This window comes from Melanostigma gelatinosum (assembly GCF_949748355.1).
Source record: "Melanostigma gelatinosum genome assembly, chromosome: 7".
Classification (NCBI taxonomy): domain Eukaryota; kingdom Metazoa; phylum Chordata; class Actinopteri; order Perciformes; family Zoarcidae; genus Melanostigma; species Melanostigma gelatinosum.
In genome coordinates this window covers 16,790,676-16,919,186 of record NC_136640.1, presented here as the reverse complement: position 1 = coordinate 16,919,186, position 128,511 = coordinate 16,790,676, and the positions used below count along the sequence as shown (strand labels likewise).

General features: G+C 42.8%; 14 protein-coding genes across 17 annotated transcripts; 12 read left to right on the top strand and 2 right to left on the bottom strand.

Annotated features, from left to right (window-relative positions):
* Positions 1-10,753: 10,753 nt before the first annotated feature.
* LOC306780113 (diablo IAP-binding mitochondrial protein-like) lies at positions 10,754-12,503 on the bottom strand (the record flags this gene model as incomplete). Its single annotated transcript, XM_079272321.1, has 6 exons — positions 10,754-10,959; positions 11,234-11,330; positions 11,475-11,585; positions 11,829-11,954; positions 12,102-12,210; positions 12,367-12,503. 6 exons carry the CDS (start codon positions 12,501-12,503, stop codon positions 10,754-10,756), a joined length of 786 nt encoding a protein of 261 aa, XP_079128447.1.
* A 4,054-nt stretch (positions 12,504-16,557) lies between these two features.
* Positions 16,558-17,484, top strand: LOC306779666 (odorant receptor 131-2-like; the record flags this gene model as incomplete). The annotated part of the gene is made up of 1 exon (XM_079271643.1): positions 16,558-17,484. The coding sequence occupies one exon, from the start codon at positions 16,558-16,560 to the stop codon at positions 17,482-17,484; it is 927 nt and encodes a 308-aa protein (XP_079127769.1).
* A 5,293-nt stretch (positions 17,485-22,777) lies between these two features.
* On the bottom strand, positions 22,778-24,530 carry LOC306779753 (diablo IAP-binding mitochondrial protein-like; the record flags this gene model as incomplete). Its single annotated transcript, XM_079271752.1, has 6 exons — positions 22,778-22,983; positions 23,258-23,354; positions 23,499-23,609; positions 23,856-23,981; positions 24,129-24,237; positions 24,394-24,530. The coding sequence occupies 6 exons, from the start codon at positions 24,528-24,530 to the stop codon at positions 22,778-22,780; spliced, it is 786 nt and encodes a 261-aa protein (XP_079127878.1).
* Positions 24,531-29,258: 4,728 nt separating this feature from the next.
* Positions 29,259-30,419, top strand: LOC306780288 (odorant receptor 131-2-like; the record flags this gene model as incomplete). Its single annotated transcript, XM_079272603.1, has 2 exons — positions 29,259-29,355; positions 29,437-30,419. Exon 2 carries the CDS (start codon positions 29,451-29,453, stop codon positions 30,417-30,419), a length of 969 nt encoding a protein of 322 aa, XP_079128729.1. The 5' UTR covers positions 29,259-29,355; positions 29,437-29,450.
* Positions 30,420-37,433: 7,014 nt separating this feature from the next.
* LOC306780112 (odorant receptor 131-2-like) lies at positions 37,434-38,770 on the top strand (the record flags this gene model as incomplete). Its single annotated transcript, XM_079272320.1, has 2 exons — positions 37,434-37,530; positions 37,788-38,770. Exon 2 carries the CDS (start codon positions 37,802-37,804, stop codon positions 38,768-38,770), a length of 969 nt encoding a protein of 322 aa, XP_079128446.1. The 5' UTR covers positions 37,434-37,530; positions 37,788-37,801.
* Positions 38,771-40,301: 1,531 nt separating this feature from the next.
* On the top strand, positions 40,302-42,157 carry LOC306779963 (uncharacterized protein). The gene is made up of 2 exons (XM_079272098.1): positions 40,302-41,326; positions 41,475-42,157. The coding sequence occupies exons 1-2, from the start codon at positions 40,322-40,324 to the stop codon at positions 41,484-41,486; spliced, it is 1,017 nt and encodes a 338-aa protein (XP_079128224.1). The 5' UTR covers positions 40,302-40,321; the 3' UTR covers positions 41,487-42,157.
* A 10,984-nt stretch (positions 42,158-53,141) lies between these two features.
* LOC306779720 (odorant receptor 131-2-like) lies at positions 53,142-54,478 on the top strand (the record flags this gene model as incomplete). Its single annotated transcript, XM_079271702.1, has 2 exons — positions 53,142-53,238; positions 53,496-54,478. The coding sequence occupies exon 2, from the start codon at positions 53,510-53,512 to the stop codon at positions 54,476-54,478; it is 969 nt and encodes a 322-aa protein (XP_079127828.1). The 5' UTR covers positions 53,142-53,238; positions 53,496-53,509.
* Positions 54,479-63,192: 8,714 nt separating this feature from the next.
* On the top strand, positions 63,193-64,529 carry LOC306779959 (odorant receptor 131-2-like; the record flags this gene model as incomplete). Its single annotated transcript, XM_079272095.1, has 2 exons — positions 63,193-63,289; positions 63,547-64,529. Exon 2 carries the CDS (start codon positions 63,561-63,563, stop codon positions 64,527-64,529), a length of 969 nt encoding a protein of 322 aa, XP_079128221.1. The 5' UTR covers positions 63,193-63,289; positions 63,547-63,560.
* An 8,473-nt stretch (positions 64,530-73,002) lies between these two features.
* LOC306780187 (odorant receptor 131-2-like) lies at positions 73,003-74,339 on the top strand (the record flags this gene model as incomplete). Its single annotated transcript, XM_079272446.1, has 2 exons — positions 73,003-73,099; positions 73,357-74,339. Exon 2 carries the CDS (start codon positions 73,371-73,373, stop codon positions 74,337-74,339), a length of 969 nt encoding a protein of 322 aa, XP_079128572.1. The 5' UTR covers positions 73,003-73,099; positions 73,357-73,370.
* Positions 74,340-81,225: 6,886 nt separating this feature from the next.
* Positions 81,226-82,562, top strand: LOC306779714 (odorant receptor 131-2-like; the record flags this gene model as incomplete). The annotated part of the gene is made up of 2 exons (XM_079271695.1): positions 81,226-81,322; positions 81,580-82,562. Exon 2 carries the CDS (start codon positions 81,594-81,596, stop codon positions 82,560-82,562), a length of 969 nt encoding a protein of 322 aa, XP_079127821.1. The 5' UTR covers positions 81,226-81,322; positions 81,580-81,593.
* A 1,611-nt stretch (positions 82,563-84,173) lies between these two features.
* On the top strand, positions 84,174-98,228 carry p4ha3 (prolyl 4-hydroxylase, alpha polypeptide III). The gene is made up of 13 exons (XM_079271787.1): positions 84,174-84,290; positions 86,471-86,625; positions 86,743-86,966; positions 89,682-89,831; positions 89,915-89,966; positions 90,120-90,283; positions 91,370-91,549; positions 93,594-93,658; positions 93,732-93,891; positions 94,011-94,073; positions 94,523-94,591; positions 95,120-95,216; positions 95,608-98,228. Exons 1-13 carry the CDS (start codon positions 84,178-84,180, stop codon positions 95,676-95,678), a joined length of 1,563 nt encoding a protein of 520 aa, XP_079127913.1. The 5' UTR covers positions 84,174-84,177; the 3' UTR covers positions 95,679-98,228.
* Positions 98,229-98,895: 667 nt separating this feature from the next.
* c2cd3 (C2 domain containing 3 centriole elongation regulator) lies at positions 98,896-114,627 on the top strand (the record flags this gene model as incomplete). 3 transcript variants are annotated; one of them, XM_079271966.1, is made up of 33 exons in its annotated part: positions 98,896-98,950; positions 99,882-100,151; positions 100,226-100,383; positions 100,766-100,944; positions 101,077-101,234; positions 101,320-101,452; positions 101,531-101,683; positions 101,778-101,925; positions 102,025-102,107; positions 102,616-102,819; positions 102,894-103,009; positions 103,104-103,222; positions 103,407-103,538; positions 103,623-104,075; positions 104,202-104,353; positions 104,687-104,930; positions 105,805-105,988; positions 106,089-106,272; positions 106,360-106,532; positions 106,623-106,758; positions 106,993-107,261; positions 107,391-107,471; positions 107,558-108,157; positions 108,235-108,582; positions 108,662-108,800; positions 108,896-108,960; positions 109,049-109,254; positions 109,354-109,472; positions 110,524-110,673; positions 110,755-110,939; positions 111,760-112,501; positions 113,057-113,153; positions 114,422-114,627. In XM_079271966.1, 33 exons carry the CDS (start codon positions 98,896-98,898, stop codon positions 114,542-114,544), a joined length of 6,558 nt encoding a protein of 2,185 aa, XP_079128092.1. In that variant the 3' UTR covers positions 114,545-114,627. The 3 variants fall into 3 exon arrangements, with proteins under 3 accessions (XP_079128092.1, XP_079128091.1, XP_079128093.1); XM_079271965.1 differs by having other exon boundaries at positions 109,339-109,472; XM_079271967.1 differs by lacking the exon at positions 114,422-114,627 and adding an exon at positions 113,693-114,251 and having other exon boundaries at positions 109,339-109,472.
* A 1,262-nt stretch (positions 114,628-115,889) lies between these two features.
* Positions 115,890-119,908, top strand: LOC306779315 (dicarboxylate carrier UCP2-like). Of its 2 annotated transcripts, none has more exons than XM_079271177.1 (6): positions 115,890-116,194; positions 116,812-117,019; positions 118,145-118,348; positions 118,540-118,641; positions 118,728-118,908; positions 119,147-119,908. In XM_079271177.1, exons 1-6 carry the CDS (start codon positions 116,069-116,071, stop codon positions 119,259-119,261), a joined length of 936 nt encoding a protein of 311 aa, XP_079127303.1. In that variant the 5' UTR covers positions 115,890-116,068; the 3' UTR covers positions 119,262-119,908. The 2 variants fall into 2 exon arrangements, with proteins under 2 accessions (XP_079127303.1, XP_079127304.1); XM_079271178.1 differs by having other exon boundaries at positions 116,156-116,295.
* Positions 119,909-123,208: 3,300 nt separating this feature from the next.
* Positions 123,209-127,826, top strand: camkk1b (calcium/calmodulin-dependent protein kinase kinase 1, alpha b; the record flags this gene model as incomplete). Its single annotated transcript, XM_079272233.1, has 16 exons — positions 123,209-123,445; positions 123,551-123,598; positions 123,705-123,758; positions 123,856-123,907; positions 124,006-124,115; positions 124,486-124,522; positions 124,613-124,634; positions 124,739-124,827; positions 125,209-125,408; positions 125,597-125,650; positions 125,741-125,814; positions 125,948-126,035; positions 126,150-126,278; positions 126,719-126,822; positions 127,426-127,476; positions 127,748-127,826. 16 exons carry the CDS (start codon positions 123,209-123,211, stop codon positions 127,824-127,826), a joined length of 1,428 nt encoding a protein of 475 aa, XP_079128359.1.
* Between the last annotated feature and the right edge of the window lie 685 nt (positions 127,827-128,511).

Sequence of the window (128,511 nt, the reverse complement as noted above, 5' to 3'; positions counted from 1 at the left end):
ATGAATCGACGGTAGAAGTTGGCAAACCCCAGAAACTGTTGGAGCTGTTTCCGGGAGGAGGGAGTCGGCCACTCAGTTACCGCCTTGACCTTTTCTGGATCCGTTCTTACTTGACCCCTCTCAATGATGAATCCCAGGAACTGAACTGAGGTCACATGGAACTCACATTTCTCCGCCTTCACAAACAGTTTGTTCTCCAGTAGGCGCTGGAGGACCAACCGAACGTGGCGCTGATGCTCCAGAAGGTCCGCAGAGTAGATGAGGATATCATCGATGTACACGAACACAAAACGGTTCAGGAAGTCCCGGAGTACGTCGTTTACCAACGCCTGGAAAACTGCTGGGGCATTGGATAGTCCAAACGGCATGACCAAGTACTCGAAGTGACCGAGGGGGGTGTTGAACCCCGTCTTCCACTCATCTCCTGCTCGGATCCGCACCAGGTGGTATGCATTGCGAAGGTCGAGCTTGGTGAAGATTGTGGCTCCAGACAAGGGTTCAAACGCAGAATTAATCAGTGGCAGAGGGTATTTGTTCCGGGTAGTGATGCTGTTCAGACCCCGATAGTCGATGCAGGGCCGGAGGCTCTTATCCTTCTTAGAGACAAAGAAGAATCCAGCTCCGAGTGGTGATGAGGACGGGCGGATGATTCCAGCCCTCAAAGACTGTGAGATGTATTCCTCCATGGATGCCTTCTCCGGTCTAGACAGGTTATATAACCGACTGGAAGGGAGCGGAGCGCCCGGGTGGAGGTCAATAGCGCAGTCGTAGGGACGGTGAGGTGGTAAGGAGAGGGCCCGACTCTTGCTAAACACCTCCCCGATGTCATGGTAGGCGGTGGGCACGGAGGCGAGATCTGGCAAAGGCTCGTGATAGTCCTGGAGAGGCCCTCCAGGGGGTTGCGCCGATCTTAGGCAGTTAGCATGACAGTCGGGGCTCCATGCGGCAATCCTCCCTGCCGCCCAGTCAATCCGAGGGTTATGGGTGGTGAGCCAAGGGTGGCCCAGAACTAGGGGGTTCTGCGGAGAAGGAAAAACGTAAAACTGAAGTCTCTCTCTGTGATTACCGGACAGGATGAGCTGCAGCGGCTGGGTCCGGTGAGTGACTTGGGCTAGGAAGCTGCCGTCTAGGGCATTGACCACTAGCGGACGCTCTAGTCTCTCCAAGGGAATCTGGACTCTGGCGATAAACTCAGTGTCCATGAAATTTTGTTCTGCTCCAGAGTCCACCAGAGCCGAGAGAGAGAGAGAGCGAGAGTGCAGCGAGAGAGATGCCGGCAACAACAGTCTTGGTAGGGAGTCTCGAGAAGGCTCGGGTCCGCTCACCAGTATCCCAACCCTTACTGGCGAGCGCCCCCGTTTGACCGAACCGGACAGGAGGAAAGGGAATGTCCCAGGCGGCCACAGTACAGGCACTCGCCTGCTCTGATCCGCCTATCTTTCTCCCGTGGCGAAAGGTGGGCACGCCCGAGCTGCATAGGCTCCTCCTCCGGCGTGGAAAAGGGGACCGAATCCCAAGCCTGAGGCCCTCTCCGCTCCTCCGGATAGGCTGACGCCGGAGCACGCAGGCGGAAGCTGGAAGAGGGCGATGTCACGGGTGATGCCCCTAGGGACCTGTAGTTCCTCTCACGTCGCCTCTGCCGCATCCGATTATCCAGCCCGATCGAGAGCTTAATCAGCTCCTCCAACGAACCGGCCTTATTACAGGTTGCCAGTTCATCCTTCATGGCTTCGGATAGTCCGTGAAGGAACACTCCCCTGAGCGCCGTCTCTCCCCACCTGGACTCGGCGGCGAGAATGCGGAAGTCCACTGAGTGTTCCGCTACACTCGCTTGACCCTGTCGCAAGCGGAGGAGGCGTTGAGCTGCATCCTCGGAGTCCACTGGGTGGTCGAAAACCCTCCTCAGATCCTCCACAAAGTCGACATAATCCACAAGATTAGGCTGGTCGATGCTCAGTGTGTTCGTGGCCCAGTCCAAAGCCCTTCCCCGCAGTAAGCCGACCACGTAAGAAACCCTGGACCTGTCTGAGGCGAAAATCTGGGGCTGTCGGTCAAACACCTGCCCGCATTGAAACAGGAAGCCCCGGCATCTCCCCAGCGTTCCGTCATAGGGCTCCGGAGGTGGCACGGGGGACTCCCGAACCGGCGGGGCGAGGACTGGAGAGGGGAGTGCAGGTGATGGGTCCGGGGCTGGAGCCGGCTGAAGCTGGCCTGTCCGAACCAGTCCCTGCAAGATGCGGCCAACCTCAGAGACCTCACCTGCCATGGATTGCAGGGCTTGACGCATCTCCATGAGCATCTGCTGGTGTGCCTCCAGCTGCGTGCTATGTCCGGCCAGCGTAGCTGCTCCTGTGGTCGCTGCGTCCATTTTATGGTCAGTCTGTTCTGTCACGGGAGTTCACGGGTAGGACCCAAATGCAGACCACAGGAGACAAAGTCCAATGAAACAGGTTTATTTGGTAGACAGGTGGGTGGCTGGTGTGAGTCCCGTGGCTCGACACCGGGGGCTGGTAGCTCGACGGTGTGATGTCCCGTGGCTCGACACTGAAGAGTTGACAGATCGACGGTGTGATGTCCCGTGGCTCGACACCGGAGAGTTCGTAGATCGCCCAGTACTTTCCACCCGTAGCAGAGAGGAGAGAGATTAGCACAGGAAGATACCATGGGGTTTACTCACGACACGGCGGACGCTACCGAGGCAGAAGACAATACAGACTGACGCCCCAAGCCTGCAGGACCAGGGCTTATATGCTGCCGGGTAACGAGCCAGATTGTCCGCAGCTGGCATCCATCAGAGCGGTAGCAGTGGGAGGAGTCTGGAGGCAGGTCCGAGAAAACACCAAGCACATGGCATAACAAAACACACACAGGGGAATGACAGACACATGAGGAGAGGAGATTGGAGGGGAAACAGAGGTAACCACACAGTGGGTCAGACAGGGATCCTGACAGAATCAGTTTTACTTTGTGCTCATGTGTATTACTCTTGTATTCTGCTATGTTAAAATAATGAAAGTGGCCAAAGCCGCATCAGGAGAGCAAAGAAAGTCAACATGGAAAGGGCTCCGAACGGTAATTCTTCATGCTTTCCAGCTGCTGCTCTGTCTCATCCAGCTGTTGTGTCCATTCATAAACACTGCTGTACTTCAGATTACCGGTAGTTTTAAATTATTTCGTTTTGTCAGGTACATGAACTACATCATTTTTATTCTCGCTCCAAGGTGCCTGAGTCCCCTCATTTATGGCCTCAGGGATGAAACATTTGTTCATGCACTGAAAAGCTATGACTTCTTTGGCTTGTCTAAAAGAAATATTTGACAAATGTAGATTCAGAAAAAATGCATCAATTAAAAAAAGAAAATAAATTCTACTGAGCACGTTTGAAATTCACTTTTACATGTTTTACTTTTTTCATTGTTATAAGCGTAACTGTGATTGTTTGCTTTTCAAGCAACCATTTAAGCTCAACACTGTTTTTTTCTTGCATCATTTGAGCTGACTACATTTTCCTTTATGTTTCGTTTTATGTTGTTGATTATACGGTCTGTGCATGATGTTCAATCATGAAAAATGTCATGTTTAGGGGTTTTGCCGAATCTCATTGGCCTAATTGTGATCATACAAATATATGTTGATGCGTGTGAGTCTTTTCTTCGACAGCCGATGCTGCCTAAAGACGGTTAATACTTTGCTTGTGGTATTGTTGCATTAAATTAACACGTGCAATGCAATTCTGCCTACCAAAACTTCAGTTTGTTCTGTTACCCAACTTAAAAAATGACAATTGAGTTTAGAACAGCGAGAGCAGGAAACAGAGATAGCTCGCCTTTAAAATACAAATATATATGAAGTCATTTTTTTGAAGATATATGAGGTCATATTATCAATTTATTCTTTAAATTCAGGCTTGTTAAGCTCTTTGGGTGAATGTTAAGTGCTATAGTGTTAAGACGTGTGATGAATCTGTAAAATAATGGGTTCCCTGAGTGCCCAATGTTGTCATGACAATAACGCCATGAAGGTATTCCATGTTACGTTTTTTTTGCTGTTGTCACTTTTAACGATTCCACATGAAACTAAATTGATTGATCAATAAAAATGGTTTTGCTGGATTATCTTCTGGCCTGTATAAAACGAAAATGAATCCATTGTTACTCAAAAAGTGTTTCTACATTATTGCATCAGGTTGCACATGTTTCTGTTCACAAGACAGGTTTGCATTCCAGTGCTTATTAAAACTAGTTATAAAACATTTCACTTTTCAAATTGCTCTACTTTTAAGAAATTACAGACTTTTTCTACCCTGCCTGCTGCCCATTGGCTTCATGGTAACATGGATTTCACGCCAGCCAGTCAGCTTCTTCCCATCTTTAAACTTTATTTCAGACTCTTTTGTCATGTATTATTAAGTAGTACTAATAACTATTATTGCCGCATCCTTTTTAAATGACATTTGATTGATTCAGTGTAGGCTACAAAGAGACACTGCACACATGGAAAGCAAAATTACTTGATCTGGACCACTGTTGTCTGGACTCTCCCGTCTGTTCCTGGGATGACTTCAGTAACGTGACCTAATGGCCACTGAGCTCTTGGCAACTGGGAATCCACCACCATTACTATGTTCCCAGTTGCAGGGTCCTTATGCCACTTAGACCGGGTCTGAAGAGTCGGAAGGTAGCGTCGGATGAAATGTGTCCAAAACTGGTCAGCTAACACCTGAGTGTGTCTCCAATGTCGGTGACTGAGGAGCTCGGACTCTGCATACACAGCCTGTGGTAGTGAGGGGTCAAGCTGCCCCATGGGTAGCAAATTTGGGGTGACTGGGTCAACATCCCCCACATCTGTTGAGACATAACACAGTGGTTTGGAATTTAAAATCTCTTCTACTTCAATCAGTGCTATCCTTAGGACCTCTTCTGGGACAGTTTGGGTCTGAATGGTGGCGTACAGTGCAGCTTTCACTGATCTCACTTCTTTCTCCCAGACACCTCCGAAGTGTGGTGCACCTGGGGGGTTGAACTGAAACTTGATCTGATGTTTAGCCGGATTAGCTTGGAGTGTGCGGTGCATAGTTTTGAATGCCTCCTTGAGTTCAATCTCTCCACTGAATTTAGTGCCCTGGTCAGAGCGAAGCTCTGCTGGTTTGCCTCTTCGTGCAATAAAGTGGCATAGAGCATCAAAAGGAGTCAGTGTCCAGGCTAGACAAAACATCTAGGTGCATGGCCCGTGTTGTCAGGCACTTAAACAGCATGCCCCATCTATTTTCGTCGTGACAGCCGACCTTCACTGTGAAGGGCCCGAAACAATCTGTGCCTGTGGAGTAAAATGGGGGCTTTAGCAGGCTCAATCTGGACTGGGAGAGGTCTGCCTTCCTGGGCATCACTGGAGTGGCTCTCCACCTCTGGCAGTCTGGACAGGAGTGCTGATGGCGTTTCACAGCTTCACGGCCATGCAGAATCCAGTATTTGCGGCGCAGCTCTGCAAAGAGGCGTTCTGATCCTGGATGATGGAGGCCCTTGTCTAAGTCCTGACTGATGAGCTGGGTCACTTTATACCGAGGGTACAGTACCACTTGATGGATGGCATCTGGCCATCCATCACCACACCCACACCACAGCCACACCCACAGCCTCATCATACTCCGGGGCTAGGGAGAGCAGCCTACTGGTGGCCATTCAACATAATTCTCTGTCCCTCCTGAGGCTGGCTGTGTGGGCCAGAATTCAGGAGGTTGCTGCCTGTTCTTTCCGTTATGGCTTACTATGTGATGTGGTATGAACTAGGACTCGGCTGCATCACTAAGCTCCTCCTCTGGCACTTTCACTGCACAGCCCTTTTTTCTACTTTTTTCTACTCGAGTGGTCTTTGCCTCCAACAGTTGGACTGCTTCCTGATCCTGCCTGGATCATGTGGAAAGTTTTTCACTCCTGTAGGGAAGGACATCTAGCTGCCAGAATCTCTCTACACTGCAGAAGCTCAGACCCAGGTGAGAGGGTGGATACATGTAGACACTGTTGTGCTGTTGACTGCTGCTTGATGTGCTTGGTCAGCTCCTGTAGCGTCCAGCCCAATCTTGTCTTCACTGTCGCTGGCCCCCCGGGAGGTCCCAGATGCACCGGCTCCACTGGAGTGATGAGGTGGGGATAGTCTGACCCAATTAACAACAGAGGTTGCACTCTGTTTAGTGCCTGGAGAGGAAGGCCTCTTAGGTGTTTATGCTTCATCAAAAGCGCATTTATCGGGTATGTGTGCTCGGCCAGACCTAGTTGATCAGCAGTGAATGCTCTGTGTATCTTGAAGGACTTCTGTGGCTGGTCGGCTAGGGAGATGGAGAAAGACACTGCAGCGCCATGCCGAACCCTGAGATTTTGCTGAACAGTTCTGGGAACCAAATCCTCTGGCTCACCAGATAGCTTAAGTCTCTGCATTGCTGCTGGAAGGAGAATGGCCCGCTCCGACCCATCATCTAGGATGGCATGTGTGACGAAGGACGACCTCAGACGGGTTTCGGAGAAGCAGCGGAGCAGGAACCGCACTACGCCCGTTGCGGAAGAGGACGGCAGTCAGCTGCTCGCGGACTAATATTAACGGCGTGAAGGAAGTGAAAAGGCTTGAACGAGCTAGGCGGCGCGAAATGACGGCCGTGTCTGTAAATAGATTAGTTTATGTTGCTGTTCGGAGTTTGACTCTCAAGACTGTGTGCGTGCAAACAACCAGTAAGTAGATGTAAAGTTTGGTGTTAGTCTAATGTAGTTATAAGTGTTATATTGTGTCATTTGCACGGCAAGCTATTCTGATAGTTAGTAGCTCGTTCCTTGTTTGCTAATTGGTGGCTGTAGGAGTCCCAGACCTGTTTATCACGGCCTGTATTCTGTCCCTGTATGTCCTAATTAGAAACCAATGTTGTATAGAGGTATTTACTAATTATTATTTCATGTATGTCTGTTTCAGAACCACACACAATTGCTTGTTTGACTATTGTCAGTAAACCTCTCAAAAGGAACATCTTGTCTGGAGTGCATTCTGATCGATGCCCCCTGGTGGCCACAACTTTTAATGAACCACAGTAAAAATATACAGTCCTTTCCCAGTCAATACAACAGCATGTGTCTCTAAGGTGTGGTCACCATTGCGCAGCAGCACTTTACTCACTTTGAGTAGGACTTGGCTGCACCCGGACCACCTGTCCAAGTACAGTACGTCATTGGTTGTGCTGACGAGGCAGGATGTAATCTCAGCTGCAGGTTTTATATTCGCATTGTGCAGAACTTGCAGATGCTTTCCCTTACACTTCTGGCACGCAACTTTCAGGCGGCACTGTGCAGCCTGGTGCGAGCAGCCGCATCTCCAGCATCTATTGTTGATCTTATTCCAGGCCGTTTTTTGTTCCACTGTCAGCTGTGCAAAGTTTACACACTGGTCGAGAAAGTGCTGTGTGTTTAAGCAGTAGTGGCAGTATGTCGTCCTATCTGGCTGCTTGGCGCTTGGGGGTGGCTTCACTGCTGCTGGTGAGCTCTCAGGCTGGTCTGTAGTGTGCAGGATGCTGGTGCTCCTGCTACTCTTGCTCCTGTCGCGGTGGTTCTCTGGGCGTGGTCCTGATTTGCTCTTATACTCTCTGTAAAGTGAGTCTCTCTGTCTCTTGAATCTGAAAAGTGCAATAGGGTACAGGAGACTCTTGAACTTTGCCTGCATATCCTGAGGCAGCTTGGACAACAGCCGTTGTCCAAGCTCTTCCGCAAGGGGCGTAGTGCGGTTCCTGCTAGGCTGCTTCTCCGAAACCCGTCTATGGAGTGGTCTCACCGACGTCACGATCTCCTTAGTTACGAGGTCGGTCGGCCATGTTGGAGTACATACAGAACCTACATGGCGGCGCGTAAGCAAGGAAGTGCGGCGAAAATACCATACTTTGAATCACTGGATAGTGCATCAAAGGTTCGCTACCTGGCCAAATTGAAGGTTATTGGTAACTTGGATCCCTATACGATGAGTGCAGATGGTTTCAGTGCCGATCCTACTTATCTTCCATCGGTAAACTACGCCAACATCTACGCGTATCTCGTGAACACCCCCAGTCCTCACACAAAAGACGAGCTGGAGTGCTACAAAGGGCTCGACGCTTATAATCAGTTTGTCAGTGGATGGGTCCGAGACGTCAAAGCAACGGTCGTCGACAATTCTCATCTCGTCATTGGGAGGGTAAATATATACAGATCTGGTCAGATATTTAGCAATATTCAATGTTTACTCCGCGCAAACAGACACGTGTGTTTGTTTACATTGTACATGCACGTCATTGTGTGCGTGTGTGTAGGAATTCACTTTCAACTAACTCCTAACTTCATCCCCCCCCCACACATATATATATATACATACATATATATATGATCTGACGTTAAACTCATATCAAGCAATGCTGAGGCTGCATCTATGTGTTTCGCCTGTTGTACACGCTCGACACGTCTCTGGTACCGACTGCTGTCACGGGCCGATGAAGCTTCGGTAACCTTCTCATGTAAAAGTTTAATTTATATTTCCTTTATTAAATACTGTTAACAAACGAATTTGTAAATAAAATCACTGACCACTTATAAAGTGATCCGCACATACTCTAGTGTACGCCAAATTCCATTCCTTTATATCTCGAGAGATGCGTGACAGCCATTTCTCGCGACGTCGCTTGGATAGTTCCTTCGTGTCATTTCCTTGATGTGTAATGACCGCTGGCAAAGGAAAGAATGATTTCTTGTCTCTATCAGCTCTGCTGCCACAACCAAAGACAGCACAAAAGTTCACCACCGATAGGTTATGCGACTCAGCCGTGCATGCCAGTGGCTTTGTGTGTACTCCAACATGGCCGACAGCTAAACTGTGACGTCACACGAGACCACTCCATAGAGGTCCTTCGACATTGTCATGATACAACGTGAACAATGGCAAGTTAATTATACTCCATACACTGATTTTATAGTCTTGTAGCAAATCTAGCAACAAATATGACATACTTGTTAAAAGGAGGTATGGAATAACAGTAATTCCTATTCCCCATCCGTGTTTATTCTATTCTTGTTTTTTTACGATCCTTCACAAACAATGACTGAAATTACATTTGAATTTTAAAAGACACATCAATTGTCTTACCACTTTGCAAAACACAAGTACTGTACTATGTGATGCATTGCTCTGGATTAAACTACCCAACAGTACTTAAAATGAGTACAAATACAACAAACATATTAATCCACCAGTAAAATGTATTAAAAACACTGACTCCATGAATGTTTTCCTGCAATTACCAAAGACCTTCTTTTGAAACACTGATTGAATTTTAACTGAATAATCATTCACCATAATACTTGGCAGAAAAGGTATATGAACCCCCAACAATTTCTCATATTGCAAATAGTTTCTTTACGCCAAAATGCTTAATATCTGAACACTCAAATATATACAGATGTATATAATGATATGTGGTTACAGACAGTGTTTTGGTTACAAAAGCAGCATATTAGACATGGAATCCATTTTTATTGACAGCACCACCTGTTTACATAGTTTCTCCACAAACAAGCAACCAATTACAGTAAAAGTCCAAATCAATGTGAACTATCTTGATAAGATATGCTGTTGAACAGAGCAACAGGAAGTTTAAAATGTCAAATATGCTACAAAGATAAGGGGTCTTAAGCAGAAAATGTTGTTATATTTGGAGAACATCATCAGATATAAACAGCTGAGTCATGTCTCTCCTCGATATTGGTCGGACTTCTTCTGTTCTGGAGTTGCCCGGGATGAGGGCACAGCAATAGTCTTATTCAGAGACAAGGTGAAACAGTAATAACTTGAACGCAACTCCAGTTCTATGAGTCACTAGTATCCCATCATCACTATATATTACAAAGTAAACACAGTTACTGTAGGTTTACATAGTAGAAGCATGATACGGCCTTGCACATACAACACGTCCATATAGTGTTAAGGTGTTGCAACAAGTGAAGTATGACACTGCACTATCTATATATACAGCATGTATACAGTATTTATATAGGGTTAAGATAAAAAGGCAATATGAAGCTGAACAGTGCTTTTTTATTGAATTGCTGTGCTACTCATGGATTATTCATACTGTTTAGTCTAACATAAAGGCTCTTGTGCATTATTTTTCTATAACTGCACAGCTTGTTGAAGATCATGCTTTATGTACAATATTATTTATCTGCCGATAATGCTGCCATCACGCACGTTATTCGTCTTTACCAAACCTTTCATAGGCAAAGAAGATATTCTAAGACCCTTCTCGTTGTGAAGTGACAGCGGTCTGTAACCACATAGCCATAACATATTCATTTATCACAGATCACGGGATACGGCAAAAATCAAGGACCCATCACACATATGTTGAATCAAATCAAAAATAATTTTATTTTTGCTATTATGTGATCAGTGAAAAAAACGATGCAAACCATAACATTATAAAAATATGTCTTTGTTACAACAAAACAAACAATAAACAACGTTGTGATCCGATGTTGGATAAGCCCCGCTGCCACAGAGTGTATACTGAAGATTGGATAATCATTACTCCATCATTGCTCGAAAAGCAGCTGGCATTCACTAATCAAATAAATAGTCTTAAATAAGGATTAATGCAACATCAATTAATGTAATTAATGCAAAAAGAAGAGAAACATAATTGGAAATACAAACATACGGTTATTTATTTTGCCGTTTTCAATATGTCTGTCTATTTGTCTTAGTCCTCTCGTAGATACGCCTCATGCACCTCATGCTCCTCGTTATTGTCTAGAGAGGCAGCATATTCTGCCATCCTTTGGATCTCTTCCACTTTAGTCTCGGCCAACTTCTTCTCTGCATCCGCTGACAGTTTCCTAGCTTCCCCGACTTGCGACTGGACCACCTGAATGTTTGTCCTCACTGTGATGGACGCTTGCTCGGCTCCTGGAAACACACAAAGATTCAAACACGCAATTTGTTAAATTGCTGAGAAAGTTTGAGGGTTGAGGTAGCACCAGATTAAGTTCAAACATTACATGTGGAGCTTAATTAAGAAGGCACTCCAGTCCGCTTAATCCATTTCTTAATTCAAGCTCTGCTGCGTGACAGCATCTGATTAAGTGATTTTAATCCATTCATTATTCCATAATTATAAAAACAACGGTATTTCAGCATCGTATCGAGACCCTAGAAATAGTGCTGCGCACGTTTCACTCACCTGAGGTGTGTGCTGCCTCGGCTGCCATTTTACACAAGTTGACAGCATTGATCCAGGTTGACTCAATACGTTTGCATTCATGTAGTCTGTCACTAGCCTGTTAGAAAAAGAGATGAATGAATAAATGTGTCTTTTTTAAGATTGTTTTTGCATACAGCAATAGCTGATTTAAATATTTCAGATTTTAACAAAAAAAAGAAAGCTGGAGTACATATATGTGTTTTCAACAACACAAACTAACCTCTGCACGCTGGCCTTTGATCACCTCCAGAAACGAATCCTTCTCTGCTGGAGTTAGTTTTCCCAATGAGGCTAAATAGCGTCTTTGGACAGCAATGCGTGTGTGCACAGCCTGTTAGCAAACAAAGGGAGGACAGGCAGTCAGGGACAGTACAGGATCATTTTTGAAATGAAAGTCTGGATTTGTACATGTGCAAATCAACTGCAAAAACATAAAAACACTGAAGTTAATGTAATGTCTTAGAGGTATTTTTCTTACCATGAAATTATGGAAAGTACAGATTCAAATCATAAAACCCTCAGATTGACAATTGTAAGTTGTTGATAAAAGGTTTCACATAAGATGACAACATACCTTTGAGTAGTCTGTCAGGGCGTTTATTAGAGCCAAGGAGGTCTGGGAGAGGAAAGTACTTGAACTGTCTGTAACCACTGAGGCAGCTCTTCTGATCAGGGAGTCATGAGAGAGGTTTTCCATTTGCTACAAATGTGGGAAAATTCTATATATTAACTTTTGCATTCAATGTCGCCAAGTACATAATATGAAGAACACAAACTAACTCTGTCTGAAGGAACACAAGATTTGTGCAGCTCCAGTACATTGGTCTGTGGTTGGACACTAACCCACCTGTGTAAAGGGGATAGCATACAGCCCACGGCCAACACTGAAGGGCGCTTTGCTGATGTGCTTAGTATCTGTTCGTTCCCCCAACTTCTGAACTCCAGGCTTCCTGCTGCTGAAAAATGAGGCAGAATGTTATTCGTCTTGAGCAATGGTATTTCAGCTTACAGTTTGGCAGTGTTGTGAGTTGTAATCTTGTAGTTTTAATTTGCTAAATCTACAGGCAATGTCTGAGTCAAGGCAACGACATTGCTTTTGATTCATAACCTACCTTATGAAACGGATGCAGGCTGCTCCTCTCCTGACCCCATTCTTGTTGGTCCGCAGCAGTGATAGGTCTGTTGGATTTCGCAGTAGTCCTCCGGCAGCTCGGCTGGCACACACTGAACACTGACCAACAGCTTGCATTTTGCAGTTTAATTAGGTCTGCTGCACTTGAAGAATGTATTTGTGATCTATGTGAAATTAGATTTACTGTTTTCCGCAATTCCAACTAATCTTGTACACTTGCTTGTCTTTGTAAAATCAGAGAAATACTCTTGTTTGAAGCTTGCAATCCTTCTGTCTGCTCGACGATGACCAACTGTCGTGTCCTGCCGGTATTTGTAAGGCCCCAGCACCATTTCATTGCGTAAAAGGTATTGATCTGTTGACTACGAATGTACGTATTTGGCGTTATCTGAAAAACACCACAGGGACAGGAATTACGTGCAGGTCTCTCTCTCTCTCTCGTGTGTGTGTGTGTGTGTGTCTGTGTGAGTTTGTGGGTGTATATGAAAGAGGACAAATTGAAAATTAGGATTGAATATACCTTTTAGAGAAATGTAGACATAATTTCATCTGACCTTACTCTGAAAATTGACTTTTTTGGCTGGCTCTGATATATTGTCCCAACTACATATAATAAATACAAAATGTTAAAAATCTAAAATCATAGGAAATATTCGTCATGCTTCAAAAGGTCGGAGACAGGACAGGATTTAACAGGTTTTCCCCAAATTACTCAGTTACAAATTAATGTCACGCACACATTAAAAGGAGAGCTGTCATATTTGTCATCTTGGCATATATATTATAAAAGTCGCATTTTGCTTTTCAAACATTTTCTCAGTTTCCACCATCGGACTCTTACTGTGGTCAGGATTTCCGAAACACACACACACACGCACACACACAACACTAGAAAAGATACCAGCTTTGTAATAATAGTGTTTTGTCTGTTTCTTAACCATGTTATCATATTCTTCACTGTCACAATAATACAACTGACCAAATCATCAGAAGAGAATAATAATTCCTCTTTGAGAAAGAACCTTCATCTCATCCAGCTGTAGTGCTCATTTACCCAACCTGTCCTTCTGGTTTGTTTCATATAAATGCATAAATGTCAGGTACTTCAAATACATAACTTTTATTCCTGCTCCAAGATGTCCTCTTAGTCCTCTTATTCATGGCTTCACGCATTAAAATGTTGTTAAGGCTGCTAGTCTATCACAAGGTTAAAGGGGATCTGCATCAATTGTATGTGTCTGTTTACATGTCAGGGAGACACCTACTACTCCACATGTGGAAAGAAAAAGCAGAAAGCCAATTTTTGGCTTCAGAGGGTGCTGTGTGAATTCTGATAAACTGCCTCAAGCGATCATTGGTTGGGTCTGAAGACTACAAGTTTTAAAATGAAAAATAAAACCTGGGATGTACAGCCCGCTCCTCATCTCTGCTTGAGGCTAGGGGCTCAAGGCTACATTCGCTGCTACCAGCAGAACAGACCCAGATCTCCAACTGAGCTTTTGAGTTGCATTGTGGGTATTGTAGGCGCCAGGTTTTGACAAGGAAGTAAAATGTGTGGATTAACCACATTGTTGTGGATAACAGCATTTTCATACAAAAGAATATAGCGCAGTGCTAAGCCTATTTGGTAGAGTAGTCTCAAAACACATAAGCTAGGTTTCATCCCAAATGTAGCGCAACATTTGAACAAGTTTACAGGAAATCTGAGGACGGATTAGTCGCTGGTGTACCAGACCTGCATGCCTTTGAACAATGGGAAGTCAGTTGAAACTCATAGAAATTGGGACAACATGCAAAGTTATTTCTATTAAAGTTAGGTAACTTCTTGCTATGAGGCCTATTTATTGTTTTATTTGAAATAACTTCAGTCTATTGTCACATTATCTTAAACAATATATTTTTTTCTGCCAAGCGCAACATACATGTTATCCTCACACAGCCTATTAAGAGCATTTATATTGTGCCCTTGCTATACTTCTCTTCGTTGAACTACATTTGTCACTTCTCCATGTCATTTAATATTTTCCTAAAAAGTTTGCTGCCAAACGTTTGGCAATAGCATTTATTCTGTCTGATAGCCTGCAAATGTGTTATCTGCTGGGGTGGAGTCCGCTGGGGTTCAGAGGAACAAAGTTGTTTTTGGACACAGATATTGGGCCAATCACCTGCAGCCCTGATTACTGATGCAGAACCTGCGTAACGAGCTGACGAGCGCCAGTGAGCTGCTCTCAACAGAGTTTGCCAAACAAATGAAAGCTTCTGTTTGCACAATTAGATTCAGGAGCTTTACGTTCACACCCATCACTTACGACACATGTACAAAGTTCTATGAGTTATGAGCATCCCAAGCCACTGAACCATCAACTTATTTTTCATGGCGAATGATACATTGTCACGGCAACAGCGTTCAACGAAAACTCACAATATTCATGATGAAGCATCTTCAATGCCTTAAGGCAATCCTTAACACATTTGAGACAGTCAACTGTCTAGGAGTAAATGAAAGTATAAAATGTGACATTTCCTTTTGCCAGTAGGTGGCACTATGAGTTATTGAAAATGTTGACATTGATGTATGCGCAGACTTGAAGTAGCATCATGCATATGTCTTTTTTTGCAACTTGAATAATGTACCTTTGCGTTATAACAACTCTATTGTTCATGCCGAATGAGGCAAAATGGCCGCCACGCCAGGTGAAGGTTCTTGCATGGAAACTCACGAATTTGAGATATTTTCATCACAAAGGTCTGAAGAGCATCCTGATCAAATTTAAAGTCGATCCCATTAATTCTATAGGAGGAGTTCATTAAAGTATAAAGGCTGAAAAATGCAAAAAGTGACAAAAAAAGCACAAAATGGCGGGTTCACTGTAGCGCCCGCTAGTGGTTGAATGAAACGAAAATATTAGGTTGTGTTACAGGATGCGATGTGCACATATGCTGCAAATTTGGTGATATTAGGACAAATAGTTTAGAAGTTATATGATATAACAGCCATGCCCTTAAGACATTTATTGGTCCATATCTTCTATATCAGTATATCAGACATACTGGCCGAGGGGCGTCGTTGGTCCAACTGGTAGGGGGCGCTAGAGAGACATTTCTTTACACACAAATATGCAACCTATGTCAAATGGCGACATTCACCAGGCCTGACAAGTGTGCAAAATTTGGAGCGTTGTCGAGTATGGCAAGTCCCCCAAATATGCGCCCGATGTACTATGTGTATTCGTATTTCAATAGGGCCTTCACGGCCCGACGTTGTCGGTTGCTCGGGCCCTAATACACATTAGAATAACAATGGGTCCTCCGCTCCAACTACGTCGGTCCTCGGGACCTAAATATAATCTGGAGGTAATGAAGAGCCTCTCAAAGCGCTTCATCACCACAGAGGTCAGAGCTACTGGCTGGTAGTAATTTAGGCAGCTGGGATGAGGTTTCTTCAGGACGGGGACCACTGTCGACAGTGTGAAGCATGGAGGAGTGACGGACTGACCGTGATGTAATGTAATGTAATGTAATGTAATAAGCATAAAAAAGCAAGTGTAATGCTGCAAACAGCAAATGTATGGATTATTTCTGAATTAACGTCACCAAAATGTCAAAATGGTCATGAACATTTTGATCTAATTATTACATTTTTTAGAACATTTGCATATTTCAATCTCTTTTTTGTACACTTTTTTACATTAACACAGCACAATGTAAAATATTGCCTTGAAACCATAACCAAACCATTGTAGATAAAAGGTAGCAATTGAGGAATACAATTATATTCAAAACTCATTATCAGAAGCCCAACGGCTGAGGTATCTTCACAGTCTCTGCGGTACTAACAGTAAGCCAATGAGAGGAACAAGCAGCGAGTGACGATGATGACAGTGTGATCACAAAGTTTCATTTGGTGTTATTCTTGGATGTTTTAGTCTTTAAAGTCATCATGCACAGCCCTCTCTCAGAAGACTGCAGTGAGCTCAGCAGAAGACATTTGTGTTTTGGACAGTGTTGGGTTTGGTAAACTGCTGTATTTAAATCAGCAGCTTGGCACTTCAGAGAAGCTTGACACTTGAACTTAACTTTTTATCAGTTTGGAATCGACTTTTCTGTTGACAGATGCATTGCAAAAATCCACTTGATTTGACTTTTGGCAGTACCTCAAAAACGTATGTATATGGCAGATAACAGCTCGCTGGTTGGTGGTCAGTCTTTACGGCGGATCAATGAGCGAGTCATTATTGTGCAGATCCTGGTGATGATTTTTCTTTGCATCAATTTGTTGCTCATTATGACGTTTTTTAAAAAGGAGTGCTTCTACAAAACTACACGCTACGTCTTATTTGCTGTTACACTAATGTCTGATAGTTTCTTATTGTTCATGTCGAATATAATGCTCATCTTTAGCTATTTTGAATTGACCATGCCAGTCTGGTTGTGTATCATTATCTCTGCTGTAGTAATTCTGTATTTTACAGTCACACCAGTTACTTTGACAGTAATGACCCTGGAGCGCTACGTGGCCATTTGCATGCCCCTGCGCCATGGAGAGCTGTGCTCCCAAAGCAGCACTGTGAACTGTATCCTCATCATTCACGGCTTCAGCTCCATACCTTTTATTGTTGTTATCGCCATCTTCTTTGCATCAGCCTCACTTAGCTTTTACACACAATACAGAGTGTGCTCTATCGAGATATTCATTTTGTACAGATGGCAGGATGATATTAGGGCAGGTGTGTATCAGTTTTACTTTGTGCTCATGTGTATTACTCTTGTATTCTGCTATGTTAAAATAATGAAAGTGGCCAAAGCCGCATCAGGAGAGCAAAGAAAGTCAACATGGAAAGGGCTCCGAACGGTAATTCTTCATGCTTTCCAGCTGCTGCTCTGTCTCATCCAGCTGTGGTGTCCATTCATAGAGACTGCTGTACTTCAGATTACCGGTAGTTTAAAATTATTTCTTTTTGTCAAGTACATGAACTACATCATTTTTATTCTCGCTCCAAGATGCCTGAGTCCCCTCATTTATGGCCTCAGGGATGAAACATTTGTTCATGCACTGAAAAGCTATGACTTCTTTGGCTTGTCTAAAAGAAATATTTGACAAATGTAGATTCAGAAAAAATGCATCAATTAAAAAAAGAAAATAAATTCTACTGAGCACGTTTTAAATTCACTTTTACATGTTTTACCTTTTTCATTGTTATAAGCGTAACTGTGATTGTTTGCTTTTCAACCAACAATTTAAGCTCAACACTGTTTTTTTCTTGCATCATTTGAGCTGACTACATTTTCCTTTATGTTTCGTTTTATGTTGTTGATTATACGGTCTGTGCATGATGTTCAATCATGAAAAATGTCATGTTTAGGGGTTTTGCCGAATCTCATTGGCCTAATTGTGATCATACAAATATATGTTGATGCGTGTGAGTCTTTTCTTCGACAGCCGATGCTGCCTAAAGACGGTTAATACTTTGCTTGTGGTATTGTTGCATTAAATTAACACGTGCAATGCAATTCTGCCTACCAAAACTTCAGTTTGTTCTGTTACCCAACTTAAAAAATGACAATTGAGTTTAGAACAGCGAGAGCAGGAAACAGAGATAGCTCGCCTTTAAAATACAAATATATATGAAGTCATTTTTTTGAAGATATATGAGGTCATATTATCAATTTATTCTTTAAATTCAGGCTTGTTAAGCTCTTTGGGTGAATGTTAAGTGCTATAGTGTTAAGACGTGTGATGAATCTGTAAAATAATGGGTTCCCTGAGTGCCCAATGTTGTCATGACAATAACGCCATGAAGGTATTCCATGTTACGTTTTTTTTGCTGTTGTCACTTTTAACGATTCCACATGAAACTAAATTGATTGATCAATAAAAATGGTTTTGCTGGATTATCTTCTGGCCTGTATAAAACGAAAATGAATCCATTGTTACTCAAAAAGTGTTTCTACATTATTGCATCAGGTTGCACATGTTTCTGTTCACAAGACAGGTTTGCATTCCAGTGCTTATTAAAACTAGTTATAAAACATTTCACTTTTCAAATTGCTCTACTTTTAAGAAATTACAGACTTTTTCTACCCTGCCTGCTGCCCATTGGCTTCATGGTAACATGGATTTCACGCCAGCCAGTCAGCTTCTTCCCATCTTTAAACTTTATTTCAGACTCTTTTGTCATGTATTATTAAGTAGTACTAATAACTATTATTGCCGCATCCTTTTTAAATGACATTTGATTGATTCAGTGTAGGCTACAAAGAGACACTGCACACATGGAAAGCAAAATTACTTGATCTGGACCACTGTTGTCTGGACTCTCCCGTCTGTTCCTGGGATGACTTCAGTAACGTGACCTAATGGCCACTGAGCTCTTGGCAACTGGGAATCCACCACCATTACTATGTTCCCAGTTGCAGGGTCCTTATGCCACTTAGACCGGGTCTGAAGAGTCGGAAGGTAGCGTCGGATGAAATGTGTCCAAAACTGGTCAGCTAACACCTGAGTGTGTCTCCAATGTCGGTGACTGAGGAGCTCGGACTCTGCATACACAGCCTGTGGTAGTGAGGGGTCAAGCTGCCCCATGGGTAGCAAATTTGGGGTGACTGGGTCAACATCCCCCACATCTGTTGAGACATAACACAGTGGTTTGGAATTTAAAATCTCTTCTACTTCAATCAGTGCTATCCTTAGGACCTCTTCTGGGACAGTTTGGGTCTGAATGGTGGCGTACAGTGCAGCTTTCACTGATCTCACTTCTTTCTCCCAGACACCTCCGAAGTGTGGTGCACCTGGGGGGTTGAACTGAAACTTGATCTGATGTTTAGCCGGATTAGCTTGGAGTGTGCGGTGCATAGTTTTGAATGCCTCCTTGAGTTCAATCTCTCCACTGAATTTAGTGCCCTGGTCAGAGCGAAGCTCTGCTGGTTTGCCTCTTCGTGCAATAAAGTGGCATAGAGCATCAAAAGGAGTCAGTGTCCAGGCTAGACAAAACATCTAGGTGCATGGCCCGTGTTGTCAGGCACTTAAACAGCATGCCCCATCTATTTTCGTCGTGACAGCCGACCTTCACTGTGAAGGGCCCGAAACAATCTGTGCCTGTGGAGTAAAATGGGGGCTTTAGCAGGCTCAATCTGGACTGGGAGAGGTCTGCCTTCCTGGGCACCACTGGAGTGGCTCTCCACCTCTGGCAGTCTGGACAGGAGTGCTGATGGCGTTTCACAGCTTCACGGCCATGCAGAATCCAGTATTTGCGGCGCAGCTCTGCAAAGAGGCGTTCTGATCCTGGATGATGGAGGCCCTTGTCTAAGTCCTGACTGATGAGCTGGGTCACTTTATACCGAGGGTACAGTACCACTTGATGGATGGCATCTGGCCATCCATCACCACACCCACACCACAGCCACACCCACAGCCACACCCACAGCCTCATCATACTCCGGGGCTAGGGAGAGCAGCCTACTGGTGGCCGTTCAACAGAATTCTCTGTCCCTCCTGAGGCTGGCTGTGTGGGCCAGAATTCAGGAGGTTGCTGCCTGTTCTTTCCGTTATGGCTTACTATGTGATGTGGTATGAACTAGGACTCGGCTGCATCACTAAGCTCCTCCTCTGGCACTTTCACTGCACAGCCCTTTTTTCTACTTTTTTCTACTCGAGTGGTCTTTGCCTCCAACAGTTGGACTGCTTCCTGATCCTGCCTGGATCATGTGGAAAGTGTTTCACTCCTGTAGGGAAGGACATCTAGCTGCCAGAATCTCTCTACACTGCAGAAGCTCAGACCCAGGTGAGAGGGTGGATACATGTAGACACTGTTGTGCTGTTGACTGCTGCTTGATGTGCTTGGTTGGTCCCTGAAGCGTCCAGCCCAACCTTGTCTTCACTGCCGCTGGCCCGCCTGGAGGTCCTAGACGCACCGGCTCCACTGGAGTGATGAGGTGGGGATAGTCTGACCCAATTAACAACAGAGGTTGCACTCTGTTTAGTGCCTGGAGAGGAAGGCCTCTTAGGTGTTTGTGTCACTTGCAGATGCTTTCCCTTACACTTCTGGCACGCAACTTTCAGGCGGCACTGTGCAGCCTGGTGCGAGCAGCCGCATCTCCAGCATCTATTGTTGATCTTATTCCAGGCCGTTTTTTGTTCCACTGTCAGCTGTGCAAAGTTTACACACTGGTCGAGAAAGTGCTGCGTGTTTAAGCAGTAGTGGCAGTATGTCGTCCTATCTGGCTGCTTGGCGCTTGGGGGTGGCTTCACTGCTGCTGGTGAGCTCTCAGGCTGGTCTGTAGTGTGCAGGATGCTGGTGCTCCTGCTACTCTTGCTCCTGTCGCGGTGGTTCTCTGGCCGTGGTCCTGATTTGCTCTTATACTCTCTGTAAAGTGACTCGTACACTGTCTCTTGAATCTGAAAAGTGCAATAGGGTACAGGAGACTCTTGAACTTTGCCTGCATATCCTGAGGCAGCTTGGACAACAGCCGTTGTCCAAGCTCTTCCGCAAGGGGCGTAGTGCGGTTCCTGCTAGGCTGCTTCTCCGAAACCCGTCTATAGAGGTCCTTCGACATTGTCATGATACAACGTGAATAATGGCAAGTTAATTATACTGCATACACTGATTTTATAGTCTTGTAGCAAATCTAGCAACAAATATGACATACTTCTTAAAAGGAGGTATGGAATAACAGTAATTCCTATTCCCCATCCGTGTTTATTCTATTCTAGTTTTTTTACGATCCTTCACAAACAATGACTGAAATATACATTTGAATTTTAAAAGACACATCAATTGTCTTACCACTTTGCAAAACACAAGTACTGTACTATGTGATGCATTGCTCTGGATTAAACTACCCAACAGTACTTAAAATGAGTACAAATACAACAAACATATTAATCCACCAGTAAAATGTATTAAAAACACTGACTCCATGAATGTTTTCCTGCAATTACCAAATACCTTCTTTTGAAACACTGATTGAATTTTAACTGAATAATCATTCACCATAATACTTGGCAGAAAAGGTATATGAACCCCCAACAATTTCTCATATTGCAAATAGTTTCTTTATGCCAAAATGCTTAATATCTGAACACTCAAATATATACAGATGTATATAATGATATGTGGTTACAGACAGTGTTTTGGTTACAAAAGCAGCATATTAGACATGGAATCCCTTTTTATTGACAGCACCACCTGTTTACATAGTTTCTCCACAAACAAGCAACCAATTACAGTAAAAGTCCAAATCAATGTGAACTATCTTGATAAGATATGCTGTTGAACAGAGCAACAGGAAGTTTAAAAGGTCAAATATGCTACAAAGATAAGGGGTCTTAAGAAGAAAATGTTGTTATATTTGGAGAACGTCATCAGATATAAACAGCTGAGTCATGTCTCTCCTCGATATTGGTCGGACTTCTTCTGTTCTGGAGTTGCCCGGGATGAGGGCACAGCAATAGTCTTATTCAGAGACAAGGTGAAACAGTAATAACTTGAACGCAACTCCAGTTCTATGAGTCAGTAGTATCCCATCATCACTATATATTACAAAGTAAACACAGTTACTGTAGGTTTACATAGTAGAAGCATGATACGGCCTTGCACATACAACACGTCCATATAGTGTTAAGGTGTTGCAACAAGTGAAATATGACACTGAACTATCTCTATATATACAGCATGTATACAGTATTTATATAGGGTTAAGATAAAAAGGCAATATGAAGCTGAACAGTGCTTTTTTATTGAATTGCTGTGCTACTCATGGATTGTTCATACTGTTTAGTCTAACATAAAGGCTCTTGTGCATTATTTTTCTATAACTGCACAGCTTGTTGAAGATCATGCTTTATGTACAATATTATTTATCTGCCGATAATGCTGCCATCACGCACGTTATTCGTCTTTACCAAACCTTTCACAGGCAAAGAAGATATTCTAAGACCCTTCTCGTTGTGAAGTGACAGCGGTCCGTAACCACATAGCCATAACATATTCATTTATCACAGATCACGGGATACGGCAAAAATCAAGGACCCATCACACATATGTTGAATCAAATCAAAAATAATTTTATTTTTGCTATTATGTGATCAGTGAAAAAAGCGATGCAAACCATAGCATTATAAAAATATGTCTTTGTTACAACAAAACAAACAATAAACAACGTTGTGATCCGATGTTGGATAAGCCCCGCTGCCACAGAGTGTATACTGAAGATTGGATAATCATTACTCCATCATTGCTCGAAAAGCAGCTGGCATTCACTAATCAAATAAATAGTCTTAAATAAGGATTCATGCAACATCAATTAATGTAATTAATGCAAAAAGAAGAGAAACATAATTGGAAATACAAACATACGGTTCTTTTTTTTGCCGTTTTCAATGTCTATTTGTCTTAGTCCTCTCGTAGATACGCCTCATGCACCTCATGCTCCTCGTTATTGTCTAGAGAGGCAGCATATTCTGCCATCCTTTGGATCTCTTCCACTTTAGTCTCGGCCAACTTCTTCTCTGCATCCGCTGACAGTTTCCTAGCTTCCCCGACCTGCGACTGGGCCACCTGAACGTTTGTCCTCACTGTGATGGACGCTTGCTCGGCTCCTGGAAACACACAAAGATTCAAACACGCAATTTGTTAAATTGCTGAGAAAGTTTGAGGGTTGAGGTAGCACCAGATTAAGTTCAAACATTACATGTGGAGCTTAATTAAGAAGGCACTCCAGTCCGCTTAATCCATTTCTTAATTCAAGCTCTGCTGCGTGACAGCATCTGATTAAGTGATTTTAATCCATTCATTATTCCATAATTATAAAAACAACGGTATTTCAGCATCGTATTGAGACCCTAGAAATAGTGCTGCGCACGTTTCACTCACCTGAGGTGTGTGCTGCCTCGGCTGCCATTTTACACAAGTTGACAGCATTGATCCAGGTTGACTCAATACGTTTGCATTCATGTAGTCTGTCACTAGCCTGTTAGAAAAAGAGATGAATGAATAAATGTGTCTTTTTTAAGATTGTTTTTGCATACAGCAATAGCTGATTTAAATATTTCAGATTTTAACAAAAAAAAGAAAGCTGGAGTACATATATGTGTTTTCAACAACACAAACTAACCTCTGCACGCTGGCCTTTGATCACCTCCAGAAACGAATCCTTCTCTGCTGGGGTTAGTTTTCCCAATGAGGCTAAATAGCGTCTTTGGACAGCAATGCGTGTGTGCACAGACTGTTAGCAAACAAAGGGAGGACAGGCAGTCAGGGACAGTACAGGATCATTTTCGAAATGAAAGTCTGGATTTGTACATGTGCAAATCAACTGCAAAAACATAAAAACACTGAAGTTAATGTAATGTCTTAGAGGTATTTTTCTTACTATGAAATTATGGAAAGATGTACAGATTCAAATCATAAAACCATCAGATTGACAATTGTAAGTTGTTGATAAAAGGTTTCACATAAGATGACAACATACCTTTGAGTAGTCTGTCAGGGCGTTTATTAGAGCCAAGGAGGTCTGGGAGAGGAAAGTACTTGAACTGTCTGTAACCACTGAGGCAGCTCTTCTGATCAGGGAGTCATGAGAGAGGTTTTCCATTTGCTACAAATGTGGGAAAATTCTATATATTAACTTTTGCATTCAATGTCGCCAAGTACATAATATGAAGAACACAAACTAACTCTGTCTGAAGGAACACAAGATTTGTGCAGCTCCAGTACATTGGTCTGTGGTTGGACACTAACCCACCTGTGTAAAGGGGATAGCATACAGACCACGGCCAACACTGAAGGGCGCTTTGCTGATGTGCTTAGTATCTGTTCGTTCCCCCAACTTCTGAACTCCAGGCTTCCTGCTGCTGAAAAATGAGGCAGAATGTTATTCGTCTTGAGCAATGGTATTTCAGCTTACAGTTTGGCAGTGTTGTGAGTTGTAATCTTGTAGTTTTAATTTGCTAAATCTACAGGCAATGTCTGAGTCAAGGCAACGACATTGCTTTTGATTCATAACCTACCTTATGAAACGGATGCAGGCTGCTCCTCTCCTGACCCCATTCTTGTTGGTCCGCAGCAGTGATAGGTCTGTTGGATTTCGCAGTAGTCCTCCGGCAGCTCGGCTGGCACACACTGAACACTGACCAACAGCTTGCATTTTGCAGTTTAATTAGGTCTGCTGCACTTGAAGAATGTATTTGTGATCTATGTGAAATTAGATTTACTGTTTTCCGCAATTCCAACTAATCTTGTACACTTGCTTGTCTTTGTAAAATCAGAGAAATACTCTTGTTTGAAGCTTGCAATCCTTCTGTCTGCTCGACGATGACCAACTGTCGTGTCCTGCCGGTATTTGTAAGGCCCCAGCACCATTTCATTGCGTAAAAGGTATTGATCTGTTGACTACGAATGTACGTATTTGGCGTTATCTGAAAAACACCACAGGGACAGGAATTACGTGCAGGTCTCTCTCTCTCTCTCGTGTGTGTGTGTGTGTGTGTCTGTGTGAGTTTGTGGGTGTATATGAAAGAGGACAAATTGAAAATTAGGATTGAATATACCTTTTAGAGAAATGTAGACATAATTTCATCTGACCTTACTCTGAAAATTGACTTTTTTGGCTGGCTCTGATATATTGTCCCAACTACATATAATAAATACAAAATGTTAAAAATCTAAAATCATAGGAAATATTCGTCATGCTTCAAAAGGTCGGAGACAGGACAGGATTTAACAGGTTTTCCCCAAATTACTCAGTTACAAATTAATGTCACGCACACATTAAAAGGAGAGCTGTCATATTTGTCATCTTGGCATATATATTATAAAAGTCGCATTTTGCTTTTCAAACATTTTCTCAGTTTCCACCATCGGACTCTTACTGTGGTCAGGATTTCCGAAACACACACACACACGCACACACACAACACTAGAAAAGATACCAGCTTTGTAATAATAGTGTTTTGTCTGTTTCTTAACCATGTTATCATATTCTTCACTGTCACAATAATACAACTGACCAAATCATCAGAAGAGAATAATAATTCCTCTTTGAGAAAGAACCTTCATCTCATCCAGCTGTAGTGCTCATTTACCCAACCTGTCCTTCATAAATGTCAGGTACTTTAAATACATAACTTTTATTCCTGCTCCAAGATGTCCTCTTAGTCCTCTTATTCATGGCTTCACGCATTAAAATGTTGTTACGGCTGCTAGTCTATCACAAGGTTAAAGGGGATCTGCATCAATTGTATGTGTCTGTTTACATGTCAGGGAGACACCTACTACTCCACATGTGGAAAGAAAAAGCAGAAAGCCAATTTTTGGCTTCAGAGGGTGCTGTGTGAATTCTGATAAACTGCCTCAAGCGATCATTGGTTGGGTCTGAAGACTACAAGTTTGAAAATGAAAAATAAAACCTGGGATGTACAGCCCACTCCTCATCTCTGCTTGAGGCTAGGGGCTCAAGGCTACATTCGCTGCTACCAGCAGAACAGACCCAGATCTCCAACTGAGCTTTTGAGTTGCATTGTGGGTATTGTAGGCGCCAGGTTTTGACAAGGAAGTAAAATGTGTGGATTAACCACATTGTTGTGGATAACAGCATTTTCATACAAAAGAATATAGCGCAGTGCTAAGCCTATTTGGTAGAGTAGTCTCAAAACACATAAGCTAGGTTTCATCCCAAATGTAGCGCAAAATTTGAACAAGTTTACAGGAAATCTGAGGACGGATTAGTCGCTGGTGTACCAGACCTGCATGCCTTTGAACAATGGGAAGTCAGTTGAAACTCATAGAAATTGGGACAACATGCAAAGTTATTTCTATTAAAGTTAGGTAACTTCTTGCTATGAGGCCTATTTATTGTTTTATTTGAAATAACTTCAGTCTATTGTCACATTATCTTAAACAATATATTTTTTGCTGCCAAGCGCAACATACATGTTATCCTCACACAGCCTATTAAGAGCATTTATATTGTGCCCTTGCTATACTTCTCTTCGTTGAACTACATTTGTCACTTCTCCATGTCATTTAATATTTTCCTAAAAAGTTTGCTGCCAAACGTTTGGCAATAGCATTTATTCTGTCTGATAGCCTGCAAATGTGTTATCTGCTGGGGTGGAGTCCGCTGGGGTTCAGAGGAACAAAGTTGTTTTTGGACACAGATATTGGGCCAATCACCTGCAGCCCTGATTACTGATGCAGAACCTGCGTAACGAGCTGACGAGCGCCAGTGAGCTGCTCTCAACAGAGTTTGCCAAACAAATGAAAGCTTCTGTTTGCACAATTAGATTCAGGAGCTTTACGTTAATAATCAACCAGTCTGTTAATTACTAAGCAGGGGACACGAGGCGTGCGCTCTGGAGATGTCGCACAGTATCTCACCGATCGTGCTGCTCATTGTGTGTCATTTACACTACAGAGACATCTCTTTGTGGGTTTCATCATCTTCTTGAAAACAATACTGACGTTGTACCTGCAGGTTAGCCTACTTCTCTTCTGCGATTACTGACGTCAGTAACGTGTATGTGTGTGACACTGGAACACTGTCAAAAAAGATAATGCTGATGTATGATACATTCTGTGAAATAGGAGTCAGGTTATTTCTGGTCAAGTTTTGAAATACGAAGCCACCAAGTGTTATCAGTACTGATCTTTGTATCGACTGTCAACAACATACAACCCCCACTCTCTCTCTCTCTGTTCACATATGTTCAGCCAAACAAAATGTAACAACCAAGTGCAACGGCCATGAACCCTGACTCAAACCATGAACTTACCTGATAGCAACATACGTTGATTATGTCTGACATTTATCTTAACTTTAACTAATGTTGTTGAGGTCAAAATATTAACTTACTCATTCATGCTGACAGCGGAGTCTTAGTCTCCCAAGACCAGTTTCACAAAGATACACTTTTACTGTGGGTCAGATGGCAAACGTTTTATGCTTAAAATAAGTCTGTCTTTATTTTTGTGGCTGTCAGTTGTTGAGGAAATTGACTTTACTTCACTAAAAGTAGTTATGCCACAGTATAGTAGTGAAATATTCTGTTAGAAGTAAAATTCCTGCATTCAAAATGTAACTGATGTAATACAAACCTATTCATATCCTAACAGTACAAAAGTAAAAGCAGTAATTTTGACCAATTGTATTATAATATTTGCTGCATTAACGTGCACTTCAATGCTGCAGGTCGTGAAGGTGGGGCTAAGTTCAACTACTTAATATGCTAGAAAAATACAGCGAAATACATTTGTTGATGATATTTTGTACTACTGATCTAAATCTGCAAAGTAACTTGTTGATAAGTATAAAGTAGCATAAAATAGAAATACTCAAGTAAAGTACTAGTACCTCAAAATTGTGCTTAAGAGAAGCACTTGAGTGGATGTCCTTAGTTACTTTCCACCACTGGAAACTGTTTAGGGTTTGACTTGCATTAGAACAAGGACAGGCCTACCACTACAAACCAGTCTCAAATATCTTTGTGGTGCTTTCTCAAGAGTCAGCTGTGAGCTTTACACCACCCATTATCAATATACTGGGCATCTCAACACCACTCACAGTTCGTGATTCAGGACAAAGAATGTCTTTTGGTTGTCCTGCAGTCATTGACTTCCCTTTACTGACAGCCATGTATGCATCTCACAAACTCAGTCTCACAGCCAAAACACCTTGCTCAATAGTTCACAAACTGCATTGTACAAGACACAGCTGGAACATCTGACCCAGTGCATTTGAAAGTGTCCACTCAGCAGAATCACCCAGTGTAAACAATCAATATGAGAGATCCCTCCTCCAGCTGGAAAAGGCTCAATTTATTGAAACTGCTCTGTATCAGCAATTGTTTTTTTTAAATACTTCACGGGACATTTTGCAGCTACCAGTGTGGTTTTCCAGTCTGTCCAGTAGTTATATGTAGCTCCCAAAAAACGATGACCTCTTCAGTGCCAGTCAGTTTCACACAACCTTACCAGCTCAAAGTCTTCTGCACAGTGTCCACACATGGGTCGCAAGTGCGCGACCAAACTGTCACTCTCACTGGGACACTTGAATACAACAGAGCCATCGTTAGTGTGATTAATTACACCTGTGCCTCTCCCACTACGACAAGTCAAAATGTCTGCTGTGAAAAAGGCCTATCGTGGTTGTGAATTTGGAATGAATGGAGAAAGATCCCGGTTGCTAGTGTCAGCAATGAGTCACCTTGAAGCTGTGGTTCCATATACGAACTGGTGTTTGTCTGATTTTAAAAGAGTACGCATGGGATTATAACTTGACAGACAATCTGTTGAACTTGAAGACTGAACTCGTGAACTGTTTTTTGATTCGTGGAGAAAGTGTATTGAGTATTTTAAATCCAAAATTACTCCACTCTAAAGTATTTTGTTACAAATTACGTTCGATTTTTATCGGCCCTATCAAATACAAATTACAAAATACTCAAAAGTAATTGAAATACGTATTTCAAATACAAGTAATAGAAACACTGCCCATCGCTGCCATTAACGTACACTGGGCATGCGCGTGACGGTGTAAACAGGAAGTAGATTGGTTGCTGAGTTTTAAAAAATTACGACCGAGTAATAAAGTAGTCTTCAACAATGAAAGGTTGTTTGATACTTAAAAAGAGTACGCATGGGATTATTAGATGTCAGCTGAAAAATAAGGCTTTGCTTTTATAGGGGCCCCTTTAATCAAAACAGGTTATTTTCATATCATAGATTGTGAACTTGTCTGCTGAACTGCTTCCATACTGCAACAGGATCCCATATCCCCACTGAAATCTTCATCAATGAGAAACGTCATGATGCATGACGATAGCACGTAAATAATGTGTCTCTGGAGGATTTGGGCCAAACACTTGAGATAAGAGGCAGAACATCCCAGAGATGTTGTACATTTAAGCTGTATGATAAGAAGTACAGCAATCCAAAGCTTTTCTTCTGACTGATGAAGACAGTCTTAGGTGAGTGTAAGGCTCTTTTATTCTGAAGGTTGAATTTTAGGGGTGTCTTGACATTAAACTTATTTCTCTTTAACAGGTTGGCTCTAGTGCCCAGTTGAAAAATGCATAATTTGACTGAATTTCCAGGCAATGCAACTACCTACAACAGCCTGTCTGTGATCATCAAGGTGTGTGTGGTTATCCCAGTCTTCTGCATCTTCCTCTACTTCATTGCTGCCATGCTGCACATCTTTGCATCTCACAGGCAGTACCTGGACTCCACCCGTTACATCCTGTTTGCCTACATGCTGACTAATGACATTATCCAGCTCTTGTCCTCTGTGCTGCTCTTCCTGTTTGTCATGGGCCAGGTGAAATTGTCCATTGCCTACTGTGTTCCTCTGCTATTCCTTTCTACTGCCACGTTCCAGAACACACCTTTAATCCTGGCCACCATGTGTCTGGAGCGCTATGTTGCCATCTTCTATCCGCTGCAGTGCCCGGCCGCCTGGCGCTCAGACCGTATCTGGATAATTATTCTGTCCCTGTGGCTCATCAGCTGTATCTACCCTATTGTTACGTACTCCATCGGTGCGAGGGATTCTGCTGCAGTGGAGATCCTCTCCACCGCTGTGCTTTGCAAACCTAACATTGTCACAACATCTCCAGTCCAGGCTTTGTTCCAACTTGGTATATATATTCTCTTTTTTGCAGTCGTGGCTGTTGTCATCCTCTTTACATACGTTAGAATCCTGCTGGAAACAAGGAAGCTGAGACAGGACAAAGTGTCTGTGAGCAAAGCCATGCACACGGTGCTGCTACACGGCTTTCAGCTGCTGCTGTGCATTTTGGCCTTCACTCACCCCATCACTGAAACTTTCTTAGCGTTGCATGTCAACTGGCTACCAGAGGACATTGCCTTTTTTAATTATTTCTGTTTCATCCTCACTCCACGCTTTCTCAGCCCGCTCATCTACGGCTTTAGAGATCAGAATCTCAGGGGCAGCATCAGGAAGACAATTCTCTGCTGCTCAAACAAAGTCAAACCCGGCGAGAGAGGCAAGCTTCAGGACAACCTGTCTGCTTCTTGAACTGGCTGATGTAGTTTTGACAGAGCTCTCAAACCTAATGCACGGATGTTAAAAGATGTATTTGGGATTTTTAAACAATTTTTCTGAATGTCTTGTCTTGACAATCAACAATATCGTCCCCATTTACTTTAATCTGCACTGGCTGCAGGTGAGAGTCTGCAGGCCTCTGGCTCTGTTCTTACATAGAGACACAGAGGTGAAATCTGATTGGATAAAAGCTCTACTTAAAACAAGCTGCACTGGAAGCAGAGCAACTGAGGAAGACTGTGCAATAAGATAATGGGAATAATATTTTTATAAATTATAATACATGTAGGTATTTAAGAAAAATGATGAAATAGATTTTTCTTTTAAATATATCTAGCTTTGTGATTCTGTTTAGGCCAGCAGAGAAGGCCTTGCAGGCCCTGACGGCTCGCTACTGGATTAGACTGTATTACACATATTCATAAACCCAAAAATAACAAAAATGTTGCAGATTAATGCTGATTAGTACACTGATATTTATTTTTAACAAATCAATGTATTTTTCCCTGGTGCAAAACTGCTGTCTGAATTTATAAACACCATTTTTGATGCTGATAACATTTGTCAAAATTGTGTTACAAGTCTCCTGTTTTCTGTAAGTATACATATGGATGGTGATGATATTTATACATATTTATGGTGCAGGCTTATCACCAAGTCAATTACACAATGATATGAGAACAGTGTAAGTTTGTGTGGTTAACTTTAAATCCATTATATACTTCATTGTTTTGTTACTTAATAGCGCATCACATTATATTTAATATTTATAAACACTGAACAGCAATCATTTACAGTTTGTTCTCTCTGATGTTTTTCAAGATTCCGCACAACAATGAAGTCAGTCAAAAGGTCTTTACTGTGCAGCTCTAAAATATCAGTTTGGTTGTTGTACAAAGCATTCACCTGCAGGTGTCGCACTGACTCCAAACTCAATACCTAATGCATCTAACCTTTTCTTTCTTTTTTCAGCAAATGCTTTTCCCTAATCAATCACTAAAAACAAATAAAAATAAATTGAATTGGTGCATAAAGTATACCCTGGTTAAGCCATTTGCATGAAACAATTGAGCTCAAACTGCATGTGAAGCGCGTTTAATCTGAAACAGCCCCCACAAACTGCCGCTGGACCCTAACTCCAGGAAGTTTTATGTATTGCTGTTATTAATAGTGCAAATAAACCTGCTGGCTGTAATGAGAAACTAATTGTCCTGACTGAATACAGCCCGCAGGCCAGTCCCATAAACAACACACCTGAGAGAAGGGATGTGTTTACAATTTATTTATTTACAACACAGTCAAAATCAATACAGATTACAGACAGCAGTTCAGTAAACTCATCAAAAAAGGTTGCACAGTATTTAGGCGGTCTGTAAATGTTTAGGAATAAAGCTTGAGTGGAATTTAGAGCCACATATTCAAAAGAACTAAAATGACCAAAGGACATCTGCTTGCATTGAAGAGAATCATTAAATAAAATAGCAACTCCACCTCCTTTCTTATGCGCTCTTGTTTCAATCATGAAACTGAAGTTGAGAGGTGTTGATTCAATAAGAACAGCTGCACTGTTATCTTGATTTAACCAAGTTTCAGTTAAAAACAAAATGTCCAGTTTGTGCCGAACAATAAAATCATTGATTAAAAATGTTTTTCCTGACAGAGACCTGACATTTAATAAAGCTAAGTTTAATGTGGTTAAAGTTTTCTTTCCCCAATTTATTTGGACAGGCTGACGAGGAATGTATGCTAAGTTTGATAAGTTTGCATGTTTACTATTGTTTCTTCGCAGCCTCACCTTTCTTTTTCGATAAACTTGCAAGACAGGAATTGAGACGGCTAGCTGCATACAGGGCCCCGACCTTTCCTGGAGAGAGTCATTGGTGTCATTAGCCTTGTAGCCTGGACCCAGAAGATATCAATTATTTCCGTTATCATGTAGGGGAGACAGAGGATGGTTGTGGAACCGTAGAGGAGTGTGTTTGGTTCCAGCAATGACCAGCTCTTTCATGCGGTCAGTGAACTCCAGGTGGGGGGAGGATGGGGAGAGTGTGAGAGAGGAAAGGGACCTGGATGGAATTTGGGGGGTGGAAGTAGGTGCTGGGGAGGGAGGTAAAGACTCCTCGTCTAGGAAGGGTAGGGAAAGTGGGATACCGGAGGCGAAGGCGGTCCCTGATGATGAGGTTGGAGACTCCTCCTTTTGACTGTCGTTATGCGGGGGCATCCTTCCCGTAAGGTCTCCATGGCGATGCTGTGTGGTTATCTTTTGTTTAGACTCCTCTTGTATCTTGTCCTTGGCAGTAGGGACAGACGGGTGACGCAGGGAGAAAAACAGGTTCGAGGTAAACAGTTTAACCCCTGACTTGTTCAGGCAAATTCCATGCGCTGCAAAAAGATGTCTGCGTTCCCAGAAAAGGTAGAAATTGTTGATAAAATGTACTGAATGGTCAGCACATGCAGTTGACAGCCATCTGTTCAGTGCAAACAGCCTGCTGAATCCTTCATCTCCTCCTCTGACTGGTGGAAGAGGGCCACTGATAAACACCTCAGCCTTGACAGAGCTGACTGTGTTTAACAGATCAATAAAGTCTCGCTTTAGAACTTCAGACTGTTGTTTCACAATATCACAGCTTCCTGTATGCACGATGATGTTTTTCGCTGTGGGATAGTCAGCCACGATGTCCAGGAATTTGTCTCTCATGTCAGAGACCATATCTTTCGGAAAGCAGAGTATTTTGGTGTTCTTGCTGCACAGTTTTCTGACATCTTTTACAGCATAGTCACCAACAATCAGAGTCTCAGGCCCAGTCACTAGCTTTGCCTGCGGCCTTTTCTCACATTTACTCTCAGTTCTTACCCTGCTTTGAGGAGATAGCTGCTTATCCAAGTCATCAGATGGAGATTTATGATCCTGCGACAATGGAGCAAATCTGTTTTGAAGTTGTAGGCTTGGTTGTTGTGGAGGTATTTTGCAGGTTTTACTTTCCTTAGCTGTCCTTGGCTTTGTCCGTCTGGGTGCAGGGGTTGAGGAGGAGTTCTGCCCGTGTGCTAGTGCAGGCCAGTCAGTCACATAAGATTCATGATCTGCTCTGTCCTCCTGTTTCTTGGTAGGCCTGGTTATGCTAGTTAGCTGTGTCTTAGCTTGCATTTGTCCAGTGTTTTGAGTCCATGGTAGAGTGGTATCATTCCCACACAGTCCATTTACTTCCGCATTTACTTCTAGTCGGTAGATTTTTGTTTCCAAGACTGCAATCTTCTGTAGGAGTTTGTAGTAGTCATAAATAGAAACGATCTCCGTCCACACGGCCGTTTCAGCATCATTCTCGAGTTGATCTGCATCCAGACGGCAACCTTCGAAGACGGGCAGCACGTGACCATTAACCAGAGATGGGCAAAGATACATCAAAATGTATATTGATAGAAAATACAAAATACCCCTCAAATAAATGTATCAAAATAAAATACAAAATACTGGTGCCAGAAAATGTAACAAAATACAATACATGTATTTTGTATTTAAAATACAGGAAACGCTTTTTTTCTGGATTTTCCGTTTTCTCACAATTTGGTACAGCAGAGCATTCATGTTTGGGCTATATAATATAATAATAATATAATATAATTATATATAATGTACACAAAGCTCTGGTGAAGCCCACACAAAGGAAGAACAGTCACAGAATGTCAGTGTAACTAAGCACATCTGTGCTTGTTGATGGTCCTTCTTGAACATCATCTTGCTGAGACATGTTGTCCACCTGGCCAACTGTAAAATGTATGAAGTAATAAAACTAAGAATACTTTCATAATATGCCTTTCAAATAAGATATATTGGATATTTAATGTTTTTTAGTTTTTTTAACAAATGGACATCTACTGTCATAGCCTGGCTAACTGTGAACTATATTATCTGCCAGTAATTGATATGACATTATGACATTCACATTGAGAAGATACAGCATAACTCAGTGGTGGGCCATCAGGGCCTGCAAGGCCTTCTCTGCTGGCCTAAACAGAATCACAACGCTACATCTATTTTATAATTTAATAATTTTTCTTAAATACACTACATGTATTATAATTTATAAAAATATTTTTCCCATTATCTTATGTTCTCATTGCACAGCTACTGTCTTCCTCAGTTGTTCTGCTTCCAGTGCAGCTTGTTTTAAGTAGATCTTTTATCCAATCAGATTTCACCTGTGTCTCTATGTAAGAACAGAGGCCCGAGGCCTGCAAACTCACAAGTGCATCCATGTGCAGTTTCAGTGAATGGGGACGATATTGTTGATTGTCAGTGTTCAACCAATCAGATCTTTAGTTTGACATGTTGGGCGTATTCTTTGACGTGTCAGCGCCTGCTAGCCGGCCTATAATGACGTCAGCATTACGTGCAGCTCAGTGTCCATGTGCAGCTCTGCCGCGAGGTGCAGAGTGCGCTGTGATTGGTCAGTGGGCGAGCACGTGACTATCGTGAAACGAAACTTAACAGCAGAGGCTTAGTCGGGTAGTGAAACACATCACGTGATGCAGCTCAGCCAATCAAATATGGGCATTCTGACCCGAGTGAGATGTACCACACACCGTGACACAGGGGGCTGAGACGATTCAAAAAAAATGAGATGTCCGCATGGCATTTGCCACTTGATTTTCTAACACACGGGTCACCACGTATGCACGGTCAACCGCGCGAGCTAATGTAAAACTCCGGCGAGCTAATTAGTTAGCCTTCCAATTTATTTCAACTAAAGAAGCTAAAGCTGCAGCGCCATGATTTGGGAAACTTTCAAAACCTCGCGTCAGAGCTAGAGACTCAACGGAAGGCGTGTGCGTAACTTGACAGTCCGCGCTACACAGAGCAGATTGACAAGCGTCTGTCAGAGTTTGACAAACGCTTTCGATACTTTGCTTTACTCGAGCCAGTTGCTACACTTATGTGTGTTGTGAAGTGGAGCTTCTAATTGGCGACCAAGACACGTCTGGTTTTGAACAGAACACGTTTACTTCTGAAACTGTAGTATTACAACTGTTCGAGTAAACAGAGCGCACTCTTGCACCCGACATATAGGGTTTTCCCGCATCATCATTGTGAAGCAGACACGTACCATGCTACTTCTCGATCTTCACAGTAAAAGCACTTCCTGTTTCAGGCACTTCACAATAAAAGTAAACATGCAACTCAAACAATTTACAACAATGTGCTGCACATTTCGGGAAGATATTGAGGTTGATTTACTCACATCAAAAATTGCAACGCTGTTTCACCTGAACTTGTCTGGAGTGGAGGATGAGATGTTGACACTGCAAGCTGACATTCAGCTGAAGTCCAGGGCTCATGGACAGTTTTCCCACAGAGGAAAAGTACCCAAACATGAGGACATGTGATACCTTTTTGACTGCATTATTCGGCTCTACTCATTTATGTGAGTCAGCCTTTTCCCACATGAAGAACATTAAGTCCAGACACCGTTCCACCATGACTGATGATCATTTGAAGTCTGCTTGAGGTGGCTACCAGCAGCTACTGTCCGGACTATGCAACTCTGGCCAATCCCATTCAGTGCAAGTCATCAGAGTAAGGTAATGACCAAAAATGTACAGAATTGAATTGTGCCATAAGGGTTCATGCAGTTATGCAAGGTACGCCTGTCAGGATCCAGGATCCCTGTCTGACCAGACACCTCCCATGGCCGCACCCTTGATTGTGCACAGCTGAGGACACTCCAGCCGATCACCTCCTGCAGCCTGACACACCAGACTCAGGGCCCACGAATGAGTCTCCTGTCTCTATATAAACTCTGGTCCTGCAGTCTGGGGTTGTCAGGTCATACCGTCTTTCACCCGCTGAAACCCCGTGGCATCCTCTGCCCTCCTTGTGTTTATGGATTACACTCCACCGCTCTGCCCTCCTTGTGGTCTACGGATTACACTCCGCCGCTCTGCCCGCCTGGTGTTAAACGGACTACACTCGCCGTCAAGCTGCCAGCCCTCCGGTGTCGAGCCACGGGCCTCACACCGTCGATCTGCCACTCGGGTGTCGGACCACGGGCTCCACACCTTCACACAGTCTAAATAAAACCTGTGAATATTAACTTCTGTCTCCTGTGGTCTTGTGTTTGGGTCCTACCTGTGAACTCCCGTGACAACGCCAACATATATTGTAAATATAAAGTATACTCAGTGTGTGTGTGTGTGTGTGTGTGTGTGTGTGGGTGTGTGTGTGATATTCAGCATTTTTTAAGGAGATCATTTTGACTTGGTCATTTTAAAAGTAGCTCGCAAGCCGAAAAAGTGTGGGCACCCCTGCATTAGGCTATGTAGCCAGACCCAGCCATCAATTATACATCAAGCTAGTTGATATCTGTCACACTCAGATAAAATATTTAACTTGACAGACAATCTGTTGAACTTGAAGACTGAACTCGTGAACTGTTTTTTGATTCTTGGAGAAAGTGTATTGAGTATTTTAAATCCAAAATTACTCCACTCTAAAGTATTTTGTTACAAATTACGTTCGATTTTTATCGGCCCTATCAAATACAAATTACAAAATACTCAAAAGTAATTGAAATACGTATTTCAAATACAAGTAATAGAAACACTGCCCATCGCTGCCATTAACGTACACTGGGCATGCGCGTGACGGTGTAAACAGGAAGTAGATTGGTTGCTGAGTTTTAAAAAATTACGACCGAGTAATAAAGTAGTCTTCAACAATGAAAGGTTGTTTGATACTTAAAAAGAGTACGCATGGGATTATTAGATGTCATCTGAAAAATAAGGCTTTGCTTTTATAGGGGCCCCTTTAATCAAAACAGGTTATTTTCATATCATAGATTGTGAACTTGTCTGCTGAACTGCTTCCATACTGCAACAGGATCCCATATCCCCACTGAAATCTTCATCAATGAGAGACGTCATGATGCATGACGATAGCACGTAAATAATGTGTCTCTGGAGGAATTGGGCCAAACACTTGAGATAAGAGGCAGAACATCCCAGAGATGTTGTACATTTAAGCTGTATGATAAGAAGTACAGCAATCCAAAGCTTTTCTTCTGACTGATGAAGACAGTCTTAGGTGAGTGTAAGGCTCTTTTATTCTGAAGGTTGAATGTGTAAGTTAAAGTGCAAATATAGAAAAATACAAAATAGTATGTTTTGTTGTTTTGTGAAGTTTGTTTCTCAATTATCAAGCATTTGTGTTGCTATTTTACGTTATTAGCTCAATTCTATGCGTATTCTAATCCTAATTAAATTATCAAAAAATACCTGTATATTTTAGGATGTATTTTAGGGGTGTCTTGACATTAAACTTATTTCTCTTTAACAGGTTGGCTCTAGTGCCCAGTTGAAAAATGCATAATTTGACTGAATTTCCAGGCAATGCAACTACCTACAACAGCCTGTCTGTGATCATCAAGGTGTGTGTGGTTATCCCAGTCTTCTGCATCTTCCTCTACTTCATTGCTGCCATGCTGCACATCTTTGCATCTCACAGGCAGTACCTGGACTCCACCCGTTACATCCTGTTTGCCTACATGCTGACTAATGACATTCTCCAGCTCTTGTCCTCTGTGCTGCTCTTCCTGTTTGTCATGGGCCAGGTGAAATTGTCTATTGCCTACTGTGTTCCTCTGCTATTCCTTTCTACTGCCACGTTCCAGAACACACCTTTAATCCTGGCCACCATGTGTCTGGAGCGCTATGTTGCCATCTTCTATCCGCTGCAGTGCCCGGCCGCCTGGCGCTCAGACCGTATCTGGATAATTATTCTGTCCGTGTGGCTTATCAGCTGTATCTACCCTATTGTTACGTACTCCATCGTTGCGAGGGATTATGCTGCAATGGATATCCTCTCCACCGCTGTGCTTTGCAAATATAACATTGTCACAACATCTCCAGTCCAGGCTTTGTTCCAACTTGGTATATATATTCTCTTTTTTGCAGTCGTGGCTGTTGTCATCCTCTTTACATATGTTAGAATCCTGCTGGAAACAAGGAAGCTGAGACAGGACAAAGTGTCTGTGAGCAAAGCCATGCACACGGTGCTGCTACACGGCTTTCAGCTGCTGCTGTGCATTTTGGCCTTCACTCACCCCATCACTGAAACTTTCTTAGCGTTGCATGTCAACTGGCTACCAGAGGACATTGCCTTTTTTAATTATTTCTGTTTCATCCTCACTCCACGCTTTCTCAGCCCGCTCATCTACGGCTTTAGAGATCAGAATCTCAGGGACAGCATCAGGAAGAAAATTCTCTGCTGCTCAAACAAAGTCAAACCCGGCGAGAGAGGCAAGCTTCAGGACAACCTGTCTGCTTCTTGAACTGGCTGATGTAGTTTTGACAGAGCTCTCAAACCTAATGCACGGATGTTAAAAGATGTATTTGGGATTTTTAAACAATTTTTCTGAATGTCCTGTAAAGTTTTAAAAAGCACTGTGTCCTGTTTCCTCAAAAAAGGCCTTAGAAAGTATTGAAAAGTCTTCAATGTATTGTGGCAGCCGGAGGGGCAACCCCAGAGGGGTAGTGATAGAGGGACGATATGGCCTGACATGGAGGCGGAGCCCCCATGTCAGGGAATGGAAAAGAGCGCCAAACCACCATCAGCCCAACAAGCAACACCTGAGGAGGAGAGACGAGGGAGCGACCACACCCTATCAGAGGAGGAGGAGGGGACTACAAAAGGGCCCAGGAAACAGGAAACAGGGGGAGAGTAGGAGTAGAAGAGGAAGAAGAAGAAGAAGAAGAAGGAGCCTAATCAGCGAAACCCTTGGAGAAGACTGCCTTACCCCTGGATCACCCTGGAACGTCTGACTACCCGCCCGGCTCACGACCCCTGCCTGTACGACTACCCTGCTCCTGCCCGCGCCCTGGACCGTCTGAGGAATACCCGTTGTGCACCGACCCGTGGAATTGGACACCGACCCTCCCTCTGGAAAGCGGACATTGTGTTCTTGAGTGTCTATCCTACCTCTTTCCACTCTCTACCTTCAGTAAAAACCTCACTTGAACCGTTTATCTGCCGACTGGTTGTGTTTATTGGTCAGTGTTGTCGTGAAACCCCCTGTCCACCCCGGGGGCTGTCACAACTTGGTGGAGAATGTGCGCACAACCCGGTTCTGGCAACGCTGACCGATAGACCAACCGACCCAGTAAGCATGGCCACCCCGGTGCCATTTCAAGAGCTGCTAGCGGGGCTAATCGCTAGCAACCAAGAAACCCAAAAGCGCCACGAACAAGCCATGCAATTACAAATGCAAATCCTCCAATCCCAGCAGCAACAACAATACCAACAGCAAATACAAATGGAGAAATATATGGAATTGCAAACAGAACGCGCGGATGCCATGCAAAGCGAAATCAAGGGCATGTTACAAAACCAACAGGAGCAACATACCGTGGAGAAAGCCAATCCAGCGCGCTTCATGCTCAAACAAACGGCAGCTGACGATGTTGAAGTTTTTTTTCAAATATTCCAGACAACGGCACTCCGCGAAAAATGGCCAGAAGATCACTGGGCAGAGTTAATAGCCCCCTTTTTGATCAATGAAACGCAAGTAACGTATCAGGACTTAGAGCGCGCTGGAAAAGTTGACTTCCTGGTTTTGAAAGCGGAAGCGTTACAGCGATGCGGGGTCACGCTGTTCTTAAAGGCCCAACGATTTCATGAATGGTCATATGACGCCTCACTTTCTCCGCGAGCCCAGATGCATGAGATCAAAAGGATTACGACGGCCTGGCTACACGCAGAGCCAACAGAGGTGTCGCCCACCGATCGCGTGGTCATGGACAAATACATCAGATCACTCCCGTATGAGGCAAAAAAATTGGCAGGCCAGAGAAACCCCCGCAACATCGAGGACCTGGTGGAAATAATGGAGGGTTACCAAGCAGCACAAGCTTTAGTGCGTGGGGGAAGAAACCAGAAATTAGAGGGGCCCACCCGCAAAGAAAAAATTAAAACTGAGGAAAATAAATATGTGTCTCCCTCCTTCCCCCCAGGCTTTCCCCGACGTCGGCCGGCGTTTGGACAGGAAGAGAGGAGGTGCTACAACTGCGGCGAGATCGGGCACATCGCCTGGGAATGCCCTCACCGCCAGGACGCACCCATGCCCACGGCCAGTGAGGGGAGTCGCCCATGCGGCTTGATTACAGGATGCTGGGCCACTCACGAGGACCACATGCCCCTCACCCCTGTCAAAGTCAACGGCCGCGACGCCTCAGCGATGGTGGACTCCGGGAGCGCCATTACATTGGTGAGACCCACGTATGCTCAGTACCCGCTCCTAACAGGCACCCGAGCGGTCACGTGCATCCATGGGGAGACCCGCGAATACCCCACCACCGCCCTAGAGATCTACACGACGAGGGGTAGATACATCGGCACTGCAGGAGTCGTGGAAGGACTCCCCGTAGAGGTGCTCGTCGGCCGAGACCTGCCCGTGTTCCAGGAGCTTTGGCGCAGCCTGGTGGTGAAACAAGGTACGACCCCTCCCCGAAAGTACAAAAAGAAAGCCATCTGTGGGCTGGGGGAGGAGATCTCCACCTCTCCCCTATCGGAAGGAGTCGCCAGTGCCGTGGCCCGGGCGTTGGTGGAGGCCACCCAACCCAACCCCGATGACGTCTATGCCACAGCCATCGAGAACGACGGACCCTCCAGCCCCAGTGAGCCCGAAGGAGAGGCGCCGCCCATCCCCGAGGAAGCAGATACCCCCTCCCTCGACGAAGAGGAGCTGGCCGGGCTGTTTCCCCAGGACCCGGAGGAGCCCATCTTACCCGGGCCCCTCACAGGGAGGTTTGGGACGGCCCAGTTGGAGGACCCCAACCTAGCCAACGCCCTTCGGCAGGTGGCCGCCGTAGACGGACGACCACTGGACGGGGTAAGAGACCTCCCTCCCACACATTTCTCCATATATAACGGGCTCCTATACCAGGTAGTAATGAGGGACGGGGCCCCCCTCAGGTTGTTACTGGTGCCACGTCCTTTTATACCCTCTGTCCTACAGTTAGCCCACTCCCATCTCCTAGGTGCCCATCTAGGAGTGGAGAAAACCCTGGAAAGGGTGAGGGCCAGGTTCCACTGGCCCGGAATAAAAAAGGCCGTAGAAGATTACTGCCGGAGCTGCCCCGAATGTCAACAAGTGGCCCCACAACCCCATCACAGAAACCCGCTGGTGCCCCTGCCGATCATCACCGTCCCCTTCAGCAGGATCGGGATGGACCTAGTGGGGCCACTACCCAAGACCAACAGGGGACACAGGTACATCCTGGTTATTGTTGATTACGCCACCCGGTATCCCGAAGCCATCCCCCTACGCTCCATGGCCACCAAGGGCATAGCAAGGGAGCTTGTGATGTTGTTTTCCAGGGTCGGAATACCGGAGGAGATTCTCACCGACCAAGGGACCCCGTTCATGTCTAGGATCATGAAGGACCTGTGTGGCATGCTGAAGGTGACACAACTGAGGACGTCGGTGTATCACCCCCAAACGGACGGCCTAGTAGAGAGATTCAACCAGACACTGAAAAAAATGCTGAAAAAGACCATGGACCAGGACGGTAAGAATTGGGACCAACTGCTGCCATTCCTTATGTTCTCCATCAGAGAGGTGCCCCAGGCGTCTACAGGATTCTCGCCCTTCGAGCTCCTGTACGGTCGACGACCCCGGGGACTACTCGACCTGGCCAAGGAAGCCTGGGAACACCAACCCTCCCCCTACCGCACCATGGTGGACCACGTCGAGGAGATGAGGGTGAGGATGGCATCACTCTGGCCCATAGTCCGAGAACACATGGCCGATGCACAGGCGGCCCAAGCCCGCGTGTACAACCGGGGAACACAACCCCGAGTGTTTAACCCAGGGGATCGGGTGTTGGTCCTGGTGCCCACGGCGGAATGTAAGTTTTTAGCCCGATGGAGGGGACCTTATGAAGTTATGGAAAGATTGGGGCCGGTAAACTACCGAGTCAGGCAACCAGGTCGAAGGCACCCGACGAAGATTTATCATGTTAACCTTCTCAAGAAATGGGTGAGTAGGGATGCCATGCTCTGTTTCTCTCTCTCTACACCCCCAGGAAAAACGGAGCCAGTCGAGGTACCCGTGGGAGAAGAGTTGACCCCCCGGCAGAAGCAGGACGTCCGGGAAATGGTGGATCGGTTCCGAGACGTGTTCTCCCCGGACCCCGGATACACCACACTGGTGCAACACCGGATAATCACCGAGCCCGGGAAGAAGGTAAAACTAAGGCCGTACCGCATCCCCGAAGCCCGCCGGGGGGCGATAGAGAGAGAGGTACAGAGTATGCTGGAGGCAGACATCATCGAACCCTCGACTAGCGAGTGGTGCAGCCCTATAGTGTTGGTTCCGAAACCAGATGGCTCAGTCAGATTCTGCAATGATTTTAGACAGCTCAACGCCATCTCAAAATTTGATGCCTACCCGATGCCCAGGGTGGACGAAATGATAGAGCGCATCGGGAGGGCCAGATACATAACCACCCTCGACTTGACTAAAGGCTACTGGCAAGTGGCAGTGGCCCCCGAAGACAGGGAAAAAACGGCCTTCACTACTCCCATGGGCCTGTACCACTATAAGAGGCTGCCGTTCGGTCTCCACGGAGCCCCCCCCACGTACCAGAGACTGATGGACCAGGTACTTCGTCCCCATCGAGAATACGCGGCAGCCTATCTGGACGACATCGTCGTACACGGGGAGGAATGGGGGGCTCACCTCCAAAGACTGGAAGCAGTCCTGAAAGCTCTGCGAGGGGCGGGGCTGACAGCCAACCCCAAGAAATGTCGCCTCGGCCTCCGGGAAGCTGACTACCTGGGGTACACCATCGGCCGCGGCTGCGTCAAGCCCCAGGTAGGGAAAGTCGAGGCGATCCGGGAGTGGCCCCGCCCCCGCACAAAGAAACAGGTACGAGCATTCATTGGGCTAGCTAGCTACTACCGACGTTTTGTTCCCCAGTTCTCTGCCCTTGCAGCGCCCCTAACGGACCTAACCAAAAACCGGCTGCCAGATCGGATCGTCTGGACGGCAGAGACCGAGGACGCCTTCGAGAAGCTGAAGGAAGCACTTTGTTCCGAACCAGTGCTGGTGACCCCGGACTTTACCCAACCGTTGGTGGTACAGACGGATGCCTCCGAGACCGGGGTGGGTGCCGTCCTGTCCCAGCTGAGGGATGGAGAGGAGCACCCAATCACATACGTAAGCAGAAAACTATTACCTAGAGAAACAAGATACGCCACGGTCGAGAAGGAATGTTTGGCCATCAAATGGGCTCTGGGGGAATTGAAATACTATCTGCTGGGACGGCACTTTACCCTGGTCACGGACCACGCCCCCCTGGTATGGATGTCCAGAACGAAAGACAATAACGCCAGGGTCACCCGCTGGTTTTTATCCCTTCAGCCGTATGCTTTCTCTGTTGTCCACAGATCCGGGGCCGCTCATGGAAACGCGGACGCCCTGTCAAGACGGGACGCCCTAGGTTCCTGGAGCAGTCCTCCCCCCAGGTCGGATTTAAGGGGGGGGGTATGTGGCAGCCGGAGGGGCAACCCCAGAGGGGTAGTGATAGAGGGACGATATGGCCTGACATGGAGGCGGAGCCCCCATGTCAGGGAATGGAAAAGAGCGCCAAACCACCATCAGCCCAACAAGCAACACCTGAGGAGGAGAGACGAGGGAGCGACCACACCCTATCAGAGGAGGAGGAGGGGACTACAAAAGGGCCCAGGAAACAGGAAACAGGGGGAGAGTAGGAGTAGAAGAGGAAGAAGAAGAAGAAGAAGAAGGAGCCTAATCAGCGAAACCCTTGGAGAAGACTGCCTTACCCCTGGATCACCCTGGAACGTCTGACTACCCGCCCGGCTCACGACCCCTGCCTGTACGACTACCCTGCTCCTGCCCGCGCCCTGGACCGTCTGAGGAATACCCGTTGTGCACCGACCCGTGGAATTGGACACCGACCCTCCCTCTGGAAAGCGGACATTGTGTTCTTGAGTGTCTATCCTACCTCTTTCCACTCTCTACCTTCAGTAAAAACCTCACTTGAACCGTTTATCTGCCGACTGGTTGTGTTTATTGGTCAGTGTTGTCGTGAAACCCCCTGTCCACCCCGGGGGCTGTCACAGTATTAACAAAAGTAGCAATTAACGATATTTTTTATTGTCTGCTGCAGTCAGCAATATGAGTTATGTATTGCTGTTGAACGAAGTGGGAAAAGTGGATTCATTTGACAATGTATTTAGCATGCAGGAAGCCGTTAAATCCTTTTATGTAGAGGTTCAGCCAGCACCATCAGACCTGCAGGAAATGCTGTCACTATTGCTGTTCAACATAAACCAGGCAGTGCTCATATTTCTGTGCCAGCAGCATCAATAAAGATTACTAAATTCAGTGAGTGAATTCAAGGTACTTTACATAATGTCAAACAGCTGCTGCTGGGATCCAACCTCTCATTCTGTCAATAAGCAATAAGCATGCTCATGCAGGACTGTGTGACTGGGTTGCAGTTTATGCTTCAGGCCTTCTGTAATCCATTGTGATTGGACTGTATTACACATATTCGTAAACCCTAAAATAACAAAAGGTTTGCAGATTAATGCAGATTAGTACACTGATATTTTTATGAACAAATCAATGTGTTTTTCCCTGGTGCAAAACTGTTGTTTGAAGTCATAAACACTATTTTTATTGCTGATAAAATTTGTCAAAATTGTGTTACAAGTCTCCTGTTTTCTGTAAGTATACATATGGATGGTGATGATATTTATACATATTTATGGTCCAGGCTTATCACCAAGTCAATTATACAATGATATGAGAAAAGTGTGAGTTTGTGTGGTTAACTTTAAATCCATTATATACTTCATTGTTGTGTTACTTAATAGCGCATCACATTATATTTAATATTTATAAACACTGAACAGCAATCATTTACAGTTTGTTCTCTCTGATATTTTTCAAGATTCCGCACAACAATGAAGTCAGTCAAAAGGTCTTTACTGTGCAGCTCTAAAATATCAGTTTGGTTGTTGTACAAAGCATTCACCTGCAGGTGTCGCACTGACTCCAAACTCAATACCTAATGCATATAACCTTTTCTTTCTTTTTTAGCAAATGATTTACCCTAATCAATCACTTTAAACAAATAAAAATAAATTGAATTGGTGCATAAAGTATACCCTGGTTTAATCCATTTGCATGAAACAATTGAGCTCAAACTGCATGTGAAGCGCGTTTAATCTGAAACAGCCCCCACAAACTGCCGCTGGACCCTAACTCCAGGAAGTTTTATGTATTGCTGTTATTAATAGTGCAAATAAACCTGCTTGCTGTAAGGCAAGGCAAGGCAAGTTTATTTGTATAGCACATTTCAACAACAAGGTAATTCAAAGTGCTTCACATAAAACCATTGAAAGCATCAAAACATAAGTCAAAAGAAAATGAGATTTAAAAACAATTAAGAACATTCATTAAAACATTAAAAAACAGTGCAAGAAATAAAATGCAGTAGTAAAATGCAGAAATGCAGGAAATTGATTAATATATGAATTGAATGTGGTTCAATTAAAGGCAGCAGCAAACAGAAAGGTCTTCAATCTTGATTTAAATGAGCTGAGGGTCTCAGCAGACCTGCAGCTTTCTGGGACTTTGTTCCAGATATGTGGAGCAGAAAAACTGAACGCTGCTTCTCCATGTTTAGTTCTGACTCTGGGAACAGAAAGTAGACCGGTCCCAGACGACCTGAGGGGTCGGGATGGTTCATAAGGTAGCAGCAGATCAGAGATGTATTTTGGCCCTAAACCATTCAGTGCTTTGTAAACCAACAGCAGGATTTTAAAGTCAATTCTTTGTTGGACAGGAAGCCAGTGCAAAGACCTCAGAACTGGAGTGATGTGATCCACCCTCCTGGTCTTAGTGAGGACTCGAGCTGCAGCGTTCTGAATCAGCTGCAGCTTTCTGACGGACTTTTTACAGAGACCTGTAAACACACCGTTACAGTAGTCCAGTCTGCTGAAGATAAATGCGTGGACAAGTTTTTCCAAATCCTGTTGAGACATAAGTCCTCTAATCCTTGATATATTCTTCAGGTGATAGTAGGTTGATTTTGTAATTGTCTTGATTTGGCTGTTCAGGTTGAGGTCTGAATCCATAACTACACCTAGATTTCTGGCTTGGTTTGTGGGTTTTAACATCAGTGATTGAAGCTGAGCGGTGATTTTCAATCGTTCGTCCTTGGTACCAAAAACAATTACTTCTGTTGTATCTTTGTTTAATTGAGGAAAATTCTGGCACATCCAGTTGTTGATTTGTTCAATGCAGTTACCCAGCCCTTGTATGGGATTATAGTCCCCTGGTGACATAGTTATGTAGATTTGTGTGTCGTCTGCATAATTATGATAACACACTTTGTTGTTTTCCATAATCTGAGCTAGTGGAAGCATGTAGATGTTGAACAGAAGAGGTCCCAGTATTGAACCTTGGGGAACACCACATGTAATTTTAGTCAGCTCTGATGTGTAATCAGCCACAGACACAAAGTATTCTCGGTCCTTCAAGTAGGATTCAAACCAGTTAAGTGCTGTGCCAGAGAGTCCCACCCAGATTTTTAGTCTTTCTAGGAGTATGGCATGGTCGACCGTGTCGAATGCAGCACTGAGATCCAGTAATACTAAGACTGAACTTCTGCCATTGTCTATGTTTCAGTGGATGTCGTTGAAAACCTTAACAAGAGCAGTTTCAGTGCTGTAGTGCTGTCGAAAGCCTGACTGGAAAACATCAAAGCAGTTATTTACGGTCAAGAAGTTGGTCAGCTGTTGGAAAACCGCTTTTTCAATTATTTTACTTAAAAATGGGAGGTTTGATATTGGCCTATAATTTTTCATTGTTGCGGAGTCTAAACTAGCCTTCTTTAGGAGCGGTTTAAGAACTGCAGTTGTTAGGGCTTGTGGGAAGACACCTGAGAGAAGGGATGTGTTTACAATTTATTTAGTTACAACACAGTCAAAATCAATACAGATTACAGACAGCAGTTCAGTAAACTCATCAAAGAAGGTTGCACAGTATTTAGGCGGTCTGTAAATGTTTAGGAATAAAGCTTGAGTGGAATTTAGAGCCACATATTCAAAAGAACTAAAATGACCAAAGGACATCTGCTTGCATTGAAGATAATCATTAAATAAAATAGCAACTCCACCTCCTTTCTTATGCGCTCTTGTTTCACTCATGAAACTGAAGTTGTGAGCTGTTGATTCAATAAGAACAGCTGCACTGTTATCTTGATTTAACCAAGTTTCAGTTAAAAACAAAATGTCCAGTTTGTGCCTAACAATAAAATCATTGATTAAAAATGTTTTTTCTGACAGAGACCTGACATTTAATAAAGCTAAGTTTAATGTGGTTAAAGCTTTCTTTGCCCAATTTATTTGGACAGGCTGATGAGGAATGTATGCTAAGTTTGATAAGTTTGCAGGTTTACTGTTGTTTCTTCGAAGCCTCACCTTTCTTTTTCTATAAACTTGCAGGACAGGAATTGAGACGGCTAGCTGCATACAGGGCCCCGACCTTTCCTGGAGAGAGTCATTGGTGTCATTAGCCTTGTAGCCTGGACCCAGAAGATATCAATTATTTCCGTTATCATGTAGGGGAGACAGAGGATGGTTGTGGAACCGTCGAGGAGTGGGGCGAGGAGTGTGTTTGGTTCCAGCAATGACCAGCTCTTTCATGCGGTCAGTGAACTCCAGGTGGGGGGAGGATGGGGAGAGTGTGAGAGAGGAAAGGGACCTGGATGGAATTTGGGGGGTGGAAGTAGGTGCTGGGTAGGGAGGTAAAGACTCCTCGTCTAGGAAGGGTAGGGAAAGTGGGATACCGGAGGCGAAGGCGGTCCCTGATGATGAGGTTGGAGACTCCTCATTTTCACTGTCGTTATGCGGGGGCATCCTTCCCGTAAGGTCTCCATGGCGATGCTGTGTGGTTATCTTGTGTTTAGACTCCTCTTGTATCTTGTCCTTGGCAGTAGGGACAGACGGGTGACGCAGGGAGAAAAACAGGTTCGAGGTAAACAGTTTAACCCCTGACTTGTTCAGGCAAATTCCATGCGCTGCAAAAAGATGTCTGCGCTCCCAGAAAAGGTAGAAATTGTTGATAAAATGTACTGAATGGTCAGCACATGCAGTTGACAGCCATCTGTTCAGTGCAAACAGCCTGCTGAATCCTTCATCTCCTCCTCTGACTGGTGGAAGAGGGCCACTGATAAACACCTCAGCCTTGACAGAGCTGACTGTGTTTAACAGATCAATAAAGTCTCGCTTTAGAACTTCAGACTGTTGTTTCACAATATCACAGCTTCCTGTATGCACGATGATGTTTTTCGCTGTGGGATAGTCAGCCACGATGTCCAGGAATTTGTCTCTCATGTCAGAGACCATATCTTTCGGAAAGCAGAGTATTTTGGTGTTCTTGCTGCACAGTTTTCTGACATCTTTTACAGCATAGTCACCAACAATCAGAGTCTCAGGCCCAGTCACTAGCTTTGCCTGCGGCCTTTTCTCACATTTACTCTCAGTTCTTACCCTGCTTTGAGGAGATAGCTGCTTATCCAGGTCATCAGATGGAGATTTATGATCCTGCGACAATGGAGCAAATCTGTTTTGAAGTTGTAGGCTTGGTTGTTGTGGAGGTATTTTGCAGGTTTTACTTTCCTTAGCTGTCCTTGGCTTTGTCCGTCTGGGTGCAGGGGTTGAGGAGGAGTTCTGCCCGTGTGCTAGTGCAGGCCAGTCAGTCACATAAGATTCATGATCTGCTCTGTCCTCCTGTTTCTTGGTAGGCCTGGTTATGCTAGTTAGCTGTGTCTTAGCTTGCATTTGTCCAGTGTTTTGAGTCCATGGTAGAGTGGTATCATTCCCACACAGTCCATTTACTTCCGCATTTACTTCTAGTCGGTAGATTTTTGTTTCCAAGACTGCAATCTTCTGTAGGAGTTTGTAGTAGTCATAAATAGAAACGATCTCCGTCCACACGGCCGTTTCAGCATCATTCTCGAGTTGATCTGCATCCAGACGGCAACCTTCGAAGACGGGCAGCACGTGACCATTAACCAGAGATGGGCAAAGATACATCAAAATGTATATTGATAGAAAATACAAAATACCCCTCAAATAAATGTATCAAAATAAAATACAAAATACTGGTGCCAGAAAATGTAACAAAATACAATACATGTATTTTGTATTTAAAATACAGGAAACGCTTTTTTTCTGGATTTTCCGTTTTCTCACAATTTGGTACAGCAGAGCATTCATGTTTGGGCTATATAATATAATAATAATATAATATAATTATATATAATGTACACAAAGCTCTGGTGAAGCCCACACAAAGGAAGAACAGTCACAGAATGTCAGTGTAACTAAGCACATCTGTGCTTGTTGATGGTCCTTCTTGAACATCATCTTGCTGAGACATGTTGTCCACCTGGCCAACTGTAAAATGTATGAAGTAATAAAACTAAGAATACTTTCATAATATGCCTTTCAAATAAGATATATTGGATATTTAATGTTTTTTAGTTTTTTGAACAAATGGACATCTACTGTCATAGCCTGGCTAACTGTGAACTATATTATCTGCCAGTAATTGATATGACATTATGACATTCACATTGAGAAGATACAGCATAACTCAGTGGTGGGCCATCAGGGCCTGCAAGGCCTTCTCTGCTGGCCTAAACAGAATCACAACGCTACATCTATTTTATAATTTAATAATTTTTCTTAAATACACTACATGTATTATAATTTATAAAAATATTTTTCCCATTATCTTATGTTCTCATTGCACAGCTACTGTCTTCCTCAGTTGTTCTGCTTCCAGTGCAGCTTGTTTTAAGTAGATCTTTTATCCAATCAGATTTCACCTGTGTCTCTATGTAAGAACAGAGGCCCGAGGCCTGCAAACTCACAAGTGCATCCATGTGCAGTTTCAGTGAATGGGGACGATATTGTTGATTGTCAGTGTTCAACCAATCAGATCTTTAGTTTGACATGTTGGGCGTATTCTTTGACGTGTCAGCGCCTGCTAGCCGGCCTATAATGACGTCAGCATTACGTGCAGCTCAGTGTCCATGTGCAGCTCTGCCGCGAGGTGCAGAGTGCGCTGTGATTGGTCAGTGGGCGAGCACGTGACTATCGTGAAACGAAACTTAACAGCAGAGGCTTAGTCGGGTAGTGAAACACATCACGTGATGCAGCTCAGCCAATCAAATATGGGCATTCTGACCCGAGTGAGATGTACCACACACCGTGACACAGGGGGCTGAGACGATTAAAAAAAAATGAGATGTCCGCATGGCATTTGCCACTTGATTTTCTAACACACGGGTCACCACGTATGCACGGTCAACCGCGCGAGCTAATGTAAAACTCCGGCGAGCTAATTAGTTAGCCTTCCAATTTATTTCAACTAAAGAAGCTAAAGCTGCAGCGCCATGATTTGGGAAACTTTCAAAACCTCGCGTCAGAGCTAGAGACTCAACGGAAGGCGTGTGCGTAACTTGACAGTCCGCGCTACACAGAGCAGATTGACAAGCGTCTGTCAGAGTTTGACAAACGCTTTCGAGACTTTGCTTTACTCGAGCCAGTTGCTACACTTATGTGTGTTGTGAAGTGGAGCTTCTAATTGGCGACCAAGACACGTCTGGTTTTGAACAGAACACGTTTACTTCTGAAACTGTAGTATTACAACTGTTCGAGTAAACAGAGCGCACTCTTGCACCCGACATATAGGGTTTTCCCGCATCATCATTGTGAAGCAGACACGTACCATGCTACTTCTCGCTCTTCACAGTAAAAGCACTTCCTGTTTCAGGCACTTCACAATAAAAGTAAACATGCAACTCAAACAATTTACAACAATGTGCTGCACATTTCGGGAAGATATTGAGGTTGATTTACTCACATCAAAAATTGCAATGCTGTTTCACCTGAACTCGTCTGGAGTGGAGGATGAGATGTTGACACTGCAAGCTGACATTCAGCTGAAGTCCAGGGCTCATGGACAGTTTTCCCACAGAGGAAAAGTACCCAAACATGAGGACATGTAATACCTTTTTGACTGCATTATTCGGCTCTACTCATTTATGTGAGTCAGCCTTTTCCCACATGAAGAACATTAAGTCCAGACGCCGTTCCACCATGACTGATGATCATTTGAAGTCTGCTAGAGGTGGCTACCAGCAGCTACTGTCCGGACTATGCAACTCTGGCCAATCCCATTCAGTGCAAGTCATCAGAGTAAGGTAATGACCAAAAATGTACAGAATTGAATTGTGCCATAAGGGTTCATGCAGTTATGCAAGGTACGCCTGTCAGGATCCAGGATCCCTGTCTGACCAGACACCTCCCATGGCCGCACCCTTGATTGTGCACAGCTGAGGACACTCCAGCCGATCACCTCCTGCAGCCTGACACACCAGACTCAGGGCCCACGAATGAGTCTCCTGTCTCTATATAAACTCTGGTCCTGCAGTCTGGGGTTGTCAGGTCATACCGTTTTTCACCCGCTGAAACCCCGTGGCGTCCTCTGCCCTCCTTGTGTTTATGGATTACACTCCGCCGCTCTGCCCTCCTTGTGGTCTACGGATTACACTCCGCCGCTCTGCCCGCCTGGTGTTAAACGGACTACACTCGCCGTCAAGCTGCCAGCCCTCCGGTGTCGTGCCACGGGCCTCACACCGTCGATCTGCCACTCGGGTGTCGGACCACGGGCTCCACACCTTCACACAGTCTAAATAAAACCTGTGAATATTAACTTCTGTCTCCTGTGGTCTTGTGTTTGGGTCCTACCTGTGAACTCCTGTGACAACGTCAACATATATTGTAAATATAAAGTATACTCAGTGTGTGTGTGTGTGTGTGTGTGTGGGTGTGTGTGTGATATTCAGCATTTTTTAAGGAGATCATTTTGACTTGGTCATTTTAAAAGTAGCTCGCAAGCCGAAAAAGTGTGGGCACCCCTGCATTAGGCTATGTAGCCAGACCCAGCCATCAATTATACATCAAGCTAGTTGATATCTGTCACACTCAGATAAAATATTTAACTTGACAGACAATCTGTTGAACTTGAAGACTGAACTCGTGAACTGTTTTTTGATTCGTGGAGAAAGTGTATTGAGTATTTTAAATCCAAAATTACTCCACTCTAAAGTATTTTGTTACAAATTACGTGCGATTTTTATCGGCCCTATCAAATACAAATTACAAAATACTCAAAAGTAATTGAAATACGTATTTCAAATACAAGTAATAGAAACACTGCCCAACGTACACTGGGCATGCGCGTGACGGTGTAAACAGGAAGTAGATTGGTTGCTGAGTTTTAAAAAATTACGACCGAGTAATAAAGTAGTCTTCAACAATGAAAGGTTGTTTGATACTTAAAAAGAGTACGCATGGGATTATTAGATGTCAGCTGAAAAATAAGGCTTTGCTTTTATAGGGGCCCCTTTAATCAAAACAGGTTATTTTCATATCATAGATTGTGAACTTGTCTGCTGAACTGCTTCCATACTGCAACAGGATCCCATATCCCCACTGAAATCTTCATCAATGAGAAACGTCATGCTGCATGACGATAGCACGTAAATAATGTGTCTCTGGAGGAATTGGGCCAAACACTTGAGATAAGAGGCAGAACATCCCAGAGATGTTGTACATTTAAGCTGTATGATAAGAAGTACAGCAATCCAAAGCTTTTCTTCTGACTGATGAAGACAGTCTTAGGTGAGTGTAAGGCTCTTTTATTCTGAAGGTTGAATGTGTAAGTTAAAGTGCAAATATAGAAAAATACAAAATAGTATGTTTTGTTGTTTTGTGAAGTTTGTTTCTCAATTATCAAGCATTTGTGTTGCTATTTTACGTTATTAGCTCAATTCTATGCGTATTCTAATCCTAATTAAATTATCAAAAAATACCTGTATATTTTAGGATGTATTTTAGGGGTGTCTTGACATTAAACTTATTTCTCTTTAACAGGTTGGCTCTAGTGCCCAGTTGAAAAATGCATAATTTGACTGAATTTCCAGGCAATGCAACTACCTACAACAGCCTGTCTGTGATCATCAAGGTGTGTGTGGTTATCCCAGTCTTCTGCATCTTCCTCTACTTCATTGCTGCCATGCTGCACATCTTTGCATCTCACAGGCAGTACCTGGACTCCACCCGTTACATCCTGTTTGCCTACATGCTGACTAATGACATTCTCCAGCTCTTGTCCTCTGTGCTGCTCTTCCTGTTTGTCATGGGCCAGGTGAAATTGTCTATTGCCTACTGTGTTCCTCTGCTATTCCTTTCTACTGCCACGTTCCAGAACACACCTTTAATCCTGGCCACCATGTGTCTGGAGCGCTATGTTGCCATCTTCTATCCGCTGCAGTGCCCGGCCGCCTGGCGCTCAGACCGTATCTGGATAATTATTCTGTCCGTGTGGCTTATCAGCTGTATCTACCCTATTGTTACGTACTCCATCGTTGCGAGGGATTATGCTGCAATGGATATCCTCTCCACCGCTGTGCTTTGCAAATATAACATTGTCACAACATCTCCAGTCCAGGCTTTGTTCCAACTTGGTATATATATTCTCTTTTTTGCAGTCGTGGCTGTTGTCATCCTCTTTACATATGTTAGAATCCTGCTGGAAACAAGGAAGCTGAGACAGGACAAAGTGTCTGTGAGCAAAGCCATGCACACGGTGCTGCTACACGGCTTTCAGCTGCTGCTGTGCATTTTGGCCTTCACTCACCCCATCACTGAAACTTTCTTAGCGTTGCATGTCAACTGGCTACCAGAGGACATTGCCTTTTTTAATTATTTCTGTTTCATCCTCACTCCACGCTTTCTCAGCCCGCTCATCTACGGCTTTAGAGATCAGAATCTCAGGGACAGCATCAGGAAGACAATTCTCTGCTGCTCAAACAAAGTCAAACCCGGCGAGAGAGGCAAGCTTCAGGACAACCTGTCTGCTTCTTGAACTGGCTGATGTAGTTTTGACAGAGCTCTCAAACCTAATGCACGGATGTTAAAAGATGTATTTGGGATTTTTAAACAATTTTTCTGAATGTCCTGTAAAGTTTTAAAAAGCACTGTGTACTGTTTCCTCAAAAAAGGCCTTAGAAAGTATTGAAAAGTCTTCAATGTATTAACAAAAGTAGCAATTAACGATATTTTTTATTGTCTGCTGCAGTCAGCAATATGAGTTATGTATTGCTGTTGAACGAAGTGGGAAAAGTGGATTCATTTGACAATGTATTTAGCATGCAGGAAGCCGTTAAATCCTTTTATGTAGAGGTTCAGCCAGCACCATCAGACCTGCAGGAAATGCTGTCACTATTGCTGTTCAACATAAACCAGGCAGTGCTCATATTTCTGTGCCAGCAGCATCAATAAAGATTACTAAATTCAGTGAGTGAATTCAAGGTACTTTACATAATGTCAAACAGCTGCTGCTGGGATCCAACCTCTCATTCTGTCAATAAGCAATAAGCATGCTCATGCAGGACTGTGTGACTGGGTTGCAGTTTATGCTTCAGGCCTTCTGTAATCCATTGTGATTGGACTGTATTACACATATTCGTAAACCCTAAAATAACAAAAGGTTTGCAGATTAATGCAGATTAGTACACTGATATTTTTATGAACAAATCAATGTGTTTTTCCCTGGTGCAAAACTGTTGTTTGAAGTCATAAACACTATTTTTATTGCTGATAAAATTTGTCAAAATTGTGTTACAAGTCTCCTGTTTTCTGTAAGTATACATATGGATGGTGATGATATTTATACATATTTATGGTGCAGGCTTATCACCAAGTCAATTATACAATGATATGAGAAAAGTGTGAGTTTGTGTGGTTAACTTTAAATCCATTATATACTTCATTGTTGTGTTACTTAATAGCGCATCACATTATATTTAATATTTATAAACACTGAACAGCAATCATTTACAGTTTGTTCTCTCTGATGTTTTTCAAGATTCCGCACAACAATGAAGTCAGTCAAAAGGTCTTTACTGTGCAGCTCTAAAATATCAGTTTGGTTGTTGTACAAAGCATTCACCTGCAGGTGTCGCACTGACTCCAAACTCAATACCTAATGCATATAACCTTTTCTTTCTTTTTTTAGCAAATGATTTACCCTAATCAATCACTTTAAACAAATAAAAATAAATTGAATTGGTGCATAAAGTATACCCTGGTTTAATCCATTTGCATGAAACAATTGAGCTCAAACTGCATGTGAAGCGCGTTTAATCTGAAACAGCCCCCACAAACTGCCGCTGGACCCTAACTCCAGGAAGTTTTATGTATTGCTGTTATTAATAGTGCAAATAAACCTGCTTGCTGTAAGGCAAGGCAAGGCAAGGCAAGTTTATTTGTATAGCACATTTCAACAACAAGGTAATTCAAAGTGCTTCACATAAAACCATTAAAAGCATCAAAACATAAGTCAAAAGAAAATGAGATTTAAAAACAATTAAGAACATTCATTAAAACATTAAAAAACAGTGCAAGAAATAAAATGCAGTAGTAAAATGCAGAAATGCAGGAAATTGATTAATATATGAATTGAATGTGGTTCAATTAAAGGCAGCAGCAAACAGAAAGGTCTTCAATCTTGATTTAAATGAGCTGAGGGTCTCAGCAGACCTGCAGCTTTCTGGGACTTTGTTCCAGATATGTGGAGCAGAAAAACTGAACGCTGCTTCTCCATGTTTAGTTCTGACTCTGGGAACAGAAAGTAGACCGGTCCCAGACGACCTGAGGGGTCGGGATGGTTCATAAGGTAGCAGCAGATCAGAGATGTATTTTGGCCCTAAACCATTCAGTGCTTTGTAAACCAACAGCAGGATTTTAAAGTCAATTCTTTGTTGGACAGGAAGCCAGTGCAAAGACCTCAGAACTGGAGTGATGTGATCCACCCTCCTGGTCTTAGTGAGGACTCGAGCTGCAGCGTTCTGAATCAGCTGCAGCTTTCTGACGGACTTTTTACAGAGACCTGTAAACACACCGTTACAGTAGTCCAGTCTGCTGAAGATAAATGCGTGGACAAGTTTTTCCAAATCCTGTTGAGACATAAATCCTCTAATCCTTGATATATTCTTCAGGTGATAGTAGGTTGATTTTGTAATTGTCTTGATTTGGCTGTTCAGGTTGAGGTCTGAATCCATAACTACACCTAGATTTCTGGCTTGGTTTGTGGGTTTTAACATCAGTGATTGAAGCTGAGCGGTGATTTTCAATCGTTCGTCCTTGGTACCAAAAACAATTACTTCTGTTGTATCTTTGTTTAATTGAGGAAAATTCTGGCACATCCAGTTGTTGATTTGTTCAATGCAGTTACCCAGCCCTTGTATGGGATTATAGTCCCCTGGTGACATAGTTATGTAGATTTGTGTGTCGTCTGCATAATTATGATAACACACTTTGTTGTTTTCCATAATCTGAGCTAGTGGAAGCATGTATATGTTGAACAGAAGAGGTCCCAGTATTGAACCTTGGGGAACACCACATGTAATTTTAGTCAGCTCTGATGTGTAATCAGCCACAGACACAAAGTATTCTCGGTCCTTCAAGTAGGATTCAAACCAGTTAAGTGCTGTGCCAGAGAGTCCCACCCAGATTTTTAGTCTTTCTAGGAGTATGGCATGGTCGACCGTGTCGAATGCAGCACTGAGATCCAGTAATACTAAGACTGAACTTCTGCCATTGTCTATGTTTCAGTGGATGTCGTTGAAAACCTTAACAAGAGCAGTTTCAGTGCTGTAGTGCTGTCGAAAGCCTGACTGGAAAACATCAAAGCAGTTATTTACGGTCAAGAAGTTGGTCAGCTGTTGGAAAACCGCTTTTTCAATTATTTTACTTAAAAATGGGAGGTTTGATATTGGCCTATAATTTTTCATTGTTGCGGAGTCTAAACTAGCCTTCTTTAGGAGCGGTTTAAGAACTGCAGTTGTTAGGGCTTGTGGGAAGACACCTGAGAGAAGGGATGTGTTTACAATTTATTTAGTTACAACACAGTCAAAATCAATACAGATTACAGACAGCAGTTCAGTAAACTCATCAAAGAAGGTTGCACAGTATTTAGGCGGTCTGTAAATGTTTAGGAATAAAGCTTGAGTGGAATTTAGAGCCACATATTCAAAAGAACTAAAATGACCAAAGGACATCTGCTTGCATTGAAGATAATCATTAAATAAAATAGCAACTCCACCTCCTTTCTTATGCGCTCTTGTTTCACTCATGAAACTGAAGTTGTGAGCTGTTGATTCAATAAGAACAGCTGCACTGTTATCTTGATTTAACCAAGTTTCAGTTAAAAACAAAATGTCCAGTTTGTGCCTAACAATAAAATCATTGATTAAAAATGTTTTTTCTGACAGAGACCTGACATTTAATAAAGCTAAGTTTAATGTGGTTAAAGCTTTCTTTGCCCAATTTATTTGGACAGGCTGATGAGGAATGTATGCTAAGTTTGATAAGTTTGCAGGTTTACTGTTGTTTCTTCGAAGCCTCACCTTTCTTTTTCTATAAACTTGCAGGACAGGAATTGAGACGGCTAGCTGCATACAGGGCCCCGACCTTTCCTGGAGAGAGTCATTGGTGTCATTAGCCTTGTAGCCTGGACCCAGAAGATATCAATTATTTCCGTTATCATGTAGGGGAGACAGAGGATGGTTGTGGAACCGTCGAGGAGTGGGGCGAGGAGTGTGTTTGGTTCCAGCAATGACCAGCTCTTTCATGCGGTCAGTGAACTCCAGGTGGGGGGAGGATGGGGAGAGTGTGAGAGAGGAAAGGGACCTGGATGGAATTTGGGGGGTGGAAGTAGGTGCTGGGTAGGGAGGTAAAGACTCCTCGTCTAGGAAGGGTAGGGAAAGTGGGATACCGGAGGCGAAGGCGGTCCCTGATGATGAGGTTGGAGACTCCTCATTTTCACTGTCGTTATGCGGGGGCATCCTTCCCGTAAGGTCTCCATGGCGATGCTGTGTGGTTATCTTGTGTTTAGACTCCTCTTGTATCTTGTCCTTGGCAGTAGGGACAGACGGGTGACGCAGGGAGAAAAACAGGTTCGAGGTAAACAGTTTAACCCCTGACTTGTTCAGGCAAATTCCATGTGCTGCAAAAAGATGTCTGCGCTCCCAGAAAAGGTAGAAATTGTTGATAAAATGTACTGAATGGTCAGCACATGCAGTTGACAGCCATCTGTTCAGTGCAAACAGCCTGCTGAATCCTTCATCTCCTCCTCTGACTGGTGGAAGAGGGCCACTGATAAACACCTCAGCCTTGACAGAGCTGACTGTGTTTAACAGATCAATAAAGTCTCGCTTTAGAACTTCAGACTGTTGTTTCACAATATCACAGCTTCCTGTATGCACGATGATGTTTTTCGCTGTGGGATAGTCAGCCACGATGTCCAGGAATTTGTCTCTCATGTCAGAGACCATATCTTTCGGAAAGCAGAGTATTTTGGTGTTCTTGCTGCACAGTTTTCTGACATCTTTTACAGCATAGTCACCAACAATCAGAGTCTCAGGCCCAGTCACTAGCTTTGCCTGCGGCCTTTTCTCACATTTACTCTCAGTTCTTACCCTGCTTTGAGGAGATAGCTGCTTATCCAGGTCATCAGATGGAGATTTATGATCCTGCGACAATGGAGCAAATCTGTTTTGAAGTTGTAGGCTTGGTTGTTGTGGAGGTATTTTACAGGTTTTACTTTCCTTAGCTGTCCTTGGCTTTGTCCGTCTGGGTGCAGGGGTTGAGGAGGAGTTCTGCCCGTGTGCTAGTGCAGGCCAGTCAGTCACATAAGATTCATGATCTGCTCTGTCCTCCTGTTTCTTGGTAGGCCTGGTTATGCTAGTTAGCTGTGTCTTAGCTTGCATTTGTCCAGTGTTTTGAGTCCATGGTAGAGTGGTATCATTCCCACACAGTCCATTTACTTCCGCATTTACTTCTAGTCGGTAGATTTTTGTTTCCAAGACTGCAATCTTCTGTAGGAGTTTGTAGTAGTCATAAATAGAAACGATCTCCGTCCACACGGCCGTTTCAGCATCATTCTCGAGTTGATCTGCATCCAGACGGCAACCTTCGAAGACGGGCAGCACGTGACCATTAACCAGAGATGGGCAAAGATACATCAAAATGTATATTGATAGAAAATACAAAATACCCCTCAAATAAATGTATCAAAATAAAATACAAAATACTGGTGCCAGAAAATGTAACAAAATACAATACATGTATTTTGTATTTAAAATACAGGAAATGCTTTTTTCTGGATTTTCCGTTTTCTCACAATTTGGTACAGCAGAGCATTCATGTTTGGGCTATATAATATAATAATAATATAATATAATTATATATAATGTACACAAAGCTCTGGTGAAGCCCACACAAAGGAAGAACAGTCACAGAATGTCAGTGTAACTAAGCACATCTGTGCTTGTTGATGGTCCTTCTTGAACATCATCTTGCTGAGACATGTTGTCCACCTGGCCAACTGTAAAATGTATGAAGTAATAAAACTAAGAATACTTTCATAATATGCCTTTCAAATAAAATATATTGGATATTTAATGTTTTTTAGTTTTTTGAACAAATGGACATCTACTGTCATAGCCTGGCTAACTGTGAACTATATTATCTGCCAGTAATTGATATGGCATTATGACATTCACATTGAGAAGATACAGCATAACTCAGTGGTGGGCCATCAGGGCCTGCAAGGCCTTCTCTGCTGGCCTAAACAGAATCACAACGCTACATCTATTTTATAATTTAATAATTTTTCTTAAATACACTACATGTATTATAATTTATAAAAATATTTTTCCCATTATCTTATGTTCTCATTGCACAGCTACTGTCTTCCTCAGTTGTTCTGCTTCCAGTGCAGCTTGTTTTAAGTAGATCTTTTATCCAATCAGATTTCACCTGTGTCTCTATGTAAGAACAGAGGCCCGAGGCCTGCAAACTCACAAGTGCATCCATGTGCAGTTTCAGTGAATGGGGACGATATTGTTGATTCTCAGTGTTCAACCAATCAGATCTTTAGTTTGACATGTTGGGCGTATTCTTTGACGTGTCAGCGCCTGCTAGCCGGCCTATAATGACGTCAGCATTACGTGCAGCTCAGTGTCCATGTGCAGCTCTGCCGCGAGGTGCAGAGTGCGCTGTGATTGGTCAGTGGGCGAGCACGTGACTATCGTGAAACGAAACTTAACAGCAGAGGCTTAGTCGGGTAGTGAATCACATCACGTGATGCAGCTCAGCCAATCAAATATGGGCATTCTGACCCGAGTGAGATGTACCACACACCGTGACACAGGGGGCTGAGACGATTAAAAAAAAATGAGATGTCCGCATGATTTTCTAACACACGGGTCACCACGTATGCACGGTCAACCGCGCGAGCTAATGTAAAACTCCGGCGAGCTAATTAGTTAGCCTTCCAATTTATTTCAACTAAAGAAGCTAAAGCTGCAGCGCCATGATTTGGGAAACTTCCAAAACCTCGCGTCAGAGCTGGAGACTCAACGGAAGGCGTGTGCGTAACTTGACAGTCCGCGCTACACAGAGCAGATTGACAAGCGTCTGTCAGAGTTTGACAAACGCTTTCGAGACTTTGCTTTACTCGAGCCAGTTGCTACACTTATGTGTGTTGTGAAGTGGAGCTTCTAATTGGCGACCAAGACACGTCTGGTTTTGAACAGAACACGTTTACTTCTGAAACTGTAGTATTACAACTGTTCGAGTAAACAGAGCGCACTCTTGCACCCGACATATAGGGTTTTCCCGCATCATCATTGTGAAGCAGACACGTACCATGCTACTTCTCGCTCTTCACAGTAAAAGCACTTCCTGTTTCAGGCACTTCACAATAAAAGTAAACATGCAACTCAAACAATTTACAACAATGTGCTGCACATTTCGGGAAGATATTGAGGTTGATTTACTCACATCAAAAATTGCAATGCTGTTTCACCTGAACTCGTCTGGAGTGGAGGATGAGATGTTGACACTGCAAGCTGACATTCAGCTGAAGTCCAGGGCTCATGGACAGTTTTCCCACAGAGGAAAAGTACCCAAACATGAGGACATGTAATACCTTTTTGACTGCATTATTCGGCTCTACTCATTTATGTGAGTCAGCCTTTTCCCACATGAAGAACATTAAGTCCAGACGCCGTTCCACCATGACTGATGATCATTTGAAGTCTGCTAGAGGTGGCTACCAGCAGCTACTGTCCGGACTATGCAACTCTGGCCAATCCCATTCAGTGCAAGTCATCAGAGTAAGGTAATGACCAAAAATGTACAGAATTGAATTGTGCCATAAGGGTTCATGCAGTTATGCAAGGTACGCCTGTCAGGATCCAGGATCCCTGTCTGACCAGACACCTCCCATGGCCGCACCCTTGATTGTGCACAGCTGAGGACACTCCAGCCGATCACCTCCTGCAGCCTGACACACCAGACTCAGGGCCCACGAATGAGTCTCCTGTCTCTATATAAACTCTGGTCCTGCAGTCTGGGGTTGTCAGGTCATACCGTTTTTCACCCGCTGAAACCCCGTGGCGTCCTCTGCCCTCCTTGTGTTTATGGATTACACTCCGCCGCTCTGCCCTCCTTGTGGTCTACGGATTACACTCCGCCGCTCTGCCCGCCTGGTGTTAAACGGACTACACTCGCCGTCAAGCTGCCAGCCCTCCGGTGTCGTGCCACGGGCCTCACACCGTCGATCTGCCACTCGGGTGTCGGACCACGGGCTCCACACCTTCACACAGTCTAAATAAAACCTGTGAATATTAACTTCTGTCTCCTGTGGTCTTGTGTTTGGGTCCTACCTGTGAACTCCTGTGACAACGTCAACATATATTGTAAATATAAAGTATACTCAGTGTGTGTGTGTGTGTGTGTGTGTGGGTGTGTGTGTGATATTCAGCATTTTTTAAGGAGATCATTTTGACTTGGTCATTTTAAAAGTAGCTCGCAAGCCGAAAAAGTGTGGGCACCCCTGCATTAGGCTATGTAGCCAGACCCAGCCATCAATTATACATCAAGCTAGTTGATATCTGTCACACTCAGATAAAATATTTAACTTGACAGACAATCTGTTGAACTTGAAGACTGAACTCGTGAACTGTTTTTTGATTCGTGGAGAAAGTGTATTGAGTATTTTAAATCCAAAATTACTCCACTCTAAAGTATTTTGTTACAAATTACGTTCGATTTTTATCGGCCCTATCAAATACAAATTACAAAATACTCAAAAGTAATTGAAATACGTATTTCAAATACAAGTAATAGAAACACTGCCCAACGTACACTGGGCATGCGCGTGACGGTGTAAACAGGAAGTAGATTGGTTGCTGAGTTTTAAAAAATTACGACGAGTAATAAAGTAGTCTTCAACAATGAAAGGTTGTTTGATACTTAAAAAGAGTACGCATGGGATTATTAGATGTCAGCTGAAAAATAAGGCTTTGCTTTTATAGGGGCCCCTTTAATCAAAACAGGTTATTTTCATATCATAGATTGTGAACTTGTCTGCTGAACTGCTTCCATACTGCAACAGGATCCCATATCCCCACTGAAATCTTCATCAATGAGAAACGTCATGCTGCATGACGATAGCACGTAAATAATGTGTCTCTGGAGGAATTGGGCCAAACACTTGAGATAAGAGGCAGAACATCCCAGAGATGTTGTACATTTAAGCTGTATGATAAGAAGTACAGCAATCCAAAGCTTTTCTTCTGACTGATGAAGACAGTCTTAGGTGAGTGTAAGGCTCTTTTATTCTGAAGGTTGAATGTGTAAGTTAAAGTGCAAATATAGAAAAATACAAAATAGTATGTTTTGTTGTTTTGTGAAGTTTGTTTCTCAATTATCAAGCATTTGTGTTGCTATTTTACGTTATTAGCTCAATTCTATGCGTATTCTAATCCTAATTAAATTATCAAAAAATACCTGTATATTTTAGGATGTATTTTAGGGGTGTCTTGACATTAAACTTATTTCTCTTTAACAGGTTGGCTCTAGTGCCCAGTTGAAAAATGCATAATTTGACTGAATTTCCAGGCAATGCAACTACCTACAACAGCCTGTCTGTGATCATCAAGGTGTGTGTGGTTATCCCAGTCTTCTGCATCTTCCTCTACTTCATTGCTGCCATGCTGCACATCTTTGCATCTCACAGGCAGTACCTGGACTCCACCCGTTACATCCTGTTTGCCTACATGCTGACTAATGACATTCTCCAGCTCTTGTCCTCTGTGCTGCTCTTCCTGTTTGTCATGGGCCAGGTGAAATTGTCTATTGCCTACTGTGTTCCTCTGCTATTCCTTTCTACTGCCACGTTCCAGAACACACCTTTAATCCTGGCCACCATGTGTCTGGAGCGCTATGTTGCCATCTTCTATCCGCTGCAGTGCCCGGCCGCCTGGCGCTCAGACCGTATCTGGATAATTATTCTGTCCGTGTGGCTTATCAGCTGTATCTACCCTATTGTTACGTACTCCATCGTTGCGAGGGATTATGCTGCAATGGATATCCTCTCCACCGCTGTGCTTTGCAAATATAACATTGTCACAACATCTCCAGTCCAGGCTTTGTTCCAACTTGGTATATATATTCTCTTTTTTGCAGTCGTGGCTGTTGTCATCCTCTTTACATATGTTAGAATCCTGCTGGAAACAAGGAAGCTGAGACAGGACAAAGTGTCTGTGAGCAAAGCCATGCACACGGTGCTGCTACACGGCTTTCAGCTGCTGCTGTGCATTTTGGCCTTCACTCACCCCATCACTGAAACTTTCTTAGCGTTGCATGTCAACTGGCTACCAGAGGACATTGCCTTTTTTAATTATTTCTGTTTCATCCTCACTCCACGCTTTCTCAGCCCGCTCATCTACGGCTTTAGAGATCAGAATCTCAGGGACAGCATCAGGAAGACAATTCTCTGCTGCTCAAACAAAGTCAAACCCGGCGAGAGAGGCAAGCTTCAGGACAACCTGTCTGCTTCTTGAACTGGCTGATGTAGTTTTGACAGAGCTCTCAAACCTAATGCACGGATGTTAAAAGATGTATTTGGGATTTTTAAACAATTTTTCTGAATGTCCTGTAAAGTTTTAAAAAGCACTGTGTACTGTTTCCTCAAAAAAGGCCTTAGAAAGTATTGAAAAGTCTTAAATGTATTAACAAAAGTAGCAATTAACGATATTTTTTATTGTCTGCTGCAGTCAGCAATATGAGTTATGTATTGCTGTTGAACGAAGTGGGAAAAGTGGATTCATTTGACAATGTATTTAGCATGCAGGAAGCCGTTAAATCCTTTTATGTAGAGGTTCAGCCAGCACCATCAGACCTGCAGGAAATGCTGTCACTATTGCTGTTCAACATAAACCAGGCAGTGCTCATATTTCTGTGCCAGCAGCATCAATAAAGATTACTAAATTCAGTGAGTGAATTCAAGGTACTTTACATAATGTCAAACAGCTGCTGCTGGGATCCAACCTCTCATTCTGTCAATAAGCAATAAGCATGCTCATGCAGGACTGTGTGACTGGGTTGCAGTTTATGCTTCAGGCCTTCTGTAATCCATTGTGATTGGACTGTATTACACATATTCGTAAACCCTAAAATAACAAAAGGTTTGCAGATTAATGCAGATTAGTACACTGATATTTTTATGAACAAATCAATGTGTTTTTCCCTGGTGCAAAACTGTTGTTTGAAGTCATAAACACTATTTTTATTGCTGATAAAATTTGTCAAAATTGTGTTACAAGTCTCCTGTTTTCTGTAAGTATACATATGGATGGTGATGATATTTATACATATTTATGGTGCAGGCTTATCACCAAGTCAATTATACAATGATATGAGAAAAGTGTGAGTTTGTGTGGTTAACTTTAAATCCATTATATACTTCATTGTTGTGTTACTTAATAGCGCATCACATTATATTTAATATTTATAAACACTGAACAGCAATCATTTACAGTTTGTTCTCTCTGATGTTTTTGAAGATTCCGCACAACAATGAAGTCAGTCAAAAGGTCTTTACTGTGCAGCTCTAAAATATCAGTTTGGTTGTTGTACAAAGCATTCACCTGCAGGTGTCGCACTGACTCCAAACTCAATACCTAATGCATATAACCTTTTCTTTCTTTTTTTAGCAAATGATTTACCCTAATCAATCACTTTAAACAAATAAAAATAAATTGAATTGGTGCATAAAGTATACCCTGGTTTAATCCATTTGCATGAAACAATTGAGCTCAAACTGCATGTGAAGCGCGTTTAATCTGAAACAGCCCCCACAAACTGCCGCTGGACCCTAACTCCAGGAAGTTTTATGTATTGCTGTTATTAATAGTGCAAATAAACCTGCTTGCTGTAAGGCAAGGCAAGGCAAGGCAAGTTTATTTGTATAGCACATTTCAACAACAAGGTAATTCAAAGTGCTTCACATAAAACCATTAAAAGCATCAAAACATAAGTCAAAAGAAAATGAGATTTAAAAACAATTAAGAACATTCATTAAAACATTAAAAAACAGTGCAAGAAATAAAATGCAGTAGTAAAATGCAGAAATGCAGGAAATTGATTAATATATGAATTGAATGTGGTTCAATTAAAGGCAGCAGCAAACAGAAAGGTCTTCAATCTTGATTTAAATGAGCTGAGGGTCTCAGCAGACCTGCAGCTTTCTGGGACTTTGTTCCAGATATGTGGAGCAGAAAAACTGAACGCTGCTTCTCCATGTTTAGTTCTGACTCTGGGAACAGAAAGTAGACCGGTCCCAGACGACCTGAGGGGTCGGGATGGTTCATAAGGTAGCAGCAGATCAGAGATGTATTTTGGCCCTAAACCATTCAGTGCTTTGTAAACCAACAGCAGGATTTTAAAGTCAATTCTTTGTTGGACAGGAAGCCAGTGCAAAGACATTAGAACTGGAGTGATGTGATCCACCCTCCTGGTCTTAGTGAGGACTCGAGCTGCAGCGTTCTGAATCAGCTGCAGCTTTCTGACGGACTTTTTACAGAGACCTGTAAACACACCGTTACAGTAGTCCAGTCTGCTGAAGATAAATGCGTGGACAAGTTTTTCCAAATCCTGTTGAGACATAAGTCCTCTAATCCTTGATATATTCTTCAGGTGATAGTAGGTTGATTTTGTAATTGTCTTGATTTGGCTGTTCAGGTTGAGGTCTGAATCCATAACTACACCTAGATTTCTGGCTTGGTTTGTGGGTTTTAACATCAGTGATTGAAGCTGAGCGGTGATTTTCAATTGTTCGTCCTTGGTACCAAAAACAATTACTTCTGTTGTATCTTTGTTTAATTGAGGAAAATTCTGGCACATCCAGTTGTTGATTTGTTCAATGCAGTTACCCAGCCCTTGTATGGGATTATAGTCCCCTGGTGACATAGTTATGTAGATTTGTGTGTCGTCTGCATAATTATGATAACACACTTTGTTGTTTTCCATAATCTGAGCTAGTGGAAGCATGTAGATGTTGAACAGAAGAGGCCCCAGTATTGAACCATGGGGAACACCACATGTAATTTTAGTCAGCTCTGATGTGTAATTAGCTACAGACACAAAGTATTCTCGGTCCCTCAAGTAGGATTCAAACCAGTTAAGTGCTGTGCCAGAGAGTCCCACCCAGATTTTTAGTCTTTCTAGGAGTATGGCATGGTCGACCGTGTCGAATGCAGCACTGAGATCCAGTAATACTAAGACTGAACTTCTGCCATTGTCTATGTTTCAGTGGATGTCGTTGAAAACCTTAACAAGAGCAGTTTCAGTGCTGTGGTGCTGTCGAAAGCCTGACTGGAAAACATCAAAGCAGTTATTTACGGTCAAGAAGTTGGTCAGCTGTTGGAAAACCGCTTTTTCAATTATTTTACTTAAAAATGGGAGGTTTGATATTGGCCTATAATTTTTCATTGTTGCGGAGTCTAAACTAGCCTTCTTTAGGAGCGGTTTAAGAACTGCAGTTGTTAGGGCTTGTGGGAAGACACCTGAGAGAAGGGATGTGTTTACAATTTATTTAGTTACAACACAGTCAAAATCAATACAGATTACAGACAGCAGTTCAGTAAACTCATCAAAGAAGGTTGCACAGTATTTAGGCGGTCTGTAAATGTTTAGGAATAAAGCTTAAGTGGAATTCAGAGCCACATATTCAAAAGAACTAAAATGACCAAAGGACATCTGCTTGCATTGAAGATAATCATTAAATAAAATAGCAACTCCACCTCCTTTCTTATGCGCTCTTGTTTCACTCATGAAACTGAAGTTGTGAGCTGTTGATTCAATAAGAACAGCTGCACTGTTATCTTGATTTAACCAAGTTTCAGTTAAAAACAAAATGTCCAGTTTGTGCCTAACAATAAAATAATTGATTAAAAATGTTTTTTCTGACAGAGACCTGACATTTAATAAAGCTAAGTTTAATGTGGTTAAAGCTTTCTTTGCCCAATTTATTTGAACAGGCTGATGAGGAATATATGCTAAGTTTGATAAGTTTGCAGGTTTACTGTTGTTTCTTCGCAGCCTCACCTTTCTTTTTCTATAAACTTGCAGGACAGGAATTGAGACGGCTAGCTGCATACAGGGCCCCGACCTTTCCTGGAGAGAGTCATTGGTGTCATTAGCCTTGTAGCCTGGACCCAGAAGATATCAATTATTTCCGTTATCATGTAGGGGAGACAGAGGATGGTTGTGGAACCGTCGAGGAGTGGGGCGAGGAGTGTGTTTGGTTCCAGCAATGACCAGCTCTTTCATGCGGTCAGTGAACTCCAGGTGGGGGGAGGATGGGGAGAGTGTGAGAGAGGAAAGGGACCTGGATGGAATTTGGGGGGTGGAAGTAGGTGCTGGGTAGGGAGGTAAAGACTCCTCGTCTAGGAAGGGTAGGGAAAGTGGGATACCGGAGGCGAAGGCGGTACCTGATGATGAGGTTGGAGACTCCTCATTTTGACTGTCGTTATGCGGGGGCATCCTTCCCGTAAGGTCTCCATGGCGATGCTGTGTGGTTATCTTGTGTTTAGACTCCTCTTGTATCTTGTCCTTGGCAGTAGGGACAGACGGGTGACGCAGGGAGAAAAACAGGTTCGAGGTAAACAGTTTAACCCCTGACTTGTTCAGGCAAATTCCATGCGCTGCAAAAAGATGTCTGCGCTCCCAGAAAAGGTAGAAATTGTTGATAAAATGTACTGAATGGTCAGCACATGCAGTTGACAGCCATCTGTTCAGTGCAAACAGCCTGCTGAATCCTTCATCTCCTCCTCTGACTGGTGGAAGAGGGCCACTGATAAACACCTCAGCCTTGACAGAGCTGACTGTGTTTAACAGATCAATAAAGTCTCGCTTTAGAACTTCAGACTGTTGTTTCACAATATCACAGCTTCCTGTATGCACGATGATGTTTTTCGCTGTGGGATAGTCAGCCACGATGTCCAGGAATTTGTCTCTCATGTCAGAGACCATATCTTTCGGAAAGCAGAGTATTTTGGTGTTCTTGCTGCACAGTTTTCTGACATCTTTTACAGCATAGTCACCAACAATCAGAGTCTCAGGCCCAGTCACTAGCTTTGCCTGCGGCCTTTTCTCACATTTACTCTCAGTTCTTACCCTGCTTTGAGGAGATAGCTGCTTATCCAGGTCATCAGATGGAGATTTATGATCCTGCGACAATGGAGCAAATCTGTTTTGAAGTTGTAGGCTTGGTTGTTGTGGAGGTATTTTACAGGTTTTACTTTCCTTAGCTGTCCTTGGCTTTGTCCGTCTGGGTGCAGGGGTTGAGGAGGAGTTCTGCCCGTGTGCTAGTGCAGGCCAGTCAGTCACATAAGATTCATGATCTGCTCTGTCCTCCTGTTTCTTGGTAGGCCTGGTTATGCTAGTTAGCTGTGTCTTAGCTGTGTCTTAGAAAATACAAAATACCCCTCAAATAAATGTATCAAAATAAAATACAAAATACTGGTGCCAGAAAATGTAACAAAATACAATACATGTATTTTGTATTTAAAATACAGGAAACGCTTTTTTTCTGGATTTTCCGTTTTCTCACAATTTGGTACAGCAGAGCATTCATGTTTGGGCTATATAATATAATAATAATATAATATAATTATATATAATGTACACAAAGCTCTGGTGAAGCCCACACAAAGGAAGAACAGTCACAGAATGTCAGTGTAACTAAGCACATCTGTGCTTGTTGATGGTCCTTCTTGAACATCATCTTGCTGAGACATGTTGTCCACCTGGCCAACTGTAAAATGTATGAAGTAATAAAACTAAGAATACTTTCATAATATGCCTTTCAAATAAAATATATTGGATATTTAATGTTTTTTAGTTTTTTGAACAAATGGACATCTACTGTCATAGCCTGGCTAACTGTGAACTATATTATCTGCCAGTAATTGATATGGCATTATGACATTCACATTGAGAAGATACAGCATAACTCAGTGGTGGGCCATCAGGGCCTGCAAGGCCTTCTCTGCTGGCCTAAACAGAATCACAACGCTACATCTATTTTATAATTTAATAATTTTTCTTAAATACACTACATGTATTATAATTTATAAAAATATTTTTCCCATTATCTTATGTTCTCATTGCACAGCTACTGTCTTCCTCAGTTGTTCTGCTTCCAGTGCAGCTTGTTTTAAGTAGATCTTTTATCCAATCAGATTTCACCTGTGTCTCTATGTAAGAACAGAGGCCCGAGGCCTGCAAACTCACAAGTGCATCCATGTGCAGTTTCAGTGAATGGGGACGATATTGTTGATTGTCAGTGTTCAACCAATCAGATCTTTAGTTTGACATGTTGGGCGTATTCTTTGACGTGTCAGCGCCTGCTAGCCGGCCTATAATGACGTCAGCATTACGTGCAGCTCAGTGTCCATGTGCAGCTCTGCCGCGAGGTGCAGAGTGCGCTGTGATTGGTCAGTGGGCGAGCACGTGACTATCGTGAAACGAAACTTAACAGCAGAGGCTTAGTCGGGTAGTGAATCACATCACGTGATGCAGCTCAGCCAATCAAATATGGGCATTCTGACCCGAGTGAGATGTACCACACACCGTGACACAGGGGGCTGAGACGATTAAAAAAAAATGAGATGTCCGCATGGCATTTGCCACTTGATTTTCTAACACACGGGTCACCACGTATGCACGGTCAACCGCGTGAGCTAATATAAAACTCCGGCGAGCTAATTAGTTAGCCTTCCAATTTATTTCAACTAAAGAAGCTAAAGCTGCAGCGCCATGATTTGGGAAACTTCCAAAACCTCGCGTCAGAGCTGGAGACTCAACGGAAGGCGTGTGCGTAACTTGACAGTCCGCGCTACACAGAGCAGATTGACAAGCGTCTGTCAGAGTTTGACAAACGCTTTCGAGACTTTGCTTTACTCGAGCCAGTTGCTACACTTATGTGTGTTGTGAAGTGGAGCTTCTAATTGGCGACCAAGACACGTCTGGTTTTGAACAGAACACGTTTACTTCTGAAACTGTAGTATTACAACTGTTCGAGTAAACAGAGCGCACTCTTGCACCCGACATATAGGGTTTTCCCGCATCATCATTGTGAAGCAGACACGTACCATGCTACTTCTCGCTCTTCACAGTAAAAGCACTTCCTGTTTCAGGCACTTCACAATAAAAGTAAACATGCAACTCAAACAATTTACAACAATGTGCTGCACATTTCGGGAAGATATTGAGGTTGATTTACTCACATCAAAAATTGCAACGCTGTTTCACCTGAACTCGTCTGGAGTGGAGGATGAGATGTTGACACTGCAAGCTGACATTCAGCTGAAGTCCAGGGCTCATGGACAGTTTTCCCACAGAGGAAAAGTACCCAAACATGAGGACATGTGATACCGTTTTGACTGCATTATTCGGCTCTACTCATTTATGTGAGTCAGCCTTTTCCCACATGAAGAACATTAAGTCCAGACACCGTTCCACCATGACTGATGATCATTTGAAGTCTGCTTGAGGTGGCTACCAGCAGCTACTGTCCGGACTATGCAACTCTGGCCAATCCCATTCAGTGCAAGTCATCAGAGTAAGGTAATGACCAAAAATGTACAGAATTGAATTGTGCCATAAGGGTTCATGCAGTTATGCAAGGTACGCCTGTCAGGATCCAGGATCCCTGTCTGACCAGACACCTCCCATGGCCGCACCCTTGATTGTGCACAGCTGAGGACACTCCAGCCGATCACCTCCTGCAGCCTGACACACCAGACTCAGGGCCCACGAATGAGTCTCCTGTCTCTATATAAACTCTGGTCCTGCAGTCTGGGGTTGTCAGGTCATACCGTTTTTCACCCGCTGAAACCCCGTGGCGTCCTCTGCCCTCCTTGTGTTTATGGATTACACTCCGCCGCTCTGCCCTCCTTGTGGTCTACGGATTACACTCCGCCGCTCTGCCCGCCTGGTGTTAAACGGACTACAATCGCCGTCAAGCTGCCAGCCCTCCGGTGTCGAGCCACGGGCCTCACACCGTCGATCTGCCACTCGGGTGTCGGACCACGGGCTCCACACCTTCACACAGTCTAAATAAAACCTGTGAATATTAACTTCTGTCTCCTGTGGTCTTGTGTTTGGGTCCTACCTGTGAACTCCCGTGACAACGCCAACATATATTGTAAATATAAAGTATACTAATTGTGTGTGTGTGTGTGTGTGTGTGGGTGTGTGTGTGATATTCAGCATTTTATAAGGAGATCATTTTGACTTGGTCATTTTAAAAGTAGCTCGCAAGCCGAAAAAGTGTGGGCACCCCTGCATTAGGCTATGTAGCCAGACCCAGCCATCAATTATACATCAAGCTAGTTGATATCTGTCACACTCAGATAAAATATTTAACTTGACAGACAATCTGTTGAACTTGAAGACTGAACTCGTGAACTGTTTTTTGATTCGTGGAGAAAGTGTATTGAGTATTTTAAATCCAAAATTACTCCACTCTAAAGTATTTTGTTACAAATTACGTTCGATTTTTATCGGCCCTATCAAATACAAATTACAAAATACTCAAAAGTAATTGAAATACGTATTTCAAATACAAGTAATAGAAACACTGCCCATCGCTGCCATTAACGTACACTGGGCATGCGCGTGACGGTGTAAACAGGAAGTAGATTGGTTGCTGAGTTTAAAAAAATTAAGACCGAGTAATAAAGTAGTCTTCAACAATGAAAGGTTGTTTGATACTTAAAAAGAGTACGCATGGGATTATTAGATGTCAGCTGAAAAATAAGGCTTTGCTTTTATAGGGGCCCCTTTAATCAAAACAGGTTATTTTCATATCATAGATTGTGAACTTGTCTGCTGAACTGCTTCCATACTGCAACAGGATCCCATATCCCCACTGAAATCTTCATCAATGAGAAACGTCATGCTGCATGACGATAGCACGTAAATAATGTGTCTCTGGAGGAATTGGGCCAAACACTTGAGATAAGAGGCAGAACATCCCAGAGATGTTGTACATTTAAGCTGTATGATAAGAAGTACAGCAATCCAAAGCTTTTCTTCTGACTGATGAAGACAGTCTTAGGTGAGTGTAAGGCTCTTTTATTCTGAAGGTTGAATGTGTAAGTTAAAGTGCAAATATAGAAAAATACAAAATAGTATGTTTTGTTGTTTTGTGAAGTTTGTTTCTCAATTATCAAGCATTTGTGTTGCTATTTTACGTTATTAGCTCAATTCTATGCGTATTCTAATCCTAATTAAATTATCAAAAAATACCTGTATATTTTAGGATGTATTTTAGGGGTGTCTTGACATTAAACTTATTTCTCTTTAACAGGTTGGCTCTAGTGCCCAGTTGAAAAATGCATAATTTGACTGAATTTCCAGGCAATGCAACTACCTACAACAGCCTGTCTGTGATCATCAAGGTGTGTGTGGTTATCCCAGTCTTCTGCATCTTCCTCTACTTCATTGCTGCCATGCTGCACATCTTTGCATCTCACAGGCAGTACCTGGACTCCACCCGTTACATCCTGTTTGCCTACATGCTGACTAATGACATTCTCCAGCTCTTGTCCTCTGTGCTGCTCTTCCTGTTTGTCATGGGCCAGGTGAAATTGTCTATTGCCTACTGTGTTCCTCTGCTATTCCTTTCTACTGCCACGTTCCAGAACACACCTTTAATCCTGGCCACCATGTGTCTGGAGCGCTATGTTGCCATCTTCTATCCGCTGCAGTGCCCGGCCGCCTGGCGCTCAGACCGTATCTGGATAATTATTCTGTCCGTGTGGCTTATCAGCTGTATCTACCCTATTGTTACGTACTCCATCGTTGCGAGGGATTATGCTGCAATGGATATCCTCTCCACCGCTGTGCTTTGCAAATATAACATTGTCACAACATCTCCAGTCCAGGCTTTGTTCCAACTTGGTATATATATTCTCTTTTTTGCAGTCGTGGCTGTTGTCATCCTCTTTACATATGTTAGAATCCTGCTGGAAACAAGGAAGCTGAGACAGGACAAAGTGTCTGTGAGCAAAGCCATGCACACGGTGCTGCTACACGGCTTTCAGCTGCTGCTGTGCATTTTGGCCTTCACTCACCCCATCACTGAAACTTTCTTAGCGTTGCATGTCAACTGGCTACCAGAGGACATTGCCTTTTTTAATTATTTCTGTTTCATCCTCACTCCACGCTTTCTCAGCCCGCTCATCTACGGCTTTAGAGATCAGAATCTCAGGGACAGCATCAGGAAGACAATTCTCTGCTGCTCAAACAAAGTCAAACCCGGCGAGAGAGGCAAGCTTCAGGACAACCTGTCTGCTTCTTGAACTGGCTGATGTAGTTTTGACAGAGCTCTCAAACCTAATGCACGGATGTTAAAAGATGTATTTGGGATTTTTAAACAATTTTTCTGAATGTCCTGTAAAGTTTTAAAAAGCACTGTGTACTGTTTCCTCAAAAAAGGCCTTAGAAAGTATTGAAAAGTCTTCAATGTATTAACAAAAGTAGCAATTAACGATATTTTTTATTGTCTGCTGCAGTCAGCAATATGAGTTATGTATTGCTGTTGAACGAAGTGGGAAAAGTGGATTCATTTGACAATGTATTTAGCATGCAGGAAGCCGTTAAATCCTTTTATGTAGAGGTTCAGCCAGCACCATCAGACCTGCAGGAAATGCTGTCACTATTGCTGTTCAACATAAACCAGGCAGTGCTCATATTTCTGTGCCAGCAGCATCAATAAAGATTACTAAATTCAGTGAGTGAATTCAAGGTACTTTACATAATGTCAAACAGCTGCTGCTGGGATCCAACCTCTCATTCTGTCAATAAGCAATAAGCATGCTCATGCAGGACTGTGTGACTGGGTTGCAGTTTATGCTTCAGGCCTTCTGTAATCCATTGTGATTGGACTGTATTACACATATTCGTAAACCCTAAAATAACAAAAGGTTTGCAGATTAATGCAGATTAGTACACTGATATTTTTATGAACAAATCAATGTGTTTTTCCCTGGTGCAAAACTGTTGTTTGAAGTCATAAACACTATTTTTATTGCTGATAAAATTTGTCAAAATTGTGTTACAAGTCTCCTGTTTTCTGTAAGTATACATATGGATGGTGATGATATTTATACATATTTATGGTGCAGGCTTATCACCAAGTCAATTATACAATGATATGAGAAAAGTGTGAGTTTGTGTGGTTAACTTTAAATCCATTATATACTTCATTGTTGTGTTACTTAATAGCGCATCACATTATATTTAATATTTATAAACACTGAACAGCAATCATTTACAGTTTGTTCTCTCTGATATTTTTCAAGATTCCGCACAACAATGAAGTCAGTCAAAAGGTCTTTACTGTGCAGCTCTAAAATATCAGTTTGGTTGTTGTACAAAGCATTCACCTGCAGGTGTCGCACTGACTCCAAACTCAATACCTAATGCATCTAACCTTTTCTTTCTTTTTTTAGCAAATGATTTACCCTAATCAATCACTTTAAACAAATAAAAATAAATTGAATTGGTGCATAAAGTATACCCTGGTTTAATCCATTTGCATGAAACAATTGAGCTCAAACTGCATGTGAAGCGCGTTTAATCTGAAACAGCCCCCACAAACTGCCGCTGGACCCTAACTCCAGGAAGTTTTATGTATTGCTGTTATTAATAGTGCAAATAAACCTGCTTGCTGTAAGGCAAGGCAAGGCAAGGCAAGTTTATTTGTATAGCACATTTCAACAACAAGGTAATTCAAAGTGCTTCACATAAAACCATTAAAAGCATCAAAACATAAGTCAAAAGAAAATGAGATTTAAAAACAATTAAGAACATTCATTAAAACATTAAAAAACAGTGCAAGAAATAAAATGCAGTAGTAAAATGCAGAAATGCAGGAAATTGATTAATATATGAATTGAATGTGGTTCAATTAAAGGCAGCAGCAAACAGAAAGGTCTTCAATCTTGATTTAAATGAGCTGAGGGTCTCAGCAGACCTGCAGCTTTCTGGGACTTTGTTCCAGATATGTGGAGCAGAAAAACTGAACGCTGCTTCTCCATGTTTAGTTCTGACTCTGGGAACAGAAAGTAGACCGGTCCCAGACCACCTGAGGGGTCGGGATGGTTCATAAGGTAGCAGCAGATCAGAGATGTATTTTGGCCCTAAACCATTCAGTGCTTTGTAAACCAACAGCAGGATTTTAAAGTCAATTCTTTGTTGGACAGGAAGCCAGTGCAAAGACCTCAGAACTGGAGTGATGTGATCCACCCTCCTGGTCTTAGTGAGGACTCGAGCTGCAGCGTTCTGAATCAGCTGCAGCTTTCTGACGGACTTTTTACAGAGACCTGTAAACACACCGTTACAGTAGTCCAGTCTGCTGAAGATAAATGCGTGGACAAGTTTTTCCAAATCCTGTTGAGACATAAATCCTCTAATCCTTGATATATTCTTCAGGTGATAGTAGGTTGATTTTGTAATTGTCTTGATTTGGCTGTTCAGGTTGAGGTCTGAATCCATAACTACACCTAGATTTCTGGCTTGGTTTGTGGGTTTTAACATCAGTGATTGAAGCTGAGCGGTGATTTTCAATCGTTCGTCCTTGGTACCAAAAACAATTACTTCTGTTGTATCTTTGTTTAATTGAGGAAAATTCTGGCACATCCAGTTGTTGATTTGTTCAATGCAGTTACCCAGCCCTTGTATGGGATTATAGTCCCCTGGTGACATAGTTATGTAGATTTGTGTGTCGTCTGCATAATTATGATAACACACTTTGTTGTTTTCCATAATCTGAGCTAGTGGAAGCATGTAGATGTTGAACAGAAGAGGTCCCAGTATTGAACCTTGGGGAACACCACATGTAATTTTAGTCAGCTCTGATGTGTAATCAGCCACAGACACAAAGTATTCTCGGTCCTTCAAGTAGGATTCAAACCAGTTAAGTGCTGTGCCAGAGAGTCCCACCCAGATTTTTAGTCTTTCTAGGAGTATGGCATGGTCGACCGTGTCGAATGCAGCACTGAGATCCAGTAATACTAAGACTGAACTTCTGCCATTGTCTATGTTTCAGTGGATGTCGTTGAAAACCTTAACAAGAGCAGTTTCAGTGCTGTAGTGCTGTCGAAAGCCTGACTGGAAAACATCAAAGCAGTTATTTACGGTCAAGAAGTTGGTCAGCTGTTGGAAAACCGCTTTTTCAATTATTTTACTTAAAAATGGGAGGTTTGATATTGGCCTATAATTTTTCATTGTTGCGGAGTCTAAACTAGCCTTCTTTAGGAGCGGTTTAAGAACTGCAGTTGTTAGGGCTTGTGGGAAGACACCTGAGAGAAGGGATGTGTTTACAATTTATTTAGTTACAACACAGTCAAAATCAATACAGATTACAGACAGCAGTTCAGTAAACTCATAATAGAAGGTTGCACAGTATTTAGGCGGTCTGTAAATGTTTAGGAATAAAGCTTAAGTGGAATTCAGAGCCACATATTCAAAAGAACTAAAATGACCAAAGGACATCTGCTTGCATTGAAGATAATCATTAAATAAAATAGCAACTCCACCTCCTTTCTTATGCGCTCTTGTTTCACTCATGAAACTGAAGTTGTGAGCTGTTGATTCAATAAGAACAGCTGCACTGTTATCTTGATTTAACCAAGTTTCAGTTAAAAACAAAATGTCCAGTTTGTGCCTAACAATAAAATCATTGATTAAAAATGTTTTTTCTGACAGAGACCTGACATTTAATAAAGCTAAGTTTAATGTGGTTAAAGCTTTCTTTGCCCAATTTATTTGGACAGGCTGATGAGGAATGTATGCTAAGTTTGATAAGTTTGCAGGTTTACTGTTGTTTCTTCGCAGCCTCACCTTTCTTTTTCTATAAACTTGCAGGACAGGAATTGAGACGGCTAGCTGCATACAGGGCCCCGACCTTTCCTGGAGAGAGTCATTGGTGTCATTAGCCTTGTAGCCTGGACCCAGAAGATATCAATTATTTCCGTTATCATGTAGGGGAGACAGAGGATGGTTGTGGAACCGTCGAGGAGTGGGGCGAGGAGTGTGTTTGGTTCCAGCAATGACCAGCTCTTTCATGCGGTCAGTGAACTCCAGGTGGGGGGAGGATGGGGAGAGTGTGAGAGAGGAAAGGGACCTGGATGGAATTTGGGGGGTGGAAGTAGGTGCTGGGGAGGGAGGTAAAGACTCCTCGTCTAGGAAGGGTAGGGAAAGTGGGATACCGGAGGCGAAGGCGGTCCCTGATGATGAGGTTGGAGACTCCTCCTTTTGACTGTCGTTATGCGGGGGCATCCTTCCCGTAAGGTCTCCATGGCGATGCTGTGTGGTTATCTTTTGTTTAGACTCCTCTTGTATCTTGTCCTTGGCAGTAGGGACAGACGGGTGACGCAGGGAGAAAAATAGGTTCGAGGTAAACAGTTTAACCCCTGACTTGTTCAGGCAAATTCCATGCGCTGCAAAAAGATGTCTGCGCTCCCAGAAAAGGTAGAAATTGTTGATAAAATGTACTGAATGGTCAGCACAAGCAGTTGACAGCCATCTGTTCAGTGCAAACAGCCTGCTGAATCCTTCATCTCCTCCTCTGACTGGTGGAAGAGGGCCACTGATAAACACCTCAGCCTTGACAGAGCTGACTGTGTTTAACAGATCAATAAAGTCTCGCTTTAGAACTTCAGACTGTTGTTTCACAATATCACAGCTTCCTGTATGCACGATGATGTTTTTCGCTGTGGGATAGTCAGCCACGATGTCCAGGAATTTGTCTCTCATGTCAGAGACCATATCTTTCGGAAAGCAGAGTATTTTGGTGTTCTTGCTGCACAGTTTTCTGACATATTTTACAGCATAGTCACCAACAATCAGAGTCTCAGGCCCAGTCACTAGCTTTGCCTGCGGCCTTTTCTCACATTTACTCTCAGTTCTTACCCTGCTTTGAGGAGATAGCTGCTTATCCAGGTCATCAGATGGAGATTTATGATCCTGCGACAATGGAGCAAATCTGTTTTGAAGTTGTAGGCTTGGTTGTTGTGGAGGTATTTTGCAGGTTTTACTTTCCTTAGCTGTCCTTGGCTTTGTCCGTCTGGGTGCAGGGGTTGAGGAGGAGTTCTGCCCGTCTGCTAGTGCAGGCCAGTCAGTCACATAAGATTCATGATCTGCTCTGTCCTCCTGTTTCTTGATAGGCCTGGTTATGCTAGTTAGCTGTGTCTTAGCTTGCATTTGTCCAGTGTTTTGAGTCCATGGTAGAGTGGTATCATTCCCACACAGTCCATTTACTTTCGCATTTACTTCTAGTCGGTAGATTTTTGTTTCCAAGACTGCAATCTTCTGTAGGAGTTTGTAGTAGTCATAAATAGAAACGATCTCCGTCCACACGGCCGTTTCAGCATCATTCTCGAGTTGATCTGCATCCAGACGGCAACCTTCGAAGACGGGCAGCACGTGACCATTAACCAGAGATGGGCAAAGATACATCAAAATGTATATTGATAGAAAATACAAAATACCCCTCAAATAAATGTATCAAAATAAAATACAAAATACTGGTGCCAGAAAATGTAACAAAATACAATACATATATTTTGTATTTAAAATACAGGAAACGCTTTTTTTCTGGATTTTCCGTTTTCTCACAATTTGGTACAGCAGAGCATTCATGTTTGGGCTATATAATATAATAATAATATAATATAATTATATATAATGTACAAAAAGCTCTGGTGAAGCCCACACAAAGGAAGAACAGTCACAGAATGTCAGTGTAACTAAGCACATCTGTGCTTGTTGATGGTCCTTCTTGAACATCATCTTGCTGAGACATGTTGTCCAGCTGGCCAACTGTAAAATGTATGAAGTAATAAAACTAAGAATACTTTCATAATATGCCTTTCAAATAAAATATATTGGATATTTAATGTTTTTTAGTTTTTTGAACAAATGGACATCTACTGTCATAGCCTGGCTAACTGTGAACTATATTATCTGCCAGTAATTGATATGGCATTATGACATTCACATTGAGAAGATACAGCATAACTCAGTGGTGGGCCATCAGGGCCCTCCTTGTGTTTATGGATTACACTCCGCCGCTCTGCCCTCCTTGTAGTCTACGGATTACACTCCGCCGCTCTGCCCGCCTGGTGTTAAACGGACTACAATCGCCGTCAAGCTGCCAGCCCTCCGGTGTCGAGCCACGGGCCTCACACCGTCGATCTGCCACTCGGGTGTCGGACCACGGGCTCCACACCTTCACACAGTCTAAATAAAACCTGTGAATATTAACTTCTGTCTCCTGTGGTCTTGTGTTTGGGTCCTACCTGTGAACTCCCGTGACAACGCCAACATATATTGTAAATATAAAGTATACTCAGTGTGTGTGTGTGTGTGTGTGTGTGTGTGTGTGTGTGTGTGTGTGTGTGTGGGTGTGTGTGTGATATTCAGCATTTTTTAAGGAGATCATTTTGACTTGGTCATTTTAAAAGTAGCTCGCAAGCCGAAAAAGTGTGGGCACCCCTGCATTAGGCTATGTAGCCAGACCCAGCCATCAATTATACATCAAGCTAGTTGATATCTGTCACACTCAGATAAAATATTTAACTTGACAGACAATCTGTTGAACTTGAAGACTGAACTCGTGAACTGTTTTTTGATTCGTGGAGAAAGTGTATTGAGTATTTTAAATCCAAAATTACTCCACTCTAAAGTATTTTGTTACAAATTACGTTCGATTTTTATCGGCCCTATCAAATACAAATGACAAAATACTCAAAAGTAATTGAAATACGTATTTCAAATACAAGTAATAGAAACACTGCCCATCGCTGCCATTAACGTACACTGGGCATGCGCGTGACGGTGTAAACAGGAAGTAGATTGGTTGCTGAGTTTTAAAAAATTACGACCGAGTAATAAAGTAGTCTTCAACAATGAAAGGTTGTTTGATACTTAAAAAGAGTACGCATGGGATTATTAGATGTCAGCTGAAAAATAAGGCTTTGCTTTTATAGGGGCCCCTTTAATCAAAACAGGTTATTTTCATATCATAGATTGTGAACTTGTCTGCTGAACTGCTTCCATACTGCAACAGGATCCCATATCCCCACTGAAATCTTCATCAATGAGAAACGTCATGATGCATGACGATAGCACGTAAATAATGTGTCTCTGGAGGATTTGGGCCAAACACTTGAGATAAGAGGCAGAACATCCCAGAGATGTTGTACATTTAAGCTGTATGATAAGAAGTACAGCAATCCAAAGCTTTTCTTCTGACTGATGAAGACAGTCTTAGGTGAGTGTAAGGCTCTTTTATTCTGAAGGTTGAATGTGTAAGTTAAAGTGCAAATATAGAAAAATACAAAATAGTATGTTTTGTTGTTTTGTGAAGTTTGTTTCTCAATTATCAAGCATTTGTGTTGCTATTTTACGTTATTAGCTCAATTCTATGCGTATTCTAATCCTAATTAAATTATCAAAAAATACCTGTATATTTTAGGATGTATTTTAGGGGTGTCTTGACATTAAACTTATTTCTCTTTAACAGGTTGGCTCTAGTGCCCAGTTGAAAAATGCATAATTTGACTGAATTTCCAGGCAATGCAACTACCTACAACAGCCTGTCTGTGATCATCAAGGTGTGTGTGGTTATCCCAGTCTTCTGCATCTTCCTCTACTGCATTGCTGTCATGCTGCACATCTTTGCATCTCACAGGCAGTACCTGGACTCCACCCGTTACATCCTGTTTGCCTACATGCTGACTAATGACATTATCCAGCTCTTGTCCTCTGTGCTGCTCTTCCTGTTTGTCATGGGCCAGGTGAAATTGTCTATTGCCTACTGTGTTCCTCTGCTATTCCTTTCTACTGCCACGTTCCAGAACACACCTTTAATCCTGGCCACCATGTGTCTGGAGCGCTATGTTGCCATCTTCTATCCGCTGCAGTGCCCGGCCGCCTGGCGCTCAGACCGTATCTGGGTAATTATTCTGTCCCTGTGGCTCATCAGCTGTATCTACCCTATTGTTAAGTACTCCATCGTTGCGAGGGATTATGCTGCAATGGATATCCTCTCCACCGCTGTGCTTTGCAAATCTAACATTGTCAGAACATCTCCAGTCCAGGCTTTGTTCCAACTTGGTATATATATTCTCTTTTTTGCAGTCGTGGCTGTTGTCATCCTCTTTACATACGTTAGAATCCTGTTGGAAACAAGGAAGCTGAGACAGGACAAAGTGTCTGTGAGCAAAGCCATGCACACGGTGCTGCTACACGGCTTTCAGCTGCTGCTGTGCATTTTGGCCTTCACTCACCCCATCACTGAAACTTTCTTAGCGTTGCATGTCAACTGGCTACCAGAGGACATTGCCTTTTTTAATTATTTCTGTTTCATCCTCACTCCACGCTTTCTCAGCCCGCTCATCTACGGCTTTAGAGATCAGAATCTCAGGGGCAGCATCAGGAAGACAATTCTCTGCTGCTCAAACAAAGTCAAACCCGGCGAGAGAGGCAAGCTTCAGGACAACCTGTCTGCTTCTTGAACTGGCTGATGTAGTTTTGACAGAGCTCTCAAACCTAATGCACGGATGTTAAAAGATGTATTTGGGATTTTTAAACAATTTTTCTGAATGTCCTGTAAAGTTTTAAAAAGCACTGTGTACTGTTTCCTCAAAAAAGGCCTTAGAAAGTATTGAAAAGTCTTAAATGTATTAACAAAAGTAGCAATTAACGATATTTTTTATTGTCTGCTGCAGTCAGCAATATGAGTTATGTATTGCTGTTGAACGAAGTGGGAAAAGTGGATTCATTTGACAATGTATTTAGCATGCAGGAAGCCGTTAAATCCTTTTATGTAGAGGTTCAGCCAGCACCATCAGACCTGCAGGAAATGCTGTCACTATTGCTGTTCAACATAAACCAGGCAGTGCTCATATTTCTGTGCCAGCAGCAACAATAAAGATTACTAAATTCAGTGAGTGAATTCAAGGTACTTTACATAATGTCAAACAGCTGCTGCTGGGATCCAACCTCTCATTCTGTCAATAAGCAATAAGCATGCTCATGCAGGACTGTGTGACTGGGTTGCAGTTTATGCTTCAGGCCTTCTGTAATCCATTGTGATTGGACTGTATTACACATATTCGTAAACCCTAAAATAACAAAAGGTTTGCAGATTAATGCAGATTAGTACACTGATATTTTTATGAACAAATCAATGTGTTTTTCCCTGGTGCAAAACTGCTGTTTGAATTCATAAACACCATTTTTGATGCTGATACAATTTGTCAAAATTGTGTTACAAGTCTAATGTTTTCTGTAAGTATACGTATGGGTGGTGATGATATATACATGTGTGGTTACCTTTAAATCCATTATATATACTTTATTGTTTTGTTACTTAATTGCGCATCACATTATATTTAATATTTATAAACACTGAACAGCAATCATTTACAGTTTGTTCTCTCTGATGTTTTTCAAGATTCCGCACAACAATGAAGTTAGTCAAAAGGTCTTTACTGTGCAGCTCTAAAATATCAGTTTGGTTGTTGTACAAAGCATTCACCTGCAGGTGTCGCACTGACTCCAAACTCAATACCTAATGCATCTAACCTTTTCTTTCTTTTTTCAGCAAATGCTTTTTCCGAATCAATCACTAAAAACAAATAAAAATAAATTTAATTGGTGCATAAATTATACCCTGGTTAAGCCATTTGCATGAAACAATTGAGCTCAAACTGCATGTGAAGCGCGTTTAATCTGAAACAGCCCCCACAAACTGCCGCTGGACCCTAACTCCAGGAAGTTTTATGTATTGCTGTTATTAATAGTGCAAATAAACCTGCTGGCTGTAATTAGAAACTAATTGTCCTGACTGAATACAGCCCGCAGGCCAGTCCCATAAACAAACAGATGGAGAAAGCTGATCTCAGAGCAGATGAGGGACATCCCCGTGTGGACTTTAGAGGCACGTTTGTAAATCCTGAAGATCCTCAGTTCAGGGCAGTGAGAGAGGAGCTCACCCGCAGAAGCTGCTGCAGGAGAGAGGGAATACGTTTATCATCTGCAGATAATCTGGAGATGATGTACCCCACACGCGTTTACATGAGTTGGAGTCTCCTGGCTGTAGCTTTGATCCCCGTGGCTTTAGGTGAAATGTATACGTCGCTGCTGAACGTAAAGCAGGCGATCGGTGTTGAACGCAAGCTGATCGATTACTTGAGAACTTACATTGACCACGAGTCAGAGCGACTGGAGGACATCAAGCGGTGAGTGACATGCAAGAGGACACATGTTAAACTATTCATTGAGTTCCTCGGGGTTTTGTTGGTCCACAACTCTGAGAAACATCACCGCACATCTGAACTGTCTGTGGCGAGTTAAAGGACTAATTCACAGCATTTTTTACTTCCTGTAAAGATACTAGACTGTGACAAATCTGTAACCCAGGGGTCTCAAACTCCCGGCCCGCGGGCCAAATCCGGCCCAGCACGTCATTTTATGTGGCCCTCGAATCCGCCATTGATAATAAAAATATCCCCATAGTCGAAATTATGAAATCGAAAGTCGAAGTTATGACATAGAAAGTCATAACTATGATATAAAGTCAAAATGATGAGATACCTAAACACACAGTCACAGAAGCAGCTCTTTGGCTGGTTACTGTACACTTGGAATGGAAATGTATTGTGAGTACATTGAAGACTACTTTAAACGTTGCTTTAAAAACACATGAAATACTTCACGTGGGATTGTGCAAACGCACCCTTGCAAGGATTTTAAGCTTTGAACAAAGTTATTGTTATAACTTGTTTGATATTTGTCTTTGATATTTTCTTTCATAGTTTGATCTTTGATAGACTAATGTGGGTTTTTTAACCCTCAATTAAAAGGATTTAAGTTATAATAACAGAAATGTGCTTAAATATATTTTTACATTTATACAACTGCATGTACAATATTTGTGTAACCCCTCCACAGACAGTGAGTAATAATGTGACATGCGTTTGGGAATGAGGGTCAGAGCACATGTGGAGATTTATGGTCACATTTTTAGACCCACAGCTGGGAATCCTGCATTTAAATGAACCTCATTTGGATGGAATTATACAAAAATGACAACAAAGAAAAACAAGTCACCTGATGACATTATCGGTTCTTGTCTGATTTACAGTTCAAGAGATTTGACTTCTAAACGTGTCTAAACTTGTGGAAATAACACAGTTTAAGTTCTGTTTTCAGATTGTTTCTTTACAAGAAGAGTGTTTAATCAGCTGCAGTTTCTTTCCAGTCTGAAACCTTCATTATTAAAGACTTATCCAATCACGTCTCCCACCAATTTTATAATTAAATTTCCTGGAGGAGCCCCTTTGACCATAAAAATATTTTCTTAATTGTGGTGGCTGTTTTGTGATGTGAGGTTGGAAAATGGGTCATGCATCAGCTTTATTATTAACAATATGTAATGATGATTATGATGATGATGATGATAGTGGTAAACGTTGCAGATCTTTCCATCCAGAAAGTTAAAGAATCTAAGTTATCTTATGGCACAATGTTGTATACACTATATAAGGATAAGGACAAGGATGTTTATTGTCATCGTACGAACATACAACGAAATTTAGTTGGCGACTCATCAGTACAGCAGCAACAGTTAAAAAGTGTATAAAAACATTAAGACAAGACGATTTAAAAACACGACATTAAATAAATATATACAAGATAAAACAAGATAAAGCACAGGCATCAATGGCTCCAAAGTGAAAAATGTGCTTGGTTACAGTGTCGTGTCATTGACTGTTTGTTTCAGCACTGTCCGGTGGGAGCTGTGTGGGGGGTGGTGGTCAAGGTTTTAATACCTCTCCACATGCTCCGGGGGTCGTTGTTCTCGAAGTGTCCCTCAATGCGCTGTTTGTATCTGTGCTTGGCCTCTCTGATGCCCTTCTTGAGGTCCTTCCGGGCACTTTTATGGGCCGGTATGTCACCAGACCTGAATGCAGCGTCTCTTGCTCCAAGCAGTAACCGCACGTTTCTGTCCAGCCAAGGTTTTTGAACATAAACAACCTTCTTAATCGTGCCCAATGACAGTTCCTCATACTGATTTATACATTTTGTATGGTAAATATATCTTTTTGTATGATGTCAACATCTTGGTATCATAGCTGTTAGTATTGATTAATGTTTATTTCCAGTGTGTTGTCGATGTAAAGTACCACCTTTAATCAATCTGTTACTATTTCTGCCCTGTAAGGTGGACATTGGTCGTTTTGTTTTTCAACCAATGTACCCGACTAAATAAAGCCTTGCTGTACCAAAGAGAGCATTCTCTTTTATATTTTCCAAAAGCACTGTAAGGTTCCCACGTCTCACTTGCTGCACGCAAAACTGTCTGAGCGCTTGGTCTCCTCTTTCTTTTTGTAACTGCAGTCTACAATTTTCCCCACAGCTTTCATGCCAAAGTGTCAGACCTGCACACTGAACTTTACCAAGGCCCGGCAACCGCGATGGCAAACCCGCTGGTGGCATTCAGCCTGATCAAGAGGCTGCATTCAGAGTGGCTGAATGTAGTCCACAGCAATGAAGCCCTGGAGAACACACAAGGTTGGCTCACCGCGTTCTTTACAGACACATCTGCTGGTGATAACTGACGCCCCCCTCCTGTTCTCTGCTGTCACCACCCCAGCCCCCCAGATCACCTTTTGCCACTCTGCTGTCCAGCCCTCAGGTCCAGTTACAAGGAGGAAGAGGGCGATCTGCCCAAACTGGAAGACCTCCAGGGGGCCGCCAAGGCCCTGATGAGGCTGCAGGATGTGTATGCTCTCCAGGTTGCGAGCCTCGTAAGGGGTCGTTTCCAGAGAGTCACTAATGGCGAGCCTATTGATGTCTACCTGCCCGCAGTGTCTGTCGCGCTGTCTGGTGATGACTGCTTTCTGGTTGGAAAGGTACACAATCCATTGTTGTCCTTTATTTTTTCCTCCCGTTGTTTTAACTTTTTTTTTTCTTTGAGGAGATACTCCAATTCATTAGGAAAAAGTACCAACAAACACCACCGTTTAAAAATATTCCACTACAAGTAAAAGTCCTGTCTTTAAAAGTAATTCTGACATTGAATTTTACTGATGCATCAATGTATACGCAGCATTTTACTGTTGTAGTTGTTTGAATTAGAGCTGGTTTTAAATACTTAATATACGGTTAGGTAATTAAGTCCAGAGGCTCCAAATTTAGGGTTTGTCCCCTTCAAACAGTCACTGTAGATAAATCTGAGGGGTCAATCTCAGGTGTCATAATGGAAGAGGTAAGTGGAAAAAGCTAAGGTCTGTTCTCTTCTTCGATCTTTGCTTTGAGTTTTATCTCTTTGAGCATCAAACAGTTATTGAAATTTAACCATGTTAGAAGTTTAAAGGGGAAATCACTCTTTGGGGAGACTACGAACAACTCTTTTCAGGGTTCACAGGCCAAACATGTTGGGAACCACAGGTTTGTTCTTCAGCAATGTATTCGATTCAAAGATTTCAAAAATCTTAATCTGCAAAGTAACTATCTATAGCTTGAGTAAATGTATAAAGTAATATGAAATAAAAATATAAGGCACAATACCTCAAATTGTACATGAGTGCATTTCTCAAGGATATGCACTGTGCTACTCCCCACCTACTGTTTGTTCTTCTCATCTGTATTCCCTAAAATTCAGCAAAGAAATGTGATGAGAGTGTTGAAAGAAGTCTGACAATCCTTCGTGGTCTCTTTTCAGAGTAAAATAAGCTGCGAGTGCACGAGTAAAGTAATGAAAGGGAGAGATATTTGAAAGATGTTGCTGTGAAAGTGTCCCCCCCCCCCCCCCCCTTGATTAACAGCCCATTCCAAAGGTCTGCAAAATAATTTTATTCCAAACCTGTCAGTCACTGTGAGGTGGGAATGCAGTCAGCCTGAAAACAAGTGGACTTCTTCCCATTGCGTGCCTGGGAATCCATTTCATGTGAAGATGAATATACTATTATACACGTAAGAAAGGGGGGAAAAAAAGGTTTCCCTGCAATGAATTCCACTGTTTATGTACAGTGGTGATGTGTAAGGGCAGGGCACTGTGTGGGAGAGAAATCCTGTTGTGTGGAAAAGACATTATCTCACGCAGCAGAAGTCTTTGGAGCAAAGAGCATGAGCTTGCCTTCACTTGTAGAGGCTGAGATTATCTGACACCATCTGTATACAGAGATGCTTAGATTCAGGGTGTCGTCAGTAAAAGAACTGCCTGCACATGCTTTTATATAAACCGCTCCTCGAAACCAGTAGGGTTTGTTAACAGACGTTTGTAGCTTGTCCATTTTATTTGGAGGCATTTTAAAGCAGGATAACTACAGACGCTTCCCTCAGGCTATTCTGAGATCTGCAGAATATAAGAATTCATTGGTTCTTTAGAGACTAACTGTTCCCAAATTATGGGTCGCAATGTTGTGAACTGAGTGTGTGGTAGCGGAGATAAGTCGTTGTGTGTGTGATTAGTTGAGTGTGTTTTTTGGGGGGGGTTAAATGGTACACTGGAGTTTTTGTTTGTGTGCTATATAGATGGGTTGTGGATACAATCTGTGATGTGGGGAGCCTCGTGTCACTCCGTTTTTATTTGGGTGCTGTCAGGCCGGTCGTCAGCACCTACTTAATCAAGTTAAGTCAGCTACAAAAGCAACTTGACTCCAGGTAAAGAGATATACTGTGGCCAGTGTTCATGACTTTCTTACTTTAAAAATAATCCTGACGGTGTTATTTGATCAGCAGACATGTAGCTCTATCCACAATGTTCCACTAGCTTGAGAGGTCAGACACGTGTAATCTCTTAGATTGACATGCTGTCAATGGATCAGGTTGAGAACATAGAATATATTATTTTATAAAGTCTAAGGACACTAAAGCTGCAAAAATTTGTCAGTTGATCGACTAGTCGACCCAAAAGTTCGAGTCAAAAACAGGCAGAAAATACCAAATGATTGCAGTGTTTGTTACATCACATCCTGTATTCAAGAAGTCAAGCAATGGTGCTCTCATTACAACCTTAATTTAATCAGGTAATCTCGTTAAGATCAAGATGTCTTTTGCAAGAGAGACCTGAATACAAGGAAAAAATAAGACGCACAACAAAACAACACCAAACTCAAGCACATCAGAAACAATCTCTAAAATAAGGTCCAAAATAAAAAGGTTGAATTCATCCAATAGGATAGTTTAAGTTGTATAGTCTCATAAAGTCTGTGGTGATTATCTGCTGTATTTCATGTCACATTTCTGCATTCCTCCAACCTGCCATCAGTGGAAAATGCCATTTTTTTTGTAGAAGAGGAAGTAACCAAATGACTTGGCCCAAAGTCGCCCTAAATCCAGCATGCCAAGGTTACATTACACCAGCTAAATGATGAGATAGAAATGCAACTGGTCTGATTGTGTCTGCTGCCACCGGCCTACAGCTAGACTGGCTAACTGCTGCTAACTATGTGACCCCAAAACCTAGCCAAATCTAGCAGCCATGTGTGCACATGGACCACAGCCGGCTGACATTTGGTCGTCCAGTCCAGTGCGTGAAAACAGCCGAACATGCTGACTCTTTGTTGCCTTTGGAATCACCACATCGTAGTAATTAAAAGTAACCCAGTTGTGATTTCACGCAGGTGGCCTACGAGCAGGAAGACTACTACCACTCAGTGCAGTGGTTGGAGGAGTCGGTGCGTCTCTTCAGGGGACCAGGAGGCGAGTGGAGCCCTGAGAATGCAGGGACTTTAGAGGATGCTCTGGATCACCTGGCCTTCTCTCATTTTAAAGTAGGTAGAAGGACACTTGGGAAATGCACATCTGTAAGATGATTGATGGATAGCACTGCCCTAAATTCCTATCATTGTTTCAGACAGGAAACGTCTTCTACGCGCTCAGTTTATCTCAGGAGTTACTGCATCGTGGTAATTATTTTTAATTGACTTGTCCCTTTCCTTAAGTCATGTCTGTGGCGCATAAATCCCCTCTTTATGTCTGTGAACTTGCCGACTGACTGAAGCCTGTACTGTAAGCAACATGCTCTCTACAGTCCCACACTTACACATGTTTCTTCTCAGATCCAATGAATGGAAGGGTTTCGCAGAATATTGAGAAATACGAAAAGCTACTGCTTTCAAGTCCGCCCATATCAATCGGGGTAGATGGGCTGAGGAGACCCGACTCCGATCATTTAAGGACCAGGGACACATACGAGAGGCTCTGCCAGACCAAAGGCTCTCAGGTATTCATCACGGTTAATCATTGTGAACACAAATAGTGTATTGAATATATAAATATATAGAAGGGTATATACAACAACCAGAGTATTCTTAACATTACACATCCAGCAGCACATAACTCACAGCTGGCTACACTGAACATTTTTTAAAACATAGTGGTTTTATGATGAATGATGATTTTTTAATTATTGACCAAAATTAAAGACCACAAACCAGAGAAACAAAAAATGACTTTAGGATGGAAACTATAGCCATGATGGTGGTTCTTTGGCACAGCGTTGCTTTGAGCTCAATGCTAAAATCCCCTTGCTGTCAATAACAACGGTAACATTTTTATGTTTAGCAGGTATAACTTTATTATGTTGGTGACCATCTTAGTTTGGTATGTTAGCATGCTAATATTAGCTTACTATCACCAAAGTACAAATGTCACTAGTTTTGGAGGTATATGGTCATAAGTATTAAACATATCAAAACTACGACTTGATGATGGTGATTTTTTGTCAAGATATTTCATCAAAGTCAGTAAGCTTCATCTTCTGGGGACCATGAATGTCTTTAGGAAAAACTCATCAGCAATCTATCCAAAAGTTGTTGCGCTGTTTCAGTCTGACCCAACGTGTTAAAAACGACCGACACTGCCATTCCTAGAGCCACACTGCTAACATGGCTAAAGGAATGTAACTTCTGCATTTAACCCATCCCTACCTTACTGGGAGCAGTGGGCTGCTGAGAAGCGGCCGGGGAGCAGTTAGGGGTTTCGTGTCTTGCTCAGGGACACTTCGGCACAGAACTCGTAGCGGCCAAGGATCGAACCTGACGGTTGCCGGACGACCCTCTCCACCCAATGAGCCACGGACGCCTTTAAACAGATCCAAGTAGTTTGTCACAGATTTGCCAACATTTTTAAACCAATCCAAGAGTTTATTAAGATGCAAGTTTGTAATGGGGATGTCCTTGGCCTTTTTCTTTTTCTTTTTACAGTTTTAAGCTTGCGTGGCGAGACAACAAGTATAATTGTTTGCGAAAACATAAATAAATCTTGTTTTGATCTTGTTAATGGACCTCAGATGCCTGTTTCTCTTTAGCAGCCAATGCAGTTTGAAAACCCCAGACTATTCTGCGACTACTTCACCAACGGGAATCCTCAACTGCTTCTTCTGCCTGTAAGACGCGAAGTGCTGAGCCTGCAGCCGTATGTGGTCCTGTACCACAACTTCATCACAGACACAGAGGCCGAGGACATCAAGAGGACCTCTCATCCAGGAGTGAGTGCATTTTCCTCATCATTTGCGGGTTAAAAACAACTAAAAACACATGTCTTGAATCTGTCAGCTTTTTAGCAACTAAGCAATGCTTTTATACACAACACTGCATTTTGTTTTTTAGGTAATCCAATTGGGTCGTCAAATGGTTTTGTAATCCCGTATTTTGTTGAGTTTTCTCTCACGGGACTCAAAAAAGTGAAGCTACAAAGCACTTTTTCTTGACAACAGCAAGAGTTCAAGAGAGTCTGTTAAAGATTGTTGAAGTAAACAAATAGATACCTTGTACCTTAGTCTCAAATTTAAGAATCAGGTCTTATTTTTTTAACTGTTTTCACACAACTACCTGTAACTACCAGGGGTCTTGTTTTAAATTTGTCCTTGTTCATGAGTTTGTTCAAGATATGTTTTGCTGTTGTGGTTTCCGCTCTGTTGATGGTGGCTTTTCTTGTACCACTGTTATTTCAGGATGTCACCTGCTTTCGTACTTTGTCAGTAGTGAACCGTTACGAAGTACATTTACTCAAGTTCTGTAATGAAGTAGTATTTTTACATTATTACATTATTACATGGATATGTATGTACCAACAGTAAAATGCTGCTTACAAATCATTGCACCTGGAATAATAAACAGTATAGTGTTCTGAATGGAGCCATTATGCCTAATAATGAGAACTTTTTTTCTTACTCATTTTTCTGATCATACTTTGTTGGCGGCATTGAAAAAGAGAAATATGAAGTCATGTGGCAACATTGCGAAATTATTTGTAATTGGATTAATAGTAAGGGTACCTGTAACAAAAATATGTTTTGTAAACATGCATATATTACTTGATAATCTGCTCTACTGTGGGTCTGGTTGGTTGCTGCGGTCTAAGCCAAACTTTTCCTGCTGGAAAGACCGTACGGAGGAACAGTTGGTCTGCTTCCAAACATTTTCGCAAGGCCGAAAGGAATGAGGGATACATTACTGTAAAAACTTGGGTGAGCGCCTCAGACTGTCCAAATAACCCTGCTGGGCTCTGCTGGTAAATATTCAGTCCACTATCATGGAGCCTCAGTATCTATATGAAAGCAACCATCACTTTTCTGCTCATTTTATGGAAAGCTTCAGTCAATGATCCTCAGAGCTGACTCAGTTGGGAATATTTGGTGGGCTAACTCAATTGCTGCCCTATAGTTTCTGGGAGGTTTTGGCATTGTTCAATGAGTTTTCCAGGCTTTGCTCAGATGGAAACCCCTGTACTTATGTCATCATTATGTCAGCCTGTGGGTTTATTGAAAACAGGCCTAGGGTAGGGTATTAGTTTGGTGCAGTGAGCAGCCTTCCTTAATGAACATGCTTTACACTTTGTTCATGCTGGATCCCGGAGCCCATACCACAGGTCTGTTGTTTGGAGTTAAGCATTCTTGATGATGAATTGATATGTGAAATAATAATTGTTTTTCAGTTGTTTTTACCATCTTCCCTCTTGCGTAGGCCCTTTGGAGCTGAATGATGTAATGTCTCTCATGGCAATAAGGTGCCTAGAAGTCATCAGGAGTTTGATCTGCAACATTAATCAAGGATATTCTGTTAGTAGTTTTCTGCATTGTACCAGCTTACAAATTGGAAAAATATGTATGAAACAAGCAGAATGCAGTAGGACGCTTCTGCAGTCCCAATAAACCACTGAGGCTTTATTTTCAGAAGGGTAGACTTTCCAGCTCCCTTCCAGACTGAGACTTTGTGGTGCACTTTGACAAGGTGAAGACAAGATGAAACTTAAAACTGATATCTGCAGGGGAAGAAAAAGGTCATAACTCCACCCGCTAACATTGGGCATGCAAAATTAGAAGAATAAGGGAAGTCTATCGTCGCAGCTTTTTGGATCCACATTCTTGATGTTCTCGAACCTGCTCTCAGTTGTTACTTTGGACACGACATTGGAACACGTTTTCAGGCTCTTACTCACATTTCGTCAGGGCCTTTAGCCGGAAAACAAAATATGGACGCTGTAACAATAACACGCTCAAAAATGTTTTTTTTTCTGTCTTTGATGACAAGTTGAAACGATCTGTGGTGGCAGCTGGAGAGAATCAAGCAACAGCAGAGTATCGCATCAGCAAGAGGTACAAACGAGTTACTTGGTAGATATGTGCCTTCATGCTTTCAAGTTGTTATTTATAAATATCTTATTTCTAGTGCGTGGCTGAAGGACTCGGCACACTCCACTGTTGGGAAGCTGGACCACAAGATTTCCATGCTCACAGGTTTGAATGTGAAGCATCCATTTGGCGAGCACCTCCAGGTGGTTAATTATGGGATTGGTGGCCATTATGAGCCTCACTTTGACCATGCGACAGTAAGTTGATTGATAGACTTGTTTAACAAGTTCAGACACTTTATTATATTGCTATAGCTTTCGCATGATTTCTGTGCTTGCATTAATCACGATATATCAATTGATTGTATTTATTCCAGTCGCCTTCGAGTCCCGTGTTCAAGCTAAAAACTGGGAATCGAGTGGCAACCTTTATGATATATGTGAGTCAAGTCTTACTCTTAACGTCCTATGACCCTGTGTGACCCAGATAGCAGCCAGAGGTTCTTAGCCAGGTTCCTGTTCCTACTGCTCCAACCCATAAATTAAAAAACGCAGGCTAGATGTGACCTCAGTGCTTAAATTACTAATAGGTTCTGTCATGCAAAAAAACAAACTCCAATTTATGTCTCTCGCCTACTTATTTTTATATTTTTGCCCTCACTTGTATTTATCTTCCATTCATTTAAACCATATTCATTTTGTAACTAATCTGTATTCATATAGTATTTTTTTTGTCATTCCGTGAACATTTGGGTAAAATTGGATAGCGATTTTAAAAAAAAGAATGGTGTTTTGCAAGGTTTTAAAAACAGCAGCAGACAGAGTGGCTTTTCATAAAAAGAGCACATAAACACAAGACACAACTCTGAAGGAATGTCCTTTTCCACAGCTCAGCTCTGTCGAGGCAGGTGGGTCCACAGCCTTCATCTACGCCAACTTCAGCGTTCCTGTCGTGGAGGTAAACACTGCAAATGGCTCGATGAGCTCAAAGCAGCGTCTCTGGTCTTCGTGTCATTTTTTTTTTTTTTGCCTTGAGCATTATTTTCACCTCACTCCGCGCCTCACTCACATTCTCTGGTGCAGCTGTGAAAATGCTAAAAGGTCAGATCGTGGCAACAACAGCCAGGAGATTCTCTTCACCTCAATACTGCTGAATAGATGAGCCTCTATGGAGGTTGAAGCTGTTCTTCGGTTGATAAATGAGCTGCAGTGGGATTTCTTACCAGGGCACTCCTGGGGTTTAACCTCTCGCCTTCCATTTTATTGAGATTATTTCTGTGTCATATATTAGAGTAAATTGGATATCTTTTTGTCAATCAAATCAATTGTGAAAGGCATTTTTCTCTATTTTCCGACATTTTGTCAACCAAAAGATGAATCAATTGACCAAGTATTTAATTGTCAGATTGATTGATAATGAAAATAATTGTGAGTTGCAACTTTTCAAACTTATTAAAAGTGCTTCATATTGTTTTTGATTTCACAGAAAGCAGCCATTTTCTGGTGGAATCTTCAAAGAAACGGTCAAGGAGACGCAGACACGCTGCATGCTGGCTGCCCTGTGCTCATTGGGGACAAATGGGGTAAGAGTCAGTAGATCCAGTATGATGTGATGACGCTGTCAAAGGGAGAATATGGAAAATAGCAAGGCAGAGCAATTTATCAGAGTCCTTTTTAATATTATTTTGCATAATTTTCAAGGTCTGTTTCCAGTGTTCAGATTTCTGGTCGTAGAGGAGCTACTGTGCAACAGCCAGGCAACATCTGAAATGTGTTTTAGGCCCCAAGTTAAACTGACAGAAGGATATCAATCATCACAAAGCAGCAGAAGAAGCATTTGGTGGTTGTGTTGTTTTTTAGCAACCATATACATAATCAGAAATGAATGCTAAGGCTCAAACTCAAAAAAGATGCAAAGGCAAGAAAACTTTCATTTATTAACAAACATATTTCACATCTTTCCGTATGTTCCAGTGGCAAACAAATGGATCCATGAGCATGGCCAAGAGTTCCAACACCGCTGCAGCCTGGATCCTGAAGAGTGAGAGGGCTGGAGTGATAGCTGGGCCCCTTGGAGTACAAGAGTAAGCCTCTACAGTTGAGAGGCACAATTGCAGGTGGAGGGGAGGAGGTAGCCAGAAAGTGAGCACACAGTCAGGGGAAGTGAAAGCCGTCGTGGGACAGCCTGCATCTGTTATTGGAGCCCCGGGCCCCAGGGATCCTGGACCGCACAGTGCTGCAGTGGACATGGATAGCACAAGACTGAGAGGTGGGGTAGAAGAAAGCCGGGGCAGTTGGCAATCAGCCCCTAGAGGCCAAACGCTCTCTTGCTCTTCCTGGTGAGTTCCGGCAGATGGAGAGAGGCTTCCGCACACTGTGCTGGTTTCAGTTAACTGCGTTTGCGAGGCTGTTTGCCTCTCCTGCTTGCTTAACAACTGACATCTGCAGCCCTTCTCCTACATTGGGCCCACTCCAGGGTCTGTCGTTACAAATCAACACAGCTGTACTCTGTGCAAACGCCAGAACTTTATTTATTTATGCAGAAGTTTACAAAGATACCAAATGTGCCTGAATTACAGTGAAATTAGTGTATAAAGAGTTTTTTTGAGATTTGTATATTCAAGTCCATTTAAAAGTGATAATGCTTCCATGGTGTGCTGGAATAGGCAGATACACAGCATGAGACATTGTTTTACAGAGTGGCAAAACATTTTGGTTGAAGTTCTTCCGTAATGGGTCATGTCAGAGCTCAGGCCTGCAGCTCAGACTGGTGCTATGAGTCAAAGGAACCAGTCATTGTGAGTCTGCCAGCTAATTCCCAGCTGACTGAACGATGTGGTCGTTGCTGTCTGTGGGAGACTCTTTCAAAAACTGGCTGTCTAATGGAACAGATGAACCAGGTCTGTCAGCCTCTTATTGAGCTTCAGAGGCTGGGGGTCATTAATCATGCTCTGCATGCCAAGTGACATGGAACACGTCTGCTCCAGACTTCTTGTCGAAACTCGCATAACCAAAGCTGTGTGCATGCCACTTGGATATCTCAGATAGCTGTGCCTAAGTAGGTCATAACCCATCTTAAACTGAGTGAAGTGGGCCATAGACTATTAAAATGTACTGTATCTGCTTGGGCACTAAGAGGCCTATGTGTGACCTCTATCAATTAAATGAAGATGATCCGTGAGAGTGAAAGGGGGTGACAGAGGAATAATACCTCTGCCTGCTCACAGTGATACACATGTTCCTCCCAGTTCACAACAGTGTATACAAACAGACACACTCTCCAAGTACACACTGACACATGGCAAATATTAGAGCACTGGATGCATATTGCTCATTCCTGTGTGCACACTAAACAGCAGAACTTAATTATTGATGGATAGCAAGACGCTGCTTTTCTGAAGCTGTAATTCGTTTCATTACAAGTATTCATGCCATTTAAACACAGTCATATCTACATTTAGCCTCACAACACGAAGTAGATGAGACCACAAGTGTATTTCATTTAAAAAATTGTCTCAATATTGTCAACAAGGGGTTAACAACCACTTCAGCTATATTTATAGAAACGCATATTGTGAATATAGAGAAGTGTCCGATGCAAATGATGGAGATACTGTATTTGTTTCAGTTTGACTTGAAGCAGCAAAGGTTCATTTAAGATGATTTTTTTTTCATGCAGTTAAATCAGAAACATAATATACCAGTAAGTCCAGGAAAGCAGAAAGGTTTAAAGTAATGTTTCACAGGTCCAATTTACAACCTGAAGCCTGACTTTTCCCAGAATTCAAAGGGCTTTTTTCTGCACTCATCCTTAACACCTTCAGTGGCCCTCACTGTTACCATGATCACCACAGCAAACATGGCTCTAGGGGGACTTGTTGCTATGCAAGAGCATAGTCCAAACATCCTAAAGCATACATGCCTACACCATATGCCTACATCGACACAGTGGCAAGTAATTCTGCATGTTTAAAGGCAGACTTCATAACACACTGGGACATGTAACTATTTGAGATGTAGTTGATAACATGTTACAGAGTTAGTTATTGTGCACAACTGATGGAAACATAGACTTGAATACAACGCTGACTTGCAGAGAAGCTGTGCAGCAACAGCTAAATAAAGTGAAGCAGAAATACTGTAAGCCTCTTTTAATCTCAGGTTTGATTAAGACAGAAAATCACTACAAAATGCTGTTAGTGAGCAGCTTTGTTCAGTGATGGAAAGATCAGTGCTGCTCCCCTCTGCTGGTGATGTAAAAGAAGGCTGCATGGTGTTAGTGAAAACTTGAAATGTTTTTCACTCTTCAACTGTTTGTGCTGCTTTTATTGTAAAGTTTCACAATAATTTATAATTTTTTTCGTATAATGTTGACTGGATAATGTATTGTGTATTGTGTTTTGGTCCCACAGTCTAAAAACGTGCAGTTAAAGTTAATTGGCGATTTTTCTCTCAATGTGGGTCACAATGTGTGAAACCATAATATTGACCTTTTTTCGATATATTTTGGATGCATTAATAGCATTGCAGTCATGTTGGATTACTCTTGATGTATTGTTTCATTTGATTGCCTCTGTATTCCCCTTGCCAGCAAATGTGCCATATAAATCCATTGAATAAAATAATAATCGTCTAATGCAATTTGGGGTAAAAATCAATGACAGTAATTAAACAAAAGCATATGTTTCACTATTAAAAAGTGAAACACATGCAATGAATGGAAAAAAGAAAGTAAAGTTATTAAGTTAAGTTGTATTTATTATTACTTAGTTTTACTAAACAAATGTAATATACCTTATAATATCGAACAATTTATTATGATAAAAAAATCTGGTTCGATAAATTATTATTTGAGTGAATAGGTGCAATACTATACAGGCAAATTTCACAAATTAGATCTGAACCAAACATGCCTAAATGCAAGAGCGTTACCCCCACGAAAATGTGTAGAAACTTTCTGCAGAAACTTTTTAACTACCACAGCATCATAGACTACATTTCCCATAATGCAACAGTGAAATGAAGCGGCATCGGAGGCGCGGCACATTCGGACTTTGTTGCTCAGAAACAGTTTTGCGCGCTGCCGCACGTGTGCGTGTTGGTGTGCGTGTTGGTGTGTGTGTGATGTGGGCAGTTCAAACAAGCAGCTCTGTTAAACGGATTATTAGTAACCTTGAGTGTGATAAAAATCATGCCTGCTAATGGTTCAACAACTGCTTTGGCCAGGCTGTCATCCACCATCTTTATTTACTGAGCAGCGGGATGAAGAGCAGAAGACAGAGGTCCGTCAAAGCTGGAAGCAGCAAAAAGATAAAAGGTAAACTGTTGTTAGCTTAGCTACCTGCTAGCTAGCTAGCTAGCTGTTAGCGTCAGCTGTCAGTCTCACGTTAGTAGCCTCGGATGTTTGCATACTAGCTAATGTTATGTTAAGTTGAGCTCACTTTCTCTTTTGGTTTGTGTTTTAGCATGTGTTGTCAATGTTGTTAACGTTAGGAACGTTAAGCATTTATTTATTAACTTGTTACGCAGTTTGTAGGTTTGCCAAAGGATGCTGAAAGCGAAGTATTACATTATGTTTCCTCTTAGAGGAAAATATTGTCGTTAACATGTTTAACTATAACGTTTGTCTGTTGCTTAGTATAAATGTGTATTTTCATCCGATATTGGTATTTCCTGCTGTGTAGTTTAAAACATCTCAGTATTTGTTGTTGATAAGTACAGCTGCCCTGTGGCTACAAAAGAGACTTTGCTGGTTAACTCTAGATTGAATTTATTATTTGAACTATTCTATACTTGGTGTGTTTAGACCTTGAATATAAGCATTTTAGGGCATTTCCAACAGGTAAAATGATGTGGAATAGTGTCAGGACGCTTTCAAGTGTCAGAGTGTCAAACACTGCTAAGTTCATGCATTATTGTCAGTGGTATCATACCTGTTAAGATAACTGATTTTAAAGTAAAATGTTGCTTCAGGGGTAGGTACAGTAGCCCAGAGGGATTAATCATGGATATTTATTGTAAGCAGTGTCTGCACGTTTGCTAAATCACATGTACAAGTGTCAAGTTGATCCTAAAGCCACTGCACTGTGTATTCTCTGACATATTACCTTAAAACAGAAAAGCCAACATCGGCCTAAGACCTGCAGCAAATGCCACACTTACTTGTCCTATTTTATGGTTGTCTCTGATGTTAGTATTTACAGTGTTTGTATCTTGACTTTGTTGTCATAAGAAATAACTCTTTGCAGTCTCCAGCGATGTGTCCCCCGCCACCAGCCTCCCTCCTCTTGTCGAGGGCCAGCTACGATGCTTCCTGCGGGTGACAATAAGCCGGGTTTTATGGACCGTTCACAAGCCTCCATCTGCAACATTTGTCAGGCTGCGCTGGTGGGGAGAGTCTTCAAACGGGACGCACTTCTTCCCGAGAGATGGATCACATCCGTCACAGAAGACCATCAAGACCACATCCCGCTTCCCCATCCGCTGTGGGCCAAAGCAGTTCACCTCATATCTGACGGGTAACTAAGAAGGCTTTGATATGTTTACATTTCAAATGTTTAAAATCAGCCACGAACCTGTCTTTGATGAACAGATATGAGCTCGCTGGTGCTGGAAGTTCTGACCAAACCGGATCATTTGCCGATCGCACGGGCTGAGGTTGCGGGCATCTCTCGTCTCTCTCTGTCACACCCCATCAGTGGATTTTACACCCTTGTATCGCCGACATCTGAGAAGCTGGGAGAGTTACAGGTGAGTGGAAACCTGAATTCACATTGACCTCCCAACCGCATTTGTGCATGTTTGATGTACTATAAGAGTAGTGAATAGGGAGACGTGCGTTAGGCAAGACAATTAATCTCTACCACCTGCAGGGTTGCTGTTCTGTGGCTGTGACTTTTTTTGTGACTGTGACCAAAAGAGCATCACAAGTAACTTTGGAAGGCAGGGGAACCTAAAACATTGGATGCATAATGCTTTTTAAAACATCTTAAGCCTGTTAACCTACTTGTATCCAATGACAAACAAACAATTAACGATTAATTAAGCACCCATTTGTGAGGTCAAGGTGTTATCATTTTGCACCTGCAGTGTTAAAACCACATCTTACCTTTTTTTGTTTTTACCTCCTCAGGTTTCCATAAATTTGGAGCCTCTCACAGAAGCCTATGACAGCAGCAGCTCAGGTCCCGTCACAGATATCAGCATCGAAAAACTGCCAATGACCACACTACCTGTGCCTTCACGGCCCAGATCGCTCTCAGCTGGCAGTGGGAAAGAATCAGCTGTGAGCAACATTGGGAACACTCCAAGGTTTGAAGTTGTTGCTGTTGTGATGTTACCATTCATACTCAACTGCCTGTGCGTTGTATTAAGAGCCGACTGGTAGTAAGTTTAAATCTGAACATAATAATCTTACTGCATATCTCGCTTTAATATTTTCAGAGGGAAAGACCATTTATATTTCCAAAATGCCCAGAAAGACAAAGAAGACTCACTAGAGAATCAGATGCCGACAACAAACAGATCTCAGAACAGTCAAACTGCTGTGAATCCTTCAAGTCAGGAGCCTTGTGGCCAAGCAACCACTGATATCCTGTCAGGTTGGTTGCAGCTTGACTACTCATCAGATGTACATACAGTAACAATATACTCCTCACAAATACCCAACGTTTTCTCTCATCTCAGTTATTCTGGAGCGTGGGAACAAGCTCAGAAATGCTATGGTGGTATCAGCTTTGAAATATGACATGGATTCTGCCCCGGCTCTGAAAGACACCCCACTACCTCTCCCGAGGGATAACATCCTGCCACCTTCCAAGTTTGTAAAAGAAACAACAACAACAACGTTTTCCATCATCTTACAATGCACATTCTATAATAATTCCTTTGTCTGCAGGCCCTTCCCTTCTCCCGCTGGGGTGTTTCTTCAGAATATTCTTCATGTTGATTCAACTCTCAAGCACTCTGATGATGTTGCTGTAATCTCAGACTGCAGCTTAGACTGTCCTGTTGACATGGACAACAGAGCTGTGGACCTGCTCCTCGGCAGGTACGTGCACATCTGCTTCCAGAGATGTAATGTAATGTAACCAGTTTTTTCTGTCCAACATCTGTACTTTGTCTTTCTTTTTTTGTTTGTTTAGCTTAAACACATCTCCTCTGCCTCTCTGGGATGGAGATGACTCCTTCCCTGGATCTCTGTCTGACCATAGCAGTGTGTGTGGGGACAGTGAGCTCAACGATCCACAATATGATCAGAGCTTACTGGAAAATCTGTTCTACAAAACTCCAGTAAGTAGACTATTTCCTGATGATTGTCAGGGGAAAAGCATGTTTTATGTGTAATACTGTCAGTATTCTTCATCTTTTTATTGTTCTGTTGTCTTTTAGATGTCAGATATCAGACCAAAGGACACTGTGGCGGAGGGCCAAGGAACAGTGTCCTCGAGTAAAAACCAGCTGATGACTGGAGGGTAAGGGCCTTTACATGCTGTTTAAGGGAAACCCTATTTTTTCAGTTTTTTGTGTCTAAGTGACTAATGGGGACAAGAGGCACCACAGAAATTATTTTAAATAATACAAAGCTTAGCTTTCTGTACAACAGCACAACAAACTCTGACAGCACCAGTGTCCCGTAGCACTCCTCGTCCTCTCTCCAACTCTCACTCACATTTTCACCGTTGTCGTGTGGTTACATGACACAGTAACGGAAAGAAAAAGCCAAGAAAATCGTCTTAATGTTGTAAGACATTTATAATAACAATCTTATCCTGTCAGTGGCAAAAACCAGCACTTTTAGTGGACGAACTGCTGCATTCTTCCTCAATACTAAACCAGTTTCTCCTGGTACCACAAGGTACCAGGATATAGATCAGACATAAAGCACAGAAAAAAACATACAGTACAAGAATAGACTAGATTTAAACATACCACCTTTTGTACATTTAAGACACTTACCAATCTTATTTTGACTGTGTCCAGTTCAAACCCAGCGCCTCAGCGGTCTGCAGATGCTGGTGGTATTCCTCCTGGCGTTAGTGCCGAGCAGGTGACTTTGCTGAGTTTGATCAGACTGGCGAGAGTGACCATCGACTCCCTGACCGTACCTACCGGCAGTACAACCACCACACCTAGAAAGACCTCAAGCAAAGGGAAACCTCCTCGACCGTTAACCAGCAAGAAGTGGTGGGTGAAAACATTTAACATTATTTTCATCTTATTTTGAAATAACATTTATGATATCTCCTCTTTTTCATTAGCACATATTTTATTGAGTACGTGTTCCCAATGGCCTCCACTTCCAGTCGACATGATCGTAGAAACAGTGGAGATGGAGAGGTGACCAGAGCTGTTGCCAGTAAAGTCGCAGCAGGAAGTATGAACTTTTATAATCTGCTTTATTGAAACCTATCTGAGTGAGAAACACTGGTACATGTTTGGGACTGACTCTGACTCACTTGTCGTTTTAGCGGTGAAGTTCCATCAGCACTCTGTGTTTCCTGTCCACTTCAGTACAGCAACAGTGAACAAATGGTGTGAAACTGATCTGATCTTCAAGGTTTACTCACGAAAGAGCGACCAAAAGAAAGTAAGTCCCTAAATGTGTTGTTCTCATGTGAGTTTTTCTTGGAATAATAAATTATAATGTTATATAGCACATATAGCACAGCTTCTAAATGTGACACTCTTATGAACTAGAGCTTCCGTGTAAAACAAATAAAACACCTTAAGAATGAAGTGCTGGTGATCACCTTGGCTCCTCTTGTTTTTAGCCAGTTCCCATCGGCGAGGCAGTTCACCCGCTGCGCTGTCTGCTGCAGAGCAAGCAGCTGAGTCAGTCTCTCTTCTTACCTGTGCAGAGTGTACAAGGAAACGGGGAAACACAGGAGATTGGACCTCTCAAGGTAATCTACTTGAGTTTATCTTTACAAGCCTGATATTTGTTATCCAAGTGACTTTCATAGAAGTAATACTGTTGTTCTTCTCAGGTTTCACTAGAACTTGTTAGAGCCAACAAAGATTTCCCTTCTGAAAAAAGTAGAAGCAAGGTGGCTCAGAGAGACGCATCACCTTCACAAACTGCACCCGGTCCGCAGCGAGAGACCAGCTCCCGGTCTCAACATGTTGACATTGACCGGGAGAAGTTACCAGCTCACTCCTTTGAAGATCCCAGGCTGAATGTTTGGACTCCTCAGAAACCCTTGAGAGAACCCTCTCCCCACCCCGGACGCCAGACATCTCCTCGTATGTCACGGCAGCGGGTGGAGGAGGACTCTGAGGTGCTGCTGCATACGTTACTCATGGTGCCAGATGGAAAGAACTTCAACTGTGGGCCCATGCAGGCTCCGAACGTGTACTTGAACTGTAAACTCTGGTGTGATGAGACGGCGAGATCTGTCATCAGCTGGGGTCAGGCAAATCCCTGTTTCAACTTTGTTCAGGTTAGCCCAGGAGATCGAAGCTTGTAACCATCTTTACATTTTTTTACTAGGCTTCAAAGGAAGCAGAATTCTCCTACTTTGTAAATGCAGAATCCCGGTGACCCATATCTTCATCCCTTGTCTCAGGTGACGCCTGTGGCCTTAACAACTAAGCTGCTGGAGCGGATGAATAATAATGTGATGGTAATCGAGGTGTGGCAGAAGACGGGAAGTTCAGGGCAGGATCGACTCCTCGGCATCGTTAAAGTACCGCTCCACCAGTTCTACATGTCATTCAGGCAAGTTGTTGAAACTTCTTGATTGGGTTTGAATTGACACAGAATTTAACTCAATATTTTCCAGTGTTGTTGGCAACTTTTACAGTAAATGAGTAGTAATCAACAGAAAACGTAACCTGCCCTCCGGGAGGCGCTATGGTACTCCTCCAAATAGCATATTTAGTCTTTTATCCTCAATGCATTAAATTTCTTGAATTCTCAGAATGAAACTCCAGGAATGTTCCACCACAAATTACACGACACACACATTCTAAATGTGGACTCCAACATGCCTGCCACAGTGAGGCTGTGCGTGAGACGACTAACCCTCCTCTCTGTTTTTCTTCCCTCCAGGGATCCAAAGATCACCCACCTTCTTCTCCAGGCACAGTACCCTGTTTTAGGGGTGGACTGCTACATGCCAGTCATTGACGTGTTCTCAGGTAGTTGTAAAGGACACCTCAGGGTTGTTTTGGCTATGGGCCGATCGGAGCAAATACTTGCCCTCCAGCGTGCAAGGGATGAAGATTACGACTGCTTGTCTCATGTCATGAGACCAGTTCATCTGCTTGATCACCAGCCTCATTCACAAAAAAAGGTCTGTGTTCATTTTGTGTATGTGTTCTTGTCAAACAGATTACTGCAGATCAGCATTAATGTCCAAAGGTTCATAAAAAGTTTAGGATTCAAATGTCTTGGAAAGTGTTGTGTTGGTGTGATTTTTTTTACCTGAACAAACTACCAGTCTATCTATCACAGCTCCCCAACATGAAAGTATTGCCACGTGAAAGGGCAAAATTATGCTCAGGATCATATTAACATTGAAATGGTCATCAACGGATGAGAGTTCTTTTAATAGACTGTGAACACACCCCCAAGTCACGTCACGTGGTCGCAAATGCAATTTACTATTATATTATTCTATCATCACTTTTTCATCATTTCTAAGCACTTAAGAGATGATTTCATAGATACGTTACAGCCAAAGACTGCATGTTAAATCAGACTTCCACAAAGAGGAAAACACATTGAAAAGCACTTTTCATCACTGGAGATGTCCTGGTAAAGTCCTGGAAGATGATCTCTAGAAAACAGTGGAAACCCTGAAGTTCTTTGAGAATTTCTTTGCTGATGTACAATAAATTATCTTATTAAAACCACAACAAAAACTGCACTAGTATACATATTACAAACAAGTTAGTCAGTAAACACTGCTTCTATTTACATATTTAAAAATAATTGAGTATGTGTGAAGCATGTTAGCCTGTTTATGTTTGATTCATGTGGATTATTTGAGATCATACTGAAGTCATGAAAATGTTAAGCACTGAAATCTCATACTAGTATCGTCTGAAAAGGCTCAGACTCATTGAATTCTTACATTAATGTAAACTGTATATGTCTGTGCGCAGCTTCGTCAGCTCAGAAATGTCACATCTGCCGTCTTTGTTTCTATTGTGTTTCCCCCTCAGGTGATGGCAGCACAAGAGGAAACTATGAGAGAGCATCTGTTTGTGATTAGAGTGGAGAAGGTTGATGGGCTGACACCTCTGCAGTCCACAGTTTGGGGTGAGGCTGACTGCTACGTCCAGTACAGTTTCCCCTGTCAGGAGCGGGACCCTGCTGCAAAATTGGACCAAAGCCTGATAGAGAGTAGTAAGGACATTTAATTGTATAAAACCTTCACCATAAAGAATTTCCCAAGACGTTTTTCCTCCCTCTGCGTCAGTCTGACCTGTATCTCGTCTCCCAACAGGCGTGCACCTGAAGCCGTTCCGTACCACCACAACTCTCTGTGTCCCTGACCCGGTGTTTGGACACACTGAGACTCATGTGCTTCTGGCTCCTGAAGGAGTTCCAGTTCAGAGGCTGCTGCTCAGCTCTCTTTCTAGTCAAGGCCTAAGCAGTGGAGGGGGTGTCCAGTTTGAAGTCTGGTGCAGGTTTGTGGTTGTTATTGGAATGTCATATCTTAATATGACTTCATACTTACAGCTTTCATATAAAGGATTGTGTGTGTGTGTCTGTAGATATTATTATCCAAACGTTCGAGACCAGCTTGTGGCCAAAGGAATGCTTCCATTGTCCAAGCTGTGTGCCATGGTCACCATGCAGAGACAGCATCCTAATGAGGCTCAGCTGTTCTCCCTGCCCCTGATTCCCAGGACAGACAGTCCCACGGGACATCAGCCTCAGCCCTCAGGTACACAGACACTCAGAGTAATGGCCATGATGTAATGCATTGACACGTTTAGTATTCTATAAGTTGTGGCTGATCTGTTGTGGTTCTCAGGCTTACTAGATGTGTGCGTTCGGTACAAGCACCGACCAGTAAGACCTGAACGTCAGACTGGTAAAGGAGCTGCCTCTCGCGTTGTGACACTCGTGGTTCAAGTGCACAGAGCATCAGGTCTGCAGGCCGCAGCCAGGTACATCTCTACCACCGTCCTATCGGGAGCTTTATTTGTTTTTATGGAATGGAAATTCCCCTTAGCAATGCTATCAAACATAAAACGTTGGTCTGAGAGCAAATCTTTCAGCAGCAGAGATTTCAAATCCTCACGGCATCACACAGAAAGTATTTGCAAATGTCTTATAGAAATTGAACAGATACGGCCTCACTGGCTTCAATCTGGTGTTGTGCTTCTGCCTTTCTGTTTCAGGGTTTTATCAGAACAAGATGAACGATTCAGCTACTTTGCCGGTGTGGGAGTGAACTCTTACATCACAGTCGAGCTCTCCTTCCTGCCTGAGAGTGAAAGGAGGTGCACCCGCGTAGCCGCCAGGACCTTCTGCCCGGAGTTCGACCACCACATGGAGCTGACCTGTGATCTGCTGTCTGTGAGGAGCAGCGGAGAAACCTGCAGCTTGGCTGAGCAGCTGGAGGAAGCCTCTGCTGTCTTCACTGTCTGGAACAGAGACAGTCGCAAAGGTGTATAAAGCTCATTTTGGTTTTATTTACCGCATTTTATAGATTGTAAGTGATTTGAAGCAGTGATTTTGTAAATGTTCGTCAATAATATCTGCAAGTTACTAATTTGTTTTGTGATATTTCTTGCAGCGGTGCACACTTATAAACCTAAGGATGTGGTGTTGGGCACGGTGAAAATACCTCTCGCTGATCTCATCCATAAAAGAACAGGTATGCTGCGCTCTCGGTGAATGCTGGGTCCAATCGTTTTTCTGACAGAAACAAAGTCATTTTTGTTTCTTTTTCCACATATAAAGGTATTTCTGGCTGGTTTGGAGTGTACATACCTCAGGAAACAAGCTCTTCTCTGCACCAGCACATCTTGGCCGGGGGCCTCGAGATCTCCGCCAACTTCGCCCACCACTCGGACAGGGAAAGAGTCATTAAAGCTGCTCAGGGTTTGAGCTGGGAAATAGAACATCATGAAACACAAGTTGATGAAGAAGCTTGGGAAGACGGCGTGAGAAAAATGTCTTTGACTTTCTCGATGCCCAGAGCGTGGATACCTGTCCACTGCTTGCTTCTGCCGGGCCTCAGTGAGCTGGAGCGCTCCACCTACTGCTACTTCAGGTACAAGTTCTACGACCAGGAGGCCTTCTGCTCCCAGATGAAACACCCCTCTGTTGAGGAGGCAGGCCACGCCACGGTGGCTTTCCAGGACAGGAGAGCTGTGGAGCTGAGGAGCACTCAGCCCTTGATGTGGTATCTTCAAGAGGAAAAGCTGGAGGTTCAGGTGTGGGTTGCCTTCACAAAAGACAAAACCCAAAGGCCCCGAGACACAGACCGACTGGTGGGTTCAGCGTTTGTTGACCTGTCCTCTCTGGCAAAGACACCCACGCAGAAGCTTACTCTCAGTGGTAAGAAATTGCTACTCGTGTTATAATTGAACTCTTTGTTATTGCTGTCGTAACATTATGGCTTTATTTCTTTACAGGAGTGTATCCACTGTTCAGACGCTCAGCAGCAGATCTACAGGGGGCTGCTCTCAGGGTGCACATTACACTGACGGCAGGTTCTGTCCCTGTGGAAGTGGGGACAGTCCCTGCTGGAGTTGACCCCCAAGTGGAGTCGGACAGCCAGGAGGAGCTCTTACCAGAAAAGGTGGGAGCAGCAGATCGAGCCCCCTCGCCCGCTACACCCAGAACATCACAAAGCAGACACAAGAATAAATCCTCCAGAACAACTCCAGACATCACATCGGTGCAGCACACAGAAATGAGCACGGATGAATCGTTCCCTGTGACTGTTGCAGTGGACCGCGCCATGCACCTGAATCTGAAGGGTGAGCTTGTGACCTGAAGTCTTTTTTTTAAACATATGTTATGTAATTGATAATAATGTGTGTTATGTTTCTCTGGCAGGCTGTCCCTTAGCAGAGCGCAGTGAAGGGTCACCATGCTGCTGTGTTTCGTACGTCACTGCCGACTCTGCTGAACCAGTGTCCACAGCTGTCATAGCCAACACTGACTGCCCTGCGTGGGACCATCAACATGAGTGCAGGTCGAGTTGTATAACAGACATTAACTCAAATCTTTGAGGAGATCCATGATCGGAACGATCACATATCAGGCTGATGATTTGTATCCAATTTACAGGCTTTCAAAGCAGCTCCTTGTCGATCCACAACAGTCTCTCGTGTTCAAAGTCTGGCACAAAGGAGGTACAGGAAGCAGTTTCCCTTCATGATGTGTGTTACATCGATCTGCCTGATGTATCAATTCACTCTTGGGTTGTTTTTTCTTCCATAGAAACAGAGAGGGTTATTGGATTTGCCTCTGTGGACCTGTCCCCCTTAGTCTGTGGGTTCCAGTCAGTGTGTGGTTGGTACAACATCACAGACTTCAGTGGTCAGTGTCACGGCCAGCTGAAAGTGTCCATCACTCCACACAAGGGGGTCCAAGATCTCAAGGAACAGAGAAAAACTGTGAATGAAGAAGCTTCCAAAAATTCACCGGTGAGAGAAAGTATTCATACACACAGTAAAAAAAACAAAAACAAAAAAACTTGTAATCGTGATGGATGAAAATCTTTTTATTAGCAAGCTTTATTCCAGGCACTCCCTCTCAGCTACCATACCACAGCCACATACAGCAGCTTCCCCTCTCACATCAGCCGATACCCCGAGCAGAAGATCTCGTCACCTGACCACACGGACGGGCTGTTCTCTGAAAGGTTTGTAGAACAATTACCAAAGACTGTATGGAATATGGACGTGGTCTCTGTTTCCTGAAGAGCCATTGTGAAGCTCAGAGTGGGCGGCTCCTTGTTAGTGACGACACAGACTAACTCCCGGCTAATCCAAAAATGGCCAAAGAGGTGTGTAGCTGAGGCGGGCTCAGGTGACGCAGCAGAGGAGACCGCTAACAGCTGGCGAGCTGAGACGGCCCCCACCTGTCACTCAAAGTGGCCACGCCCACGGCCTTAATTAAACCTGACTTTAAGCCTTAGTACAAGTTAAACGAGTGAGTGGATTCGCGGGTCACATAAAATGACGCGGCGGGCCGGATTCGCCTTGAGTTTGACACATGTGCATCAGAGGGTGCACGAGTGTCTTAGAACTGTTGGAGTAGTAGAGTCAACAATAGTGAGTTATTTTAAAAATAGTGTTGCTGTTTAAACATTTTGTTGACATATAAATAATAAATCAATGTTGATTGTTTTCAATTAATTCTCTCTTTTTTCTCACAAAAAGAACAATAAGAGTACCGATAGTACTAGTATTGATACTCGTTTATTATCAGACACTTTGCATCTTCAGTGTTGATACGTAGATTCTGTCCAGCTTCATGTGTTCCAACACATGAACCAGTGATTCACAATCACAAAGAAAACATGTTGAACTAGTTTACAACTGCCTGTTAACAATTCAATTATAATACCGGTAGAAGCAGCTGCTGTCTTTAACCTCAAATACCTTTTGGAACTTCTTTAGTGATGTAACTTTGATCCTTTTATTGATCAGCTTCAGTTTTGTTAAAATCACTTAAAGTTAAACAGATTGCAGTACTTCTTCTTTATAGTCACCATCATGTCATACACTTGTAGTAATACGATATTCAATTAGAGAGGTAGAAACATAGAACATTGATTTTGTTTTGTTGTTTTATTTGGGAGAAACCTGCATGTCAGGAGAAAACCCACGTGAGGGGGGGAGGGTGGAGGTCAACAAAACAATTGGCATAATCGTTTGATGTATTTACTCATCGTCTGTACTTCTGTTCAGGTCAAGTGAGAGTGACCGGCACTATGAGCACATGGACAACGTACGTCATTACCATCAGAGTCTGCAGGAGCAAACAGCAGCTCATTCTGTCTGCAGCAGCAGTGCTGCGGACATCAATCCCTCCAGCTCATTTCTGTTTTCAGCACTCAGGTATCATTCCTCAGAGATACAGCCCATTACAATTCATGAAGTGATTGTTAGCTTTGACTAGACACCTCGTTGTTTTCACAGGAAAAAACTCAGTGAGCTGGACAACATCCAGAGATACTTCAGCCGTAAGATTTCAACACCCACATTCCCGTCCATGAGTGAGCAGGACTGTCACGCCAAGGAGCAGAGGGACACGGAGACGGACACATGTCAGCTTCTTCTCAAGTCAAACCACTTAGTTGGACAAGTCAACAATATCATGAGTGGTGAGCTCTTTTACATGATTAAGGGCGTCCACTTAACGGGTCTGAAGTTAGCAGCAATGTTTTCCATCAGTCGTAGTCTGTAGATCTCAAGTGAGATCATTTTAGCATTTAAAACTGTTACAAATGATGGTACTTTTTTCTTAAATGTCCAATATATTGTCATTTTACCATTTAAAGATCATTCTTGGCAGGTCATTGAGCAATCTGGGCATTGGCAGATCATTCTGTACCCAATCAAAGTTGGGTAAACTAGAACAGTTGACCCAGAGTTCATTGTGGACACAGTCTACTGTTAAGCTTAGACACTTGTACCATGAATGGAGGCAGCACTGTACCTTCTGACTTCTTCAGTGCTGCTGACATTTCAACTACTGGAATAAAGTCGACACTGCATTTCTGTCACTCTAAAAGTACACATGCCATTACAATTGTTATACTGTACTTTAGGGCTGCAACTGATGATTGTTTTCATCATTAATCTGGACGTTATTTTCTCGATGAATCAATTTATGATTTGATCTGTATACTTTCCAACGGGATGAATTCAAATTGCTTGTGTTATCTGACCGAACAGTCCAACACTTAAAGAAAAGCATCAAATTCTTAAATTCGATTTTTTTTTTTTGGCAAAGCTGTGTGACTTTCGAGTGGTGACTTTTAGAGATTACTGACAAAGAACAGGAAAAAGTATTTCCTTAAAACTATGACCGTGAATGCACTTAATGATAACTGAAAAACAGAGAGAGTATGAAATGATAATAAATCAGCCTGATCTTCTCAAGACAGTGTTGCTCAAATCTTTACTGTCCTCTTCATCCAGGTCTACGAGGAAACCACCTCGAAACGATTCCCTCAGATCCCCAGAGCGGCGCAACAACGTCCCCTGTTGGAGACGACAACGTTCAGACTCTCCCTGGGAGTATCTCCAGTCCACGCAGAGCTTCAAATTCTTTCCAAGAAGATGTGTCGCCTCTGCACTCGCCAAAGATGTCTGAAGACCACACCGACTCTGAGCCTGAGGAAGAAAAGGACAGTCGCGGCCGCAAGGTTACTGTGTCCGAGGAGGAAAGCGAAGAAGGGACAGACGAAGACGGGACGGGTAACACACAGGATGAGGAAGCTGATGATGATGATGATGAGGAAGATGAAGATTACGAGGAGGTTGTGGTGGAGCCGAGGCCTCTCAATGAGGTGACCTCTTTTACAGACAAAACCAGTCCTTGGACCAGCGTCCTATCAGACCCCGACCTGGTTTCTCTGGAGGCGCCAGAGGAGCCGTTTCTGAGCGAAGATGAGGACGAGAGAAGGCAGATGGTAACGCATGACTGTGGCGGTAAACACAAATATGCCCGACGACAAGAAAGTGAAGAAAGTGACAGTTCTAATGGATCAGCAGGAGACGGTTCAGACACAGAGAGAGATAGTGAAAGGACACCGCAAGCTTCAGATGAAAGACGAGCACAAGAGCCCAACAGCCCCAACGAGGAGTCAAGTGACAGAGCTTCATCACCCACCATAGATACCCATGATGCTTCATGCTCCGTGGACATTCCACTCCAACCGTATCCTTGAACTATATTTGTTGTTGTTGTCTGTCTGGATATGAGATTAGTTGTTGCTGTTATTTGTTTTAGAGGATCATTTTAGATTGTAACACCTAGTCTGCTCCACCTTTGACGTGCAGGTGTAATGTCATCAACAGATGCAGCCACCCGCTGTCACTGGTTCTTCGTGTGACTTAGTTTGGAACTGTGAAGTTAGTGGGATGATGCAGATTAGCTTGGAGAGAAAGAGGTCTCCCCACAAGATAAAAATATTTCAACAATGTGTGCGCATTTTGGCTTTTTTTAAACAAACTTTAAAGACCACACTCGCAGACACACACTCCTAAAATGTAACATACAGTCCATGTCGCCAGTACAGTTGGTACACAGGATGTTGAGGCGAATAAACACCAGCTGACTAAAGACCTAAAGTCTTTGTTTGTCACTTTGACTCATTAGGTGAGTTAAAATGTCCCTTTTTGTTATTTACCAGTTTTATCTCGTGCATCTTTGATCGTAACTGGGAGACCATCATACTATATTTCATTGTTTTTTTTAACATTTAACATCCAGTTTGGTCCCTAATTTCTTCCTTCCCTCTCACCAACTGGAGGCATCTATGCGAGTCATACGTTTAGCTCCTTCTTTCTCCCAGGCGGCCAGTCACCCGGTGAGTATTTGTCACCAGCTCTACTCACTCGCTCCCTCTCACTGAGTCCCGGAATATCTCTGTTTCAGTTATTACTTCTGAGTATTCAGGATTTTTCTTACATTTCGGAAATATGTTTGTCCTGACATCAGGGACAAACTGCCAAGTAAAAACTATGCGTCATTAATAAAATCACTTAACACATGACGCATACTGAACACAGACCTGTCAAGAATGCTGACACTGGATCAACTAAAGTTTAGTATAATTGAACTGCCACCATTAACAGCTTGGGGCCCACCCACTATCTGACTTGTATAAATATTTAAACAAGATGCTGTACATACTGTGATAAGATCGTGAGTACATATATTGGTTTGTGTCATGTGTCCTCTATCGGCCCTCATTCAGTCTCGATTGCAGTCTGAATGTTTTTTCCCCGGTCACATCTTCTTTTGACACGTTAGCCTTTAGCTTTGGGAAAGGAGTTAACAAAGTAGTGTGAACGGTCTTAAGATCAACAAAATAATGTGTGTTGTTATCCCATGTGTCACTTCCAGTTCACTCTATTCAAGAACACTGCTCTAATGTAACATGCGGTGGCTGCTTCATGAGAGAACACTCCCTTCTGCCCCGAGTATGAATCCATCATCAACCGTCAGGGCTCAGGCATTTGCACGCTGCGCTGAACAACAATTGCAACACAACAAAACCAGTCCGGTAAAAGGTGGTTTGGTTTGTCAAATGGCACATCATGAGTTAACACAGAATTCAGAGCATACAACACGACACATAAGAAACACGATATTATGTACAACTGGGGAAGCGTACTCATATTATGCAGACGTTTCCTCGGAGGACTTCCCAGTGTCTAATAGGTCTGATGGACATGTACTTCTGCATCACACCATTGTATATGAATCCAGCTTCAAGGAGGGTGTGGAGATATCAGATATGTGTCGGTGTCTGAGGTGGGAGGTGTGGCCGTCTTTGAGGGAAGAACCGTTTTTAAAGAGCCGGTTCAAACTGGTCACTTGTTGCTGATCTCCAGATTGTGCTTCAAGTAACACAGAGAGACGCGTGACGAGCCTGTTGAGCCAGAAAAAGGCTTTCTCTGTTTGAGCAGTCTCTCATATGTGACCACACACACCTCAAACACACACTAAATTATCCTTTGACTAAGCAGTACGCCTTGTTTGCTTTTTAATACACTAGAAAATCATATTCTTAGGCTCATTATTTGCTGCGGCACTCACACTGCAGGTATGTTTCTGTGTTGATCTTCCCAGGGGCCGAGCATCCCACCTCACAGAGGTCCTCGACAGCGTCCCAACATTTCGCCGTCATCCATGAAGAAGGAGACTGAAAGAATATCAAAGATATTTGCGGCTCACTTTGATGACAGTCACTAGTACGTGGTGTTTTTTAACTGTTGTGCAGCTCTGGTTTCAGATCATGAAAATTAAATGTAACATTTTGTATTTTTATGAATAAATATAAATTGAACTGTATGTTTGCGTTGGACTTTTTTTCTTGAGTCGTACCAGAACCTGCTTCTTGGAACAGGCCTCAGGCTACATTAAGATTCATGTCCTGACTGAACCTGTGCTTCATCGGTTTGGTAAGAGGTAAAATAGCTCAAAAATACATGAGACATTCACCCGAAGACTTACAGTACATGTGGAAACATGTCAAGGGTTTTCTCTCTACCAGTAGTATAACTGGATATATTGGTAGTTTCAAAATACTGTCTTCATCAAAATAAGTATGTATGGTTTTCCAGGCGCATTGTAGAGCAGTATAACTCCATTTATGCGCGTTCAGCATACGAGCTACACAAGTGGTGGTGCGCTGTGTTTTCCATATCTTCTGATACAGAAATTACCGGTACAGCTCAGACCACTATTATGTGCATTAATAATGCCTGGTAGTGTAAACGGTGTGTTTACAGGTCTCTGTAAAAAGTCCGTCAGAAAGCTGCAGCTGATTCAGAACGCTGCAGCTCAAGTCCTCACTAAGACCAGGAGGGTGGACCACATCACTCCAGTTCTGATGTCTTTGCACTGGCTTCCTGTCTAACAAAGAATTGACTTTAAAATCCTGCTGTTGGTTTACAAAGCACTGAATGGTTTAGGGCCAAAATACATCTCCGATCTGCTGCTACCTTATGAACCATCCCGACCCCTCAGGTCGTCTGGGACCGGTCTACTTTCTGTTCCCAGAGTCAGAACTAAACCTGGAGAAGCAGCGTTCAGTTTTTCTGCTCCACATATCTGGAACAAAGTCCCAGAAAGCTGCAGGTCTGCTGAGACCCTCAGCTCATTTAAATCAAGATTGAAGACCTTTCTGTTTGCTGCTGCCTTTAATTGAACCACATTCAATTCATATATTAATCAATTTCCTGCATTTCTGCATTTTACTACTGCATTTTATTTCTTACACTGTTCTTAATTGCTGTTAAATCTCCTTTTCTTTTGCCTTATGTTTTGATGCTTTTAATGGTTTTATGTGAAGCACTTTGAATTACCTTGTTGTTGAAATGTGCTATACAAATAAACTTGCCTTGCCTAGTGTGTGATGGCTTGTGGTTTTAAAAGCAGCGCAACCAGCCTTGGCCAAAAGCTGTTGGCATAGGCGTGGAGCAATTTGTTTGCGTGTGGCGTGTTTCTTCTCGTGCAGGGTGGTGCCGTGCGGGAATGGGCTGCGGAGGCTTGGCTTTTCACAAGACAAACTTTTTCCAACACCTGGGACTTGACGTCGGCTGCAGTAGCTAGCCCAACTGGATCTGGCATGGAGGAGCAGATGATGGATGTTCGAGTGTCTAAATTGTGGGATTAACTAGGATATCATTCTTAAATGCGGACACGGGACAGACGCTGCTTTAGTCGGTGGTTTATTTTGTTCATCAGACTGTTGATCCTCTGAGCTCATTCATCATGGCCGGTGGAGGAGCTGCTGATCTGTCCCCAACAGTCGCTGTCAAGCTCTTTTCAGCCGGAACAGCTGGCTGCGTGGCCGAGCTGGTCACTTTCCCCCTGGACATCGCCAAAGTGAGACTGCAGGTGAGCACTGTCACCTGTAGCTTGCATACAGTCAGTGATAACGATTCGCTGTTTGAAAATACTGAGGTCATTAAACTCCCAACCAGTCCCGTCAGATATTTGTGAGTATAGCCTCCTTAAACATCTGTATATTTGTTCTGCAAATGGCATGTCATCACATGGTGGTCTGTGGTTATTTTGTAGATTTAGATCATCAATAAATAAATATAATCTACTTATGGTACAAATGTTCTTGTTTTGTTCTAAATAGATACACAGTCTATAAACTTACATACATCAATAATTATGATCCAGTAATGTGATATATACATGATTCTAAATGAGGTCATTCTGCATGAAGAGTTCTTTTACTTTTGGTACTTTCAGTAAAGTTTGACGTGAACACTTTTGTACCTATAAGAAAGATTTTGAAGGCTGAACAAGAGAACAATCTTAACACAAGTGCATGTTGCAACATGTCAACAATTTGAAAGGAAACTGATAATAGGCATGTCAATATGACATGATTGCAACTGAAGGCACATCTTTGTTTCCCCTATAGCCACAGTTTCCACATATCATTAGTGACCTGTGAGTGAATGTTTTGAACAGTTTGTTTTGCATTTATGTGACTTCAGATTCAAGGTGAATCCAAGCCCTTGCTGGAAGGCCAAATGTTCAAATACAGAGGTGTGTTCGGCACCATCTTCACCATAGCGAAGACCGAGGGCCCCAGGAGTCTTTACAATGGACTGGTGGCAGGGCTGCATCGGCAGGCGTGCTTCGCCTCCGTCCGCATCGGCCTGTATGACACCATGAAGCAAGTCTACGCCAAAGGGTCAGAGAGTAGGTGTCCAAATGGTTCAGTCGAGTAGTGGAGATAATTCTCTCTCCCTGATTAGCAGGAAGTGGAATCGTAATTTGCCATTTTTCCATGACAGCACAAGCGTAAACACGGGATATTGTGCAAGTCAGTGAACTGGTTCACTCAGATCATAACTTGGGTTGAAACTAACAATCATTTTCACTTCATCTTTTAAATCTGCCCATTATTATGGTCTATAAAGCATCTTCATCTATGCTATATCCCAAATATATTCAAGTTAAGTCAAATATCTGACATTTTTTTTGACATTTGACATTTGATATTTTTGCTTGAAAATAAGAATCAATTATCCAGGTTTCGGATTCATTTTCGGTTGATTGACTACGAAATGAAAAGCTGCAGCTCTAATCATTACTTTTTCTGACCTGCAGTGTCAAACACAATGATTGGGATTTCAGGTATTTTGACATTTCCACTGTGTGAGAGTCAATTATACAGAGCTAACTGAAGGAGAGCATTGATACTGTTATAGGTCTCCTTCACTGCCCCCAAATGTCAGGAAACACAACCTGCACTGTAGGATGAATAAAAGAATCCTGATGATATCACTGCAAAACAGACTCGTGCAATTAATAGAAAGCCAGACGCTCGTGCTCAAAATACTGGTGTTTACAGAAAACTAGCTCCAGGATGTCGGGGAAAGGGCAGATTCCTCTCTCAGGTAAGAGACTTGTGTTGACGCTGGAGGCCTTATCTGTTCCACATCCAGCGCTTCACCTCAGTGTCTTTCTGCACAGAACCAGCAAAACCAGTTTGACAGTTGACGAGCATCTTTGTCGCTGTGTAATATGCTCTCTCCTGCAGCAGTCTTACACCACTGATGCTCTGGGTGTTTCATAATGCAAATGCTTATAATGAAGCTTCATAATTGGGGGAAATCTATGGAGCATGTTGTTGTTTCTTGTTGATCGTTTGGAGATACAATGTTTTGTTTAAAGTCATATAAATTAACAGATGACTCCACTGCCAAATGTCTACCTATAATCACTGTCGTTGTCCAAACGTCACCCCTGTTCAGTCTCTATTCACTGTGTAAACTTGCTTGTGGCATCGGAGGAAATCAAGTGTCTTTGCTTGTATCACAGATGCAGGAATTGGGACTCAGCTGCTGGCAGGCTGCTCCACGGGGGCGATGGCGGTGGCCTTCGCGCAGCCCACTGACGTGGTGAAAATCAGGCTCCAGGCTCAGGTCCGCCTGTCTGCGAGCAGCACTGCGAAGAGATACAGCAGCACGTTTGATGCCTACAAGACCATCGCCAGGGTTGAGGGCGTCAGAGGGCTCTGGAAAGGTAAACTGGAAGGGTAGACTGGAGAACTTAGCTTTCTCGGGCCAATATAGCAGACACTTAAGCATTTATGGCTTCGCCTCACTACATTTACCATCAAAACTGATTAAAAACATATAAAAACGGAGCAAATTTTCCATTTTAAGGTTCTCCAGGTGGAATTTTTAAGGAAAAATGTTGAACTGTCTTTTCAGGTTGTCTGACAAACATAACTCGCAATGCCATCGTGAACTGCTCTGAGCTGGTGACATACGACATAATTAAGGAGCTCATCCTTAATTACAACCTGATGACAGGTAGGTGCAAACTCATCAAATCAAGTCCCCCCCCCCCCGCATTTCAGGCTCTCCGTAACAACAAGCAAATATTTTGTTTCCAACAGACAACATGCCGTGTCACTTCACAGCAGGCTTCGCTGCAGGTTTATGCACCACCATTGTGGTGTCTCCGGTGGATGTGGTGAAAACACGCATCATGAATTCACCGCCTGGGAGGTACAGCGGTGCTATTAACTGTGCCTTAATCATGCTGATGAAAGAGGGACCCACAGCTTGCTATAAGGGGTATGTACCGGTAATACGTTTACTTCTGTTGGTTACATGACTTTTGTATTTGCTTATGAAGCTGATTGAGATGGGATTCCTTCCATCTCACCTGCACAACTTGCTTCTTTTCTTCTGTTGTTGTGTTTCTGCTGTTTTTGTTTCATTTTGCAAATAAATCAAATAAAAATATCAAATGAGTGTTGTTATCATGTCAGAAAGTAAAATGTTTTCTTGATTCATCTGATTGTTTGTATAGATTCATTCCCGCGTTCCTCCGTTTGGGTTCCTGGAACATCGTGATGTTTATGAGCTACGAGCAGATTAAGAGAGCTTTCATAAGATACCAGCAGTCCCGGGATTCTGCGCTCTGACGGCTGGTTTGTTGTGACTGATGGGCCATAACCACGACTGTCTCTGTCCAGCAGCATGCGCTTAAGAGAGACAATGTGGTTGTGACTGCTGCTGATCCAGACCTGCAATAAACTGCACTTATTAAATAAACTACACTCAAAAGAAAAACTGAAGGGATGATAAACGCTGAATTGTTACTGACAATGCACATATTAATAGAATAGACCAAGCAATGTTTCTGCTCATGTTATTAACTGACCGTTTTCATTGAAGACATTTTTGGAATGTTACAGTAAGAAAAGCACAGGTGTAAATAATGAAATGAATGACGGCTGAATTCTGTTTCAGGGTCTTGTGCATGCTGGCGCACTGTCACACTATCGTGGTTTACTTGAATTGAACAGGGTCATTATTCATGTTATTAGTAACTCCTGTACTTTTATTCCTTCAATGACAAGTCAAAGTATATATACTGAGAAAATAAACTATTTACAGGGTGAAGTCTGGTGTGGATGGTGATGCAGGGCTTCCTCCTGTCAGAGTTCCACATCTGTGTTAAAGCACAGTAACGTATTGCTTTTTGAGATTTTATTGATTGTTTTGTATTTCATATCTGTGAAACGTCTTTTATATGAATGTTTATGAATTAAAGTTGCAATTAACTGTTGTAATACATGATGGATAAATCTGCCAATGGGTTTTCACAATGAATCGGTTCATTTTTTGGTCTTTAAAATGTGGAAATTGTGTCTTGTTTTGTCTGACTAACACTCCAAAACCCAAAGATATTCAAATTTGCTGTCACATAAGAGCAACAAATCCTCACAGTTGATTCAATCAATTTAGGAATGAGCCACAGTTCCGTAGTCCATACTGCCAGAGTAAACTAGGTTTGCAATGGAATTGACCACTTAAATAAAAAAAACACACCTCAAATGTATTGAATACTCTACATATTATACAGATGTTGGAAAGTCTATATTATATGTAATAATGTGTACATCTGTGAATCTTAAAATTAAAACAGGACAATGGGAGCACACCCACAACACAATCCACAGGTTAAGCGCAGAATGAGTGGACTGAACAGAAATATCTGATTAAAGGGCATTTTCAAACTGTCAACCAACATTAACCAACAGTTCGTACACAACAAAGCTCACCAAGTGTCACTCCGTTCCTGCACTATCTACTATAGGCTGCTGTCACAGATCCTATAATGCCCTTTAAATGCAACCATTCAATGAGAAGATAAAACACCACCCCAACTGTGTGACACGTGTCAATACTGACAGCCAATGGAACGCTTTTCAGACATTTATAACAGCGGTGTTGCCATTAAGAATATGCTTTTAATGTTTGTTGACATATTTATAGAGTATGGCCCAATGTTGCTTGTTGTGTACAGAAATGTTACGGTGTATCAGATACTGTATGCTTTTCAGCGAAGGTGTCTTTATAATTGTAATCATTTGCTTCGAGCTTCCCGCATTTCTGTGCAGAAATAACTGGGTGTTCCATCAAACAATGCAGAGACACGAAGGTTCCTTCGCTTCTGAACCTGCCTAACTTACGGTTCTTTTGTTAATGTCTCTCTGTCGGATACTCACCTTCTCACTGCACCTGATGGTGTGCCATGTGAGCTGGTAATGCTGCATTCAAGGGTTGTGGACTATCGGAACGCTACAGCCCACACTGTAGGACACGAATGGCTCTAAAAGTGACTTTGTGAAAAAATGACGACGACAATAGTATGCAGTCGTGTTGATATTTTACTTCACTTTCACAAGTTTCTGTTTCTTTTACTCAATGAGTAATATCAACTAATTGTTTGACCAATCAATGTCATTGTCTGTACTCACAAGCTGTAACTCATCATTTACAATCATTTCTCCTTACACAGTTTTGTCACATGCATTTGTCTGTTAGGATGCTATGGACTTTCATATGTAGCTAATAGCTATAAGTTTTCAGAAGTCCAAGGTAAATTGAAATACTCATTTAATATTGGGATGGATGGATGATGTATATCCATGTATATCCATCCATCCATCCATCTATTCATACACACACACGTGTGTTGATCTGTCATGTGGGGTTAAACACAAGCCCGCCTCAGAATCACTTTGCCTGAGCTATATGTAGCCTCAGTTAATCCTGTTAAGACTAGCGCTGCTGCTTACCAGTGGAAGTCCTGCGCTGAGACACAGAGGAGTTTCCCCTCCTGAGAACAACGTGCAGATTGACCTCAACAGCCATCAACACAGGACACAACTGTGTGAGTAAAGAAAAGAACTCACCTCATATTGTATCGCTCACAATATTTTAATCGTGTCCTTATTAGTGTTGGAGGGGATTCAGATGAGTTTCAGGCTTTTGCTGCCTGACAGTGTAGCTCCTGCTCATCATTTTAATTTCAATGTTTTATAGCTTTACATGTTGCAAAGGCATATTTTCTTTAACAAATATGTACATACTGTAACAGTCTTGTGGACGGGTTATGTAAGTAGCAGGAATGTCTTGGCCTGTTAAAGCTTTCTACCTTGTTACATAAGAAGCTTTTCAGTTCTCCGTATTGTATTCTCGGCAACACTGAGTCGCACTCATAAGGAGTTGACTCTTATCTGCTGCTAGACTGTTGTCAGAGGGTGAGATTTCTCCTTTCTTGTGTTTTTATTTCCGATGTTACCTTTAAGTCTTATCTGAAGCGTGTGTCATCTGTTGATGAAACAAATCTGTGGACAAGAGAACAGCCAGTTCTTAATAAGCTCAAAGCTGCAGCTGTGGGAGCCAAAAGACTCAAAGGAATATAAAATAGTTGTATTATGATGAATATTAATGATGGTCATACGAGTGGCTTTCAAAAATCAAGTCAGTGAGATTCATCTAGCCAAAAGTCAGACATTTTACAGCAGAAAATTGCAGGAAAAACACAAGAGTTGCTTATTACATCAGTGCTGACAGTACTGTAAAGCAGTTCCAGGGTCTTGGTTTTGGTCATACTGGCTCACTGAGCCACCATTAACGTTATTAGTTTCACCTGTGCTTTTCCTGTAATGACAAGTCAAAATATGTGCTGTGAAAAAGGTCCACTGAGACTCAGGCACAAGTCAATTACTCATTCAATACAATGTGTTCAATGTTGTTTTGAATATAAGGCGTTTCTAACGGGATCCAACAGGGTGAAAGGTCAAAGACCCTACACCGGAAAATGTGTGTGTGTGTGTGTACACACTGTTCTTTACTTGACGTTGCAGCCTAACAAGAGGACTGATAAGACAGAGGAGCCTCACACTTTCCAACCACTTTCTCAAAGGAGTGCTCCCCCCCGTTTAGCATTGCACTCCTTTAGCATTTATCAGACTCACAATGGACCACAAACATTGTCTTTTTTGTAGCCTTGACTAGTTACCCTCAAGCAGAGATGGGGAGCCGTTACAAAGGTCTGGCAAGCTCACTTCTTTCTGACCTCACAGCCCCAGATTTATTTCATTTCCACACTTGGAGTCTTCCGCCCCTAACGATGCTGACTAAAGGGGCATCCCTTGAGTACGATGCGGTATGCAGCTGTGCAGAGTTTAGACTTGCTTGAGAGAGATACTGCATCTCTAGAGATATGAGAGTCGGCTGCTAAACATCACTGCATCTGCAAGCTGTGATGTCAGAAAATCCAGACCAGACGATTTTTGGAAATTGGAATTTGGTTTCTTGTATAAAAAAGGTTTGCAGTTTAGTGACTCTCAGGCTTGAGATTTTGGAGTCTGCCAGAAGCACTCCAGTACACAGAGAGTTTCCACATAACATATTTAAGTCAACCAAGTCTAAAACCTCTGCAAACCCACCTGTATGACGCTTCAGCAGTGTTTGTCTGCCTCCACTCCTCACAGTGCGGTGATGCATCCTATGGTGATTTCACCACGCCAGCTGTGGGACGTTCAGCTGTGAGTGAACGAGGACTATAACCACCATGAGCGCCGACACAGTCCGCAAGACAGAGCTGGACTCGGAGAACCACGGCGAGCTGGCTGACTTGGTGGCAGCCATGAACGTGGCCGCCAACACAACCCCACCTAATGGCAACAGGTCTGGTGGTCCGAGCACCGCCAGGTTATCAGGCAGGAAGATGTCCCTGCAGGAGAGAGGGAGCCGCATCGCCCGACAGCCCACCATCGAGACCAAACGTGTGTCCATCACAGATGCTGATGTGAGGAGACTAACGACAGAAATAATGCTCCGAATCTTTTACTTTGTTTTACCTTTTTGTTTAAGATATATTTTACTGTTTGAATTTTCTTTTTCATTTCTGCAGGATTGTGTTCAGCTCAACCAGTATAAATTGAAGAAAGAGATTGGAAAGGTGATTAAACAGTGTTACACATATCGTCACCCAATAAGCAAGGTGAAACAGAAGTGATGACAAAGGATTTATAAAGCTGTTTACCATTCATATTCCTACACCCTAGGGTTCATACGGAGTGGTAAAATTAGCTTATAATGAAGATTCTGAGCAGTACTACGTGAGTTGAAGCTTATGAATTGTGCATTTGATGGTATTGTAAGTGTTTACTCGCCAGTTAATCATGACCATAATTAGCTTGAACTCATTTCTTTAAGGCGATGAAAGTGGTTTCAAAGAAAAGGATGATGAAGCTGGGTGGATTTTTGCGTGAGTGAAAACCTGCATCTCCAACAACAGTTAAACGTCTAATGAGTTTTCCGAATTCCTTCATGTTGCTGGTGACATGTTTTGGTTTGTAATTTCAGGCCGCCTGCCTCCTCAAGCATCAAACGCTGCGCTTCCTCTGGAGAAGATGTATAAGGAGATCGCCATCCTGAAGAAGCTGGACCATCATAATGTTGTTAAACTGGTGGAGGTCAGTCAGAAGACTCAGTGCTCACCTGCTGCACATGCACTGTATTCCTACAGCATATTTAACTTGATATTTGGAAGAAAACCCCATGAAAGACCTTTGGGATTGAAATCTTCTTCTACAGTTAAACCTAAAGCACATACAGGTGTTTTGAATTACTGCCGCTAATTAGGCCTCTGCTCAGGTTGAAGGTGGTGACGAAGAACTCTAATCAGACAAAATAATTGGGATTGTGTGTGTGTGTGTGTGTGTGTGTGTGTGTGTGTGTGTAGGACTTTTAAAACCCACACAGTGTAAAATTATTAAGTCGACTACAAATATTTGTGTAAAACAGTGCAGAATATGAGGCCGCTGAATTCCACTTGTCTTGCAGGTGCTTGATGACCCTGATGAAGATGGACTTCATATGGGTAGGGACTCATTTATCTGTTCTACAGTTATTTACTGATATGTCAATATAAAACGGGGGACTCATTCAATTCTGACTATTTGTCTTCAAGCCTTCGAGTTGATGACAAAGGGGTATGTTTTTGTGCATTACTTTGTGGGCATTTAAATTGTCCCATAAGATAAAATATACACGTATTTACTTTGTCCGTCTCTTCTCCACCTCTCGTGTTGGTCAGCCCGGTGATGGACGTGCCTACAGACGACCCTTTCACTGAGGAGCAGGCTCGTTTTTACCTCAGAGACATCGTCCTGGGAATAGAATACTGTAAATTCACAGATTAATTCATTAGAATCAGAACATCGCGCAACCGTTGCTTTTTAAAAACTTATTTTACACATGTAGTTGCTTTTTAAATGTTCAACTTTGGTGCCTTGAACAACCTGAAAGGACTGTTTCCTCTACACAGAGATTAATTGCTTAATTTAAAATCTGAATTTACAATTAATTTTAAAATGAATGTAACAATGTTTTGACTGCTTTAGGTAGCTACTATTCAAGACATATTGCACATACTACAACCTACACTGTTCAAGACAAAATAATATAATTTCAATATATACTTTGTACAACTACTTGTCATTTACCTTGTAATGATATACGGAGACGTTGTCACCAAAATGCACCATGGTTTCTTGCATTGTCCAGTGCACTACCACAAGATCATCCACAGGGACATCAAACCCTCCAACCTGCTGCTCGGGGACGATGGTCACGTCAAGATTGCAGACTTTGGTGTGAGCAACGAGTTTGAGGGGACGGACGCCCTCCTGTCCAGCACGGCGGGGACGCCGGCCTTCATGGCCCCCGAGATGATGACCCAACACGAGCAGAGGTTCAGCGGGAAGGTAATAAACAACTTCTCTTGTTGGCCAACTGGAAAACAGACGATGGCAAGCACTGAATCACATTTGTTTTAGATGTGTCTTATCATGTCTGACTGTGTTTGATTTTGTGAGCAATGATGAAGAAATGATGTCCAACCACCTGCTGAGAGGTTGTCGGTAATTGTTGATAATCACTGTTTGTTCACCAGGCATTAGACATATGGGCGATGGGAGTCACACTCTACTGTTTTGTCTTTGGAAAGGTAAGAAAGCTCCCAGCATATAGAATAAAAAGCCAGTGCAACATTTGGTTTTAACATTGAAATCATGTCACTTTGTTTTGCCTGTCCCAGTGCCCTTTTTATGAGGAATACGTCATCGCTCTGTACAACAAGATCAAGAATGAACCTGTGGAGTTTCCAGAGACGTAATACATTCACAACATTTAGATAGCAGAATAGCTAACTAGCTTACTAACCCCTGAGCAGGAGTTGTATCAGGATCCGTTGTCTAAAACATATTTATCTGTAAAATAATGCATTTGATTTTTTTTTCCACAGACCATTAATAAGCAAGGAATTGAAAGAGCTTATTGAGAGGATGCTGGATAAAAACCCTGAAACGAGAATCACCATTCCTGAGATTAAGGTGCCCGGAAAAAGAAAAATGACCACGTCTGACTAATATTACATAAGAGACCATTATGTTCACGATCAATTTGTGTTGCTCTTTCATAATAATGATGCTGTTGTGTTGCTACAGCTCCACGCGTGGGTGACAGAGAGCGGCTCCGACCCTCTTCCTCTGGAGGAAGAGCACTGCACGGCGGTGGAGGTCACTGAGGAGGAGGTGCAGAACAGCGTCAAACCCATCCCTAGTCTTTCTGCTGTGGTGAGTCGCACGTCGCTCTCTCTCTGGACACTATTTAACTTTATATGTATATATTTATTGAATGTTATCTCCTCTTTAGTCATAGAGACTTATATAAATGCCTAAAGTTGGTCTTCACCACCATCTTCAAAACCATTTACATCTACAAAACTCTTGCACTCGTATCTCAAGATTTAGACATAACAGACATGAAGGACACAAAAAAAACATTTCGTTGATCACGTTGCCTTTTTAAAGGTGTGAAATTGCAATAAGGCAGTGTAGGTGGAGGGGAGATGATCCAACGATAAGTCATGGTATAAAAGACTGAAGCGTAATCATTCCAGACAAGGACATGAATAGGATTTCTATGAAAACAAAATACAAAGTTGTGTTTTTTTAACTGGTGAAATGAAGATGTTTTGTGTTTTCACTGCTGCTCTCTCTGATGTCCACTGCAGATTCTGGTGAAGTCCATGCTGAGGAAGCGGTCTTTCAGTAATCCCTTTGAGTGTCCGGCCAGACGGGCGGAGAGGTCCATGTCTGCCCCCGGAGGTCTTCTTACGTAAGTGGCATACTCTGCAAATCCTGCCTGCTCCGCTCTGCCAAACTGCCAGCTCTGCGATTGCTGGGATTAGGCCTCGAACAAAACAAAGCTGGCACAGCTAATTACACCTCCATGTGAGGAGATGTGGAGCTGCAACTGCATCCTCCTCCACAGTTACCCAGGCACCACCGCCACCACTAACAGTACTCCAGCACTGCAGTGTCCCACACATGTGAAATCTGTGGAGAGCATGTGAATGTGAGTAAATGGTGAAATGTCAGACAACAGCAGCAGGTGTGATGGACACAACTTGAAACTATACTTGAGCACCTGAATAAGATAAGGGACGCTATAACCAATCATCAATATTTGAACCGCGTAGTCTGGCGCTGCAGTTGGCTTAATGAAGAAGATCAAAGTGTTTTAATTTGATCTTCTTGGAGGAATGATGTATTGTAATATTATGCTTCTCTGCCTTTTGTCTATTTATTCCCATCATGATTCATTCTATAATATTGCATTAATATATAATGTGTAATATTGCTACAGTCCTGGTAAAATCTGTGTTTATCATTAATTGTGTCTTCTTCTGGCCTCTTACATTGCGTCTCCTTCTTGCAGTGGCTCTTGGGGCTTATTGGGGTCTTCGCCTCAGCTTCATCCTTCCTTGAGGTAAATTCTATTAAAGGTTGAGCATCATACATGGCACAATCCATCAGTTGTTTGTTCAATCCTCAAGAGGATTTAAGGGAGACAAGCTCAACAATGAGCTGCACCTGAAATAAATGGACACACAAGTGATGAGCTGAGCTGTGGAGGACAAGTACTCCGTGACATTTTCAGTCTCGTGTTATCCCTCCCCCCCCCCTTACTTTTCCTCATCATCATCTGAAATCTCCCTTAGCACCTTCAACAACCTGACTGAGCATTTGTTGCCCCACAGGAAAATCAGCACAGAGGGGAGCAGAGATGAGTTGGAGGACTTGTATGAAGATGATACATGGACAGAGTTAACAGATTAAAAAAAAGAGTTAAGAAAATGACTTGTTTTGCATCTATTTGTCCTGAACTCACCTCATTTTTGCTTTTGCTTCATGTTTGCTGCTTGTATGCTTAAATTAGTCTCTCACTTTAGGACATATCATTTATAATTGTGGTATATTTCAAATAAGGATATAGATGCATTAAAGCTAGGGATGGTAAAGAGACGGGCTGTGTGGCAGACTTGCCGACTTTCTTGCTAGATTCAGTGATTTTGGAGCTCGTGCTCTGAGCTACTTTGACTGGAAAAGAGTTAACAATGCTAACAGTGCTAACAGTGCTAACAGTGCAAACTACAGTGTTGACAGTATTTACCTGAGGTGGAAGCGGAAGGGTAGGCACTACGCTTTTGCAATGACGCTGTCCGCTATAACTGCTGTATGAGTGCAGTGCATTGTGGCGGGTGTGAGATAGTGGGGCACACTCACATGCACTCACATGTTGTTAAAAATGTTAATATGCTCCACAAAGAAGATATTTTTACATTTTCCTGCAGCTGTTGAAGATGATAATTGTATTGTTGAAAATAATAAAAGTTGTTATTTTAAACTGACTTTGAATGATTGCAGAAAAAGCCATTATTGTGCTTGTGTCAACAATTGTTTGTTTTGTCTCTGGTTTGCCTGCGTTAGTTCCACATTCAGCAAAGTCTTTCTGCATTTTATG

What these genes read in the sequence shown, in the direction of transcription:
- p4ha3 (XM_079271787.1), top strand. Translation starts at nt 84,178, where the DNA reads ATGTATACGTCGCTGCTGAACGTAAAGCAGGCGATCGGTGTTGAACGC. An exon ending in ACTGCTTTCTGGTTGGAAAG is followed by an intron (nt 86,967 to 89,681) that starts GTACACAATCCA and finishes GATTTCACGCAG; the next exon opens with GTGGCCTACGAGCAGGAAGA. An exon ending in GCCAGACCAAAGGCTCTCAG is followed by an intron (nt 90,284 to 91,369) that starts GTATTCATCACG and finishes GTTTCTCTTTAG; the next exon opens with CAGCCAATGCAGTTTGAAAA.
- LOC306779963 (XM_079272098.1), top strand. Translation starts at nt 40,322, where the DNA reads ATGGAGGGTTACCAAGCAGCACAAGCTTTAGTGCGTGGGGGAAGAAAC.
- LOC306779315 (XM_079271177.1), top strand. Translation starts at nt 116,069, where the DNA reads ATGGCCGGTGGAGGAGCTGCTGATCTGTCCCCAACAGTCGCTGTCAAG. An exon ending in CGTCAGAGGGCTCTGGAAAG is followed by an intron (nt 118,349 to 118,539) that starts GTAAACTGGAAG and finishes CTGTCTTTTCAG; the next exon opens with GTTGTCTGACAAACATAACT. An exon ending in CCCACAGCTTGCTATAAGGG is followed by an intron (nt 118,909 to 119,146) that starts GTATGTACCGGT and finishes TTGTTTGTATAG; the next exon opens with ATTCATTCCCGCGTTCCTCC.